This window comes from Hevea brasiliensis, chromosome 16 (assembly GCF_030052815.1).
Source record: "Hevea brasiliensis isolate MT/VB/25A 57/8 chromosome 16, ASM3005281v1, whole genome shotgun sequence".
Classification (NCBI taxonomy): Eukaryota; Viridiplantae; Streptophyta; class Magnoliopsida; order Malpighiales; family Euphorbiaceae; genus Hevea; species Hevea brasiliensis.
In genome coordinates, this window is record NC_079508.1 from 67,437,089 (window position 1) to 67,578,031 (window position 140,943).

At 33.9% G+C, this 140,943-nt stretch overlaps 13 protein-coding genes and 1 non-coding gene across 23 annotated transcripts; 9 read left to right on the forward strand and 5 right to left on the reverse strand.

Moving 5' to 3' along the window:
* Positions 1–1,448: 1,448 nt before the first annotated feature.
* Positions 1,449–20,060, reverse strand: LOC110631838 (uncharacterized). 6 transcript variants are annotated; one of them, XM_058138549.1, is made up of 7 exons: positions 19,854–20,060; positions 3,324–3,716; positions 3,051–3,220; positions 2,881–2,967; positions 2,694–2,769; positions 2,515–2,607; positions 1,449–1,775 (listed from the first exon to the last, which is right to left on the reverse strand). In XM_058138549.1, exons 3-7 carry the CDS (start codon positions 3,117–3,119, stop codon positions 1,579–1,581), a joined length of 522 nt encoding a protein of 173 aa, XP_057994532.1. In that variant the 5' UTR covers positions 3,120–3,220; positions 3,324–3,716; positions 19,854–20,060; the 3' UTR covers positions 1,449–1,578. The 6 variants fall into 6 exon arrangements, with proteins under 6 accessions (XP_057994532.1, XP_057994531.1, XP_057994533.1 ...); XM_058138548.1 differs by lacking the exon at positions 19,854–20,060 and adding an exon at positions 4,347–4,504; XM_058138550.1 differs by lacking the exon at positions 19,854–20,060 and adding an exon at positions 4,428–4,502.
* LOC110631833 (cullin-1) lies at positions 6,608–13,912 on the forward strand. The gene is made up of 20 exons (XM_021779799.2): positions 6,608–6,754; positions 7,355–7,531; positions 7,617–7,716; positions 8,551–8,736; positions 8,900–8,947; positions 9,033–9,236; positions 9,311–9,388; positions 10,254–10,343; positions 10,439–10,519; positions 10,608–10,667; positions 11,278–11,304; positions 11,386–11,472; positions 11,572–11,721; positions 11,832–11,887; positions 11,975–12,095; positions 12,188–12,349; positions 12,489–12,632; positions 12,742–12,960; positions 13,087–13,254; positions 13,534–13,912. Exons 2-20 carry the CDS (start codon positions 7,404–7,406, stop codon positions 13,633–13,635), a joined length of 2,211 nt encoding a protein of 736 aa, XP_021635491.2. The 5' UTR covers positions 6,608–6,754; positions 7,355–7,403; the 3' UTR covers positions 13,636–13,912.
* Positions 20,061–20,787: 727 nt separating the features above from the next.
* On the forward strand, positions 20,788–20,876 carry LOC131175213 (small nucleolar RNA Z102/R77). The gene has a single exon (XR_009145376.1). It is a non-coding gene; the product is annotated as a small nucleolar RNA Z102/R77 (small nucleolar RNA).
* A 1,211-nt stretch (positions 20,877–22,087) lies between these two features.
* LOC110631835 (cullin-1) lies at positions 22,088–29,540 on the forward strand. 3 transcript variants are annotated; one of them, XM_058138544.1, is made up of 20 exons: positions 22,089–22,343; positions 22,941–23,118; positions 23,204–23,303; positions 24,205–24,390; positions 24,555–24,602; positions 24,688–24,891; positions 24,966–25,043; positions 25,909–25,998; positions 26,094–26,156; positions 26,245–26,308; positions 26,866–26,903; positions 26,985–27,071; positions 27,171–27,320; positions 27,455–27,510; positions 27,598–27,718; positions 27,811–27,972; positions 28,112–28,255; positions 28,365–28,583; positions 28,710–28,877; positions 29,155–29,540. In XM_058138544.1, exons 2-20 carry the CDS (start codon positions 22,991–22,993, stop codon positions 29,254–29,256), a joined length of 2,208 nt encoding a protein of 735 aa, XP_057994527.1. In that variant the 5' UTR covers positions 22,089–22,343; positions 22,941–22,990; the 3' UTR covers positions 29,257–29,540. The 3 variants fall into 3 exon arrangements, with proteins under 3 accessions (XP_057994526.1, XP_057994527.1, XP_057994525.1); XM_058138543.1 differs by lacking the exon at positions 26,866–26,903 and having other exon boundaries at positions 22,088–22,343; positions 24,688–24,884; positions 24,959–25,043; positions 26,245–26,304; XM_058138542.1 differs by lacking the exon at positions 26,866–26,903 and having other exon boundaries at positions 26,245–26,304.
* Positions 29,541–29,936: 396 nt separating this feature from the next.
* LOC110631836 (probable protein S-acyltransferase 14) lies at positions 29,937–35,780 on the reverse strand. 3 transcript variants are annotated; one of them, XM_021779807.2, is made up of 7 exons: positions 35,401–35,780; positions 33,653–33,899; positions 33,472–33,563; positions 32,292–32,415; positions 32,124–32,209; positions 31,950–32,015; positions 29,937–30,428 (listed from the first exon to the last, which is right to left on the reverse strand). In XM_021779807.2, exons 1-7 carry the CDS (start codon positions 35,611–35,613, stop codon positions 30,300–30,302), a joined length of 957 nt encoding a protein of 318 aa, XP_021635499.2. In that variant the 5' UTR covers positions 35,614–35,780; the 3' UTR covers positions 29,937–30,299. The 3 variants fall into 3 exon arrangements, 2 of the variants coding, with proteins under 2 accessions (XP_021635499.2, XP_057994528.1); XM_058138545.1 differs by lacking the exon at positions 35,401–35,780 and adding an exon at positions 34,007–34,587; XR_002490571.2 differs by having other exon boundaries at positions 30,337–30,428; positions 32,102–32,209; positions 35,401–35,775.
* Positions 35,781–39,468: 3,688 nt separating this feature from the next.
* On the forward strand, positions 39,469–41,280 carry LOC110631781 (IRK-interacting protein). Its single transcript, XM_021779739.2, has 2 exons — positions 39,469–39,626; positions 39,752–41,280. Exons 1-2 carry the CDS (start codon positions 39,531–39,533, stop codon positions 41,132–41,134), a joined length of 1,479 nt encoding a protein of 492 aa, XP_021635431.1. The 5' UTR covers positions 39,469–39,530; the 3' UTR covers positions 41,135–41,280.
* A 2,914-nt stretch (positions 41,281–44,194) lies between these two features.
* On the forward strand, positions 44,195–58,099 carry LOC110631813 (SNARE-interacting protein KEULE). Its single transcript, XM_021779781.2, has 21 exons — positions 44,195–44,439; positions 45,835–45,893; positions 47,003–47,084; positions 49,099–49,177; positions 50,046–50,096; positions 50,187–50,283; positions 50,444–50,476; positions 51,745–51,870; positions 51,947–52,138; positions 52,214–52,297; positions 52,387–52,485; positions 52,568–52,644; positions 54,249–54,342; positions 55,326–55,451; positions 55,532–55,627; positions 55,782–55,901; positions 55,988–56,068; positions 57,146–57,336; positions 57,541–57,631; positions 57,728–57,817; positions 57,909–58,099. The coding sequence occupies exons 1-21, from the start codon at positions 44,367–44,369 to the stop codon at positions 57,960–57,962; spliced, it is 1,995 nt and encodes a 664-aa protein (XP_021635473.2). The 5' UTR covers positions 44,195–44,366; the 3' UTR covers positions 57,963–58,099.
* A 228-nt stretch (positions 58,100–58,327) lies between these two features.
* On the reverse strand, positions 58,328–60,777 carry LOC110631826 (deoxyribodipyrimidine photo-lyase-like). Its single transcript, XM_058138480.1, has 8 exons — positions 60,671–60,777; positions 60,564–60,627; positions 60,134–60,222; positions 59,991–60,027; positions 59,703–59,761; positions 59,169–59,250; positions 59,011–59,082; positions 58,328–58,705 (listed from the first exon to the last, which is right to left on the reverse strand). Exons 1-8 carry the CDS (start codon positions 60,775–60,777, stop codon positions 58,463–58,465), a joined length of 753 nt encoding a protein of 250 aa, XP_057994463.1. The 3' UTR covers positions 58,328–58,462.
* A 5,762-nt stretch (positions 60,778–66,539) lies between these two features.
* On the reverse strand, positions 66,540–70,198 carry LOC110631848 (uncharacterized). Its single transcript, XM_021779844.2, has 2 exons — positions 69,323–70,198; positions 66,540–69,241 (listed from the first exon to the last, which is right to left on the reverse strand). Exons 1-2 carry the CDS (start codon positions 69,358–69,360, stop codon positions 66,895–66,897), a joined length of 2,385 nt encoding a protein of 794 aa, XP_021635536.2. The 5' UTR covers positions 69,361–70,198; the 3' UTR covers positions 66,540–66,894.
* Positions 70,199–87,943: 17,745 nt separating this feature from the next.
* LOC110631783 (methylsterol monooxygenase 1-1) lies at positions 87,944–92,305 on the reverse strand. Its single transcript, XM_021779743.2, has 5 exons — positions 91,765–92,305; positions 90,843–91,165; positions 88,639–88,786; positions 88,516–88,548; positions 87,944–88,318 (listed from the first exon to the last, which is right to left on the reverse strand). Exons 1-5 carry the CDS (start codon positions 92,092–92,094, stop codon positions 88,241–88,243), a joined length of 912 nt encoding a protein of 303 aa, XP_021635435.1. The 5' UTR covers positions 92,095–92,305; the 3' UTR covers positions 87,944–88,240.
* Positions 92,306–100,701: 8,396 nt separating this feature from the next.
* LOC110631786 (pentatricopeptide repeat-containing protein At4g22760) lies at positions 100,702–103,077 on the forward strand. The gene has a single exon (XM_021779748.2). The coding sequence runs from the start codon at positions 100,859–100,861 to the stop codon at positions 102,587–102,589; it is 1,731 nt and encodes a 576-aa protein (XP_021635440.2). The 5' UTR covers positions 100,702–100,858; the 3' UTR covers positions 102,590–103,077.
* Positions 103,078–104,923: 1,846 nt separating this feature from the next.
* On the forward strand, positions 104,924–107,164 carry LOC110631789 (uncharacterized protein At4g22758). The gene is made up of 3 exons (XM_021779752.2): positions 104,924–105,439; positions 105,845–106,052; positions 106,680–107,164. Exons 1-3 carry the CDS (start codon positions 105,110–105,112, stop codon positions 106,925–106,927), a joined length of 786 nt encoding a protein of 261 aa, XP_021635444.2. The 5' UTR covers positions 104,924–105,109; the 3' UTR covers positions 106,928–107,164.
* A 2,138-nt stretch (positions 107,165–109,302) lies between these two features.
* Positions 109,303–110,872, forward strand: LOC110631800 (uncharacterized). Its single transcript, XM_021779766.2, has 2 exons — positions 109,303–109,955; positions 110,539–110,872. Exons 1-2 carry the CDS (start codon positions 109,571–109,573, stop codon positions 110,694–110,696), a joined length of 543 nt encoding a protein of 180 aa, XP_021635458.2. The 5' UTR covers positions 109,303–109,570; the 3' UTR covers positions 110,697–110,872.
* Positions 110,873–137,992: 27,120 nt separating this feature from the next.
* Positions 137,993–140,627, forward strand: LOC110631866 (protein cornichon homolog 4). Its single transcript, XM_021779859.2, has 4 exons — positions 137,993–138,236; positions 138,855–139,036; positions 140,133–140,255; positions 140,348–140,627. Exons 1-4 carry the CDS (start codon positions 138,165–138,167, stop codon positions 140,385–140,387), a joined length of 417 nt encoding a protein of 138 aa, XP_021635551.1. The 5' UTR covers positions 137,993–138,164; the 3' UTR covers positions 140,388–140,627.
* Positions 140,628–140,943: the final 316 nt, after the last annotated feature.

Here is a 140,943-nt window from a genome sequence, read left to right on the forward strand (position 1 = left end):
TTCCTAAAATTCAAATAAAATAAAATATCAATATTTACCCAAAAATAATAAATTTTAAAATTAGGAGTGTTACAGATTGTTTCACAAAAAAAATCTACAAGAACATTAGAAATTGCCCTAACATATCTTTATGCCCCCGTTGTCCTCTCTCTCTCTTCCATCTATCTCTCTCTCTCATTCTATCTCCCCTCCCTTACCTTTCTCCTTCTTCATCTCCTTTTTAAAATGATAATTTTTTGCTGTGCAATGGCAAAACTAACGAATAGTAGTAACATCTATGTGCATCGAAGTTGAAGAATACAATATGAAGCACAACATTACACTTCGCGCAGGTGGTAAAATTGAAAAATTCACACCAAAACAAGAATAACTCCTCCAAATAGCTTATTAACAATTCATATATTGCAATCTTCCACTATATAGCGCATGGGAGAGAGCATTAACCAATCACCTTAACTGCAAAGATTTTGGTACCCATAAAACGAAGGAATGCCATAAAAACAAGTAGGGAAAAAATTATTTGATCCCTTAACATACTATAAGAACATCATAAATAAGGAAGGTACACTATCTAAAGAATCAGCATAATATATCAACACCCAACAAAATCAAAACATAATTCTGCACAATAAATCTGAACAATACATAAATTATGCTAAGATCTTAGAAGAGTAAAAACATAACAAATCAACCAAACAAATCTCAACAAAACCAAGTCCCAATTTGCCAAGTAAATAACAAACAAACAAACAACATTGATAATGAGCTGGTATAGGCGAGCAAGAATAGGATCCACTAGTAGTGAGAGTGTCGTTGCGGAAATGGCATTGACAATGAGCTATAATATATAATATGTTGCATTAGATGGAGGGTAATTTACTCGTTTGATGGTTCTGTTCAAACATTTGTGGATGGGTCTATGTCGTGGGGAACTGGGTCTTTGATTCACGACCTGAGTCTTCATCTTCATGAATATGGCGTCAAGTAGAAGCACCACAAGGACAGAGGAGGGTAGTGCATATGGCATTGAGGCACTGAATAACCAAGAACCAAAAAGAAGTGCAGGAAGAAGGAATGGTTTAAGCGAAAGCTTTCTTGAAATGGTTTAAGGAGGAGAATTAGAGTGGGAGGTATAGATCAAAAATGGAGGGAAGGGAGGCTGGCTACGGGGTGAAGACTGGGCTGCATGGTGAAAAAGCTGTTTTAGCCTTAGGGACATAGCTGAGTTTCAAATTAGTCTCGCAACATGGCTTTTTAGCGGAGGATTTGGAGAGGGAGCAAAGGGATAGAAAATGGAGAGGAGGAGGAGCATCCGAGTGGGTTGCAATAAAAGAAGGGAGGGGTAGGTAGATGAGGGGCAGTTTAGTCCGTCCATTTTTTCAAAAAGAGAAAAATGATATCAAATTGACAACATAATCGGCAAACCAATTATTATTGGTGAAGAGGAGTTTTTTGAAATAAAATTAAAGTTCAATGATTTTATTTTAATAAATTGAAGTTGATGAACAAAAATGAAAAAACTCCTAAATTTCAGGGATGGTTAGTGCAATTTAACCATCTCATTAATGCTTCCCAATTTTAATCTCTTGTTCTCCCTCCAGCATATCCACTCTTGCCTTTGATGTCTGAAGAACTTTTCATCCTTCCTGAGTGCTGCATCCGAGAAGACCCTGCCCTGTCTCTAGCATCTGCTACTGCCCCGTTCCAATGCTCAGTGGATGGAAGTGCCCAATCTCCCCTGCTTCCCTGTGCATTCTGTCCACCACTACTAGCCCCTATAACCCAACATAACAGAGCAGACAAGTAATCAGCATCACAACAACACACCAAAATTTCCTAGATAACTTGAGGTATAAAAAAAAATTACTCTATTAAGGCATCTAAAGCTACAATATATTACTCCCACTTAGTGTAGTTAAGTCTCTTTTACTAATTTGTTTAACACCCCATTAATAAGTAAAGAGTGTTGCTATTATTGAAGATCAACAGAGCAGCCCTTCAATAATCATCCTTGCCACACAACCAATGCAAGCAAAAGTAGCTTCAGCTTTACTTCAACTTCACCATGTTTCGGCAGTTCCTCAGTTGGAAAAGATAAGTTCCCAAGATCTTAAAAAGATTCCACAAAATCATTTAGACTATGAATTAAATGACAATGTTTGTCCATCCCACCTAGTGATTTGTTGCCTTGACATCCACAACTTCAATAAAATATACACGCTCTCTTGAAACTGAACATGACACCAGTTCCATGTATTACAATGGTCTACGTAAACTTCTTCATACTCATTTATGCAAAGCATAACCAAGGCAGCAAGTCAAATAAATCAGAAAACAACAGTATAAAACATACTCCAGTCCTTGACTACACATAACTACTACAGTAATAAGTAGCTTGCTAAAATGAGGAAAGAGGAGAGAGGAAAAGCATAATGTAAAATGAGAGACAATTCTCCTAGCCTATGACCACAGCATAGATAAAAGTGGATTTGAAAGGAATTGAAATAATCTTACCCATATTATCAAGGCCACTGAAACTCCCACTCCAACCAGGAAGACAACGTCTGGCATTTCCCTTCCAAGCTTCTTCGAAAACAGCAAGTTCATCTAATGTACCAGTCCAAACCTTTTATATAATCCCAGAGAATGCACCAATATCAATAATGAAAGAATGACAAACAATGAGTGCATACCTTCTTGAAGATTATGCAAGGTCTGCATGGTATCCACCTTACCATCTGAATTAAGCTTCCTTGTAAGGGTATGACCCTATAAAATAATGTGCTACATTAAAGCATGATTTAACCAGCTAAGTAATAATCCAAATTGTGAAATGAATAGGAAAAGCTATCAAAATGATAATGGCCAGTAATACTGAACAAATAACGTGTTGTGAAGTCCTCTAGAAATCCTGTGAGTGGCTTGCCTTGAAACACTATCAGCTTCTTTGCTTTCTTCAATTGTCAACTGTTTCAGAAAAGCCACCCAAGTAACAGGACTATAACAAAATAATCCAGGTCAAAATAATTTCAAAAAGGCACATTACGTACTCCATCACTCCCAGTTCTTGTACTCTTCAATGAAGTATAGTAAGATCCATTGGGGCCACCATACGTCATGGTAGAACTCTGAAAAGTAAAGCTATGAGTTTGGGGCTGCTGCTCTATGTCATGGAATCTATTATGGCCATTTATATACTGCCAATGCTTATTCTCCCTCTCTGCGACAAAAATAGAAAAGACAAGCCAGTTTCCTTAGACTAACAAAATCAAAGTGTAAACATGCTCATTAATCATAAAATAGAATGCAACAACAAACTTCACCTTTAGCATCATCATCTGGATAACATATGGCTCCTTGCTTCTACCATGTTTTCTTGGATTCTCTTTCTTGTCTTTATCAGCTTCATCTTTTTCATCATCAGAGTTTAGCTCTTCGATAATTGGCCCCCCGGACAATTTAGTCTTTGGAGCTTGGTGCTCAAGAAATGCAGATGGAAACATGCTAGCAAATGGACCCCTATTAGAACCAAAAAAACTCGACTCAAACAATCCCCTAAAGGACGTGTAAAGAAAGGATCATCAAATGGGTCCCTTCCACCAAAAAAACTGGACAACAAACTCCTGTGACCCCCAAAAGCACCAAAGGGATCACCAAAATCAGAGAATGGATCCCTATTGCTTCTCCCTCCTTGCATTTTCAGACAAGTACAACCCCTGAAAAAGGGCAAATATTCCCAAAACACAATTGTTCAACATATTAATCGCATTAGCTTTTGTAATCACAGAAAAGCTACAAAACTAACACAAATGAATCATAATACAACACATACAATAAAAAAAAAAAATGCTTACACACCAATGGGCTTTTAGCTCAGTGGTAAGAACAGTAAGTTCTCGAGTTCAAGTAATATGAACATCAAGCAAGCTTGAAATCTAAACTCTAAAACACCAGAATTAGAACTCAAATTTTCGCACAATCATCTGCAAATGGTAGCGCAAACTCTACAATGTACCAACGAAATCAGGAGAATAAAGCACAACATACACAGAAAATATTGAGTAGAAACCTTCATAAATCGGGAATCATCGATGTCCATATTACCTTGAAGCCATATAGAGAGAGAGAAAAAAAAAAAAAAGAAGGAAACTTTTTCTTGTATGACCCGAATAGGCAACTTCCATAATCTGCCACACCATTATACAGTAAAACACAGCTAATTTGGACTTCATAAAGAAAAAAAAATTCAATAAATAAAAAAATACCACTAATCAAAACAAAAATAGTGTCTCTAGTACACGGCGAATTCTTCAATAATTCCAAATCCTAGAACCCAGAAAGAATACCTTCAAAACACCCAAACGATGACGGGCAATTGCGAGAAAATTGAAGAATGAAAATCAAGAGAACTAAAAAGAGACCCTAACCAGCACGATGATAGAGTGCTTTACTGCAGAGTTTTGTCGCGTAGGTAGAAATGTTTAACCGCCAGCAGGAGAGAATGGATCCTGTCTCTCTGCACCATAAAGCGGGATATTACTGTCGCCAATCCGCACGTGCCAGGAGATTTTGCAGTACAAAGTTCCAAAACTACCATTCTAATGTCAATCAATATCCCCAAACTAGCCTTTCAAACTGTCAATATTCCTAAACTACCCTTCAAATTAGGCAAATGGGAAACGACGATTTTCTCTTCTCCAGGCTCCAGCGCCAGCAATTCGATTGTCAAACAGGACACAGGAGCAGAGCTCAACTGCATGTGTCGATTCTTTTTCTCTGAACTAAAATGGGTTTTCATGTGAATTGGAAAATTATTTTTAGAATCTTGTAAAATTTCATAAATCATTTCTAATTTTGGTTATTTTCCATACATATATTAGAATCAGCAAAACACTTTCTCGCTCGCATTTTCCTGGATTCTTATTTCCATCGTTCCTAATCTCCAATTGGTACTTATTTATCGATTCGTGTTTGATCTTTATTCTTTTTCAATTATTAGTTCTGTTCAAGTTTAAGATGTTGCAGTTTACGTTGGCCTATTTCTGCGTGTTGCATGGAGTTGTGTTCCATTTTATTGATTCCAGGTTTTTTCGTCTTCTTGCATTTTTCATCTTCTCAATCATCTCTTTCTTGAGGGGTTTTTGTTCTATCTCCGAGGTTTTTGAAGACTCATTAACATGGTAAGTTGTTTTGCTTAGCTTCTTCTTCTTCTTCTTCTTCTTCTTCTACAAATTTTTCTTATATGTCCTTTAATTTTATTTCTTCTTCTAAATAGATGTATTGATTGGTTTATGACTGTAATCATTTTGAAGTAACTCGTTGTTGGAGAATGACACAATGATCATATGATATATTTCCCTACCCTATTGGTTTGATTGCTGGGGATGATGCCTATTTTTCTTTTCATACGCAGCTCATTTACACCACATCTTTAATAAATGGAAGATATGTGTATGCCGATTAATTGTGCCACTTAACAAAACAGAGGGTTTCCCTTATGAGGACGTCACATAAAATATGACTTAATATTGTAATTAAATATATATATGCACACTTTGTGAATTATTTTTTATTTATTTTAATAATATATTTGAATATTTACTAAAATTTCTAAAAAAAGATAAGAATGAGAATGAGCATTTCTCTAGACAATTTTAGTTTTATTATCTTATTTTTAGATAAATGTATTTTTTTAATATAATATCAATATTTATTAGGATCAATTATTAAATTAGATATTATCTAATATTAATAATTAAATTTATAATTAAAAAAATAAATTAAAAATAAATTTTAAATTCAATTAAAATTTATCTAATAAAATTAATTTTATTTTAAAAATAAAATTTTAAATATTTTATATTTTTTAAATAAAATAATTAATAATAATTATGTCAAATGTTAATTAATAATATAAACGAATATATTTTGATTAATAATTTCGAGACTTATATATATATATATATATATTAAAACACATTGACTATTATTTCCTTGCTCCTATGAAGACAGAATGGCTGAAATACCGTCATTATCAAAAGGGCCTACAATCATATATCAGCATGATTTTCATAAACCATGACTGAGAAACTAAAACAACATCACCACAAGAGATCGTTATGGTGAGGCTGTTGCTCGATTTAAATGCTCCGCCAGAAGAAGATGGTTGCAGAGCCAGCTAAACAACATCAACTTGTTGATTTTCAAATGATGAGAATTTTTCTACTCTAGTTATTCTAATTTCCTTACACGGAAACTTTCTACCCAAATTAAAAATATTAACTTATTTGCTGGAACTTCAGAGAAAATGTAGCTACCTTTGAATAATATACTCATATATAGTATGTGATTTTAATACAGAAGAATATATCGCACAAGAAATATGAAAATATTCCGATATACTTTTCAACAATCTTCAAAAGCTCCAATAAAAAACGAGTTATTTAATATTAATAAAGAGGTATATTAAGAAAAAAAAAATTATGTAAATTTTATTACTTTATTTGTGCTTGTGGGAGGCAGGGGGAGGGAGTAGTTGGTTGTAAAGCTCTTCACCATCAAATAAAACACTTTCCCGGTTTACAATTTTCGCTCCCTTTTTTAGTGCGACCCGATACATCTCCTTCTCTCTCTAGCGGATTACTTAATCGATAGGGTTAGGGTTTCTCTGCAACTCCTTCTCTCTTTGAAAAGCCATCGGCTCCCGTTTTGATTGTCCTCAATTCTTATTCTCATTGTTTTCAATCTTCCTTCGGTATGTATTGCTCAATTTGAGGGTTTATTTATTTATTTATTTGTTTGTTTGTTTGTTTCTTATTAATTATGCTTCTTAAAATCTATGGGGTTCGATGAGTATGATTGGTTGCAATGGGAGCTTTCAATAGTTTATTTGTTGATTATCTGCGTTTCGGGCAGTGTTTATCTCGTGTTTTTAACGAATATTGTTGCGTTTTGGTTAATTTCTGGCTATGACTGTTTATGGATTAGCTATTATATTTACTGCTTTTCAATCTGCATTGTTTGTACGTTTTCATTATTTGTTCTTTTATTACAATGAAACCTGTAGTTTGAATTTTTGTGACTTCTATGTCGTTTTGGCTTTATATATAGGTTTTTGTTTGTTCACGTGTCATCATTGCTTATAATGCTGATTTGTTTTGGTATATCCTTCCGCGAATTATTACCAATGAAATTGTAATGAAGCTCAATATTTTAGTTTTGTAAGGAAAAACCTTAATATATCTTTTTTATGCAATACTAATAAATTCTGCTGCTTATTGTAAATTTTGTTGAAATGTTTGTTGAGGGTTATATATTTGTGATCTCTTTCCTAATCTCATTACTCACTGGTCAGGTTTTAGTAACTTGCTTTGCATTTTGAGAGGAATTGTTCCTCTACAACCATGGAACGCAGGACAATCGACTTGGATCAAGGATGGGATTTTATGCAGAAAGGAATCACAAAGCTGAAGATTATTCTGGAAGGATCACTAGAGCAATTCAGCTCAGAAGAATATATGATGCATTACACGTAATCTTTCATTTATTCAATTTAGTGTGATGAACCTTCATATAGTTTTTGCCTGTTCTTATTTTTCCCAATTCGAACACTACAGGACTATATACAATATGTGTACACAGAAGCCCCCTCATGATTATTCTCAGCAGCTTTATGACAAGTACAGAGAGTCTTTTGAAGATTATATTAATTCCATGGTAAGAAGATAAATTGAATTAATCTTTTGTTCTTAAATTTATTGTAGTGATTACATGTTAGAAATATGTGTTTGTGGAATATATGGGTCAATATAGACAATATGTTTTGTTTCTTTATTAAGCTGAAGGTTTGGATGACTTCTTAGTTTTGATTTTCTCAGTTGTGTTGGGTAACCATAGTTATTAATCCTAGAGCCTAGGCACACACCTTGCACCTGAGAAGTGAGTTGCAAAAGAAACAAAATAAGCAACTAATCTTATATGAGGTAACTACCCATAAGGTAACGACTATCTAGGTAATCTATTTGCTTTCTTAGTTTCACTTCATATTTCATTTTCTGAATTCTCTATGTAGTAAGTAGGATAAAGGCTTGATCTTAATCAATACAAATTAGGAGTTATGGCTACAAGAGAATTGTAGTGTAGTTTTAGATCTGGTCTATAATAAAACAACTGTGAATGAGTCAACTGCTATATTGCTATTTGGTATTATAGGACACAATAAACATATGCGAGAGGAGGGAAATTGATTACTTTGTGAATGCGGTGTTATTTTAAAGCAGGATGGTTATATATGGATGGCTTGTTGCATATGATGTATTATCGATTCTTCTGTCAGAATATAGATTTGCTTTTGCAATTCTTTCTGTGAGAACACTCTACGTGGTTGTGATTTGTAATGAGAATGTGGCTGATTTCATGTCAAAGTATATCCTGAGTTCAAATTTTACTGGTATAAATTATGGACCATTTTTTTTTAAATTAATGAATAACTTGACTTCATGATGTAACTTATCCATTGAGTTACAATTCCAACTTTGTATTCTGAATCAGGTGCTGCCATCTATACGAGAGAAGCATGATGAGTTTATGCTGAGGGAGATTGTGAAAAGATGGTCTAACCATAAACTTATGGTTAGGTGGCTGTCACGCTTCTTTCATTATTTGGATCGCTACTTTATTGCTCGGAGGTCGCTTCCTCCTCTTAATGAAGTTGGGCTGACTTGCTTCCGTGACCTGGTTTGTCAATTCTATATACCACACCTTGTTTCTTATGCCAGAGTGAAGTGAATGTGAACAGCCTTAAACTTAGGCTTAATTTCTATTTTTTTCCCTATGATTATTTCTTCCCTCTCTGTTGATTGTTTAGATGATTCTTTTGTTACCTTTATCTCTTGTTCAGGTCTATCAGGAAGTATATGAAAAAGCTAGAGATGGTGTGATTGTTCTTGTATGTTACTTGTTCTCTATAATTATAATTGTAGCTCTTATTTTTTTCCAATAAAATGTTGAGCATCCATTTTTTCGGACTTCAGATTGATAAAGAACGTGAGGGAGAGCAGATTGACAGGGCATTGTTGAAGAATGTTTTAGATATATTTGTTGAGATTGGAATGGGTACAATGGATCGTTATGAACAAGATTTTGAAGCACGCATGCTTCAAGATACTGGTGCTTACTATTCTCGTAAGGCATCAAACTGGATTTTGGAGGATTCTTGTCCAGACTACATGTTGAAGGCAAGTACTTGTACTAATTCATTGTTGTTTTATGATTAACTTTTGTGATCCTGACACCTCTCATGAGCTTTCAGTCGGAGGAATGCTTGAAGAAGGAGAGGGATAGAGTTTCTCATTATTTGCATTCAAGCAGTGAGCTAAAGTTAGTGGAGGTTCGTTTAATTTCATGTTTTATATATTTCTTGACTGAATAGGGGGGTAGAGTGTTTTCCTTTTCCATGTACTGTAAGGGGAAAAAACTGTTTCTTATTATTGAAGTAAATGCATGTGAACAAAGTTAATTATTGAAATAGAACATTATTTTTCGTTTTAGTTATGAAAGATAAAATTCTTGGATTGGAGTTAAAAGGAAATACTTATTAATGTGGGTTTCATATTCTCGTGATATGACTTATTTATTAACTTTACAAAATTTTCAGGAATCCATTTGAGTTCGACATATTGAATTGGATAGCTAGGGTATTCACATAGTTTCTTCAGGAAAAAGTTTGGTTAGGATCTAGCATATCTAGATCTTAGTGAAAGTTTAGCCTAAACCAACCAGAGTGGAAACAAAGGTTCCATATAGCATACTCCGACTTGATTAGAACGAGGTTGAGTTCAGGCTTACTTCCTCTGATAACACCCCTAAGATGCGCATCTGAAATTTTTAGCAGAATCACCACCCCAGTGATAATGGGTTGGTAATATTGTGTTTTAAGTTTTAATATGTTGTATGAAGCTTTTATGCACATTACATAATGCATAGCTGATTTCAAATCTTAGTCAAAACTATGTCTCATACTGGCATATAAGTGATAAATTGACCAAACTGCAAAAGAAATAGAAATATCTTTAAATCAATAATCCCACTTCTATTCAGAACGTTTCTTGTTCTACTGTCATTTAGAAAGTATTATGAAGCAGCATGTGGAGATATTATTATACATTCATTATTTAAGATGTTACGACTTTAAGGGTTTGGGTTCTTATAAAAATGACCTATTCTATATTTATTGTTTTATATTTTGTTTGTAGAAAGTGCAACATGAGTTGTTGGTGGTCTATGCAAACCAATTGCTTGAAAAGGAGCATTCTGGATGCCGTGCATTGCTTCGAGATGATAAGGTAATATTGTCTGCAAGGCTTCATCTTTTGAATTATCTCTGGTTATTCTCGCAGGATATGGTAAATAATTATCTGGTTTTGTTTATGCTGCGCAGGTGGAGGATCTTTCAAGGATGTATAGGCTTTATCATAAAATACCCAAAGGCTTGGAACCTGTTGCTACCGTTTTCAAGCAGGTTGGCGGCTGGTCTCTTCATTTATGCTATTTTGGTAGAAAAGGGCCTAGCTTGTTTTTCTTGGTTACTGACACTTTCCTTTTTACAGCATATTACTGCTGAAGGGACAGTCTTGGTCCAGCAAGCTGAAGATGCTGCAAGTAGCCTGGTTCGTTATTATGATTGGCTTTCTTTTAGGTTTTTTTTTTTTTTAACAAAATTGTTCCATACTTTCATTCTGGCATGAGAAAGCAACTTCTCTGTGTTTGTGTTTCTGTTTGTGTGTGTGTTTTTTTTTGGGGGGGTGGTTGGGGTGGGGGGATGGTGGTGTGAAGGAATTGATAGAAAAGAAAATGAGGAAATTTTGTAGAAGGTGAAATTAACTATCACTCCTCTTGTTTGTATTCAAGGACGAAAGAAAATTGCAGAAGATTGTTTTATTACAACATTTGTTATGGGCATATGTGTAATTTAATTCATTCACTCTACTTTGTCCGCAAAAGTATCTTTTGGTCCAATGGGAAAATTTTTCTTCCTTCTTTTCCTCTTTCCTACTTACCAAGTTACATCATTCTTGCAGTTGCATTAGGTGTCCTTTCTCGCTCTCCTTTCTTTCTTTGCCCCTTTCCTTTCTCCATTTCTCAACATATGTTCTGGGTTGAAAACACTTGGGATTTTTTAGGTTATGTTGGAACTTCATGTATCTGTAACTGAATTTTATTATTATTTTCAATTGTTTGTCTGTGGAGCTAAGTGTTGACAATTAAGCGCTTCTACAGGCTGTGAATGGTGGTGTACAGGAACAGGTAAATCCCCCTACTTATATGTTATAGATATCTGGGAATAAGATGGAGGCCCAATATTTTATTGATTGGTGTGATCTTCAGGTTCTTGTGAGAAAAATAATTGAGCTGCATGACAAATATATGGCATACGTGAATGATTGTTTTCAAAATCACACCCTCTTTCACAAGGTTTGTGGCATTTGTGCTGTATGTATCATTATGTTTCTCTAAGTTTTGTCCTATCACATTGTCTAAGTATGTTTTCTCTATCTGTTGGTGATTCATTAGGCCATGAAAGAGGCTTTTGAGATATTCTGTAATAAAACAGTTGCTGGCAGTTCAAGCGCAGAACTACTGGCAACTTTTTGTGATAATATCCTCAAGAAGGGTGGAAGTGAGAAACTGAGCGATGAAGCCATAGAAGAAATGCTGGAAAAGGTGGCATATCAAAATATTCATTGTATAAAAAATCTGATTTCGATGTAGTGTTTAGACAGGTGTTTTAGGTTTTCTCTGGCATTGATTTCCGTTGTGGTTGAATTTTGTAGGTAGTAAAATTGCTGGCGTATATCAGTGATAAGGACCTTTTTGCTGAATTCTACAGGTAAATTTAATCTTTAGTTGGTATCATTTTGTATAATTTTTCTTCATTTATTTCCAGTATTCATTTTGGTTTTCTGCCTGTTGGCAGAAAGAAGCTTGCTCGGCGTCTTCTTTTTGACCGGAGTGCTAATGATGATCATGAAAGGAGTATTCTTACAAAACTGAAGCAGCAGTGTGGTGGGCAGTTCACTTCAAAGATGGAGGGGATGGTAAATTGGCCCTGAGTAATTAGGTGATATATATTAATAGTAATATCCATTTAACTTAGTGATTTCTCTTGGAATTATTTTTTCTTTTCCAGGTTACTGATTTGACGCTGGCAAGGGAAAATCAGACAAGCTTTGAGAAATATCTTGGCAATAACCCGAATGCACATCCTGGGATTGATTTAACAGTTACTGTTCTTACAACTGGATTTTGGCCCAGCTATAAATCCTCTGATCTCAATCTTCCAGCAGAGATGGTAAACATCCTTTTATACTTGATACTAATATTGATACTAATATTTGTTTGTATAATATGAACATTGTGGTAAGTTTGATGGGCTTTTTCTATGCTTTTTCCCTATATCAGGCAAATATTTAGAAATATTTTTGTTTCAGGTCAGGGGTGTTGAAATTTTCAAGGAATTCTATGATAAAAAAAGCAAGCACCGGAAGCTAACATGGATCTATTCATTGGGGTCTTGCCATCTCAATGGCAAGTTTGAGCAAAAAACTATTGAGCTGATTGTGTCAACCTACCAGGTTTGTTATCTTAATCCCTGCATTTGTGGGAATGGTGAATGTTGGCTCATATTTCATTGTTAAATCTAGATGCTTGATTCAGACTGACATTTCTGTCTATACTCTACAGGCTGCTCTCCTGCTGCTTTTTAACTCTTCGGACAGACTCAGTTATTCTGAGATTATGACTCAGTTAAACTTGACCCATGATGACTTGGTTAGAGTGGTTCATTCCTTGTCTTGTGCCAAGTACAAGATCCTTACGAAGGAACCAAATACAAAGACCATTTCCCAAACAGACTACTTTGAAGTTAACCACAAGTTCACTGACAGAATGAGAAGAATCAAGGTAACTTTTAACATGATAATTTTCACTGTTGGATTGTTTGCTGTTGAAACCAGATCACCAGGACTGTTGGCTTCTAACTATTGTTTTGTTGAAGATATAAACATTTGAAAATTGTCCCAATTGTAGATTCCTCTCCCCCCAGTAGATGAAAGAAAGAAGGTTGTTGAAGACGTTGATAAGGACAGGAGATATGCTATTGATGCTGCAATTGTGCGCATAATGAAGAGTCGGAAAGTTTTGGGCCATCAACAATTAGTCTCAGAGTGTGTCGAGCAGTTGAGTCGCATGTTCAAGGTATGGCATATACTTTTGATCATGAATACATATTAGCAAAAAGAACAAGTTGGGGAACTTTGGCTACTGACTGAGTTAATTTAGGAACTCTGTTCTGATATTCCTTTCTTTTATATGCATGGTTACACCTTGTTCAAAAATCCTCAATAAACCCTTTCTGGATGAATTGGAATTGTAGCATAGCCATCATAAATTAGCATAAAAGAGAAATAAGAAGTTTTGATGGAGCTTCCTTCATGTTTTTTCTTTGTCCTTATGACTATGGATTTAAATTTGCAGCCTGACATTAAGGCAATTAAGAAGCGAATGGAAGATCTGATCACTCGAGACTACTTGGAGAGAGATAAGGAGAACCCAAACATGTTTAGGTACTTGGCATAATTCAACAAGCAATACAGTAATGGGCCTTTGGTTGAAAATGGCATGTTTTTGCTGAGAGGGATCAGAAAGAGTATATAGTTAACAGCGACTTACAATTTGCAAATTGATGTAAATGATGTAGTTGCAGTGTTTATTTAGTAATTTAATGATATTATAAGTCAACAGTGTCAAAGAATTTATTTTTTTATTTTGCCTTAAAAGCAGTTTTGGGCGATGGTTATCTTTCCATCTTTTGTTGGAGAAAAATTAATAGAAGTATCAATTTTCCTTCGGCTTAGAGAGACCCGCTTTGATGTTATTCTTTGTTCATCTTCTTATATAGCAGTAGCAATGCATGCGTCGCTATTTCAAATCATGACACCTCCCTTCCAAGTAAAGTAACTTGAAAATGATTGTGAGGATTTCAAATGTTATTAATTCAACTTTTTGTTAATTTTTACATTACTGGTAGAATGTAAGCAATTTGATAAGAATTGAATCATTAACTCTCAAAGTGTCAAAATGCAAATTTCATGAAACCTTTTGCACTATTCCAAAAAAAAAAAAAAAAAAAAAGGGCTTACCATAAGCGTAGATCAATGTTTGCTATTTAGGTTCCCCGTACATATTTGGGAACATATTAGACAAACGAGCACGCAATAGACGAAAACAAGACAATTGATTAAGAAAGAATGCTCACGAAATGAACCGAAAAGAAGAATGCTCATGAAATCTTTGTTCCGAAAAAATTAGAAGCATAGCCAGCAACAGAGGACAATATTTAATTTAGTTATGTTAGCTACACTGCAAGCACAAAATACTTTTGGCAGATGAAGCAAGATTTGACATATGTACAGAATTGTATAGTTTTAACCTTCAGCATAATCCAGTCGTACAAAATTCTAATATTTCAAGGCATGCCGCCAATATTTCTCGCATAGATAGTAAACCAGGCATAAAAGTGTTCAAGGATCTTGCCAATGTGAGCTGCTTCTTCCGGGATGCCTAAGCCATAAGAAGGTAATGAAGAGGAGTGGCAATTTAACAGTCTGTGTTGCCAAATACAGTTAGAGCTGCTGGAGTTGGAGTTCATCTAAATCTGGTCTTGTTGGATATTCAAAACCCCGAAGCACTGTCATGCGTTTCAAATCATCTTCAGAATAAGCAGGGATGAGCCAGTACCTCTTGTCCATCCCAAACACCTAATATAGAAATAGATAATCCACCATGATCAATGTTGTATTTTGCATGGATGCCAGAACATATTTATACGCACATAGGTTTGCTAAGGGATACATGAGTTCTCAAACATGATCCAGAATGAAACCAGAATTTCTGGTGAAGGGAAGAAAAGTTAAAGAAAACATAACTATCACACATACTCTTCTCAGTAATATTCCATTCCAAATTTCCAATAAAACCAATAGCTGAACATTTTAAAATATGAGGTTGCAATCTTATATGCAAATTGCAAAATAATTCAGAAAATCAGTCGCAAGTTGTGAAATCACTCATCAACGGTTTTTAATACACAAATAAGCTCAACTCAACTAAGATTTAATCCCATATGAGTTGGGATGGAACTAGATTTGTTTCCTTCATTTCACTTGGTATAGGACTATATTTTCAGAAAAATATAGAGCCACTAATCCTTTTTCTTTCCCTTATGTTATCCCCCCTTGCTTTCTTTTCTCTTTTCACTTCAATGTGGTCATGCTTATAAATAGGTTTTGGTGGTCTACAATGCCCATATTTAAACCATCTCAATGTCCCTTCCCCTAATTGGTGCCACTGTCACCTTTCTACAAATGCATTCACTTTTTTTTTATCATGTCCATCATTTGATTTCCACATCCATCATAATAGCCTCATTTTTGCCACTCTAATCTTGTGATCATGTTGCTTTTCACCGCACACATTTCATTCAAATACATAGGCTACAAAAGTAGATAAGAGGCTAAAACTTGAAAACATATATATATATATAATTGTTGACATAAAACATAAAACAAGGAAAAGAAGATGAATAAAGAACCAGCCTAGTCCTACAACAGTTTGAAGTCTTGCAAGACTCCATAAACAAGAAAAAAATGTGATGATTTAATAGGAACTCGTCACCAATAATGCCATTGTAAATACATCAAAGTGCTACTACCTATAGGCTTTGGCCAGTGAAGCCACGACAAAGAAATGCAATATTCCAATTTCCAATTGTTTTGTCATACTAGCATAAAATTTTAATCTTTTGACTAAATTTGCATCAGTAACAACAAAAGGAGAAGAATCCAAATTAAGAGAAGGTTAACTGCATATAGGGGCTTGAACAAGCAAACATTGTCAATGCACCAAGCCAACAACGGCACCAGGTATCAATTTATAATTTTGACTAAACTCATTTGTGCTATAGGAGTGACCGAAGGAAATTTGTACCAAATATTAGAGGTCTACAACACATTAGGTTCCAAACCTTAACTTCAGTAACATTATGATAGTTGCAGATGAGGGATTACTTCATGCAAGTTTAAATCAAGTGAGTAACCCTTTTTTCTCCGGCAGCAGAATAGCAGGATGGACGACCAGTATCCAACAGAAATGGTTATAAAAAGAAATATGAAACATACATGTATTTATAGAGAAGCAAGAACATGAATACAAGAGAAAACAAACATTCAACAAAAGGCAAATGTAACCTGTTCAAAGTTGTTCTTCCGTCCAAGATCATATCGCCATTTAGGATCAGTTTTCTTCTCATATGCCTGAAAAAAGGAAAATTGAGAAAGAAAAACTGTTATGTGAGACACTATCTCAAGGCCTTTACTAATTTGAGGGAAAGAAAGCTAACCATATATGGCAGAAGGCATCACCTCAATGGTGGTTGTATTGGCTAGTACCAATGAGATGTGCATAATCAGGAAGCCCATAACACTCAATGCAAAAGATAAGTTCAATACTGAAATAGTTGGACAATAACAATAAGGATACAAAAATAAATTGAAAACATAATATTATGTATCAGTTTCTGTCCAACTCACCAAATGTAATAAAAGTGGCTACAAGGGTTCCTGGTGTTCCAGATATTTCGCCTTCAGTAAAAATGCAATAAATAGCCGCAATAATGATAAAGTAACAACAGTTGTCTCAAGAAATGTGTAAACCTGCATAAGAAAATAAACAGAAGAATCCCATAGATATTAAATAGCAGTTGGTTTCAATAGAAAAATATGTTTGTAGGAGAGATTTGCATGCAACTTACATGATATGGATGTCAACACTCAACACTCAACATACCTAGCAAAATTGCTTTGTCTAAATCAAAAGAAGAAAAGGGGAAGAGAGTTGGGGTTACCTTTGGGGGCATTAGGGGAGAACTAGCCCAATAACTTAGATGGAATAAGATTCCAAAATGGGATTTGGAGTGCCACTTTTCCGTGTAGGTAGACTAATAGCCTAACTATTTGGATAGAGAATGTTGATCTGCATGAAATTAAGAACCAGAAGTTCAGTTTATAGGAGAGAGTCTGTCCATGTGGCCAAAAAGGTTGTTAGCAAATCCATTTGCCATTCATTTGATGTGGGATCCACATGCTACATTACGTTTGTAATTCATCTTTTAGTGATGAAAATAAACGCAATTTTATTTGCTATCCTTTTTATGGGGCCTAACATGCTCATAGATGGCAGGATTCTAATGTGAAAGGTCGAATATACACAAAGTACCCACTCTGCACACATAATTGTACTGCAGAGGAAAAACAATCTATAGTTTTTCTTCTAGAAAGTAATATTATGAAAACACCAACCATATAGCGTTGAATGAAAATTTTTTACTGACCAAGTTTAGAAGCTGACCAACACAAACCTTGTTACGAAGATTTGAAACATATCCAGGACATCTATTTTTTTATATGCATGAGGAAAGTTAATAGTCAGCTAGATGGAGAAAAATAATCCATGTAGCTCACCCCAACTAAATTGAGATCGAGAAAAAATTTACTTATGGAAAATTTATTTTGAACATAAACCTCAAACAAGTAACATAAGAGTCCATCTAGTTCAAGATCATTAATATCCATGCCATTCTAGCATATGGATTAACAGTCAAGTTTCGAACAATAATTAGCATACCAAGAAAAGAAGGAAATACTTGTAGTTCAATGCCCCAACACAATTTGCAAACCAAACACAATGATGGTCCATTTTCAATATACATCTTCCACCTGGAAGAAATTAACAAATTAAGCCACATTTAATTAGACAGCACATATCAATAGGCTTTCTTTGAAAGAAATATATGTAAAGAACTTACAAACAGAACAATGATGACATCGAGGTGGTTAAAATTGGTTGCACTTTCGACAGAATCGCATTCTTTGGTTAGCTGGCTCACCAAGTACAGATTACTGGTTTAAACCTAAATTTGCACCGCCGTGCTCTAACCTTATCAATGGATCTGCATCACCTCTCTCCTCATCAATTGATGGCCTCCAACTTGTTGGGACACCACCTGGATCCGTTAGAACAGTAGCAAAGTAGCTCCATAATAGCATCACCAACTACATAATGGAAATCAACAAACAGAAGTTCAGCATGATAGATTTATTTTTGAGATCATCAAGCGTCATTATTCATGTTGTAGAGTGCTATCATGTTCTCCAAATACCTTCACCGATATCATCCAACTTTTGGTGGATAACATGGCATCTACTCATTATGCACAGACGGAAGGCAGCACATATCTGGTAACTTGTCACATCAGTCAACAGTTATATGGGTAAATGGGTGAGCCTTGGCACAATGGTAAGGTTAGTCCTTTGTAACCGAAAGGTCATGAGTTCAATTAGTAGAAACAGCCTCTTTGCACCAAAAAGAAGAAAAAAAGAAAGGAGGTAAGGGAAAGGTTGCATATGATAGATGATCCTTTCAAGATACTTGCAAAGTGAGAAGCCTTGTGCACTGGGATGTCTTTTTGTCTGTTATCGTTTTCCTTTATTTATTTTGCTAAACATAAGAGATTCAAAACCTTTTAAGTCCTACAACACACAATCTTTTTTCCCAAATTATCCAACCAATCACATACAAACTACAACGAAAAATACCAGAAAATTTCATCGATCTCTTGGACAGAATGGCTAATCCCACCAAACAGTACCTTGAAAAAATCAAGTCAGCACAAATTCTTTGTATAGTTGAAAAGAAACTAAAACAAACTGAGTAAAAACTATAAATATTTTGCATATCATAAAACAGCTCTTCGATAATTGGCCCCCTGGACAATTTAGGCTTTGGAGCTTGGTGCTCAAGAAATGCAGATGGAAACATGCTAGCAAATGGACCCCTATTAGAACCAAAAAAACTCGACTCAAACAATCCCCCTAAAGGACGTGTAAAGAAAGGAACGTCAAATGGGTCCCTTCCACCAAAAAAACGGGACAACAAACTCCTGTGAACCCCAAAAGCACCAAAGGGATCACCAAAATCAGAGAATGGATCCCTATTGCTTCTCCCTCCTTGCATTTTCAGACAAAGTACAACCCCTGAAAAAGGACAAATATTCCCAAAACACAATTGTTCAACATATTAATCGCATTAGCTTTTGTAATCACAGAAAAGCTACAAAACTAACACAAATGAATCATAATACAACACATACAATAAAAAAAAAATGCTTACACACCATTGGGCTTTTAGCTCAGTGGTAAGAACAGTAAGTTCTCGAGTTCAAGTAATATGAACATCAAGCAAGCTTGAAATCTAAACTCTAAAACACCAGAATTAGAACTCAAATTTTCGCACAATCATCTGCACATGGTAGCGCAAACTCTACAATGTACCAACGAAATCAGGAGAATAAAGCACAGCATACACAGAAAATATTGAGTAGAAACCTTCAAAAATCGGGAATCATCGATGTCCATATTACCTTGAAGCCATATAGAGAGAGAAAAAAAAAAAAAAAAGAAGGAAACTTTTTCTTGTATGACCCGAATAGGCGACTTCCATAATCTGCCACACCATTATACAGTAAAACACAGCTAATTTGGACTTCATAAAGAAAAAAAAATTCAATAAATAAAAAATACCACTAATCAAAACAAAAATAGTCTCTAGTACACGGCGAATTCTTCAATAATTCCAAATCCTAGAACCCAGAAAGAATACCTTCAAAACACCCAAACGATGACGGGCAATTGCGAGAAAATTGAAGAATGAAAATCAAGAGAACTAAAAGTGAACCTAACCAGCACGACGATAGAGTGCTATACTGCAGAGGTTTCGTCCCTCTTTTGTCGCGCAGGTAGAAATGTTTAACCGCCAGCAGGAGAGAATGGATCCTGTCTCTCTGCACCATAAAGCGGGATATTACTGTCGCCAATCCGCACGTGCCAGGAGATTTTGCAGTACAAAGTTCCAAAACTACCATTCTAATGTCAATCAATATCCCCAAACTAGCCTTTCAAACTGTCAATATGCCTAAACTACCCTTTAAATCAGGCGAATGAGAAACGACGATTTTCTCTTCTCCAGGCTCCAGCGCCAGCAATTCGATTGTCAAACAGGACACAGGAGCAGGGCTCAACTGCGTGCGTCAATTCTTTTTCTCTGAGCTAAAATGGGTTTTCATGTGAATTGGAAAATTATTTTTAGAATCTTGTAAAATTTCATAAATCATTTCTAATTTTTTATTATTTTCCATACATATAATTAGAATCAGCAAAACACTTTCTCGCTCGCATTTTCCTGGATTCTAATTTCCATCGTTCCTAATCTCCAGTTGGTACTTATTTATCGATTCGTGTTTGATCTTTATTCTTTTTCAATTATTAGTTCTGTTCAAGTTTAAGATGTTGCAGTTTACGTTGGCCTATTTCTGCGTGTTTCATAGACTTGTGTTCCATTTTATTGATTCCAGGTTTTTCGTCTTCTTGCATTTTTCATCTTCTCAATTCTCTTTCTTGAGGGGTTTTTGTTCTATCTCCGAGGTTTTTGAAGACTCATTAACATGGTAAGTTGTTTTGCTTAGCTTCTTCTTCTTCTTCTTCTTCTTCTTCTTCTTCTTCTTCTACAAATTTTTCTTATATGTCGTTTAATTTTATTTCTTCTTCTAAATAGATGTATTGATTGGTTTATGACTGTAATCATTTTGAAGTAACTCATTGTTGTTGGAGAATGATACAATGATCATATGATGTATTTCCCCACCCTATCGGTTTGATTGCTGGGGATGATGGCATCAGTTTTGTATTAGCTCTCTCTGTTTGTTCTCCTCTTATATATGCCTATTTTTCTTTTCATACGCAGCTCATTTACACCACATCTTTAATAAATGGAAGATATGTGTATGCCGATTAATTGGGCCATTTACCAAAACAGAGGGTTTCCCTTATGAGGACGTCACATCAAATATGACTTAATATTGTAATTAAATAATAAAAATATTTTTTTATGAAAAAATTTTAATAAAAAATATTTTTTATATTTAAATTATTTTTTATAAAATAAATATACCTTTAAGATTAAGATAACAGTGACATAATATATATATGCACACTTTATGAATTATTTTTTATTTATTTTAATAATATATTTTAATATTTACTAAAATTTCTAAAAAAAGATAAGAATGAGAATGAGCATTTCTCTAGACAATTTTAGTTTTATTATCTTATTTTTAGATAAATGTATTTTTTTAATATAATATCAATATTTATTAGGATCAATTATTAAATTAGATATTATCTAATATTAATAATTAAATTTATGATTAAAAAAATAAATTAAAAAGAAATTTTAAATTCAATTAAATTTTATCTAATAAAATTAATTTTATTTTAAAAATAAAATTTGAAATATTTTATATTTTTTAAATAAAATAATTAATAATAATTATGTCAAATGTTAATTAATAATATAAACGAATATATTTTAATTAATAATTTTCGAGACTTATATATATATATTAAAACACATTGACTGTTATTTCCTTGCTCCTATAAGGACAGAATGGCTGAAATACCGTAATTATCAAAAAGGCCTGCAATCATATATCAGCATGATTTTCTTAAACCATGACTGAGAAACTAAAACAACATTACCAGAAGAGATCGTTATGGTGCGGCTGTTGCTCGATTTAAATGCTCCGCCGGAAGAAGATGGCTGCAGAGCCAGCTAAACAACATCAACTTCTTGATTTTCAAATGATGAGAATTTTTCTAATCTAGTTATTCTAATTTCCTCATACGGAAACTTTCTACCCAAATTAAAAATATTAACTTATTTGCTGGAACTTCAGAGAAAATGTAGCTAACTTTGAATAATATACTCATGTATAGTATGTGATTTTAATACAGAAAAATATATCTCACAAGAAATATGAAAATATTCGGATATACTTTTCAACAATCTTCAAAAGCTCCAACAAAAAACGAGTTATTTAATATTAATAAAGAGGTATATTAAGAAAAAAAAATGTAAATTTTATTACTTTATTTGTGTTTGCGGCAGGCAGGGGGGGAGGGAGTAGTTGGTAGTAAAGCTCTTCACCGTCAAATCAAACCCTTTCCCGGTTTACAATTTTCGCTCCCTCTTTTTAGTGCGACCAGATACATCTCCTTCTCTCTCTCTCGGATTACTTAATCGATAGGGTTAGGGTTTCTCTGCTCTTTGAAAAGCCATCGGCTCCCGTTTTGATTGTCCTCAATTCTTATTCTCATTGTTTTCAATCTTCCTTCGTTATGTATTGCTCGATTTTAGGGTTTATTTATTTATTTATTTGTTTGTTTGTTTCTTATTAATTATGCTTCTTAAAATCTATGGGGTTCCATCAGTATGATTGGTTGCAATGGGAGCTTTCAATAGTTTATTTGTTGATTATCTGCGTTTCGGGCAGTGTTTATCTCGTGTTTTTAACGAATATTGTTGCGTTTTGGTTAATTTCTGGCTATAACTGTTTATGGATTAGCTATTATATTTACTGCTTTTCAATCTGCATTGTTTGTACGTTTTCATTATTTGTTCTTTTATTACAATGAAACCTGTAGTTTGAATTTTTGTGACTTCTATGTCGTTTTGGCTTTATATATTGCTTTTTGTTTGTTCACGTGTCATCATTGCTTATAATGCTGATTTGTTTTGGTATATCCTTCCGCGAATTATTATCAATGAAATTGTAATGAAGCTCAATGTTTTAATTTTGTAAGGCAAAACCTTAATATATCTTTTTTATACAATACATTATAAATTCTGCTGCTTATTGTAAATTTTGTTGAAATGTTTGTTGAGGGTTATATATTTGTGATCTCTTTCCTAATCTCATTACTCACTGGCCAGGTTTTAGTAACTTGCTTTGCATTTTGAGAGGAATTGTTCCTCTACAACCATGGAACGCAAGACAATCGACTTGGACCAAGGATGGGATTTTATGCAGAAAGGAATCACAAAGCTGAAGATTATTCTGGAAGGATCACTAGAGCAAATCAGCTCAGAAGAATATATGATGCTTTACACGTAATCTTTCATTTATTCAATTTAGTGTGATGAACCTTCATATAGTTTTTGCCTGTTCTTATTTTTCCCAATTCGAACACTACAGGACTATATACAATATGTGTACACAGAAGGCCCCTCATGATTATTCTCAGCAGCTTTATGACAAGTACAGGGAGTCTTTTGAAGATTATATTAATTCCATGGTAAGAAGATAAATTGAATTAATCTTTTGTTCTTAAATTTATTGTAGTGATTACATGTTAGAAATATGTGTTTGTGGAATATATGGGTCAATATAGACAATATGTTTTGTTTCTTTATTAATCTGAAGGTTTGGATGACTTCTTAGTTTTGATTTTCTCAGTTGTGTTGGGTAACCATAGTTATTAATCCTAGAGCCTAGGCACACACCTTGCACCTGAGAGAAGTGAGTTGCGAAAGAAACAAAATAAGCAACTAATCTTATATGAGGTAACTACCCATAAGTTAACGACTATCTAGGTAATCTATTTGCTTTCTTAGTTTCACTTCATATTTCATTTTCTGAATTCTCTATGTAGTAAGTAGGATAAAGGCTTGATCTTAATCAATACAAATTAGGAGTTATGGCTACAAGAGAATTGTAGTGTAGTTTTAGATCTGGTCTATGATAAAACAACTGTGAATGAGTCAGCTGCTATATTGCTATTTGGTATTATAGGACACAATAAACATATGCGAGAGGGGGGAAATTGATTACTTTGTGAATGCGGTGTTATTTTAAAGCAGGATGGTTATATATGTGTTATGGAAAGTCAATCATTATATTATTTCTGTGTATATTCTGTATTCTGTATTCCTATTTATGGATGGCTTGTTGCATATGATGTATTATGGATTCTTCTGTCAGAATATAGATTTGCTTTTGCAATTCTTTCTGTGAGAACACTCTACGTGGTTGTGATTTGTAATTAGAATGTGGCTGGTTTCATGTCAAAGTATATCCTGAGTTCAAATTTTACTGGTATAAATTATGGACCATTTTTTTTTAAATTAATGAATAACTTGACTTCATGATGTATCTTATCCATTGAGTTACAATTCCAACTTTGTATTCTGAATCAGGTGCTGCCATCTATACGAGAGAAGCATGATGAGTTTATGCTGAGGGAGCTTGTGAAAAGATGGTCTAACCATAAACTTATGGTTAGGTGGCTGTCACGCTTCTTTCATTATTTGGATCGCTACTTTATTGCTCGGAAGTCGCTTCCTCCTCTTAATGAAGTTGGGCTGACTTGCTTCCGTGACCTGGTTTGTCAATTCTATATACCACACCTTGTTTCTTATGCCAGAGTGAAGTGAATGCGAACAGCCTTAAACTTAGGCTTAATTTCTATTTTTTTTCCCTACGATTATTTCTTCCCTCTCTGTTGATTGTTTAGATGATTCTTTAGTTACCTTTATCTCTTGTTCAGGTCTATCAGGAAGTATATGAAAAAGCTAGAGATGCTGTGATTGTTCTTGTATGTTACTTGTTCTCTATAATTATAATTTTAGCTCTTATTTTTTTCCAATAAAATGTTGAGCATCCATTTTTTTGGAGTTCAGATTGATAAAGAACGTGAGGGAGAGCAGATTGACAGGGTATTGTTGAAGAATGTTTTAGATATATTTGTTGAGATTGGAATGGGTACAATGGATCGTTATGAACAAGATTTTGAAGCACGCATGCTTCAAGATACTGGTGCTTACTATTCTCGTAAGGCATCAAACTGGTTTTTGGAGGATTCTTGTCCAGACTACATGTTGAAGGCAAGTACTTGTACTAATTCATTGTTGTTTTATGATTAACTTTTGTGATCCTGACACCTCTCATGAGCTTGCAGGCGGAGGAATGCTTGAAGAAGGAGATGGATCGAGTTTCTCATTATTTGCATTCAAGCAGTGAGCTAAAGTTAGTGGAGGTTCGTTTAATTTCATGTTTTATATATTTCTGGACTGAATAGGGGGGTAGAGTGTTTTCCTTTTCCATGTACTGTAAGGGGAAAAAACTGTTTCTTATTATTGAAGTAAATGCATGCGAACAAAGTTAATTATTGAAATAGAACATTATTTTTCGTTTTAGTTATGAAAGATAAAATTCTTGGATTGGAGTTAAAAGGAAATACTCATTAATGTGGGTTTCATATTCTTGTGATATGACTTATTTATTAACTTTACAAAATTTTCAGGAATCCATTTGAGTTCGACATATTGAATTGGATAGCTAGGGCATTCACATAGTTTCTTCAAGCAAAAGTTTGGTTAGGATCTAGCATATCTAGATCTTAGTGAAAGTTTAGCCTAAACCAACCAGACTGGAAACAAAGGTTCCATATAGCATGCTCCGACTTGATTAGAACGAGGTAGAGTTCAGGCTTACTTCCTCTGATAACATCCCTAAGATGCGCATCTGAATTTTTTAGCAGAATCACCACCCCAGTGATAATGGGTTGGTAATATTGTGTTTTAAGTTTTAATATGTTGTATGAAGCTTATTTGCACATTACATAATGCATAGCTGATTTCAAATCATAGTCAAAACTATGTCTCATACTGGCATATAAGTGATAAATTGACCAAACTGCAAAAGAAATAGAAATATCTTTAAATCAATAATCCCACTTCTAGTCAGAACGTTTCTTGTTCTACTGTCATTTAGAAAGGATTATGAAGCAGCATGTGGAGATATTATTATACATTCATTATTTAAGATGTTACGACTTTAAGGGTTTGGGTTCTTAGAAAAATGACCTATTCTATATTTATTGTTTTATATTTTGTTTGTAGAAAGTGCAACATGAGTTGTTGGTGGTCTTTGCAAACCAATTTCTTGAAAAGAAGCATTCTGGATGCCTTGCATTGCTTCGAGATGACAAGGTAATATTGTCTGCAAGGCTTCATCTTTTGAATTATCTCTGGTTATTCTTGCAGGATATGGTAAATAATTATCTGGTTTTGTTTATGCTGCACAGGTGGAGGATCTTTCAAGGATGTATAGGCTTAGCTTGGAACTTGTTGCTACCTTTTTCAAGCAGGTTGGCGGCTGGTCTCTTCATTTATGCTATTTTGGTAGAAAAGGGCCTGGCATGTTTTTCTTGGTTACTGACACTTTTCTTTTTACAGCCTATTACTGCTGAAGGGACAGACTTGGTCCAGCAAGCTGAAGATGCTGCAAATAGCCTGGTTCGTTACTATGATTGGCTTTCTTTTAGGTTTTTAATAAAATTGTTCCATACTTTCATTCTGGCATAAGAAAGCAACTTCTCTGTGTTTGTGTGTGTTTTTTTTTGGGGGGGTGGTGTGGTGTGAAGGAATTGATAGAAAAGAAAATGAGGAAATTTTGTAGAAGGTGAAATTAACTATCACTCCTCTTGTTTGTATTCAAGGACGAAAGAAAATTGCAGAAGATTGTTTTATTACAACATTTGTTATGGGCATATGTTTAATTTAATTCATTCACTCTACTTTGTCCGCAGAAGTATCTTGTGGTCCAATGGGAAAATTTTTCTTCCTTCTTTTCCTCTTTCCTACTTACCAAGTTACATCATTATTGCAGTTGCATTATGTGTCCTTTCTCGCTCTCCTTTCTTCCTTTGCCCCTTTCCTTTCTCCATTTCTCAACATATGTTCTGGGTTGAAAACACTTTGGATTTTTTAGGTTATGTTGGAACTTCATGTATCTGTAACTGAATTTTATTATTATTTTCAATTGTTTGTCTGTGGAGCTAAGTGTTGACAATTAAGTGCTTCTATTGGCTGTGAATGGTGGTGTACAGGAACAGGTAAATCCCCCTACTTATATGTTATAGATATCTGGGAATAAGATGGAGGCCCAATATTTTATTGATTGGTGTGATCTTCAGGTTCTTGTGAGAAAAATAATTGAGCTGCATGACAAATATATGGCATACGTGAATGATTGTTTTCAAAATCACACCCTCTTTCACAAGGTTTGTGGCATTTGTGCTGTATGTATCATTATGTTTCTCTAAGTTTTGTCCTATCACATTGTCTAAGTATGTTTTCTCTATCTGTTGGTGATTCATTAGGCCATGAAAGAGGCTTTTGAGATATTCTGTAATAAAACAGTTGCTGGCAGTTCAAGCGCAGAACTACTGTCAACTTTTTGTGATAATATCCTCAAGAAGGGTGGAAGTGAGAAACTGAGCGATGAAGCCATAGAAGAAATGCTGGAAAAGGTTGCATATCAAAATATTCATTTATAAAAAATCTGATTTCGATGTAGTGTTTAGACAGGTGTTTTAGGTTTTCTCACAACTTCCCAGAATTACGAGTGACTGGCATTGATTTCCGTTGTGGTTGAATTTTGTAGGTAGTAAAATTGCTGGCGTATATCAGTGATAAGGACCTTTTTGCTGAATTCTACAGGTAAATTTAATCTTTAGTTGGTATCATTTTGTATAATTTTTCTTCATTTATTTCCAGTATTCATTTTGTTTTTCTGCCTGTTGGCAGAAAGAAGCTTGCTCGGCGTCTTCTTTTTGACCGGAGTGCTAATGATGATCATGAAAGGAGTATTCTTGCAAAACTGAAGCAGCAGTGTGGTGGGCAGTTCACTTCAAAGATGGAGGGGATGGTAAATTGGCCCTGAGTAATAAGGTGATATATATTAATAGTAATATCCATTTAACTTAGTGATTTCTCTTGGAATTATTTTTTCTTTTCCAGGTCACTGATTTGACGCTGGCAAGGGAAAATCAGACAAGCTTTGGGAAATATCTTGGCAATAACCCGAATGCACATCCTGGGATTGATTTAACAGTTACTGTTCTTACAACTGGATTTTGGCCCAGCTATAAATCCTCTGATCTCAATCTTCCAGCAGAGATGGTAAACATCCTTTTATACTTGATACTAATATTGATACTAATATTTGTTTGTATAATATGAACATTGTGGTAAGTTTGATGGGCTTTTTCTATGCTTTTTCCCTATATCAGGTAAATATTTAGAAATATTTTTGTTTCAGGTCAGGGGTGTTGAAATTTTCAAGGAATTCTATGATCAAAAAAGCAAGCACCGGAAGCTAACATGGATCTATTCATTGGGGTCTTGCCGTCTCAATGGCAAGTTTGAGCAAAAAACTATTGAGCTGATTGTGTCAACCTACCAGGTTTGTTATCCTAGTCCCTGCATTTGTGGGAATGGTGAATGTTGGCTCATATTTCATTGTTAAATCTAGATGCTTGATTCAGACTGACATTTCTGTCTATACTCTACAGGCTGCTCTCCTGCTGCTTTTTAACTCTTCGGACAGGCTCAGTTATTCTGAGATTATGACTCAGTTAAACTTGACCCATGATGACTTGGTTAGGGTGGTTCATTCCTTGTCTTGTGCCAAGTACAAGATCCTTACGAAGGAACCAAATACAAAGACCATTTCCCAAACAGACTACTTTGAAGTTAACCACAAGTTCACTGACAGAATGAGAAGAATCAAGGTAACTTTTAGCATGATAATTTTCACTGTTGGATTGTTTGCTGTTGAAACCAGATCACCAGGACTGTTGGCTTCTAACTATTGTTTTGTTGAAGATATAAACATTTGAAAATTGTCCCAATTGTAGATTCCACTCCCCCCAGTAGATGAAAGAAAGAAGGTTGTTGAAGACGTTGATAAGTACAGGAGATATGCAATTGATGTTGCAATTGTGCGCACAATGAAGAGTCGGAAAGTTTTGGACCATCAACAATTAGTCTCAGAGTGTGTCGAGCAGTTGAGTCGCATGTTCAAGGTATGGCATATACTTTTGATCATGAATACATATTAGCAAAAAGAACAAGTTGGGGAACTTTGGCTACTGACTGAGTTAATTTAGGAACTCTGTTCTGATATTCCTTTCTTTTATATGCATGGTTACACCTTGTTCAAAAATCCTCAATAAACCCTTTCTGGATGAATTGGAATTGTAGCATAGCCATCATAAATTAGCATAAAAGAGAAATAAGAAGTTTTGATGGAGCTTCCTTCATGTTTTCTTTGTTCTTATGACTATGGATTTGAATTTGCAGCCTGACATTAAGGCAATTACGAAGCGAATGGAAGATCTGATCACTCGAGACTACTTGGAGAGAGATAAGGAGAACCCAAACATGTTTAGGTACTTGGCATAATTCAACAAGCAGTACAGTTATGGGCCTTTGGTTGAAAATGGCATGTTTTTGCTGAGAGGGATCAGAAAGAGTATATAGTTGACAGCGACTTACAATTTGCAAATTGATGTAAATGATGTAGTTGCAGTGTTTATTTAGTAATTTAATGATATTATAAGTCAACAGTGTCAGAATTTTTTTTTTTAATTTTTTTATTTTGCCTTAAAAGCAGTTTTGGGCGATGGTTATCTTTCCATCTTTTGTTGGAGAAAAATTAATAGAAGTATCAATTTTCCTTCGGCTTAGAGAGACCGGCTTTGATGTTATTCTTTGTTCATCTTCTTATATAGCAGTAGCAATGCATGCGTTGCTATTTCAAATCATGACACCTCCCTTCCAAGTAACTTGAAACTGATTGTGAGGATTGCAATGTTATTAATTCAATTTTTTGTTAATTTTTACGTTACTGGTAGAATGTAAACAATTTGATAAGAATTGAATCATTAACTCTCAAAAGTGTCAAAAGTGCAAATTTCATGAAACCTTTCGCACTATTCAAAAAAAAAAAAACAAAGCCTTACCATAAGCGTAGATTAATGTTTGCTGTTTAAGTTCCTCGTACATATTTGGGAACATATTAGACAAACGACCACGCAATAGAGGAAAACAAGACGATTGATCAAGAAAGAATGCTCACGAAATGAACCGAAAAGAAGAATGCTCATGAAATCTTTGGTCCGAAAAAATTAGAAGAATAGCCAGCAACAGAGTACAATATTTAATTTAGTTATGTTAGCTACATTGCAAGCACAAAATATTTTTGGCAGATGAAGCAAGATTTGACATATGTACAGAATTGTATAGTTTTACCCTTCAGCATAATCCAGTCGCACAAAATTCTAATATTTCAAGGCATGCCGCCAATATATCTCGCATAGATAGTAAACCAGGCATAAAAGTGTTCAAGGATCTTGCCAATGTGAGCTGCTTCTTCCCGGATGCCTAAGCCATAAGAAGGTAATGAAGAGGAGTGGCAATTTAACAGTCTGTGTTGCCAAATGCAGTTAGAGCTGCTGGAGTTCATTTAAATCTGGTCTTGTTGGATATTCAAAACCCCGAAGCACTGTCATGCGTTTCAAATCATCTTCAGAATAAGCAGGGATGAGCCAGTACCTCTTGTCCATCCCAAACACCTAATATAGAAAAAGATAATCCACCATGATCAATGTTGTATTTTGCATGGATGCCAGAACATATTTTATACGCACATAGGTTTGCTAAGGGATACATGAGTTCTCAAACATGATCCAGAATGAAACCAGAATTTCTGGTGAAGGGAAGAAAAGTTAAAGAAAACATAACTATCACACATACTCTTCTCAGTAATATTCCATTCCAAATTTCCAATAAAACCAATAGCTGAACATTTTAAAATATGAGGTTGCAATCTTATATGCAAATTGCAAAATAATCCAGAAAATCAGTCGCAAGTTGTGAAATCACTCATCAACGGTTTTTAATACACAAATAAGCTCAACTCAACTAAGATTTAATCCCATATGAGTTGGGATGGAACAAGATTTGTTTCCTTCATTTCACTTGGTATAGGACTATATTTTCAGAAAAATATAGAGCCACTAATCCTTTTTCTTTCCCTTATGTCATCCCCCCTTGCTTTCTTATCTCTTTTCACTTCAATGTGGTCATGCTTATATATAGGTTTTGGTGGTCTACAATGCCCATATTTAAACCATCTCAATGTCCCTTCCTCCAATTGGTGCCACTGTCACCTTTCTACAAATGCATTCACTTTTTTTTTTATCATGTCCATAATTTGATTTCCACATCCATCTTAATAGCCTCATTTTTGCCACTCTAATCTTGTGATCATGTTGCTTTTCACCGCACACATTTCATTCAAATACATAGGCTACAAAAGTAGATAAGAGGCTAAAACTTGAAAACATATATATATATATATATATATATATATATATATATATATATATATAATTGTTGACATAAAACATAAAACAAGGAAAAGAAGATGAATAAAGAACCGGCCTAGTCCTACAACAGTTTGAAGTCTTGCAAGACTCCATAAACAAGAAAAAAATGTGATGATTTAATAGGAACTCGTCACCAATAATGCCATTGTAAATACATCAAAGTGCTACTACCTATAGGCTTTGGCCAGTGAAGCCACGACAAAGAAATGCAATATTCCAATTTCCAATTGTTTTGTCATACTAGCATAAAATTTTAACCTTTTGACTAAATTTGCATCAGTAACAACAAAAGGAGAAGAATCCAAATTAAGAGAAGGTTAACTGCATATAGGGGCTTGAACAAGCAAACATTGTCAATGCGCCAAACCAACAACGGCACCAGGTATCAATTTATAATTTTGACTAAACTCATTTGTGCTATAGGAGTGACCGAAGGAAATTTGTACCAAATATTAGAGGTCTACAACACGCTAGGTTCCAAACCTTAACTTCAGTAACATTATGATATTTGCAGATGAGGAATTACTTCATGCAAGTTTAAATCAAGTGAGTAACCCTTTTTTCTCCGGCAGCAGAATAGCAGGATGGACGACAGTATCCAACAGAAATGGTTATAAAAAGAAATATGAAACATACATGTATTTATAGAGAAGCAAGAACATGAATACAAGAGAAAACAAACATTCAACAAAAGGCAAATGTAACCTGTTCAAAGTTTTTCTTCCGTCCAAGATCATATCGCCATTTAGGATCAGTTTTCTTCTCATATGCCTGAAAAGAGGAAAATTGAGAAAGAAAAACTGTTATGTGAGACACTATCTCAAGGCCTTTGCTAATTTGAGGGAAAGAAAGCTAACCATATATGGCAGAAGGCATCACCTCAATGGTGGTTGTATTGGCTAGTACCAATGAGATGTGCATAATCAGGAAGCCCATAACACTCAATGCAAAAGATAAGTTCAATACTGAAATAGTTGGACAATAACAATAAGGATACAAAAATAAATTGAAAACATAATATTATGTATCAGTTTCTGTCCAACTCACCAAATGTAATAAAAGTGGCTACAAGGGTTCCTGGTGTTCCAGATATTTCGCCTTCAGTAAAAAATGCAATAAATAGCCGCAATAATGATAAAGTAACAACAGTTGTCTCAAGAAATGTGTAAACCTGCATAAGAAAATAAACAGAAGAATCCCATAGATATTACATAGCAGTTGGTTTCAATAGAAAAATATGTTTGTAGGAGAGATTTGCATGCAACTTACATGATATGGATGTCAACACTCAACACTCAACATACCTAGCAAAATTGCTTTGTCTAAATCAAAAGAAGAAAAGAGGAAGAGAGTTGGGGTTACCTTTGGGGGTATTAGGGGAGAACTAGCCCAATAACTTAGATGGAATAAGCACATCCACATGGTTCAAAAGCTTATATTTATATTGTAGTAGCACACTTCCCCAACTTTTACATGCAATGAATCTGTTCAATATTTTTCCAAAATGGGATTTGGAGTACCACTTTTCCGTCTAGGTAGACTAATAGCCTAACTATTTGGATAGAGCATGTTGATCTGTATGAAATTAAGAACCAGAAGTTCAGTTTATAGGAGAGAGTCTGTCCATGTGGCCAAAAAGGTTGTTAGCAAATCCATTTGCTATTCATTTGATGTGGGATCCACATGCTACATTACATTTGTAATTCATTTTTTAGTGATGAAAATAAACGCAATTTTATTTGCTATCCTTTTTATGGGGCCTAACATGCTCATAGATGGCAGGATTCTAATGTGAAAGGTCGAATATACACAAAGTACCCACTCTGCACACATAATTGTACCGCAGAGGAAAAATAATCTATAGTTTTTCTTCTAGAAAGTAATATTATGAAAACACCAACCATATAGCGTTGAATGAAAATTTTTTACTGACCAAGTTTAAGAGCTGACCAACACAAACCTTGTTACGAAGATTTGAAACATATCCAGAACATCTATTTTTTATATGCATGAGGAAAGTTAATAGTCAGCTAGATGGAGAAAAATAATCCATGTAGCTCACCCCAACTAAATTGAGATTGAGACAAAATTTACTTATGGAAAATTTATTTTGAACATAAACCTCAAACAAGTAACATAAGAGTCCATCTAGTTCAAAATCATTAATATCCATGCCATTCTAGCATATGGATTAACACAGTCAAGTTTCGAACAATAATTAGCATACCAAGAAAAGAAGGAAATACTTGTAGTTCAATGCCCCAACACAATTGACAACCCAAACACAATGATGGTCCATTTTCAATATACATCTTCCACCTGGAAGAAATTAACAAATTAAGCCACATTTAATTAGACAGCACATATCAATAGGCTTTCTTTGAAAGAAATATATGTAAAGAACTTACAAACAGAACAATGATGACATCGAGGTGGTTTAAATTGGTTGCACTTTCGACAGAATCGCATTCTTTGGTTAGCTGGCTCACCAAGTACAGATGACTGGTTTAAACCTAAATTTGCACCGCCGTGCTCTAACCCTATCAATGGATCTGCATCACCTCTCTCCTCATCAATTGATGGCCTCCAACTTGTTGGGACACCACCTGGATCCGTTAGAACAGTAGCAAAGTAGCTCCATAATAGCATCACCAACTACATAATGGAAATCAACAAACAGAAGTTCAGCATGATAGATTTATTTTTGAGATCATCAAGCATCATTATTTATGTTGTAGAGTGCTATCATGTTCTCCAAATACCTTCACCGATATCATCCAACTTTTGGTGGATAACATGGCATCTACTCATTATGCACAGACGGAAGACAGCACATATCTGGTAACTTGTCACATCAGTCAACAGTTATATGGGTAAATGGGTGAGCCTTGGCACAATGGTAAGGTTAGTCCTTTGTAACCGAAAGGTCATGAGTTCAATTAGTAGAAACAGCCTCTTTGCACCAAAAAGAAGAAAAAAAGAAAGGAGGTAAGGGAAAGGTTGCATATGATAGATGATCCTTTCAAGATACTTGCAAAGTGAGAAGCCTTGTGCACTGGGATGTCTTTTTGTTTGTTATCGTTTTCCTTTATTTATTTTGCTAAACATAAGAGATTCAAAACCTTTTAAGTCCTACAACACACAATCTTTTTTCCCAAATTATCCAACCAATCACATACAAACTACAATGAAAAATACCAGAAAATTTCATCAATCTCTTGGACAGAATGGCTAGTCCCACCAAACAGTACCTTGACAAAATAAAGTCAGCACAAATTCTTTTTATAGTTGAAAAGAAACTAAAGCAAAGTGAGTAAAAACTATAGCTATTTTGCATATCATAAAACAGCATAATCTATAACATTAGCATATTTTAGTTTAAAATTGATTCTTAGATAGCCAGCCAACTGCAATTGCACACAAGTTATGAACCATGGTTACGGTGTGGACAGCCTAATTTATAAACTTCAGAGGATGCAAAACGTAGCATGGCAAAGATATACTAATAAATATATAATGTCTTCATATCTATATATGATTTCTGCTAAAAATCAAAACTTTTAGATCATAACTCAATAATGAACTAAAAAATTCCACATAACATGTGCAATAAATTCTTTCTATATTTCTACTAATGATATCATTCCTCTAACCATGAAAAACAATATAATTTCTAAGGTGTATCCACCAATTCCTTGAACCATGCAAAAAGGATCAAATGCAGTCTCAAAGCTAAAAGTCTTTCTTTGAAAGTGCGGATACAGTTTAGTAGTATCAAACACGTACATATAATTGCTTGAATGTGGAATGAATCCAAAAGGGATCACGCGCCCCATATTAATTATTGCAACATAATACTCTTTGGTGATTTCAATAAGAAATGCCACCTTGCCATCCATCGCACAACAGAATTCAGCTAAAATCCGTTCATCAAAAGGTAGTTGAATCCAAGTCAAACTCAAGAAACAACATTCCTTAAGACTACTAACTAAACCAGGTCCAGAAACAACAGTTCTAGTTTTGGTATTAATCCTTCCTGACACATTCCTTACACTAGCTAAAGCAACCCATAATGCAATTCATCAGCATTGAAGAAATAGGCATATTATTGATCTTTTGTTAATGAAAGTAAAAGTGAAAGGCTAATGGAACTCACCAAAGAATGGAACAAAAGCAAGACAATGAAAGAAGTAAGCGAATCGAGGCCGCCATGAAAGAGAGCTGGACCATAATCGGCTATAACAACGACATAATACGTGAGCCCAATTACGCCAAAGACCAATACCATCATGATAGAACCAAGGGCACGCAGGGCAGTGCAGAACCTAAACACGTTCCACGCCATTACTCCACCTCCAGATTTCGGCATAATTTTGTCAAAATTAAACCAAAAAATTGTACTTTTGCAATCACCTATGGAACTAAGAAATCAAACTATGGAGCTAACAAAAGGGTTAGCATTGAAATTTGATTCGTAGACTTTGAAATTCCAGGTGAAGAAGACTGGAATTCTATTTCCTGGTTCTGCTCCATTTTATATTGTAATTAAAATTTTAAAATAGGCAAAATAAAAAAAAAATAAATTAAATGGAAGATGCCAGTGAAAAGTATGTGATTTAAGGCCCATGTTTTAGGCCCAATTGTCAATTAAATCTAGGCCTCATAACTCTCCTTGATTTTGAACTTTGGTTGGGTTTTTTTCTGGATTGTAGCCATTGTATGAAAGTTCTACTCCAATGTAAATTAAATTTAGGCCCTGTATAATTTAGTGATCTTAAAAATATTATCATAATTGTAAAATTTGAATTTAAATTTCAATTAAAATTAAATTAAAAAAAATTTATAAATCTTGAAACCCATTTGAGTACATGGAGTGGATTTCACATATATAAGGATTTAAGTTAGTATTTTAAATGAAAATTATAAAATTTTTAATGTAACATTAAAATTAAATTTTTTGTTATTTTAATTGATGTTTATCTTAATGAAATTTAATTTATTTTTTTCTATTTATAAGAATTAAAATTTTTTTAAGAAAACATTAGTCTTTTTTTTTAAAAAAAAAAAGCTCATGGGTAATTAAGCTTGAAATGACAAATGAAATCGACTAATATAAAATTATAGTAAAGCTAATCGGATTATAAAAGCTCCAATCAAAACAATTTAAGATAAAATATGGATCAATTATGCAAGGTTGTTAGGTCACTGGTCAAGATCAGAGAATAAAAATTATATATTTGAATTGAGCCTTTAAATTTTTCATATTTTGTTTTCTCACAAAAAAAAATCATATTTTGTTGATTGGTTGTTATCAAATGTGATTATGTGAGAGAATTGTGCTTTCTTCCTTTATTTTCTGACATATTCTACATTGCATTAAAATGTAAGTGCATTAGGCCTAGTCTGGCTGAATAGTTGAAGGCTCAGATTCGTATTTTCACTTTTCCAGTTCTTCAGCTTAAAATATTCTTGTTTTTTCTTACAGGAAATATATTGATTTTCAATTGAATAAAACCCTGGCAAAAAGCTTGTAAGCGGAGAGCAACAGGACATGATCGCCATGATTACATGCAGTAAACCCTGGTTTTTCCTGTTTCCGATTTCCATCCATCCCTGGCTTGGTGGCGATGGATTTGTCAGGGCTTAACATGATACAGGTATCTTCTCTTCTCTCGGGTGCTTACCCATGCAAGAAGGACAAGTAGCTTGGTTAGTACTAGCAATTACACGTGATCCCAATATCCCATAGAATACAAAAATAGATGATACTTTACACAGGTCAGCGGCTAAGACTCTGCTGGCAAAAATTGACAAAGAGGACCACTGGACACTGGAAGGCCAGGATCACACTCCCAGCCTCTGTTGTCTCATTTATTAACTTCACATGCAAAACCCCATCTCCCCCTCCCTACAAGTTTCTTGGTTGTTGGCATTAAATCCACCGCAGGAACTTCCATCTGTGCTAATTAATACGAGTAGGTGAGGATTCTAGATAGCCTTAAATGTGACAGTTCCTCTACATGAGAAACCTCTTTAATTATATGACCCAGTCCTTGCTTGATTTATGAAAAGAAATGCTCCATTGAGTCGCAAATTTTAAGCTGAACAGTGAATAAATTCACACGACAATATCATCTTAGCATTCCTTGTCATTTTCTTTGGAAAATTCGCTCTTTTATCTGTTTCTGACTGGAAGGTTATGCCTATACGTTAACTTGGGGTGACCCTCCGAATGGAATAGTCAAGATAAATTTGTATTTGTCTGTCCCACCAGAAGCTGATTTAGTTGGAGATTTTCGCTAAATGCCACTCTGAACAATTCTTCAAGAACCAACCTAAGTTGACCTAGGTTTTCTACTCAACGGGAAAATCTTGATTACCCTTCATCAGATTCGCGAATCAGGGTGTGGGCCTGCTATATCTTCAATTTCCATGTCATTTAGTTCAGCTCGTTTGATTAAATCACTAAGTTTAAAAATACTCACATCCAATGATCGATTACATGAGAAATCATGAATTTAACCAATTTTGTTATTTGTTCAATCATTACATTTAGATTTATTAATACAAGTTGTGAACTGTATATATGAACTCATTTATTTGTAAACTACGAGTTGACTGCTCGCCATGCCCCTTTTCTTCTTTTCACATTCTTCATAATTTATTCATTGGTAACGGACACTAATGCTTAGATGTTGAAATTTTACTTCAATATCCTTTGTCTTGCATTTTTACATGGAAGAGTCCTGCCTAAACCTAGTTTTTATTTCAAGATGCAATAATCTATTTATTTAATTAATAAATACGTTTTATCATATATTTTGTATTTTTAGATCGAATTTAGATAATAAAAATATAAATCTAATAAACAAATTACTAAATTAAACTCCACCTTTTTCTAAATATATAATCAATGGTAGAGTCACTTTAGGATTAAAGGATCATCGGCCCTCTGAAATTTTAAAATTTTCAAGGATCTAATAATAGTGTTCTAAAAAAAAAAAACTACTCTTATATTAAATTTTAATGAGTATGGACCCTCAATGGTTTTAAAAATTTTAATGGGTTTAATAGTAATTTTATAAAAAAATTTCAAATGTTTTATTAAAAAAATGATACTAATAATAAAATATAAACCCTTTTACTAAAAACAATGAAAATTGTTATTGCCTTACTCTTCATCAATTTTATTTTGTCATTTTTCTCATCTAAAAAATTTTACAATCATAAATTTCTATTATTTGAAATTCAAATTATTGAATAATATCAAAAAAGGAAAATTTAACATAAATCTTCATCATTTTTATCAATTTAAACATTAGTAGCTTTCTCTTCTCATCGTAACCTCACTATTATGATTTTTTTCTCTTATTAAAATATCTTTATATTCAAATTAAAAAAAAAATTCCTTTATAATAGTAAAAGTTAAATCATGTTCTTTATTTTATTTAATTTATAATTTTAATTAAATTTATTTTTCTTAATTCTTTTAAAAAATGCATTTGAAATAAATTGAATAAATTTTTTAATATTATACTATTAATATATTTTAAATTTAGTAATTCATGATATTAATCATTTATTATATTTTTTAAATTAATAGTAATTTTATTTAATTTTTAATAAATTAATTTTAAAAATTAGAGTATTTATTTAACCTTTTTATTTTATAATTATAAAATAATTTTATTAATTAATTAATTATAAAATTATTATTAATTAATCAATTTATTAAATAACATCAAAATAAATAATTTTTTAAAAATTTACATGTAAGTAATTTATTAACAATATAGGAAAAAGCGTTTGATGGGAAGAGTAGACAATTGTCGTTATGCGAATTTTATGATAAAAGTTGATGAGATTTGAAGTATAACATTTTCACTTGAAAAAAATAAACATTCCATTATTAAATTTGCAAATCATAACTAAGAATATGAATTATAATTGTTGTACCAATGAACAAATAAATTCAAATTCTTATTTTGAAATTCAAGGTAATTAAACAACTGACATACTGTTTAATTTCACTATATCACAGCGAGCAGTACCACTTACATGTGATTCACCACCATGATTACAAACGACAAAAGAGCAACCAGAGAAAGTGAACGAAAAGGTAAAGAGGCTGATGCAGAAGACGCAACTTTGCAATTTTGCTGCAAAAGATAGTAATGCTAATAAATAAAAGAACCCACCTCTGATATAAAGTCACACACGTGTCATTTACACAGTTGAAATAAAAAGAATATACCAATCCAAAAATGAGATTGATAACAAATTGGCATGGCTCCTTCGTCCTCTTCTTCTGCCTCCTCATCTATGTCCCCGTCCTTCCGTCATGCTCCACATCCTCCTTACCCGTCCCCTCATTTCACTCCCGTAAGTAGACAGGAGACACCCTGTTTGTTTGCTGGGAAAAAAAAAGATGCAAAATTAAAGAAAAGGTTGAAGATTTTTCTTTTTTCATTTTTTTGATATATGTTTTTGTAATTTGCTTTTGACAGATTCAAGAATGTGAAAGAGAAGAACAAGAAGATGAATACAGCGAAGAGAGAAGCGAAAGGAAGGCGACGCCAACTGATTGCGTGGATAAGGGAGAAACTCCAAAGCACCTGCCAACACCTCTTCATGACAAAAACGGCAAGCCCAGCTCTATGAAACGGCATGAATCTAGTGAAAACTGTGGAGAAGATGGTTCCGTTTCTTGCAACAAGTGCCGTCCACACTCGCGAGAGAAGATTTCTGTGGTTCCTTTGGACAACAATGGATTAAACAAGCACTCATCGTTTATTGCAAGTCCTAATGGACTCTTCAAGTCTATCTTCTCTTCACTGACGAGAAAAAGTCCAAAATCTACGGATATATCGACAGCCAGAGAGGAGCACTACAGGATAGCCGTGGCTGAGCTCTCGCATAAGCTGATTCAAGCCACGAGAAAGAGAGATGAAGCACTTCTTGAAGCTTCAAGGCTAAAGTATTCAATGACAGAACTCGAAAAGAAGCTTAACAAGCTTGAAGTTTATTGCCATAATTTGAAGTCAGGGCTTGACCAGTGTAACAGCAAATCACCGTATCGAGCTGGGAAAGGTTTCGATATCCATCATCATCAACAAAACAGTGTTATGGGTTGTAGTGACAAGGTAATAGAGCAATTATTGGTTTCAGTTTCGGAAGCTAGGTCCTCGGTTAGGCTTTTGAGCAGGTCACTCACTATGCAACTAAGGCACATGGGAGTCAGAGTTTATGAGAGAATATCTGTTCTGCTTCAACCGTATGACATAAAAATTTCATTCTCCAAGAATCCCAAAAGTGTTCTTTTTTACCTTGAAGCCTTGTTGAATAAAGCTTTCTTTGAAGATTTTGAAACTGTTGGGTTCCAAAAGAGTTCTACAAATCAAATATTGAACCCAATTGATAGATGTGAAGCAAATTATGCATCTTTTAATGTGCTAAAGGAGTTAACATGGGATGAGGTGTTGAATAAGGGGACAAGGCATTTCAGTGAAGAGTTCAGTAAGTTCTGTGACTGGAAAATGAATGAGATTGTAGCTATGTTGGGGTGGAATAGAGCCTGGCCGGAGCCACTGTTGCAGGCATTCTTTGGTGCTTCTAAAAGTGTGTGGTTGGTGCACCTTTTGGCCAACTCGGTGCATCCTGGTTTGCCAATTTTTCGGGTGGATAAGTGCGTGAGGTTTGATTCGGTTTACATGGAAGATATGGGTGGAGACAGAGCAAAGAAGTTGGTCCCAACCATGGTCCGGATCATGGTTGCACCTGGGTTTTATGTCTATGGCAACGTGGTCAAGTGCAAAGTACTTTGCAGGTACTGTAACAATAATAACATTAACAATGTTGGTGATGAAAAGGGTTTGACCCTTTCTCCTTAGGGTTTACTTTATCCAAAATCTGAAATATTTTGATTACTTTGTTAACACTTTTGCTGTTATTGCTGTATGGAATTAAGTGATATGATCAGGGATTTATTGAATTGGGGACTTTTGGGTCAAAGTAAGAAATTGGCATTTTATGATGATTTTGTTTTGTTCTTTGTTTTGTCAAGTTTTATTGTCATCCTTACATATTGCTTCTTGGGAATTGAATTCCATACAACAGATAGAGTTTTCCATGGTTCCTATTTCCCAACTCCATGGACGTGGAATTTACCATAAGAAAGAAGAAAAAAAAAGACCCATGTGGTATGGCATGTGGAATAGATGCTTGTCTTGTGACCATTTTTTGGATTTTCTACATGAGTTTTATCCCAATATGTGGCAGCCCTTCTCTGCGTGGGCTGTCTTACAACTCATAATTCTGAAATGTCCAGCTCATTCCTTACATATCAATTATCTTACCTGCTAATACATTACATGGATAGCTCTAAGTTGTTTTGGCAACAATTTGGTGTGCTTATTGAACATAAAGACGTGAATTCCATATGATTCTTTTTCTCCTCCTCCTTGGGCTATGTTTCTTTTCTTGCTGTTCTGATATGATTTCAAACTTCAGGCTTTTCCCTTTGATTTGAAAACAAGTCAATGAATTAATTCCATGATTGAAATTTTCCTTCCCTAAGGACATTCCCAAGTTACTAGGAGAGTTGGAACTGTATTCAGCGCCAAAAATTTGAGTTTGGAGCAAAACTTTGAACTCTTTGGTGCGAAATTAATGGCTGTTTTTAAGTAGGTGATGATTGAGATGCTACTGTTTCAATCTGTTTCAATCTTTCTTGCATCATGGAAAAGGCAGATTTGGAAGTTCTGTTTTGGACGAATGTTATTTTTGGTTAAACTATGTAGTTAAGTGGTGGCAGGACTTCGTAATCTGTCTGTCATTTGGTTGCAAATTTTATAAGCATGCATGTGCTGCATGACAGGAGAGGCTCATCGTTCATGTTAATTTAACCCAATCTCAACAGACCCGTAGTTTCGATTCTAATGATTGTGCAGAAACAATAAACTTAGCTTGGAATTGGGTAGAAACCATAGTTACACAGAACAAAAACCACATCGCCCAAAAGGTTTTCAATCTTTATAAGCTTGGGCTAAATTTTGCGACACTTAGCTCTGGATGCAGAAGATCGGGAATGCTGGGTTGGCTATCACGGGGGCCAGAACTGTTTTCTTGATTAGGATTATTTTGTTCAAGGGGTTTGGCATTTTCTTTATAAAAAATGTGCCTTCAACTCAAAATTTGGTTAATTTTATTTTGAATATAATGCCTGCTAGTCTTACCTCTCTAAAAAAAAGCCTAATTCAAAATAAAATTAAAAATAAAAATAAAATTTCAAATTTCTTATCCTCTCAAGAAAATTGACATGCATATTTGTTTCCATTAGAATACAAGAAGCTTCGTCTCCTATACAAAATCCAAAAGCAGACTTTTCCTTACACGGAAGGAACTGGTAAAACATGGAAAAGAAATTTCTAAACAAGGCACCCTTCGAGGAAGCTCATAATCCTATATAAATATATATTTTTTTTTAATAAAAAATAATTTCAACGATTGACACTTTGTCTATTATCGCGTATTAAAATAAATTTAAAATAATAATAATGTGGAAATGGAAGAAACGTAATTTCAAGACTCCCGCTTCCGGTCCAACTTCTTTCCCTATTCTAAGACGAAATGCGAAATAGGAATTGGCCTATTCTGTTAGGCTAATTGTCAACACGTCATCTCCCATAATGCCACAGAACCAAACACCAACCAAAACCAGTATTTTGAAAATCAGACCGAAATGGCCAGTTATATCCAAAACCGATTAGAATTTTGAATATTTATTTGACATATCAAAGCAAAGGATTGCGAACCGGTTTTGAATTTTTGATGAAAATTTTAAAAGAGTATCTAGTAATTTAATTAATTTATATTCCATTTAAAAATCAGCTTAGTTTACCGTTAGCCATTGGAAAAACCCAGTTCTAAACGATATGCCGTTTGATGGATTAAAATTCGTCGTTCTCTTCTTCCCTCCATGCCAACACAGCTCTCTCTCTCTGAGCTTTACCCCTGCTCAACCGCGAGCCCCCAGCAACCATCCGTCCTCTCCTCTCACGAGGCATCACTCAACTCTTCCCAGAGGCATCGCCCTAATTTTTCTTTAATCCCTCCTCCATTTCAAGGCCTAAAGCCTCAAATCCGAATCAAAACTGAAATAAACAAATTACCGAATCAAATGCGTTTGAATTCTTGTCGACGCAATGGATAGGGGCGGTAATGCGGTCTTCAGCAAGGACGCTTCTGGGCATCCACAAACTTTACAGAAGAATCCCACCTCATGCTCGCCCAGTAAGCTTGAAGCTTCAATTCCCATAACATCAGAAGACGGAAACAACACCTCGGCGTTCGGATATTGAACTCCTGCAACAATTAGACCCGGTTCCCTGAAGGTTTTTTTTTTTTTTCTTAACATGTATACTCTTGGGGTAAAAAAAGTTAAAGGAGGTATAATGAATAATTTTATCTTTATTTGAAAAGAAGAGTTAAGTCAACGGCGGTTAAGGATGAGCAAACGTTGAGCAAGGGTAAGTCTTCTTTTTTTTAACCTTTAAATTTAAATTTTTTTTATATTTTATATTAGAATATAAGAGGAATAGAAAGAAAGAGAATATAATTATAAATATTTTTATTTTTATACGTCTTAATTTTATTTCCTCTTTATTTTTTATTTAAATATAAATAATATACATTAACTCTTTTTTATTTTTTTATTAATTCACTATTTTATAAAGAGATTTTTTTATTATAATTTTTCTAGCCCTTTTCCTTCTTCACCCTTTCTCACCGTTTTATTATTTACCTAAATGAAATTGCATAATTGAGAGACCTGTTAATCACAGTGATGTCATGCTAATGAACCAGACTGATCGAACCGAACAGGTTACAAGACTGGTTCGATCTCCTATCCATTTCCCAAGTGTAATAAAGAAATAAATATAAATATTTATGATTTATGTCGATAAATTAACTTGTAATTCGTTTTGTTCCTCTCTCTTTCTCTCGCCTAATTTGATCTTGCATTTCTCCTTCTATTTACTTGTTTCTCAAACACCTAATCTACTTCCGTCATCACTAAGCAGCTATCTATCTGCAATTTGTTGTATTTTTGGATCCATCGACATGTCGTTATCGGATTCCGACTCCTCATCTTATGGTGCCGAGCACAAGAATTTTAGACAAATCAGCCGTGAACGTGAGTTCCCTTTCTCTCTCTGGATATTTGAATTAAAATATTTTTCATTGTTCATATCGATTTGAAATTATCCTTTGATCGTTTTCATTTTCATAGTCTTTGAGTTCCTTTTGCTGTTTTATGCAATGAGTGATTTGCTTCGTTGAAACTTTACTCTAACTTCTGATTTATATATACGTATGTATACTGGACTTTGTTCGTTTACTAGTTTTCGAACTGCGCGTTTTACCAATTATATTTTATATTATTTGAATTATGTGAGATTTCTTTATCTCTAAGTCTGTTATAAGTTCAGGTAGCTAAAAGCAAACATTTTGGGATTGGATTTTCATTGTTATAGAATCTGGCTACCTCAATTTTTCTTGTGATTACACTGACGCTGGCAAATCTAACTAGGTTCATTTTTCTTGTTAGCTACTTACTTCTTCTTATTACATGATAATGACTACTAGACATATCTTTGACTAAATTATCATGTAATTTTGTCTTTTATGGGGTGTAATGAGGATGAGCATGAGGAAGATTGTGGTTTTTAGTTCCTGGCGCTGGGTTTATCAATGGATGAGAGATTTACATTGGTATTTGGATTCTGGGGATTCACGAAGTTGAAATGAGATATAGAGATATGTGTTTTTCTAGAAGATCTGCTTCTTAATGCAAACTCTCCTCGTTAGAACATAAATTACGTGAAACAGAATAGTGTGATTGATGGGCTAAAGGCTGAAGTGTATGTATTCATATGAAAAATGCAGATAGAAGGGAACTGCTAGGGCTGCCTAACATGTTAATGAAGGTATCTTTTGGAATTATGATGTTGCACTTATAGAGAGGTCCAGTTCAAGCCATATTTTGTGTACTTTTTTACTATAGATGGAAGATGGTAACCCAGATGATTCGTGGCTTTAGTTGTCATGGCCTGGAATGACAAAATAAGTTGAGGGGGACAAGTTACTCCATTTTGCTTGGTGCAGTACTTTGTTTTTCTTGGCATACTACGGAAACTGGCTATTCTATGCAAAATTTTGGGCTATTCTGTCCTCCTCGTTCTGACATATAGCAAGATCCTTTATCACACTTAAAATGTTCATTATTGTTATAATGTTTTTCAGTTCTTTATGTAATTATAGTAAATAAGTCAGAAAAAATAAAAATTGTAAATGAAATAAATTAGAAATTATATATTAGTATATGTATATATTAGTATATTAATTATTATTTCTCTTGCTGCTTTATTGTTAATCTTATTTTTTTCTAATGAATGATTTTCTACAAAAGGATTTTTTTAGTGAATGTATTTATTAATTTTTCCTCAAAATAATATGGGAAAGCCATGTTGCTTATTATAAAGGTTAATAGGGCTGACTCTTTCTCAATCTAAATTTCATGTTTGTTCAGGTTTATTACATGAAATGCTTGGATCGGCCAAATCAAGGGACTCAAAGTCAACCTGGAAGGTACTTTCACTTGCTTCTGAATGGTATTTTGTTTTGCTAGTCCTGCTAATCTTAAAAATTTTAGAGGATTATGCTTCTCCAAAGGAAAAGTGTAGAAAGTTATCTGGTGTTTCCTGGATGTTAATGTGAGGCATGGAGCATGTACAGATGGAATTCTTTCAGACCAATTGAATGGAATAACTTCTCATAGAGTTTTAGGATTATTTTTCTTTATTTTGACTATGAGTGTTATCTATCCAGCTCATGTCTAATGGCATATTGGCAGTTCTTGGCGCCTATTAAATATGAGTGAAGATTTTGGATCTGTTAGGCATGTTTGTATCCAACAAGTTGCCCAGTATGGATAGATCTCCTATGGAAGTGCTTTTGCTTTCTTTGGATTGTGGCCATTTTGCATTTCATTTTTTTTGAATTAATCTCTCATATGTAATTTCTTTTTCTCTTCTTGTCTCTCATTGACATTTTTTATAGCCTTGCAATTGTTGATGGGGTTTTGATTATTGTACGTGTTTATCTTTGATTTTGGTGTATGAAATATGCCATCTTATTCCTTCAAGGTGATAAAATGAGATAATGTTCTCTGTGCAACTATTCGTCCATGACTTTAGTCATTTACACCATTTAATTGTTTGTATGTAGGTATGTCTCAAACCTTACATGCATGCCTTGGTATGTATGTAATCAATTATGTAAATAAACAACGACAGTTACAAAGGTAGACTAGTAATATATAAATAATATTGAGATTGAGTATTCTGGGTTTTTTCGGGATCAATTCATTTGTACGTAGCCTTTTAGGAAAGAAATGAGGCAGGTATTCTGTTATGTTCCTTTTCTTCATTACTTTTAAGTTTTACCTTTTCTCTTTCTCACCTTGGGAGGGGACTTCTAGCATAGCAGATAACTGATGGAAATAGAACTGCTTTATGTATGTATGTATGTACGTATGCATGCAACTTTTGAATCCGCTATATGTTGTTTTACTTATTTTATATTGCATGATTTTTCAATTGTCAATTTTTTGTTTGATTATTTTCTTATCTTGCCATGTTTTCATTCTCTAAAATATTCATTTTAAGTAATGCTAGTTATTGAATATCTTACGCCAGGTACTCATCATGGACAAACTTACCGTAAAGATCATGTCTTATGCATGGAAGATGGCTGATATCACACAGGAAGGAATTTCATGTAAGAATCAGAAGCATGGCCTCTGAAATTTAGGGCTGATTTTGCTGTGTTCGTTCAAAATATTTTTGAAACATGCTTTGGATCGTAAAAGTAGGTGAATTTCATTTTACTGCAGTTTTGGGGGCAAAACTCAGGGTGAAATGGATTTTAATTTTTAAAATGCAATTAATTTATTCCAGGACCATCCTCATGTGCATAGGGACCATGCTTATGGTGATCTCCAAAGCACTTAGCTTTACTATTTCTTCTTTTACCTGAAGATCCTGGTGCTTGGTTTTGCTACTCCTGCAATGTTTCCAAATTTTGATGTCATTAGTGAAATATGTTAATCTTATATTCTTTGGGTGAATGATATGAACCTGCCTAACTCCACCTCAAAAGCTAGCTCACAAGGGGAGGTTTGCAAACCCATATATATAACACCTAAGACCTCCCTGCAGAACTGATGTGGGACACATTATTCCCGACCCCTTTAGACTGAATGTCCTCGTGAAGTAACTGGGGTCATGACTCGTTCATCCCGACCTCTCCTGAAGAACGTTAGGGAACCTTTGTACATGGCCCACCGACCAATACAGAGTAAGGCTCTGATAATAAATGATATGAACCTGCTTAACTCCACCTCAAAAGTTAGCTCATAAGGGGAGGTTTGCAAACCCATATATATAACACCGAAGACCTCCCTGCAGAACCGATGTGGAACGCATTATTCCCGACCCCTTTAGACTGAATGTCCTCGTGAAGTAACCGGGGTCATGACTCGTTCATCCCGACCTCTCCTGAAGAACGTCAGTGAACCTTTGTATATGGCCCACCGACCAATACAGAGTGAGGCTCTGATACCAAATGATATGAACCTGCCTAACTCCACCTCAAAAGCTAGCTCACAAGGGGAGGTTTGCAAATCCATATATATAACACCCAAGACTTCCCTGCAGAACCAATGTGGGATGCATCATTCCTGACCCCTTTAGACTGAACGTCCTCGTGAAGTAATCGGGGTCATGACTCGTTCACCCCGACCTCTCCCGAATAATGTCAAGGAACCTTTGTACATGGCCCACCAACCATACAGAGTGAGGCTCTAATACTAAATGATATGAACATGTCTAACTCTACCTCAAAAGTTAGCTTACAAGCGGAGGTTTGCAAACTCATATATATAACACTTAAGATCTCCCTGCAGAACCGATGTGGGACGCATCAGTGAGGTATGCCATGAGTCATAGAATTCAATTCGCAAATATTTGTTAAGATTGATATAGAGAAGGCTTTGATATATGGAAATTAAGGGTAGCTAGATTAATGCCTCTTTAAAATTGTTGAGTGCTTGGGTAAGATCTTATTACCATCAAAAGCAAGCATAAGCATCACAAGCAAATTTAGCTTAATATTTTTTCATGACCAGCAAATTCACCAGTGTGGAAGATTGAGGATATTGAAGTTATAAGAGATAAGAAAGTGACTATTAGGCTTCGGATGACATTAGGGGAAGTAATGAGAAAGGTTTTAGCAGTTTGCAGATGTAGCTCTAAACTAAATGGAATGGGGGGAATAGATCCACATATAGCCAACCTAACTATTATGGGATTAGTACTTAGTTATGTTGATATTTGTTGATATAGCACTAAGTAAATGCAAATATTTTTCAAGGAATATTTAGTCAAGTTGAAATTTGTTGATGTAGTACTAAGTAAATGAAAATATTTTTCAAATAATGCAAGGAACATTTCTAAGGAACAGATCATCTGTAGAAAAAAAATCATTTTGATGTGACTTCTTATTGTTCATCATTATTTACATGATGGTGACCAACGTACATAAAAATTATATGGTTTTTAGACTTTAGACTAAACATAAAAATTATATGGTTTTTAGACTTTAGACTAAGGCAGTGAAAAAGCTATGTTTCATAAGATGTTAAGTTCAGATTGTTGTTTTGTTCCCAGAAGATACTAAATTACTAATGTTATTTTATTTTCTCTTTTTCGTTTTTTGGTTTTTCCCCCCGCAGTGGTAGAAGATATATACAGACGAAGGCAACCTTTTCCCTCCAGGGATGCTATATATTTCATCCAACCAACTAAAGAGAAGTAATATACGTACTTTCGGTTGACTGTCAATATTGATTCTTTTGTGTTTCTAATCCTGTTCTTATAGAAAAATCAAAAGCAATATTATGTTGTAGACTAAAAAAGTATTTTCTTAAAAGGAGAAGTATGGAATTTTTTTCCTTCAAAATTTTGATCCAAAAACTACAGATTTGCATGTTTGCTTGCTTATAGTTTTAGTAAAGCAGTATAAAGAATTTGGCTCTAAAGTTGAAAAAAAAATCACGCACTAGCCCCTTTTGCTTCCCTATAGAAAGAAAGGAATGAAAAAAATGATAGAAGATTATTTGCTTTGTGGCAATTGAGGATTGCCTGAACCACATTGGCATAAATGTTCTTACTTTTATATTGAATCGTTAATGGGTAGAGGATATTATCTGAGTATTTGACATATGGAATTATTTTACAATGGCTGGACTATAGATATCTTCATCTCCAGGCAGTTGATTAAGATCTTCAAATAAACTTTTAGGATTGATAAACATGATGCCTTAATCTTTTTGGCATTTTCTCTCACAATTTTACTCAGTTCGCATTCCAGGATTATAAATAAACTTGATTGCTTCATGGCTTACATGGTCTGTTCTGATTCAAATGTTTCTTATTATTCCTTTTTGTTAATCCAACCTTTTTTTTCCCTACGTTGTAGTCTTTGTGCAATTCTATCTCTAGCAACATCAGTGTTTGCATTACACCCTAGGGGTAAAATGAACTTGCTGATTAAAAATCTTCCATATGTGATTTATATTGTCATTCCAGTAGGGCTAGGTTAGATTTAAGGGAAACATTCAAGTTCTGTTTTTATCTGTCTTATTTGGACTCACTCTCTCTCTTCTCTTTATATTTGCAGTGTCGTCATGTTCTTGTCAGACATGTCTGGAAAGTCACCTTTATATAAGAAGTATGTGCTAGATTTTTATATGTTTTCTAAGTGCTAACTTTCTAATGGCTCTTGAGTTTTTCTTTTCTAATCTTTTCTGCATGTGTGAAGGGCATTTGTTTTCTTCAGCTCACCCATTTCAAGAGAATTGGTTGCTTATATCAAGAAAGATACAGTTGTATTGTCTCGCATAGGAGCATTGAGAGAGGTATAGTTCTTATTTTCTTGGAAAGTTGTTTATTCTGTGGATTGATGAAGGTGCTCAAACAATATTTCTGTAAGTTTATTGCTGCCTTTTCTTTTGATCTATCATTACTAGAAAAGTTACTGATATATTGAAATTTCTTCTGATTTGGTGAGTTATGCAGATGAATTTGGAGTATTTTGCTATTGATAGCCAGGTATGACTCCATATCTATTGGTTAAACATTGCATGCATAATATAGCTGCTGATCAGTTTTGTTATTGTTTTATGGAATTAAATTGTATTATCAATTGACTAGAGGTTTTAATCTCGTTGTTGCCTAGGAAAACCAATGCGATGTCATGTTTGTGTTTGGAGTAATGTCTAGAATACCTCATGTGATCAATGATGTTTTCTACCTTCCATTGTTTTTCCTCCATTCGCAAAGTAGCTTCAAAAAAATTGGTTTTGAAATTTGATGTTAACTTCTGTTCAAAATGTTAATAGTTTTATTCTTCTCATTTTAATAGTGACAACTGCTTGTTTAAAAATTACATGCTGTCTTTTGTTTTCTAGATTTTGTAGGGCTTAGAAATTCATCACTATGTTGTCTCTTCTTTCGACTTTCTTCCTCTAGTACTCTCTTGTATACTTCTGATGTACCTGGGTGCATCCCTTTTCTTTTTTGGCACTTGTCATGATTTCGTTACTTGCCTATATGAAAGGACAAGTTTTTTATTCTGAATAGGCCTATGCCATTTTCACTGTACTAGCCTATGCCATTTTCACTGTACTATCTCTAGAATTGCCCTATTTCTGATATTTCATAACCTTTTAGCATCATTGCTTCTATTTCTATAAGAAACATGGGACAGAGGGAATAATTAGCTAGATATAGCTTATGGAAGAAACCAGAGGTGAATGACTGATGCAAGTAATTTAACGCTCACCTGATCACAACCACTTTAATGGCAATATATCTATAGTAGGCTCTATTAAGGATTGTAATATTAAGATTTATGGTCTGAGTGGAGGTTGAAAATATTAAGTATGTCAGTTAACAGGTGCTGAAGCTTGTAGGTATTATGCAAGAATGCATATCCGAAAGGTAGAGAGAACAGAAGGAAAAATAATGGATCGACCTAGGCAATCATGCCAGGAAACTTAATTATCACAATCTAAAAGTACAATGTCGGCTTAAACTCTAAACATACTGTGAACTTTCCCCGTTTACATGGCTTTTTGGAGAATGGTATTTCTTATGCTAATTAAACTTGCACAGAAGTTTGTTTCTTCTATATCTGGAAATTTCTTTATTTCTGTTGTATCCGCAATTTCTTCTCTTACGTCTAATATTTTTGGTTTCTAATTTTTCATTAATGATAATGGTTTCTTGATCTCGCTGCTGCTTATTTTTTTCATCATCATCACATCATTTTATCATCATTACTATTGTTGTTATCCACTGTGATATTCTTCATACAGGGTTTTACCACTGACAATGAGAGGGCTTTAGAGGAACTTTTTGGGGATGAGGAGGATTCTCGCAAAGGTGATGCATGTTTGAACGTGATGGCTACTCGCATCGCTACTGTTTTTGCTTCTTTAAGGGTACATTCAATGATCTTTATATTTTGATTTATATTGTTTGAATATATTCTGAGGAATTCACATATTTTGTTTTCAGGAATTTCCTTTTGTGCGCTATCGTGCTGCCAAGTCCATTGATGTTACCACAATGACAACTTTTCATGATTTGATTCCCACAAAACTTGCTGCTAGAGTTTGGGACCGTCTAATGCATTACAAACAAAAGATTGAACACTTTCCTCAGACAGAAACATGTGAGCTGCTTATCCTAGATAGATCTGCAGATCAGGTAAGAACTTATTGCCTATTGACTTTGTATATGCTTATCATGTGGCTTTGTTAACATGTATATTTGAATTTCTAGATTGCTCCTATTATACATGAGTGGACATATGATGCCATGTGCCATGATTTACTGAATATGGAGGGAAATAAATACGTGCATGAGGTAGGTTAATGCTTTTATATCTATATTGCTTTTGTTCATTTTCTGTTGGATCTCTTTTGGATATTGAAATGAAGGAATGTGTTGTTCAGGTTCCTGGTAAAACAGGTGGTCCTCCTGAGAAAAAAGAGGTTCTTTTAGATGAACATGATCCTGTCTGGCTTGAGCTTCGCCATGCACATATAGCAGTTGTAAGTATGGCACTTATATTTTTTTTATTTATTTTGAATATCTCTGGTGTAAATACTCATTGATCCTTGGCTGCCTTGTTAGGCTAGTGAACAATTGCATGAGAAGATGACAAACTTTGTATCAAAGAATAAAGCTGCACAAATCCAACATAGTTCAAGGTTGGTGTAAACTTTTTCTTAATAAAACAATTGATCGCCTTGCCCAAGGGTATATAATATTAGAGAAGGTAATTGATGTTTTGTGATTAGTGAGTAACCCAATCCGATTTTTGAACTTTGGAATGAGAAGAAAAGATCTTTCTCACTCTCTGTATGTGGGGTAACATAAATGAGATATTTTGCTGTGATCAACAGTCTTCATCACAAGTGTATTAAAATTTGGTTCCATATTAAAGTTGATAAGCAGCTTCTTCTCAATATTTTTGGCAACTATTTTTCAATATTGCTTTGTGTTTGCTACATCTTTTAAAGCCAGGGCCATTTTGTGTTCCCCACAAATTCTTGTTCTTTTCGCCTTCCTAGGGTTTCATCTTGAATCATTCACTTCATGGTTATTTTAAAAATTAATGTTATGCATGGCTGAATCATCATAGCCAACCATGTACACTTGTCTGTACATTTGTCCTTCTTGCTAATAATTTTTGTCAAGGCAGCTGATACAGTTCCTTGGTGATAGAATAAAATTTAGCATTCATTACTCGCGTAAATTAAAGGAAAATTTGAGTTTAGGGCATCTATGGAAGTTTTGAATTGACGGTTGCAGAGTACCTAAGTTTTCATTGTGGAGCCCATGTGGCTCTTTGGGTTGAAGGGTTTAATGAAAAGAACCGGTTGCCTACTTTCTTATTTATTCTTGTACTGGAGATGCTTAGTAGGATGGTTATGAGGTGGATGGAAGGTGGTTTTAGGTTTGGATTTAGGGGAGATGCTGGTATTAGACCTATTTGGAGATGATATACTATCTTGTTAAAGTGAACACCAATAAATGATGTATATGACATTAATCCATCCTGTACAGACTGTAAGTTGGTTTTCTTACCATTTCTTATTTGGGATCATGCGGGTTGGGTGTGAGCTGCGAGGAGAGCATTTTTAGGTAAATGGTCATGCAGATTGGTAGTTGGGATTGTCTTTGTAGAAAGGAGTGGATTTATAGTATGGAGAAGTGCAGACAGGATGGATCAAGGTTTTAATTTGCATTATCTGTACAGTCTCAGCCAGGTGTGCCAGACAGAAGTAGCTGTGGTCCTCCCATTGACTTTTTTTTTTCCAAAAAAAAAAAAAAGAAATAATTTTAACTTGCAAAAGTGAAAAAAAAAAGGGTATATATGGTGTAACAGTTGTCATGCCATAGTGAGAAAGAGTGATGGTCCATAACAGAGTGTAGAACTATAATGGCCATAGCGGTCTATTTCCCTGTGATTCCCAAATCACTGTCTTGTTTTTTGGCCCATAATGTAATGGTAGGGAAAAAAAAAAAATATTGAATGTGGTGGATGACTCCTGCAGTTAGAATTCCCTATGCAGTTGTGTACAGAGAAGGATCAAATTCCTCTTTTTCTATTACATTTCTGCCTTTGTTTTTCCATCCTTGTGTCCTTGGTTTTTTGTGTAAGATTTTATTTATGTGTTTGCATATCCAAGCAGAGATGCTAGCATACCCTTGCTTTCTGTTATTTGTCTGTATTCTAGACTTAAAGCTATTTCATGATTAGTTGCTATCATGACATATTTCTCATCTTGAAGTCTCATCTGTTGAGTAGAGATGGTGAGCTTACCACACGGGACTTGCAGAAGATGGTTCAAGCATTGCCACAGTACAGTGAACAAATTGAAAAGCTATCCCTCCATGTAGAGGTTGGTTTCTTTCTTCTGACAGTAAATTGCCTTTTATTTACTAAAACAATTTTCTTATAACTAACATCCCTCTGATCGCCCCTGGAGATGCTATTCCAAATATTCTGTTCTTCTTGGTTTTGAAACTTGAGTAAAATGCGCCTTTGGTTCACATGACCAGCCATTGCTTTCCTCAGGTTGATTGACAAATATGTTATAGTATTTCAACTATATATGTTAGTTACTTGAAACTATTCTCCCCACACACCACCACAACACCCCTCCTCCCCAAACAAACGCCCATTTTTTCTTTTTTTTGAAAATAACTATTCTCCCCCAGTTAGGGTTAGTGCTAATGGTCTAACACAGCCTGAACCTTGTATCCTGTATGTTAATTTTATTTATCCAGCTCAAAATCTATTGATTTTGTTTTAATTGCTCCAACGGTCTAGGGCTTGTGCACTTGCTTATGTTTTGTTTAGATGAAAAGCAAATAAGGACGTAACTTGTTGATTTGAAGTAGGCCCTTGTTGAGCCTTAAAAGCCAATAAATTGTGACACGCTGCAAATTTCTCCTTTCTCCTAATACTGCTTAAAATGTTGTTTGAGATCCATATCAACTATCATTTACTGGCTCTTAGTGTTAAGGAGGGGCCCCATCATCATGATTGGCTTAGGGCTCAATGTAACAAAATGTTCAAACACCTCAGATCCAAGTGCCGATGTGTAGCTGTATTCAATATATGTACCCAAGTCGAAGTAACGCAGTTTGGTCACTATTACAAAAGGTGATTGTTTAAGGTAGCTGGACCAGAACTATAGCAGCAGTTCGGTCAGGCCCTCCTGTGTAAAAAGATCAAAATTTGTTAAATATTCTCTCTTTTTCCTTCTAAACACATAGGTTGAAATCACACACATTAGACGGAAAAGAATATCTAGTATCTACTGGTTGACAGAATCTTCACACGGTCAAGGCTTCATGCAAATTACATTTTTGGATTCAGATTGCTGGAAAAATTAACAGAATTATCAGGGATTTGGGGCTTCGAGACATAGGGCAACTGGAGCAGGACCTAGTTTTTGGAGATGCAGGAACGAAAGATGTAATTAAATTTTTAACTGCAAAAGAGGTGAGAATTTCTAACAAGTCATAATGGAAGTATTACAACATGTCAAATGTACTTATAAGGTGTAACTACCACTTATGCAGGATGTTACTCGCGAAAATAAGTTGCGCTTGTTGATGATTCTTGCAGCCATTTGTCCTGAGAAGTTTGATAGTGAGAAGGGTCTTAATCTAATGAAGGTTGATCTCCTTTCCCTTTATCCTGCTATATACAGTTTCTTGTTCCTTTTTGAAGTCGATCAGTTGTTTAGTTAAATCATGTCTTTCCTGAATTGATGCTGCCAGCAATATCTTGTTATTCATACTGATCCTCTATAGTTTGAATGCCTCTCAGTTAGCAAAATTACCGCAAGATGATATGAATGCAGTGAATAATATGAGATTCCTTCGGGGGTCTCCAGAGTCCAAAAAGAGTTCAACTGGAGCTTTCTCTCTAAAGTTTGACATTCATAAGGTAACATACATGCGGATGAAATACTGCTTATGTTTGATGATTTTTAAGCTTACTTTTGCTTCCATCTCTTTCTTCTCAATTGCCAGAAGAAGCGTGCCGTTAGAAAAGACCGCACTGGTGAAGAAGAAACAACGTGGCAATTATCACGGTTTTACCCTATGATAGAGGTACATCCAAAGTTACAGTCATTTTCAATTTATTATTTCATGCATAATTTCCCTTTTTGTTCTTTTTGCTAGCATCAAATATCACGTGATTAGAACACCTCTGATAGCGTACATTTCTTTTTGCCTAGTTTTCCTTTTACCCCTTTCTGGAGAATGTGGGAAAAAGGATTACCATTCATTTTTTGACAAAATTCAGTTTTTGGCAACAATTGAATATTTTATTCTGATGTCATATTGTCTCTAGTTATAGCAAATTCAATCATCTGTACTGCACATACCATTTCACTAAAGTAGGTTGTTTTCTGTGCATTTCTGGAGGTTACTTTCGTACATGGTCATGGAATTTCATTTGGTACATAAAAAAAATTTACTCAACTTTGATTTTGTTTCAGTAAGTAACCTTTATTAAATGTTTTTAAATTTTAGCCCAATTTTTCACGTGATGATTAAGTGTGTCAAACCCTATAACATATGTTTACTTGTAGAACTATGTTAGACTAATCTTTCTTTGTTATCTTGTTAAAAATCCAGTTAAAACTGTATCAAAATCTAGCAATATTAACTCTATTATTAAAACATATTTAAAGTTGAGTAATTTTAATAACCACACTGAAATAGTGTGAAAATTTAACATCATAGGTTGAACCATGTTTATGGGCATCTGTACATGTTTCCGAATTCCCAATGCCTTATCTGTTGTTCTCCTATCAGTTTCTGTTTGAATCGATGAGATTCAATTTTGGCTTGATACATTTGTTAGTTGCGAAGCAAATGATGTGTGATTTGAACTTTTGAAAAGATTTGTAAGGATGTCATGGATTTCTAATATGGGCTGCTTGATAATTTATTTTTGTCATCTTGTTGTACAAAATTATTTATTCATTTTGCAACTTCTGCCAAGATTATGTTAACGCTTATTTGGATAAATATGAATTCCAAATCATGAGGTATTTGAATTTGATATCATGTAGAAATTTTATGATTTTTCCCTTGAAACACAAATTCAAATCCTCAGCTATAAGTCAAATGGACCGTCCAAAAGAATGAAAACTTGCTGAAATGGTATTCATCTATCAGGAACTTGTTGAAAAACTTAGCAAAGGAGAACTATCCAAGGATGAATATCCATGTATGAATGACCCAAGTGCAACCTTCCATGGAACATCCCATGCCGCATCAATGAATCAACCACCAGCACCTCATTCAATGAGATCAAGACGGACACCAACATGGGCTCGACCTCGGAACTCTAATGATGGATATTCAAGGTTTGTTTTTTCTCCTGGTTGCTGAAAAAACCAATTATATATATATATATATATATATATATATATATATAGCATGTATGGTCTGGTTTCTTGATGGAGCTGAAAATCAATGGCTACAAGTTTGTCTCATACCATTATGCATATCTAAGGGTGATTTCTCTATCCTTGTGTCATGAGATGAATGTTTTCTTTTCTGCTTGACAGTGATTCGATACTGAAACATGCATCTAGCGATTTCAAGAAGATGGGCCGGCGTATTTTTGTATTTATTGTTGGTGGAGCTACCAGATCTGAGGTATGAAGATCTTAATCTCAAGTTCATTTTAATTGTTGTTTTCTGTACTTACAATTTCTTGTCTCTCTGTGTCATGCACAACACAATTATCTCCAGCTAAGGGTATGTCACAAGCTTACAAGTAAGCTACAGAGGGAAGTGGTGCTAGGCTCTTCAAGTCTCGATGATCCTCCACAATTTATTACGGTAACTAGTTTCCTCTTAAGAGTCTTAAATGTTCCTCTTCCATTACCAGCCAAATGCCTGGCCTAATTATAGTGCTGATTTTGAATTGCAGAAACTAAAACTATTGACAGCGCATGAGCTCTCATTGGATGATCTACAGATATAAATGCGGTGGGATAAGGAGCTGAGTACAGGCTTTCAATAGCTTTCTGATCCCATTTGTATTCGTAGATTAGATACTTGAATTCATTGTATACATTTTTTTAGCGTTCAATGTAAAATGTCTGCTGCTTGATATTCGTAGTGGACTGATTCTGCCTGGGTTGTGGTTAAGCATTCTGCTTAACCAGGTTCAGCAGCATTTCATCTGTGGGCTGTGGTTAATAAGCTGGAACTGCTGAGGATTTTACCGCAAGTATAGAAAATCTTAAGTTACTAACCAGTAACTAATAGGAAAACGCCAATTAATCATTCTAATGGAAAGACTACATGGTTACATTAACCATTTTAATATCGCCATCTATACCAAGGTTTTAGACAATCAATTAGATGGCGATGGCATTAAATTCTTGTAACTCGATAATACCTGTCAACAGAAATTGTCACATAAACTGCTAAGTTAATTAAGTTTCCACCATAAATTATCTCGTTGTCCAACTTTCCTAACTAGAAAAATGGAACGCTAGCCCATTCAGTATTCATCTTACGCTTTGCTATTACAAGATGTAAAATGTTTTGACTACGGGGCTCTTTTGTTTTTCCACCAAGCTGAGTTTCTGCTTTTCTCTTCTTAATATCAATTACTAGCCTCTTGACGTAGGTAATGCAGCCATCAACATCAAATTTCCTTTTGCAGCCTGCATAGTTCATATAACGAATTTTACCAAAAACTGGACGCTCTTTCCAACCCTGAAAATGGCAACCGAGAACACCTCAATGATGGCAGTTTGATGCAACAAAAGGTATTGATGACAAACTAAAATGAATTCATTTTTCATATACTTCACCCATTTCAAGAAGCTTTCAATTTCTACATAGTTGTTTAGAAATCATTTATTTGGGGTAAGGGGCAAGTTTTCATTCTACCAATAGCAAGTATAATTTGTAACTCAAGACTCCATAAAAACTTGTACTCAGCTTATAGAACTTGAGTTATCGTTGATCCCAACAATAAAAAACGAAGGGCACAGGGAGGAGCGAGGGGGAGTCCAAGCCTGGTCGTGAACACCACATATTGACCACATGCAACCAACGTATCCACTTGGATCCCTCCCATCGAGTTCGTACTGCATGATAAGTTTCTGATTACACAAACTGGTGAAGCTCCTGTTACAACCTTATTGAAAGCAGAAAGGAATTATGATGAAATTACCTTGTCATTTAAATGAATTGATATTGCAAGGGCTTCTTCAGGTCCTCTTGTCCATACAAGAATCTTTTTTGCCCAATACATACAGCATAAAGTATAAATTTCTTACCGCAGCATTTGGTAATGGATTTTTATCAGTTATCAATCAGGACAGACCACGTTAAAGCATTAACATCTCTAATGCGACTCGTAAGATACATTTTACCCATATAGATGGCAACATCAATTAGTATGGATCCAGAAGGCATTTCTACTAGCTTCCATATGCTTAGACACAACATCAGATGATTGTTGAAGTAATTATAGTTCTAACTTTTAAACAATTTTGGCATTTAGCTCAAGTATGTATTATGCCCATTTGATCTTTCTACCATGGCGATGCTTTTGGACATAATTATTGTCTTATATCCCTTATCTCAACAATGTCTCCAGCTTCCTTTCAGCTTTCAGTGACTTGTAGATAGAACAAATATGGGAAAAAAATACAAGGAATCACAACACACAAAAGAAAAGTAAATCAACCAAGAAGTCACTTACCGCATAAAACCATGCATCTTCCCATAATGAATCATCTCCAGCTGAGAAGCATTCCAAAGCTGAAAGTTGTGATATGACTATTTAGACTCTTAATAAGAGAAGTAAAAAAATCCAAACAAATATAATCCAGTTCACATTCAATATAATTATCCTTCAATAACTCAATAGGAGAGTACAAAAAGAAGGTTGGGAGGAAGGAGAATCCAAGGAAAAATAGCTGAAAATAATGACATAGATTGGTGAATTTTCCTGTACAGCATTATGAACTATCTCAAAATGTACACTTACAGGATCAGCTGTTTGTGCCCTCTCTAATTGCTCCAACCTACAGATTCAATGGCCATTGAAACAACCTTGAAAATCTCATGCAGAAAAATTAAAAAAAAAAAATCAAGCAATATGTTATAAACCAAATCAAATCAATTACTCACGAGTAAATATGTTCTCGTTTGTCAGAAGCATGGTCCAGCAAGGTATTTTGTGCCCACTCCCATGCTCCTTGTAATGAATCATAATGAGGCTGGTAGAAGCAAAAGTTATCCGCAAGTTCTTTACGCACAATCACGAATCGCACAATGAAAAGAGAAGAAATTTGGAATTGACTTCTCTTAGAGGTGATAAATCGGTAACTAAAAGCGAAGCCCCACACTCTCTTAAAAAATTTGACTTGTCCCCATTTAAATCCAATACAATTTTTTGGCTTCTCAATAAAAAATAATAAAAACAACATAAAGTAGCAAAAGGAAGTGTATAAATTATGCCAAAAAAAAAGGTTACTTTTCTTGGCATCCAAATCGAACAGAGTATACATTAGACCCAAAAAAAAAAAAAAAACTAACTTAGATGAATAAATTAACTGACCCGGAATAAGAAAAAGGGAATTTGAAGGGTCTCTTCAATTTTTTTCCTGAAGTTGGCGCAACCCCTTTAACATAAAACCTAATTGCCTCGCTTTGGCTCCCAAAAACTGATCGAACAAATTAAAAGCAACAGGCACAGACACCTTGGCCTTGTTAGCCTGATCAATGGCGTAGATTAATGCCCAGTTGTCTCTTAGCCGTTGATCTCTAACCATCCAGTATACAACAGGACCTGCTTGCTTGGCTTATCCTTCTTTAAGAATCCGGATTCGACCCGGCTGGACAGATCCATCAATTACAGCTGCCATCTTCTTCCCTGCTAAATTCAATATAGCCATCAACAGAATCAATCGTCCAAATAGCTTTCGTTTAGTGAGAGGGGAATGCCGACATTGGTTTGGTGAGGGACAAGCGGGTTAGTGTCTGTTGGTGAGAGAGAGAGGACAAACCATTTGCAAGGAAAAGAGAGGATTTTGGAGGGCCAGCGTCGTTTGATGAGAATGATAGATTATAGAGCCGGAAATACAGTGAGGAGAGAGAATGAAAACAGAAAATCAAAATAGTCACCGAGGGAGGGAGGAGGGTGAAATCTCCAGTAACTTTTGTTCTCAACGTCTTCGGAGACAGCAGAGATGGAATCCTGGCAGGAGACATTTGGTGAGCGAGTGAGGCATGGAATTGCAAGAGCAAGAATCGATCAAAGAGAGAGGAGATAAGATGAAGATTGGTTTCAGACAACTTTTTTTTTTTATTAATTTCCCTCCGCCACGGTGACACATGTCTAATTACTATTGATCGTCGGAGCCATGTCACACTCTTTAGCCTTGTCATCACATATTGTGCCACCAGATCCTTGGCCTTTTTGCAACGTGGACATCTCTTTGCAGCCAACAATTCCTTATCCAAAAATTCCCTCGAGAGTAGGGAAATTCACCTGTTCATGTGGTTATGGCTGTTTTGATTACTTGTGAGAGAGAATTCTCACCAACCTAAGAATGCTAATGGTAGGATGTTGGAACTCAATCTCAATTAATTAATATTTACTTTATTTAAATTTATCTTAAATTTAATTATAATTTATTTTTAATTATTTAATTTTATTTTAAATTTAATTATGATTAATTACTTAAATAATATTGATTTGATTTAATTTTATATATTTTAATTAATAATATCCATAAAAATATTTTTAATTAATAATTCATATTTTAAAATTTTAATAATTTTATAAAATATTTAAATTTTATTTATTTAAAATATAATATACATAAATATTATTATAAAAAATATATATTTTATATTTAATTAATTATTCATATAAACGAATTTAAATAATTAATACTTAATAAATAAAAATTTAATATTAATATTATTTTTCAAATTTAAATTTATTTTAATTATATATTATTTAAATTTATTCTAATAGAATTTAACTGATTGAATACTCCTAAATATCTAATTCGTTGCGATTCCTAACCCTTCCATTAAAATCTATGACCAATTTAATAATAAATTGTATAAAGAAAAAAAAAGATAATACTAGAATATTTTGGCATTTGAACTCACCAAGCAAAATTCAAAAAATGTCGATATCATAATCTTCGGGGTTTCTTGTTGTGTGGACCTTGGGCCTATATTTGTTTGGGCTTGGATGGCGGACTTAACTCAGTTGCTTTCTTGTATATGGGCCCAGTAACTTTTCTGCATGTCAATAGGCTTTGTCCTCAAATTCCAAGTCAAGAAACACATTTTCTAGACTATACCATTTTTTAACCCTTTTCTTTTCCTTTTCATTTTCCTGCACAAATAACAATCATAATGTTGATGACTCAAAGCCTTTTGTTGTCCCATTGCCCTGATTTTGACTTCCCTCCCTCAAATTCAAACACTTTGCAATTGCATGCATGTCTTCAGATAATAATTAAGAGCTTCTTAAAATTACCTCCAACTACATAATCAAAGCAAATCATATGGAGACTACAATGGTATATATATATTTGCCTTAATAATTATATTAGAATATAATCATATGGTTTAGATGTCCAATATTTCCACAAATTTAGCTTCAATAATTTCACTTTTTTATTCCTAAAAAAAAAAATTCACTTTTGCCCCTTTTGATCCAAAAGCTTGCACTCACATGCTCCCTATTATTTCCTTACTTGATTATGATGATAGTGTTAATCAATAATCATTTCCAATTTTTCCCAACTATATACCATATAAGTGTAGGCATAATCTAATGGTAGAAGAATTGACAACTCAAATTTGAGTCTGTCAGGTGAATTATACAATAAACCATCAAATAAACTTGGGATACACATAACCCATCTACTAAATCTTGCTTTGAGAATTCATGCAATAATCAATGTGAATTGAGCTAAAACCTTAGGAAAAAATGGGGTATGCAATAGCCCACTTTGCTCAAATTTGATATAATTGTCATATTGTCAAGAGAGAAGAAAGACTTAGAAATACACAATAGGCTGGTTAGTTATAGTTTTGACTTCCAATTCTATATTATTTTAATCTTAATCTTAATTAAGGAAGAAGATTTTGGTGCCCAAATCACCAGCTTTACATTAATACTCTATATTATAATTAAATCAAAGCATGATCAGAAAGTGGAGGAATGAGGAAAAAGGAATGAAAGACAAAAGTAAAATAAGGGTACTCAACCAAACAATGTTAATTAGACAATTAGGCCCAGAGGACCAATAAAAGCAATTCCATATTAAGTTTCAACATAGCTTATAAACAAATCATAAACCCTATAATGTTCCACTAGCAATTTTCAATTATAACATGATTTGTTTTGAATATGTTTATGGACACCAATCAAACAAGAGGAGTCAGTAAACTTAGTAAATAAAATATTAATTGTTTCTGCAAAATCACCTACTTATTTTTTTTTTCAAAATACTAAAAAATTAGGGAAATTAAGACGGTAGATGGCTGCAATGATTTCTTTCGTTGTTTGTGAAAGCTAAGTCGTAACTGAGACTATATTAATTAATTAATTAATTAATTTTGGGAAAGACAAATAATTAATAGAGAATTGCATGAAAATCAATGATCGCCAATCTTACCCACCTTGTGCTATGAGTGCTCTCGCAGGAGATCCCAGCTGCTCTCCGGTCTACTGGCCGCACGTGCCATCAAGTGGGAATTTCTAAATCTTATGTCCATAAGTGTTTAATGTTAGTGGGATTTTTTTTAATACTTTCAATTTTGTTTGTGTATTAAAATTAATTAAAAATATATTATTTATTTAATAGATTTAAATTTAAATCCTTTTTATTTAATTTTTTTTAAAAAATATGTATAATCATATAAAATAAGTATATTTGTATAGTATTTATTAATGTATATCGTACATTATTAGTATTAAAAAGTGGCCCAAGTCAAATGGGATGACAGCTTTGATACGCAAATCATTATTATATAAGAGTCACCAGTGATGCTAACATTAATAAAAATAAAAAATACGATTTCACATAAAAAAAAAATCATATACATGATTATTATTTGGTTTGTGGTGGCTCCCGCACTAAATAAAAGGCCATGATTATGACACGTTCCACGGTTTACTTAACCCATACAATAACAATAATAATATCATATATGTTATTGATGTTGGTGAATTACTATTTAAAAGCATATGTTAAAAGATTGAAATTTCACTTGTTATTTACTTGTCCTAGTTATAATTTTAATTAGATAATCATGGCTATCCATCATTCCCATGAGAATTAAGCAATCTCTGTGAATTCAAAGGTCTCATAAGGTTGCTTGAATTTTCATTCTCACTACAAATTAAAGCTTCTTTTAACTCATCTAATCACCCTTTTTCTTTGGCCCATCCATTGTCTTTGAAACTCAATATATTTAGTTAATTGCCTTGATTCCAAATCACAAATTATTAAAGGCTAACTAAAGCATCTTTTTCTTTGTCCACATAATACAATTTATTTAGCTTGAGCACTATACTAAAGAAATGATTAAAAATCATTATTTAAAAGAAGACGAGGTTCACAAATTTAAAGTTTTACACCATATCGTATTATGAAGAAGAAATTACTTAAAGGAAAACTACCATACCATTTACGTATGTATAAAATTACGTGCACACAGCCATGCACTTTGGGGTGATGAAAGCTAAGGACCACAGGACACAATAAGTAGGAGATACATAAAGAAAAGCAAGTTAGGGTTTGGTGAAAAAACATAAAGAGAGAAGACTTTTTGGAAGCATTTCTAAGATAAAGCTAATTTAATTTACCCATGAAAATAGAACAGGGTTACCATGTGAAACAACAGTGAATTTGAAGTAGACTGTATCTTTCTTTCTTTCTTTCTTTCCTTAAAGGAAGTTATTTTCTAATGCTAACTTTGTAGGTGAAAAGCCAATGGTCTGACCCCTTTTTGATAAATAAAAAAAGAGAAAAAAAATTATAAAAATAAATGTGGTCCATGAGGATCATCATGTAAAATACCCAACTCTATATATGATGTAGATTTGAGTTATTATGGTACGATTGGGTAATCCAACTAGGTAGTATCACTAGAGAACGTGCGAGTCATTTTAGTATAATTTTGATGTTTCTGACATTTCACCAAAATGTAGAGGCAATCAAATGATAATAATTAAGCAACATCATGACATTTGCCGATCCTCAATGTAATTTTTGCTTTGTCAATATGCTTAACATTCCAATATTCAAAAGAATTTTCTTTTTCTTTTTTTTTTTAAATATTGGCATATTATTTTAAATGTATTCTGTTCAAATGTTGTCATTAGAATTAAAATTAAACAAGGACTTATTTGAAAATAAGGAAAAAAAAATGCAAGAAAAGAGGAAAAGGAGTTTTGCATAATGAGTAGCATGGGAAGATTCTTGTATAAAGAGAGGGTATCGTCCTATAATAATCATTATATTTCCTATCCCTTTTACCCAAAAAATGAGCGGAGCTCATCGGGCATACTAAAATACTAGCCAAAAGCTAAGAGAGGGAGAGAGAGAGAGAGAGAGAGAGAGAGAGGCCTTAGTTGATTAGCAGTCAGCATTGGTATGCCTTGCCGACAAGAATTCCAATCTCTCCACTTAATGAGTCGTTAGAAGTCCCCCAAGTGGTAAAATATTACCATTCTTCATCAATTCCTTCTACTCCCTTCACTCATCAAAAAGTGAGAAAGGCCCACTTGATTTTTCACCTTTCCACTGTTTCTTTGCGGAGTTTGGTGGCTGCAATCAGATACCCATCAAAAAGACTTCAAAGTTGAAATTAAATGTAGCTGAATATGAAATCACATAGTGTATGTATATATATATATATATATATATATATATTATTGAAATTACAATATATAATTTAGTGTAATTTTTAAAAGAATTATTGTTTGTCTCCTAAAATTTTTTAAATTTAAAGTTTTACCTATAAATTTTTGCATATATTTTTAAAAAATTACTATTTGTCTCCTTCAATATTTTTATTTTTGTTTCTCTATAATTTTATTCGTATTTTTTATATTATTTTTTAATATTTTATATTTTTATTTTAATCATATATTCTATCAATGGCCCCTCAATTTTGAATTTCTAGTTCCGGCCCTACTTGCAAGTAGCATCAACTTTAAAAGTTCAGCTGGAGTTTTTTGATGAATTTTGAAGGAGTATGCAGCAAACTTTTAAGACAGAAAGCAAATTGCCTTTGAAGTTTGAGTACTCCAACAATCATGGTAGAGTGGTGAAGATTAATGAGACAGAGACTTTATCTGATATTTCAGAGCAGCCTATTAAATTTATGGAATTGGACTCCAAAGTTATGAATGGACATATCCAGAAAAGCACCTACGGTTAATATGTATAAATTCAGTCTAAAATCATAGTTTAGCAGATTATGTTTATATCCATTGCTCCTGTTAAAACTCAAATGAGAAGTTAGAACAGAGCTATGATCTTAGAACCAAAGGAGAAACCATGAAACCTTTCCCCTTATAATATTGTCATTTACCCAAATCACTTGGGGAAAAAATTTTACAACATTCTTCCTGATCTGTAATATCTCTTAATACAACAATTGCTATCTTTACAAGCAAGAAGATTTTCTTTACCACAAACTCAAAATCTTCAAAAATCTTTCTAGGATGAAAGATGGGCAATTGCTCAAATCAAGGGGCATGCATTACTAGCTAGGCATACAAAAACTGAATCTCCTATCAATTCCCCCTCTTCCTCCCAACTGATTGAAAGTACAAAAAGAAATAAATAGAGAAAAGAATTCAATAAATTCTACAAATTTAAAATTCAAAAGGAGTAAAAAAAAAAATGTCACATTGAGGATGTATCAACAAGAACCTCATTCAGCACATCATCCTCACCATTTGCTAATGCGAGAAGCTCTGCATCCTTGTCTTCATCGCTAGAAAACTCCCGCCTCTCAAGCTTGGAATGAGCTGCAATGAATACCAACTTTTGTGCCTTGTCCATGGTTGCTCTTGAATGCCCATGGGCACACACCCATTTCAACAAAGACCAATTGCATTTGAACCCACATGCAGTTGCATGAAGAAAAATAAGCCTAACTGCAACTTTCCCTAATAATTTAAACTCGGTAAGATAAGTCTCCCACACAAGCCTACTACTTTGCGGATTGGCAATTTTCATCTTTCCCGTAATGGGATTCCTTTCCTTCATTTGGACTGCTCTTGCATACACTGGATCAAGCCCTTCTGTTCTCCATTTCATAATTTCCATTAATGCAATATGAGCCTCCTTCATGGAGACAAGCCTGGTTATGAGCTTGTCTACATCTTTTTCCTGCTCAGGAGTTAAGCATTTGAAAGGAGGAAGGTACTTGCCACTAGCGTCTCTAAGGAGATAAAGTGGATCGAGTACGTATGCAGCAGCCCAAGCAGGATGATAATTCTTCTTAAACCGTCTTTCAATCACTTTCTCCACGGCTCCTTCTGCAATGTGGAACTTTGAACACCAATCCTTCACTTTTACCCTTAGCTGGTCCCAAAGTGGCAGGCATTGCCCAACCAATGGCCTCTCTGTTTCGATCTCCTGAGCCATTTCCTTGATCAACTTAACCAATGAGTGCACCGCCTCTAATTCATTCCAAAAACCCACATCTCTAATAATCTCAGCAACTTCTCTTGCTGTTGGATCCTCCATGGACACTCTCTTATACGATTCATCTAGTAAAACCAATGGCAGTGCTCGAGCTGAGCTCAATACATCCTCTAGCATCGCATACACAGGACCAAAATCCATCTTCTCATACTCGCGCAAGGGCACTCTCAGCAATCCTGCATGCCCGTTCTCCTGCAATTGATACTTACGGAAACTATTTCGAATTTGAGGCTTGTTATTGACAAAATTTGCAAGCTTGAAGCAATTCTCAGTGACAGTCTTGAACAGTGGAAGCTCCTTGCTAAAGTCTTTTATTAAACTAGTAAACCCTTGAAACTGACAAGAAAGATTGACCATCCAGTGATTCTGATTCTCTAAATTTCTCAATGCCTTAGCCTTAAACCTGTCTGCAACTATCCCGACACACTGCTGCACTGCATTCCCACAAATTCCTGATATGGTCTCCCATAAAATCTCTTCTGCGTACCTAGAAGGCACTGAACCAGTAACAAACACAGCCCTCCGATACAAACTAGTTCCATTAGGCAAATTCACTGTCAAATTCACCAAATTCATGCCACTAAAACCGCTGAAACTCTTGACTTTCCAGCCATCAGATGCAATTTGAAAAAACATAGCATCTCTAATCCTTGCCTCAGACTCAACCTTAGCGTCCTCAAACTTAACATCTAGTCTACCACCGCAAAACTCTCTTCTAGAAACCGCAGGTAAGCCGACTTGATTCAAGAATGCCCGAAATTTAGGGTGTTCGAGAGCCGAAAACGAGACAGACCCACAAGACTCATAGACCCAATCAGCTAAATAATCAAGGGCGCAGTCAATCTGGGCCTTGCTCAAAGCCAGACCTGGAGAAGTTTTAGGACTTTTCAACTTCTTTACACTGTCTTCCAACATGGCTAAAGCACCCAAATCCTCCTTACCACCAGAAAGCATCAAATGCGGTTGCTGAGGCAACACTGCTAGCTCCCCTGAAAATCTTGATGGATCCACGATGGCAAGAGGACTTACTTGGTACGGAGTGACGGAAGCAACAGTAGCCACAGCCGTCATGGGATACGACGAAGCAGACATCCCCCTAGAACTTGCACCAGCAGAACGTTTTCGGTTATTGTGTACCACAGAAGCAGCAGTAGCCAAAACAGCAGTGCCGCTACCACTTGACGGCGAAGCTACGGCTGTGTTCGAAGACGGGGAGATAGACGAAATGGGTTTGGGAAGCGAGTTAAAATTCGGGCACGTCCCTCGTTTCAGATGCTCAGAGGCAGTACGAGAGGGATTGGAGGCGGAGAAAACGGCGTCACATAAGGAACACCGGAGCTTGACCGCTTTAGGAAGGCCGGTCTCGGTGTTGTGGACCAGCATGGGCTCCAAGTGCTCCCAATACCATGCGCCTTTGCCCTTTATCGCTTTGGTTCTAACCATGACGAGACCTTCATAGCGTTTGTGTACGGCCTTGACGGTGAGCTCGTCTGCGGAGGCTGCAGAGTCCACCGCGGGTGTAGTGGGAGTTGCCATTATTCTTGAATGAAGAAAACAAGAGAAAAATAAATAAAAACTCGTGCTGGTTTCAGAGAATTGTGGATTCTCGAAGGGTTTTTACCCAGCGTGGTTTATTGACCGGCGGCGTTTCTTTTGCATTCAGCTGGGAAAGGTCGCTGGCAGCGGTTGTCGGATTTCAACTTTCCGAAAAGTGACCATGGCGGCCTCCGAAGATCTAGCCGATTATTTATTAACAATTAATTACATTTCCCAGTTTGTTTCACCGATCCACGAACTTACCTCGCCTGGGCGTCACTTTTCTTTTCATTCACTAGTTGAGTACTTCCTCTTGTCAGATAGACGCTTTTCAAATGGTGAGCTTCGCTTCCGCAGGGTCTCGGTTGATTTCCTTTCCTTTAGCTACTCAGATGTTTCAGTTTGCTAAATTTTAAAAAGTCCAAAGAGCGCAGACTAGCTATGTCCATGGATCACTGGCAGTAACTATCCATTGAGCTAGGAACTACTTAGTCTCGGAACTGTTTGCCAGTCATAACGATGTGTGGGAACTCTTATGGCTCATCCATGAGCTGGGCGGTTTCATTCACCTGGCCGGCACTATCGTCATTGATATAGTTGATACGGTTGAAGAGATTTCTCACGATGTAGCAGGTCTTGATCGAGGGAGGCTGCAAGACTCTTCTGTCTGTTAATAGGTAAGTCCTCGCAGGAAAGATCGATGTTCACTAGAGATTGTAATCCGTGGCCTGGTCTTGACTCTTCTGTGTGGTATTCATTCTCGCTCGACTCTGGGAATTGAAGTTGTTTGAATGGGGATGTGGGATTGGTTGTAGTGATGGGGCTGTGAAGAAATTTCAAAGAGAAAAAGAAAGAGGGAAGAAGAGAGTTGAAAGAGAGAAATAAGAGGGAGACATCAGACGTGAAAGAGAGTAGCTCAAGCTCCTTCAAAAGGTTCTTGTTTTGCCTTCCCTTTCATGTTTTTTTGCTTTTCCTTTTATTTCTTATTTTCTATCATTTCTTTCATGTTGTTGGGGTCATTAGTGAAGGGACCCTCTTGACGTCTTGTCTGTTTCTTCCTTTTTATTTATTTATTTTAATTTAATATTTAATTTTTAAGGGATTTTGTTTTTCCTGTAGTATATTTTTGGAGTTTTCATTTGTGACTTAATGTCCATGTGTGTTTCTGTTTGAGAATATGGACGTAAAAGGGCAACCTAGGAATTTACTGAAATTCCACCAGTTGCTGAGCAGTTTTGACCAAGACAAAGTACCCATTTGGTTTTTTTTTGGCGAATGCCAATATGCAAACGAAGAGGTTGGAATTTTCCGTTTTTTTTATTCATTATTATTACAACAATTTTTTTTTTAATTTTTTTCAAAAATGGACTCTAAAGAGTGTGTAGGTGACTTAGATTAGGGCAAATATGGAGGAGGATGGTGGCGGTGAGGTATTTTGGTACACTTTGCCTTTGTTTTTATATTGTTGACTTGGTTGATAAGCAGCTTTCGCTACATTTTTAACCTGAATTATTACTTCGACATTTGACGCCACTTCCTTGGTTTGGAATTTTTTTTTTTTTAATACCAACTGATTAACTCTGCACTATACATTCAATGAGTGCTTATTATGCTCTTTTAAATAGTCTTTTTTTTTTTTTAGTAAAATAGTCAATTTAATGTAATTTTTTCTACTTTATGGTTTCACACTTCATCATGGATAGCAATTATATAATCGAGATAAGAGTTGAAAATCATGTAGTATGCTAAACTAATTAATGCTGAGATTAGCATACTAAAATGGTGACAAGTTGGACAACATCATTTCTTAGATGATTTTCTCTTTTTATAAAATTGTAAACTATTTATTCTCAAACGATTTCTTAATTTTATGTTAGATAATGAGTTATGTAATTTATCATCCTAAATTTCACTAAATTAATTAAATAAGCAAAATAATTGAATTATATTGATCTCATAATAATATTTTTTTAAAAGTAAAGAATTGAGGAGGTAGAGCTCGAGCAAAAATCTATTAAGTGACAGGATCAAGCTAAGTTAAGTATCTCTTAATAATTAAATATAATTTTGATATTCATTTATAATTAAAATTTTAGTAATATATCAAATCTTGATCTAGTACATTTTTATGTGCATATGGAATAATGCACTGAATCACTATTAACATCTGCATTTCTTCTCTTGAAAAAGAGAGATTCAGAGTTGTGATATGATGTGATACCATAGCTTATTATGCATTAAGAACAAAAGAGAACTATAAGGCCTTGTCTAGACCGATTGATATATAGGATAATAGCAATTCTTCTTTTAACTTCAATTTTTGAATTTTTAGAATATTTATAATTGTAAAGGAGAAAATAAGAAAAAGAAGAACTTTAAGATGTAATATGGTCAGATCCTTTGTTACCCTTCTCAGTAAATAGACGAAAGTAAGAAAAAAAAAAGGATTCTTAATTTATCAACCAAATGGAGATGGTAATTAAAGTATTAAATGAGATTAGTGATCAATAATGTCACAACTGTCATCCATCTTCCAAATGCATAGCATAGCAGAGCATATTTAAAATCCATGAAGCCAAGAGGAAATCAATGAATCATGGGGACATACTCTTAAATGGTATATTAGACTAATATCAGGTATAACAGATCCTTTAATTTTAAAATTTTTAATTTATAGAGAAGTTATGTTGCTTGCTAAGAATAAGGATTTTCAATCAGTTCTTCTTGAAGGAGATTTTTAGTCATATCCATGGGAAAGGGAAGATCCAATCATTGTGATCTTATGGGTATTTTTAATGATATATCTGTTTTAGCTCATAATCTTAATATATATGAATTTCATTTTGTGCATAGGGAATATAACAGGGCAGCTCATTTCATTGCTCAAACCATGCTTTACAATTACAGGAAGCCCTTTACTTGTAATTCTTTAGAACAATTTAACTATGTAATGTTTTTTGCCTGTTTAAGCTCTAATAAATTGACATTCTTAAAAAAAAAAAAAAATCAATAGCTTCCGGCTCTAATTAGCTGTATAATGACATACAAATTTGAATAGTAAAAGGGTCATCGGAGCCTGTAAACTAAGTACAAATTAGGCTCATTGGTAAGTGACTTGTTACCTAAAATTCTGTATGTATGCTTATAAGAAGGAAATTTTCAGTATTAGGCCATATGGATTGGTCTCCACCACCTTAGTGTAAATCACTATGCAGAGAATAGAAGAACTTAAAAATCTAGGAATCAAGATGGATTTCAAATTTCAAGACAAAGAAAATGTGTTAGGGTTGTCATTTTCAAAGCTTTAAGTGCTTGCTAGGAATTTGGCTTTTCCTTCCAAAAAATTTCCTAGCAGGGTCTTTGTCCCTTCTTGTTCTGTGTCTTTCCAACTGAGGTAACATAATAGATTATAGATGTAAAAAATTTTGAATTGGCTCCTCTTTCTTCATACTATATATGCCGATTTTAGGACCTATATATTTAAGTAATTAATTAAAAATTCATAATAAAGTAATGCCTTACATATTAATGAAGCAACATGCTTTATTTTGCTATTTGGAATAAGAATGTGTATCATTTATTTGAATTTTTCTCATGTAAATTTAATTTATTATAAATATAAGGAATAAAATATATGATAAAATATATTTATTAAATATATAAATATTATATATTCATATCTTAAATTTATAATAGATCAAAATCTTACCGAGAGTTTGATTCTAACTCAGCAAATGAATGCTGATGGTATGCTTAACATATGCAAATCAGATGAAAAGTAGTGTTTTCATTGACAGACAGGTGACTAACGCATAAGAATTTACTCTTGAAAAATGAATAACAGTTAGAAACGACTATTAATACTCCCATAGGTGGAGGAGCAAGAGGAAGAATCTAAGTAAAAATTTCTCATAAGTTAACAAAAATTTGCATATTAATAGAGAAAACCTTCTTTTATCAGAAAAAGCATCTTAACAACTCTAGGTTTCCATTTCCCCACCCAAATAATCAAGCACCAACTCCATATAAATTAGAGTAGGCTTATACGCACGCCTTCGCCACAATGCGGGAATTAATTGTGGCATTTTTGTTTGGCTTGTGAATTGTCTGAATAACTAAATATGTGGGATTTTTTTTTTAAAAAAAATATAATAAATTAAACCGAATAAATTCAAAAATACACATGTACATTTGGCATAAAAGAAATCATTCAACGATGTAGTTGGTGTGAGATTTGACATCAAGTGTAGTGAGGTGTCACGAATGTTACAATGCAAGTAATGTCCCCATGATGAATATTCTCCTGTGAACTAAATAATTAAAAAAATTAAAATGAAAGAAAATATAAAAGAAAAAGAAAAAGTGTGTTTGGCAGGGAGACAGGAGGCCATTCAAAAAAAAAAGCATGGAAACAGGAGCTTGCAAATGAAGCTGAATTTGGGACCCATGATTGCCAAAGGGATTGTAGATTGACAAGATGATATACCCCAAGTGATGCCCAGAAAAAGAAGCCAATTGTGAATGAGAAATAATGAGAAATTTAATCAGCATTATTTTTTATTTTTATAAAAGGTCTTTTATAAAAAAAAGAAAAAGAGGTTAATACTTAATATACATTGAGAGATGAGATGGAACTTGTATTTGCAAATAGAACAGTTGGCGAGGGGAAGCACATGACTGTTGGACCCACAATGGATGAACATGGAAGAGTTGAATCTTCATCCACTTGTAGATCACTTAAATTTAACTTAATTGGACAATAATTGTAGCCATTTCAATCTTTGTTTCTTTCTGATTGTCTGTTGCTTTGATCATCTCCTAATTTATTCAATACCTTTTTTTGCTTTATGAAATCACCTGCCCATCCAAAAAACAAATACGTGGGCCTCCCCACCGTCCACAATCCACATAACATAACTTAATTCGGGTCCTAGTTTCCTTGCAATATATTTTCAGGAGCTCTTTTTCTTTTTCTCTCTCTATTAGGAGATTGAGAATTTGTCATTTTCTCTCTCTATTTGGAGATTGAGAATTTGTCATGGTAAAATTTTAACACTAATTACTTTATTATGAAGTCAAGGACAAGAAATTGTACAAATATGTTGTCTTTAAAGGATTGCTAAGGTCTCTTATTATTATTATTATTATTATCCCACATTAGTTTGAAATAAAATAATATGTTCCTTATAAAATTTTGTTGCATTTTTTCTTTTTAACTAGCTTTTCGAGTGAATTAAGTTCTACTTATTTTCTTAAGACTCTTTCATAATAGGTGCAAGTGGGATTTTCTACTGACTACAGTCGATGATCATGGATTTCCAAAATGGTTGGATGCAGCGAGATTTAGGTTTGGACTAACATTAACGTCTTCTACAGGTCTGGACGCTCAAGTAGAACAAGGTTTACTATCCTAGCATTTTGACTTGTTGTTTTTTAGGCCTGAAAGCAGAGAAGTTTTGTGGTTTGGGTTCATAACACTTTCAAAACTTTGTTCAGTCCCATTCCATGTGACAGGCATAACAAAACACAGATAATTGTAAACTGGATGTAGTGAGTGCAGGAAAGAACTTCACCTGGCTTGAGTTTTGTGTTACAGGTTCCAAATCGAAATGGCTAGCTGGCTAGCACTACTATTCTTTAAAATGGCGGATCAATCAAGATTTATATATTAAAGTTGGCGAGAATGGAACTACAAAATTAATACGTGCTTTAATGACTCGTGTAGACCATTCCTTCAGCTAAAGAGGCCATTTATGACTGGGAAGAAAAAAAAATGATGAGGAGGTGCCACCATCGGAGCCACTGTCATTGTTCAAGGGTCTAATTACAAGAGCAAGGACAAGAGAGTTGTAAAGCTTGGTTAGTGGGCTTTGGAGGCGGTAAGAGGATCAGATTGGGCTTGGGCCTTTGGAGGACAAATGGATCAGCTTCATACAATTGGACCTTAGAGCCTAGCCTCTAGAATATTCTATTTTTATTTCTTTATGCCATATGGCAGATTAGTTATTTATAACTAATATAAATACTTGTCTTTTACATCAAATAGGGATAGCTAAGATCAAACATTGAGAGAGTATTGATTTTCGGCCATCGCTGTCAATTATGAGAGCTTTATAATTTCTTCCTTGTTTCTTGAATAGAACTTGGACTTAAGTAAATTGACCACTTGCTTATTTTATCTTTATAATCAAGGTCCTCTAGCCTAGCTATTATTGTGTCTTAATTGGTTATCAATTCTGCCTTGTTTGTTGTTAAAATATCTAATTCCATTTTTAGATATTATGTCTCTAATATGCATATTGGGGCTGTTCATCATTTAGTATCAGAGCAATTGGGCATCAAACAAAGTATTTATCCTTAGATCTACTCTTTTAATTTCCGCCTAGAATCCTTCATTCACGTTTTGTTTGTTTTTCATCACAATAGCATTCGGCTAAAGTGATTTTTCTAAGGTTTATTGTAGTAGCTTCAAACCTGTCTGAATTTTTCATGTGTTTAGCTGAATATTTCTTATTTCCTTAGTGATTTTTCATTTAAATTTGACATTAATACATCATAGGCAAACACTCTATATTGGGTTTTAGATTTGATTTTTGCTTGAAATTAAGTTTTTGTTGTGTTTGTCTTAGGGTTGCAATCATTTAAGCTAATCTGTTTGTTCTTGCTATCTTTTATCTCTTTAATTTGAATATCAAGCATTAGAAAATTATTGATGATGCATCTAATGATTGGGAATTGATGTTGGATGTTAGATTGAATTAAAATCTGAGTTTGAATAAAAATAAGTGCTGTTTGATTGTATTCGATTCGTGATTATTGCTGTTTGGCGGGAATTGGAAAATTGTGATAAGTTACTTACTTTGATTTCTAAGATTACACTTAGCTGCTGATCTTGAAATTTAATCTGTGATATTTTGAGGCATTTGGAACGTCACATATCAATTTTGGAGAGTAGATGATACTGTTTGGATGTTGAATCAAATTTTACTCACAAACCGGGCCAATTTTTGGTTCACATAGTAAACCCACCCAGAAAAATCTGAAAATTTTTTCACTATTTAGATACCATCTCAATAGCCTTTAGATAAAATTTCAACTCGAAATTACATCATTTGGGTTAGAAACAAAATTTTTGACACAAACCTGTCATTTTCTGGTTTACATGGTAAACCACTCAGAAAAATTTGAAAATTTTTCCATTATTTAGACACCATCTCAGTAGCCTTTAGATAAAATTTTAGCCCAAAATTCCATCATTTGGGTTGAAAACAAAATTTTTGACGCAAATTGGATATTTTCTGGTTTACATAGCAAATCCATCCAGAAAATTTTGAAATTTTACCAGAAATTAGTCAGTTTTGAGATAGGTTTGTCCACAAAATTTCAGGATAAAACTCATTCATTTGGTTGGTAAACTGAATTATTGCATCTTGTGGTGAAATTATGCTATTGTTGGAAGTTGTATGACTTGCCTATGATTTCTGGGATTTTGGCTTGATATTTGATCCTTAGGTTGTTAGTTTTTTTTAGTCTACAAAATCTTTTCACTTATATTAATTGCTTTAATATTGGAGTCTTCTTTTCTTTGATTCTGTGTCTCATTGCATATTTTTATTTACGTCTTATTTCGTCTCGTTCTTGAATATTTTGATAAAGTTTGTGAGTGTTTTGTTTGTTTTGTATTCGGGATTCTTAAAAGAAGCAAAAGAAAGAATTTGAGTGGTAAAAGGCAAGAGTGGTGAGTGCATAAGAGGGTAAAAGCCTAATTGTGTGCTAAACACTTGAGAGGGTGAACCATTTATTTTTTAACCTTGTTTTCTTTACAGCAAAATGGAATAAAACACAAGTAGTAGTAGAAGAGTTGAGAGGAGGAATTTTGAAGATGAAAGGGTTTATAAGGAGGCTATGGCATAACAATTTGAGAGACTTTCTCCTCAAACAGCTACTCATAATGAAGAATTGCAAACTATGAGAAGAGACTTGAATGAGTTGAAGGGTTTGAGAGCTGATGTGAATAGAATGAATTCATATGATGGGTAATGAGAGGGAGAATAAAAATAGGAGGGAGGAAGTAGGTGTTGTGACTTATCCGCAAGTAATAAAGTGATGAATCATTGATTACTAAACTATGAATGAAGCGATTATTTGGGCTAATGATTAATGAATAAATGGTAAATGTAAATGAGCAAGGTAAATTGATTAATCTAATTGAAATGGGTAAAGAGCAAACAAATAAATTCTAATTAATTAAACTAAAATTAACAATGGGTAATTTAAGCAAAAGTCTAATTATGGTAAAAGTGATTCGAGTTGGGGTTTATGCATAAATTAATTGGGATTTGTCTCCAATTTTTAGGGAAAAATAGAGTTTGAAGGAAATTGATTCTAAATTCCTTTGATATCTTTTCAAGCAAATCAAAGTGTATTCTAAAATAACCAAACCTACTTATGTATTTGATTACTTTAAAACCCATTAAGTTTTGTAACCAATAATTAATTCCTCTTAAAGTCCTAGTTTATTTCTAAATCTAGGTGATTTTAAGTTCCAATCCTTGATTAACTATCAATGACCTTCACCTTTCGGTCCTTCAATCAAAGATTAACACAATACCCAATGGGTACCAACATTAGGCAAGTAAATCAAGCACACAAGGAAGGAATCAAAACTCATATTCATATAAAATAAGGAAATACCCAATCCAAATCCACAAATTAATCTAAAACATATTTCCCAACTCAAATCTAAAGAAATTACTCACTCATGATGGTATTTACAAGAAATATAGATGGAAGAATAAAGAAAAACATGATAAATGGAAGAACCAAGGTCAGCTCAAATCCTCCTCCAAGAGAAAATGGCGCCTCCTCTACCTTTCTATTAAATTTTCTTTCCTTTTGTTTTCTCCTTCTTCCTCTCGTGGCAAAAATAAGGAAATGATGAATTTATATGGTCCCTAAAAGTTACCCTAAAAGTAAATAAAAGACAAGGAGTGGATAGAAAATGAGGTGTAAAATTATCACTATTCACTTATAGTAAAATGGACTTTCAAGGTCTCAAGCAAATTTGCTCTTTCAAGGCTTGATTTCTTCAACTTTCCTCCATGCTTAAAGAATCCCAAATTTCTTCAAATCACTTCCTAATGCACTCATTGATCCTCGATTTGCCACAAAATCCTATCAAAAACAACAAAATTACAAAAATCAAATATAAAGTATCTAAAATTAGCAAATAAACTAAAATAAAGCTAAAAACATAAAATATACTAAAATATAAGGGCAAAATGGATGCAAAACTACCCTAAAATGCCTATATGAAATGAGTGTAACAGTAGATGTGCATGTGGGATATGGAGGTAGAGTTTTAAGGGGAATTCGGGTAGAACCTAGGATGGAGGAGCAAGAAGAGTTGAATTGGTATGATAATGAGTTTGAGGAAGTATTTGAGTATGGAAACCATCACTTTGATGGTAAGAGGTTTCGGCCACCAAGGGGGAGAGGTATTAGAGGTAGGAGAGGAGGAAGACAACTTAGATTTAATGACTATGGTGAGAGAGAGATGCACCATGAGAGGGTTGATGCCAATGTGGAAAGCATAAAGATGAAAAAACCTCATTTTCATGGCAAGGAGGATGGCGAAGCCTATATTGAATGGGAGAGGCAGAGTGAGATGATTTTTTAGTGCCACAATTATAGTGGAGAGAAGAAAGTTAAGTTGGCAGCAGTTGAGTTCAAGAATTATGCATTGGTTTGATGGGATCAATTACTTGCAAGGAGGAGAAGACATGGCTTGAGGGGTGTTACTACTTGGGCCAAAATGAAGGAGATCTTAAGGGAAAGGTTTGTGTCGCCACACTATGGAAGAGAGATAAAGTTGAGATTGCAGCAATTTACCCAAAGAAGTAGGAGTGTGGAGGAGTATTACAAAGCCATGCAAATTACCATGATTAAGGCTGAAGTAGAAGAGGATGAAGAGGCCACCATGGTTCGGTTCTTGAATGGGTTGAATCCCGATATTGCTTACATGGCTGACTTGTAAAATTGTAGAATGATAGAGCAAATGATGCAAGTAGCCATCAAAATAGAAGAGGAGATGAAGAGGAAGCGGGCTGCCAAAAGTAAATGGAACACTCAATCATCATACAATTCGACTTCCAATGCACCATGGAAATCGAATTGGAGTAAAACACCTGAAGTGGAAAAAGATGTGCCAAAAGTGAAGAAGGAGGAGTGGAAAGGAAAAGGGAAAATGGAAGGAACAGTAGCATAGAAAAATAAGAAGGTGGAAAATAGAGCAAGGGATGGAAAGTGCTTCAAGTGTTTGGGAAGGGGGCATTATTCCAATGAGTGTCCAAACAGGAGAGTGAAGTTTATTAGAGAAGATGGAGAATGGGAGAGTGGTGAAGAAAAGGCTGAAGATAGTGCTAGTGATGATGAGTATCTTGATGAGGGAGAGCAAGCTCCCATGGATGGTAATGTCTTTGTCACTATGCATACCTTGAGTGCATAAGTCAGTTTGGGTGATGGAGATGAGGTGCAAAGGGATAATATTTTCCATACTAGATGTTTAGTGAATGAGAAACTATATAGTGTGATTATGGATAGTAGTGGTTGCTGCAATGTTGCTAGTAGCTTATTGGTTGAGAAATTGGGGTTGCCTACCACTTTGCATCCAAAGCCATATGGTCTCCAATGACTTAATGATTGTGGGAAATTGAGAGTTACTAAACAGGTTGTAGTGCCTTTTAGCATTGAGAAGTACCATGATGAGGTAGTTTGTAATGTGGTGCCTATGGTAACTGCCCATTTATTGTTAGGCCGTCCATGGCAATTGGATAGAAGTGTGGTTCATGATGGGAAAAAGAACAAGTATACAGTTTTGAAAGATGGCCAAACCTATACCTTGCTTCCTATGTCACCATCTCAAGTGCATGAAGACCAAGTGAGGATCTTACAATCAGTTGAGGAAAATAAAGATTAGAGAGAAAATTTAAGAGAGGCCGAGCTTGATGAGACGAAAAAAGAGAGGAGAGTGAGAGCAAAAGAAGTAAAAGAAAAAGAAAAGATTGAGGGCTAAGGGCAAAAGGAGAGTAGAGAGAAGAAAATGAGTTTGTATGTGAGAGGAAAAGAAGTGAGGGGGAGACCTCTTTGTGTGCTTATGTACTGGGAGGTGAATTTATGTTTATCTGATATTGACCAAAACTTGCCTAGTGGTGCTATTTCTTTATTGCAGGAATTTGAGGATGTGTTTCCAGATTATCTTCCTTTAGGTTTGCCACCAATTCGGGAGATAGAACACCAAATTGACCTCATTTCGGGTGCTTCAATACCAAACAGACCAGCATATGGCCATAATTCTGAGGAGACAAAAGAACTACAAAGGCAAGTGGAGAAACTTTTGGCAAAGGGCTTTGTGAGTGAAAGTATGAGTCCATGTGCGGTTCCAGTGCTGTGACACCCCTTACCCATCTACAGTGTAGCCGAGCAAGTTATGCCACTCAGTGTGCTGGAGCACCAATTCATATTTTAATTACAATTTATCCCTTTTTATTCATTTATTTACAATTTTTGATAAATCCAAATTTTTCTGCAAAATTTATAGAAAATATTACAGAGTGCCAGCTGTAAATTGGAAAAACAGTTCTTCTGAACCTGTTTAAAAACACTTCCAATATAATTTTTCAAATCCCAACTCCATTATACACATTTCAAATCAATATCAAAATCTCAATACTATTCTCAAAATATTTCTGTTTATATCACCACTTGAAGCATATTCAGAAATATTTTTTAACATTTCATTTATCAACATACATTATACAGAAAATTTCAATAACATGAAATTTTATATAATTACATTATTACATAATTACAAGAGTTGATAGTTACAATCCCCAAACTAATACATAATACAAAATGCTACCCAAAATCCTAATGTCCTACCATATGCAGTGCAGATGTGAGGTGACTCTGGACCCCGGATGCAGCTCTGAAGGCTCACCCTGTTTGATGTCTGCTGGGCTCCCCAGCTAGGTCTCCAGTACCTGCGCGTGGCAAAAGCGACGCGCTAAGCAATTCTGCTTAGTGGTGACAATATAAAATAAAATAAAATATAATAAAAATAAATATACATAATGTATGTTACATTTTTTTTAGTAGACTTAATTTCTGATATTATTTGCAGTATTGTTCAATTAAAATTTGGTAAGGTTTATTATCATTGCCCGAGTAACCTATATTAGTCGACTGGACTGGATAAATGGGTAAACTGGCACTGGGTACTAAGTACCTCGGACCATCACACCATCGGTCACATTGTGTCTCCCGATGTGCAACAGAACAACTAATAAGCTGTAATAATTATCAGGGTTAAAACCCAAGTATATCAACTCAATAACATAGCCAAAGGCTATTATGTCACAGAATGGCATGGGAACCCATGAAACACAGAATGGCATGAAGCCATATGCAGTACTGTTAACAGAACCCTATTGGCATGCCAACCTATCCAAACCAATCACATTAGGCCTACTAGGGCATTTAACACTTTTAATTTATGTAATTCTTTGAAATTGAAATTTTATGGTTACTATTCATTTCATTGGTCAACCAAAATGTTGATTTTTGCATTGACAATAGATATATTGGTTTAAATATCATCAACATACCACATTTTGCATTTTAAACTTGTTGGTATTGGTTGGCAATACTATTTCTAAGCTTAATGTTAATTGTACAGAATTTTCAATTTTCATACTTTGTCTTTACTGTTCCATTAGTTATTTTTGCAGTGGGAATTTGGCAAACTGATCAACATGAAAGTTGTTCCTTATTTTGTCTAGTTATATTTCCTTTTTTAAATCACTTCATTTGGAGTTTTGTAGCTCAAGTTATGGCCTAAAAACCACAACTGGCCGGATTGAAAGTTTTTCCAGAATTTTTGGACTGACCAAATCTACAGTGTTAGAAACAGTGACTGCAACTCACCCTTTTGAATATGTTCTGGTCATAATTTGGGTTAGGTTTCTTCATGAAAGTTGTTAATCTATATCTCAACTTATTGCTGGTAAAATTTCAGGTCAATTAGACCTTTCTACACTGAGTTATAGCCAAATGACCAAACACTGTTCATTTGGTTATTTTGCCCAGGCAGACTGTAGGTCACCCGGATTAGGGAAAACTTTTAGTCAACTTGGTTTAGTTTTCTGGGCATAGTTTCTTCACCAAAGTTGTGCCATTATATGTCTAGTTTCATGTCCAATTGGCCTTGCACCAATTAGACCTCTATAATCCAAGTTATTGCTGCCTAAACCTGCTGGACTCATGTCTAATTCTGAAGGTCACCAAGGACAGCCACACCAAACCCAAATCCCACTACTCAACACACTTCATTTTTTATTTAAATAGAACCAAATGGTCACTAATTGACCATTAAAACCTATTTTCATCATCACATGGTCAAAGTCCCATTTTTCCACTTCAAACCCTAACTCAACATTTCAAACCATGCATTAGCATTGCATTTCATCAATCCACATAAAAGAGACATATTGTGGGCAGCCACACTAGCATTTTAGCTCACAAAAATCATCACCATATTACCCTAACCAAGGCTGCCAAAATTTAGGGTTTACATATAAATGGTATTCAACAATTTTTCTTTGTAATTTACACTCATTCAAAGTCCTTAACATGAATTTAAAGTAAAATTCATGGTTAGGTCACTAACCTCTATGGAGTGAGATTTTTTTACTTGCTAAAGCTCTTGTTTTCCTCTTCTTTTTGCTCCCAAAAGAATCACCAAGGTGTAAGAACACTTTTTTGTGTTGCTAGGTTAGGGTTTTGTTGGGTAGAAGTGAGTGAAAATCAAGCTTTGAAAGCTTGAAAATGGTTTGGATATAGAGGAGGTTCACGGCAAGGAAGATGAAGAGAAGAGAAATATGATTTTTTTTTCATTTTTCTAGCCCATTTATCTCTTTTAAATAAGTTTATGCCATGTGTCCACATTGGATTGGTTGGGAAAACTTTAATGACATCACTATGATGTCATAATGCCATTTTCTTTTATTTTCTCTTCATTTCTTGTCTAATTAATTTCAATTAAATTTTTAACAACATTTAATTATATTTTATTTTATATAAATTATTTATTTAACTGGACAAGTTGGCCAAAAATAATCTCTGAAGACGAAATGACTAAAAGGCCCTCCGTTTGGCTTAACGAGCCAAAATTGTCTGTACCGATTGAAAAATTTTTCTAAGCATTTCCTTGGCATTCTAATGCCATAAACCTCAATAACCCTTCTCTGGAGTCCCAATAATTATTTTATAATTTTCCCCTGGGTCTAGGGCTCCTAGTTGCGAGAACCATAACTTCTCACTTGGTTACCCATTACTAGGGCACCGGCTCATTTAACTTAGTTGTATTTTATTTCTAAAATTTTTTTCTAAATTTTTCTTATTAATATTTGAGTTAATTATGGTTCCTCACTTTAGTTTAAATATTTTTTCGGACATTCTAACTGTCCGGACCGACATTGATCACCGGAACAGTAGACTGTACGGAGTTGCAACAAGGAGGGTGTTACAAGTGCTCCTTGTACCAAAGAAAGATGGGACATTCAAAATGCGTGTAGATTACCGTGCTATCAACAAAATCACAATAAAGTATCGACATCTCATTCCTCGATTGGATGATATGCTTGATGAGTTGTTTGGTGCATGTGTGTTTACAAAGATTGACTTCAAAAGCGGTTACCATCAGATTAGAATGAAAGAGGGGAATGAATAGAAAATCACATTCAAGACAAAATATGGGTTGTATGAGTGGATGGTTATGCCATTTGGGTTAACCAATGGACCTAGTACTTTTATGAGGTTAATGAACCATGTGCTTAGACAATTCATTGGCAGATTTGTCGTAGTTTATTTTGATGACATCTTGATCTATAGCAAAAACATGGATGAGCATTTGCATCATTTGAGATATGTGTTTGATGTATTGAGATCTGAAAAACTGTATGCTAATATGAAGAAGTGTTCTTTTTGCTTAGATAGAGTTGTCTTTCTTGGTTATGTTATGAGTAGCAAAGGTGTGGAAGTAGATGAGCAAAAGGTCATAGCCATTAGGGATTGGCCAACTCCTAAAAATGCATCTGAGGTTAGGAGTTTTCATGGATTGGCTAGTTTCTATAGGAGATTTGTGCCTAATTTTAGTACTATTACTGCTCCTTTGAATGAACTTATGAAAAAGGATGTTGTGTTTGAATGGAAAAAGAAGTATGAAAATGCATTTGCTGAACTGAAAGAAAAATTATGCACTGCACCATTGTTGAGCTTACCTGATTTTGATAAAATGTTTGAAATTGAATGTAATGCTAGTGGTGTAAGTATATGTGCGATTTTGATGCAAGAGAAACGCCCTATTGCATATTTTAGTGAGAAATTGAATGGTGCTGTCTTGAATTACTCTACTTATGACAAAGAATTGTGTGCACTTGTTAGGGCCTTGGAAACTTGGCAACATTATTTGTGGCCTAAAGAGTTTGTCATACATTCTGATCATGAATCATTGAAGCATTTTAAGAATCAAAATAAGTTGAGTAAAAGGCATGCTAAATGGATTGCTTTTGTTGATTCATTTCCATATATGATTAAATATAAGCAAGGAAAGGAAAATATTATTGCTAATGCACTTTCTAGGAGGTACTCACTTTTATCTACACTTGATGTAAAGTTGCTCAGGTTTGAATTCATGAAAGATTTGTATGCTAATGATGATGACTTTGCTGGTTTGTATGATGCTTGTGAGAAGGGTGCATTTCAAAAATATTATAGACATGATGGGTACTTGTTTACTGCTCCTTTGAATGAACTTATGAAAAAGGATGTTGTGTTTGAATGGAAAAAGAAGTATGAAAATGCATTTGCTGAACTGAAAGAAAAATTATGCACTGCACCATTGTTGAGCTTTCTCTGATTTTGATAAAATGTTTGAAATTGAATGTAATGCTAGTGGTGTAAGCATAGGTGCGATTTTGATGCAAGAGAAACGCCCTATTGCATATTTTAGTGAGAAATTGAATGGTGCTGTCTTGAATTACTCTACTTATGACAAAGAATTGTGTGCACTTGTTAGGGCCTTGGAAACTTGGCAACATTATTTGTGGCCTAAAGAGTTTGTCATACATTCTGATCATGAATCATTGAAGCATTTTAAGAATCAAAATAAGTTGAGTAAAAGGCATGCTAAATGGATTGCTTTTGTTGATTCATTTCCATATATGATTAAATATAAGCAAGGAAAGGAAAATATTATTGCTAATGCACTTTCTAGGAGGTACTCACTTTTATCTACACTTGATGTAAAGTTGCTCAGGTTTGAATTCATGAAAGATTTGTATGCTAATGATGATGACTTTGCTGGTTTGTATGATGCTTGTGAGAAGGGTGCATTTCAAAAATATTATAGACATGATGGGTACTTGTTTAAAGAGACTAAACTTTGTGTGCCTAAGTGTTCTATTCGTGACTTGCTTGTGTTGGAATCGCACAGTGGAGGTTTAATAGGCCATTTTAGCGTGGCAAAAACTTTGGACATCTTGCATGAATATTTCTTTTGGCTTAAGATGAGAAAAGATGTTGAAAAATTGCATTCTAGTTGTGTGCAATGTAAAAAGACCAAGTCTAGAGTTATGCCACATGGGTTGTATACACCATTGCCTGTGCCTAAAGAACCTTGGATTGACATTTTCATGGATTTCATATTAGGGTTGCCTAGGACACAAAGAAAACATGATAGCATATTTTTTGTTGTTAATAGATTTTCTAAGATGGCACATTTCATTCCCTGCCATAAAATTGATGATGCCACTCATATTGTTGATTTGTTCTTTCGAGAGGTTGTCAAATTACATGGCACACCTAGGACGATAGTTAGTGATAGAGATGTTAAGTTCCTAAGTCACTTTTGGAAAGTCTTATGGGGTAAGTTAAGTACTAAACTTCTGTTTTCCACTACTTGTCATCCACAGACTGATGGACAAACTGAGGTAGTGAATAGGACACTAACCACTCTATTGCATGCTATGATCTAAAAGAACTTTAAATCTTGGAAAGATTGTTTGCCATTTGTTGAGTTTGCTTATAACCGTGTTGTGCATTCTCCACAGGATTTTCACCTTTTCAGCTTGTATATGGATATAATCCACTCACACCACTAGACTTGCTACCATTGCCTATTGATCATATTGATAATCTAGATGGTAAGAAAAAAAGCTGAATTGGTTAAGAAACTACATGAGCAAGCTAGGACACACATTGAAAAGAAAAATGCACAATATGCTTCTCATGCTAACAAAGGCCGCAAGGTACTTGTTTTTGAGCTAGGTGACTTGGTGTGGGTACATTTCAGGAAGGAACGGTTTCCAAACCAACGGAAACTGAAACTTCATCCAAGGTGTGATGGTCCATTCAAGGTGTTAGAGCGTATCAACAATAACGCTTACAAAATTGAACTGCCAGGTGAGTATGGCGTTAGTGTTACATTCAATATTTCTGATCTTTCTCCTTTTATTGATGCAGGGTGGAATTCGAGGACGAATTCTTTTCAAGAAGGGAGGAATGATGAGAAGACACCACCACCGGAGCCACTTCCATTGTTCAAGGATCCAATTACAAGAGCAAGGGCAAGGGAGTTGCAAAGCTTGATTAGTAGACTTTGGAGGCGCCAAGAGGATCAAATTGGGCTTGGGCTTGGGCTTGGGCTTAGGCCTTTGGAGGACAAATGGGTTAGCTTCACACAATTGAACCTTGGAGCCTAGCCTCTAGAATATTCTATTTTTGTTTCTTTATGCCATGTGATAGATTAGTTATTTGTAACTTATATAAATACTTATCTTCTACATCAAATAGGGATAGCTAAGATTAAACATTGAGAGAGTATTGATTTTCGGCTATCGCCTTCAATTATGAGAGTTTTATGATTTCTTCCTTGTTTATTGAATAGAACTTGGACTTAAGCAAATTGACCATTTGCTTATTTTATCTTTATAATCAAAGTGTTTTAGCCTAACTACTATTGTGTCTTGATTGATTATCAATTCTACCTTACTTATTGTTAAAAGATCTAATTTCATCTTTAGATGTTATGTCTCTAATTTGAATATTGAAAGTGTTCATAAAAACACCTGCGGCAGCACGAGGAGATGAACCTGTCATCCATTAAAATCCTCCTTCATTAATCCTATTCCACTTTTGCTTTTTTCTTTTTTTCAAACCATCTCCATGGTCTATGCTTGCATTTACATTACGATTTTATATATTAGTATCTTTCTTCCCTGTTCAAACAGCAAAATGTGAATAAATAAATAAAGATATAGAGACACAACATGCACAGATTCACATGTATGTTCTCTGCAGTTGACAGGGCATAACGTAAAACATTCCCCTGCATATACAGTACTCTGGCCTTTCCGCGTACATTGAATAATTAGTGTCGCGTTATTGGTGCTCAATAGCTCAACAAAGCGTAATCCTGCCAACAGCATCTTACTCGATGGTAAGAGTAAGACACTGCATCCAGGTGGGTAGCGCCTCAAAATCCCACTTCTGAAGTATTCATCTCCAGTGCATAAAGTTCGATAAACGTGTAGTATTTCCTCCAAGAATAAACGGAATGAATACATAATCTAAGTTACAAGAGGAAACATAAATTTATAGCATTTTCTATATTTGGATTTTGAACGAACGCTAAACAACAACAATTAAAATCTTAAATTCACAGACCATGATATCCCAATCCACTGAACTTCATTAACAAAACCCCAAATTCTGAAACTTAACTAAACCCCGTTAAGCTACAGAAATCACAGTTAAACTCCATCTGCAATACTAAAGGCTTCTAAATTAACCACGACTAGTACATTGATGTCAACTTGAATTTGGATATTTCCAGCAGATGTACCCTAAGATCATTGATCTGGAAAAAAGTTCTGCATTCCCACTGCTAGTCAGATTTAAGATCTTGTATAGGAAAGTATGAGCGTCCGTTCTGTTCACCGCCACTTTTCAATCCCTCTTTCAACTGAATTGGATAAGAACAGAATAATTTTACCAGGAACAAAATCATATGAAATTGAAGGCAGAAAGCATAGTCATACTAATTTAGTCAACTCCATTCAAACTATTGTTTCTGCTTATTAGAGAATGTAGGTACTCAATATCAGGTAAGCTCCAACAGTGGATTAATATTTTAATAAATGAAGAGTGCTGCAGTCTTACCTTCCCAAGTAGCTTCTTTTGATACCGATAGCCCTAATCCAAGAAGACATAACACATAGTTATTAATCAGTTGACATTATATCACAAGCGTACATAGTTTGGTTGCAAGATTTGCATGGTTACCTTGTCAGTTCCATAAATAAAGTCACAGTAGGTGAAGACTGAAGCAAAGTTGCTTTGGCTCTGTTCTCCAACATAATGATGGTAATCATGGTAATCTGCGCCACCGTAAAATGGAATATATTTTGTGGGAGTCCAAGGGAAATCATACCTGCATGACAAGACATAGAATATAACATGATCTACATACCCAATAGTTAAAACATCCGAGCATAATATACGCATCAAGGATATGAAGAGCAGCACTTGAAACATTATGCAGTATGCTACTAATCAAAATTAAAATTGATGAATAAAGGAAGGCAGTGTTTACGTATAACAGGAACTAGGAAAGATTCCAACATAGCAGTAATAGACAAAAGAAGAGACCTGTATTATAAGCAAGGTGCAAAACCAATGCACAAAATTGCCATCAGAAAAATCATATTCAAAGAAACAAATATATGCACACCCCACCTCCCAAAAAAAAAATCCAAGGTTTGGTCTAATATACTTCACATGCCCCTTCATCTTATTTTGTCATAAAGATCCCATCATTAGTAACATTTCAGTGTTAGATATCTCAACATATTTTTCCTCCCTTCTATGCAAAGGATAAGAGATTTGATATTGCATCTATTTAAATAACTTTTCATTCCCCATGTTTTACATTGACATAAAATGGGGGAAAAGAAAAGAAAAAAAATTACCATCACCTCCCAGCAGCAAATCACCTACTTCAACCTGAACTAAGATATCCTTTTATTATGGAACATAGTTCTTCCAATGCGTATAACTTTAAGAATCCCACCCACCACGATGGAGACATCATCTGACCACCTATCCATGTGCAAATGACTCTTATAAATAAAACTCTCAGCTCCTTGGGGAACTCTCTTTGAACAATTTTAACCCCTATTGCACAAAGAAATGAACAAATAGATGTAGGTTTCCATCCATCGAGAAACCGGATTCAACATTCTGTCTGATGTGACCATGCAACAAACCTCTTTATCCTTCAAGCAGCAGTAATCAATGAAGATTCCAAATTTCTTCTAGCTATAACATCTAACTAATAAGTTTAGACTAGAAGGTGGAAAGGCACCAAAGACTACATAAGGCCATACCAAGTTAAAACTCGACCAAAACAGGACTGATTAGATCGCCCTTCCAAACCAATCACATGCTAAAGGAAACATACTCGACAATAACAACAAATGGGCAAAGAACATTACCAACAATGATAACAAAGTTACAAAAGAAACCAGAAACCCCCAAAACCATGTCAAAATGTGTGATTCATGTTTTCTGAAAATCATTCTTATTTATTAGTCAATGTTTCTAACTCTTCTTCATGGTTGGAATCCTATCCAAGGATTGAGAAAAATGTGATATGGGAAAGCTAAAAAGAAAGCAACCGTACAGAAAATACAACAGTAACATATGGCCAAGTGGTCAAGCTTCAAGTCACTTGATCTCAGAGTGCTGTGACTCATGAGTGACAAGCCCTATCAAAGGCTAGAATAACTAATTTGGCCACCTATCAAAGGCTGGAATAACTAATTTGGCCATATCTCTTTTTCACACCTTCTTCTTGTTACTTAGCAGGGTTGCACTAGGAGCCGTGGAGTTCTACAAATTTTGAGAAAAGCTGGAAAAATAAAATCTAGGAGGTGATATTATTGATAATATATAATAAATTAACAAGTAGAAACAAATATACAATCACATTTGCACTTTTGAACAGGTGAGAGCTCAGCATTTGACCGTAAGAGAACTGAAATGCATCATGTAATCACACTAATTTTCTAATTTGCCTTATAATCGAGAAGGAAAAAGAATATCGTACTTCATAAAGAGCTGAGGCTTGCTTTGAAGCTTTACCAGAAAACAATCACTATTTGCAAGTTGCAAAGTCTTTAATCCTAATTTTATTATTTGGTTATGTAGAAAAGTTTATCAATTGTTTGTTTAGAAAGCAACAGCGACAAAATATCAGAAACAAATTATAACTAATTAAGAAAGAGAATAAAAAAGCAAAAGTAATACTGATCCTAGTCCTAATCAACAAAAAGAATGACGCTACTGAAGATAATTGAAATCTCCTAGTACTTTACCAAAAATCTATAATAAAAGAAAAACGAAATTCAAAAGTTGGCATCATTTTGTCACAATCCACTAAAGCAGAAAAGGGCTCTTAACAAACATTTAAAGCTTAGCATGCGTACCCGCTATGTGTCTCAATTGCCTCGATCTGCCGTAAAGCAATCCACGACCAAAATGTGATCATGTGCCCAGGAACCATTGCTGGCCCCAGGAAAGATGGAATTCCCAGGATCAAAATTTCAGCCCAGTGTGCATATGGAGCAGCAAAACCAATGGGAGCAGCATATTCATGGTGTACACGGTGAATTTTCTCATAGCCCCATTTCCCATGCAGAAACCTGTGGATCCAATAATTGGTATAGTCCTCCACCACGAAATACACCAGCAACTGTAGAAAAATTTCCCATCCGGAGGGCAGTGGCAAACTTGTCCGAATACCAATCATCTACGAATACAAGAATTAAACCCACAAATTGTAATTTGCAATGAAGTCGACAAATATCATTTTGTGAGCACAGGTTTGGCTATAAATAAATTTCCATTTAAAACGCAATAATTATCATATTAGAGAAACAGACTTTTGAAATTATTACACAATAAATACTAGCAGCTGCTTAAAAGGCCAAAAAAAGGGAAAGAAAAACCCGCATAATATTCTATATCTCCATAAACATAATTGCAGCACGAACTAATGGATACTGAAATAAACAACATGAACAATGCATTTTCCACCAAAATTCTATATAACAAACCTCAGAACAGAAGCTCCAAAATCCCTTCATGCTTGTGTCAAAGAAAATGAGGAATTAGAGATTTTAAGCCAACAAAATTCTCCGCAAGTAAATTAACATCAGCAATGCAAAATATCACACAAATCAATAATTCCATGCGGACATTAAAAAAAACTGCCAAAACAAACAAATCCCATTCCATGGAAACCATTACAAAAACAAGATGGTAACTACAAATCAAACTTGTAACCATTTCAAATCAAACAAATCTCACTAAATCTGTAAATAAACAACGACAATTGCCCAATCTCACCTTGATAGAAGGATAGGAGAGCAATTGCAAGGGACCCACAACCAGAAAAAACATGCGCATAACATCTTTGTAGCATTTGACCATCTCGGAGAAGGACAGCTTAACCTTGGGCTGAATCTTACACTTGTCGAGCCCAGCAGATCGCAGGAGCTCGGCGAAAACGAGAGGCAGAGGCACAATAGAAAAGATTAAAAACAGGAAGAGAATGTTGTGGCAGTAAAGTAAGTAATCGGACTTGTTTGCGGAGTAATTGAACCACAATGTCTCAGCGAAGGTGAGGTTCCGGCCAAGAGCGGCCGCCGCCTCATCAAGAGAGTTGTACGGCAGCATTGGCGGTGGCGGTGGGAGTGGAGTAATCTGGGTTTTGGGAAGGGGTGACGCGGAGTAACGTAAGTGTTAGTTAAAACTTAAAACATGCAGAAAGCTCGGAACGCACTTGACGAAACAAACAATGGAGGAGTCATTTTATATCTCGTGATTAGAGAGGACAACTACAAGGCTCGGAGCTAGGCTTGCAATGCCACATTTGCCGGTGCATGACACTTGGATCTCGCCTGTCCTTTCCAATTTTTCCAATTATTAAATTTCATGGGTAAATAATTTTTTTATATAATTGATTACTATTGATAAAATTTTATAATATTAAATATGATTCCAACATTATTAAATTAAAATTTTATTAATTAAATAAATAATATTTTTAAAGTTATTATTGTGTTATATTTATTTTTTTATAATTAATTTTAATTAAAATTTAAATTTAATATTAATTTTAAAAATAATTTTGATACTGTTAAATTAAAATTTATTGGTATATTATATTTATTTCAACAACTTTAATTATTTTTAACATCTGCCGCATATAGTATTCGTTGTTAATATTTGTGATTTAATTTTTTTTTATATATAATTTTAAAATAATTTTTATGCTAATTAATTAATAAATTTTAAAATATTCTAAGAATTTGTTTCTTTATTTTTTTAGAATTAGTTCCTCTTTGATTTAAGAATTTGTTTCTTTATTTTTTAAGAATTAATTTTTCCCATAAATTGATATTTTTTATTATTTTAAACAACTAAATTTTCTAGTTCTACATGTATAATCTAAGAAATTTATAATAGTAAATTGACCCTAAAGTGGTTGTCTATTGTACGCTAAAAGTAGTTACTTTCAAATTCTATTTGATCATAGCAATTGATCCGTTTTTCAATAAAGTAAAGAAATAACCTAGATAGAAATTATCTCAATATTGAAGTAATTGTGATTCATGTTTATGAATCATTGAGAAGATATATAAATCATCATTCAAATTAAATAATTTAAAACACACATACACCCGTGTGTCTTAATAATATATATACATATAGGAACTGATTCTTTATACAGCTCTCTTAATTCTAATACCTACCAGTGAGATCAACTCGAGTAAGACTTTCTCTTAATAATCTAAATGCAGGGTCTACAAGATCATCTCAAAGCCGTACTCACACCAACTTAAGCTCCAACCGCGACTACCCATCCTACCCATATCCATAATCACACCACACATACACCGACACATGCACACAACTCTAAATTACCTTAAGGCAACATTCACAATAATTTAATCAAATAAAAATGCAATACAAGGTGTGCCCAGTATTTAACTATATAAATATATTTATAAGTAAATGCATGAGCATGCTATGAATATATAATAATATTGAAATTATAAATAAAATCAATATCTACTTACAGATTATCCAAATGTCACTGGACGGCTGAGAAGATGAGGAAAATTAACTCGGATCACCTAAATAATCATATTTAAAAAATTTATCAATATTAACTCAAAACAAAGCCGAAGCCCTCACGGTTTTAAAACGCGTTACTAGGGGTTACGAACCACCAACTTATAAACCCAGCATGTCTCCCGTGTTTTGCTAATGTGGGATTTGCCTAGGGTGTTACAATCCACCCCCTTATGGGACTCAGCGTCCTCGCTGAGGTTTGCCCCACCATTGCTCAAGGTTGCACACGGAGCAGCTCTGATACCACAAATGTAATGGCCCAGCCCACTAGTGATATTGTCCGCTCTAGGCCGAAGCCCTCACGATTTTAAAACGCGTCAATAGGGGTTACGAACCACCAACTTATAAACTCAGTATCTCTCCCGTGTTTTGCCGATGTGGGATTTGCCTAGGGTGTTACTCTGGAAATCTAACAGGATTTTCCTTGCATCTAAGACCTACCCAACCTACAAAATAACTCAACTAACACTACTAAATTCAAAAGGTCTCAGGCCCATAATACAACAATTGCACAATACCTTTCCTGAGCCTGCCAAACTAGTTAATTCCCGCATAAAATAATTATTTAAAAATTGAGGACATTACAGCTTAGCTGGGGTTTAGGTTCTTCGGGCAGAGGTAGCGGCATTTCTTCATTTATAGCTAAATTCTTATTTTGGGTTAACTAGAAATTAGGGTTGGTGCTATTGGGCTTCATTCCTTGTTTTTGGTTTTGGCTTAGGCAACCTTTTAGGTCCCTTTTAATTGTTCAAACCTTAGTTTTAGTTTAAGCTTGTATTGTGAATCTTAGTGTTTGTTTGGCATTGAGTTGATAAGCCAAAACTATTTTTTAAAATAAAAGTAGCATTTTAGATGCTATTAAAAAAAATAGTTTGATAAAAATTATTTTGTTGTTTTAGTGTTCTTATAACTAAAATTTATCAAATTTAATTTTAAACTATTTTTTAATACTCTCTAACTAGTATATTTAAAAAATTGATTTTCTCAACAGCAATTTGAACGATAATGTCAAACAAGTCCTTAGTATGTTAGGTTTGAGGTGGGTATGCCCCTATTTTTAGTTGGTCTTTCTAATATTGTAATGAGCCTTAGACCTCTTTATTCCATCAATAAATTTTATTTTTGATAAAAAAAATAATAAAATATATGATAAATAAAATCTCAATAAAATGTTACACAAAAGTTAATATTAATTTTGTCAATCTCATTATTCATCCCTTCTTCATACGCATACTAAAGTGATAAAAACAATTCTGAAACGTATATTTAAATTAATACTAAAATTAACTATCCGTAAATGAATTAAAATTCAGTTCCTTTGTATACGAACAACAAAACATAATTAACAGCTCACTCACGCATAACCAACGAAGATGGGCATAACGTGCATGGATAAAGCACCGTGTCAAGAAACGTGTAGAACTTTCAAGCTTGAAAGAATTTAAAAGAAAAAAAAATGGATCATGTAAAAGAACTGAGAAATTTTAGAATAAGAATTCTGATGTTTATTGCTTCAGAAATCAAAGATATATATAAAAAATTACGGCTAACAAATCGGTTCCTAATCAAGCTAAACTACTAAAATTATATCAGAATCATACAACAAAAGGTAAGAATATATATGCACACAAAAATTCCTAAACAAATGCCCTAAATAAATGCAAAATAAGTGGCAGCTAACAGCTGCCTTTTCAATACCCCCCTCAAGTTGGAGCATGGAGATCTCGAATTCCCAACTTGCGAAGAAGAAAGTCAAACTGATCCTTTCCCAACGCGTTTGTGAAGATATCCGCAGGTTGCATTGAACTACGTACATAATCTATTCGAATGTTACCATTCAATATCTCATCACGGATAAAATGACAGTCCACTTCAATATGCTTAGTACGTTCATGATAAACAGGATTAGCAGCTATATGCAGAGCTGCCTGACTATCACAATACAAATTCATAGGGTCAGTATGCGCCGCACCAAGAGAATTCAATAATCCTTTCAACCATTTAAGTTCACAAGTTGTAGTACTCATAGACCGATATTCAGCTTCAGCGGATGAGCGAGACACTGTCTGTTGCTTTTTAGTCTTCCACGAGATAGGGAATTCACCCAAAAGAACAAAATAACCGGTCAAAGACCGTCTCGTCAAAGGACAGCTAGCCCAATCAGAATCATAGTAAGCAGATAATTTGATATCACAATTGGCATGCAGTAGTATACCCTGACTTGGATTTCCTTTCAAATAATGCACAACTCTAACAGCTGCCTCCCAATGAGCTTTCTTCGATTGTTGCATGAACTGAGCAAGAATATGCACACAATAAGACAACTCGGGCTGAGTTATTGTTAGATAAATAAGCCGTCCCACCAGACGCCTATCTTGAAAGTGGTCATCCATATCATCACTCTGTAGGGCCGACTTGTGATTTTGTTCAAGAGGAGTTTTAGCCGCTTGCAACTTGAGAATCCAATTTCTGAAATTACATCCAACGCATACTTACGTTGACACAAGAAAATACCATTCGAGTTTCTGGCTACTTCAATCCCTAAGAAAAATTTCAGCTTCCCCAAGTCTTTCATATGAAAGCAACGACTCAAACAGTTCTTAAATTTTTGTACAGCGGAAACATCATTGCTGGAGATAATAAGGTCATCCACATAAATAAGCACATTCAATTGAACAGTCCCAGCTCGAAAAATGAACAAAGAGTAATCTGAATATGATTGCTGAAATCCATAAGCTTTCAGAGATGCAGCTAATTTCACAAACCAACATCTAGGTGCTTGCTGCAAACCGTATAGAGATTTCCGGAGTTTACAAACGTTCCCTGGTGATTGAGAAGCAAATCCAGGCTGCATCTTCATGTAAACCTCTTCCTTCAAATCACCGTGTAAGAAAGCATTTTGGACATCCATCTGATGGAGTTCCCAATTCTTACTGACATAGCGGCAAGAAAGGTGCGCACAGTAACCATTTTTGCTGTAGGAGCAAAAGTCTCTTAATAATCTATGCCTTCAACTTGATTATTTCCCAATATCACTAATCGCACCTTGTATCGTTCAACACTTCCATCAGAATTGTATTTAATTTTATATATCCACTTGCTTCCTATTGCTTTCTTCCCAAATGGCAGATTTTCAACTGTCCATGTACCATTATCCTCCAAAGCCTGTATTTCTTTTCTCATAGCCGCTCTCCACCGTTCATCCTTAACTGCTTCTGCATAAGAGCTTGGTTCATGTCCTGTAGTAATGGCTGCCAAAAAACATCGGTGTTGTGCAGAGAATTTATCATAACCCACATAATGTGCTATAGAGTAAGTCGTACATGAGGAATCAGATTGGGAAGGTGAGCATACTGAGGGGCTTGTTTTGATGGCGTTTGTCACATAATCCTTCAAACGAACACTAGGTTGCTTGGCCCTTTGTCCCCTACCTAGTTGCTCTTCAACAACTTCACCTCTATCCACTCCCTCACTGTTTTCATAGATCAATTCTTCTCGTTTTAGGATTCACCTCACTTTCTCTACCCACACTTTCATCGTGCTCCTCCCTTGCTACGTCCTACTCCATTGCCACGCTTTTGACCACCTCCTCGTCCAGCAGAAGTTCTATGTGGTCTATTACCCCATCATTCTGGATAACCTATCAGCTGGAAATAACTTTCAGCATCATATCCCTCTCGGTTGCAATTAGAACAAATTGAGGATTTGTCTTTATCCCCCCATGAATTTCGACTTCCTGCTCGAATTGCAAAACTCATAGGATTGCCTCTTTCTTCCTTGGTTCATGTCATAGTTCGCACCCGCTCTTGTTGAACAACCATAGCATAGGCACGATTCAAATTAGGCAAAGGTTCAATGCTCAAAATATTAGAGCGCACTGTTCTGTATCCTTCTTCATCCAAGCCCATCAAAAACTGATGAACTCTCTCTTCTTCACGTTTTCTTTCCAATTCAATGGTAAGATTGCATCTACAGCCTACACAGATACACACTGGTATCTGATCATAGTTGTTTATTTCATCCCATAACGTTTTGAGTCTTTTGAAATAGGACACGATCAATTGACCTTGCTGCCTACAATTCGCCAGATCCGATCTCAGTTGCTGCATCCGTGGACCATTCCCAATCGAGAACCTCTGTTTAATATCCTGCCACAGATCCTTTACGTTCTCCATGTGAGAGATGGTCGAGCGAAGCGTCGGTTCAATGGTGTTAAACACCCAAGAAACCAACATAGAGTTAACCGTCCATCAATCTTCGAGTTCCAGTGAGTCATCTCCTGGTTGCTTAACAGATCCATCAATAAAACCAAATTTCTTTTTGGCCCGCAATGCAGTCCTCATAGCTCGCGCCCATTCTTCGTAATTCTCGCCCTTCAACTGAACTTGGGTAATCAAGTTACCTGAGTTGTCATTCGAATTCAGTGTGTAAGAACTAGAAGTTTTCTTCCCTGATCCAGAACTCTCATTTTTCTTTTCATCAGCCATGGCTCTGATATCATGTAAAAAAACTAAGAAATTTTGGAATAAGAATTCTGATGTTTATTGCCTCAGAAATCAAAGATATAAATAAAAAATTACAGCTAACAAATCGATTCCTAATCAAGCTAAACTACCAAAATTGTATCAGAATCATATAACAAAAGGTAAGAACAGATATGCACACAAAAATTCCTAAATAAATACCCTAAATAAACGCAAAATAAGTGACAGTTAACAGCTGCCTTTCCAATAGATCACAAATAAATAAAATATTTATGTAATTTATCTCCTCACTTAAATTACATCAATATACATATTATTTTTTTTATTATTGATCAAATTATATAAATGTACTTAAAGAGATATAAATCAAAATGGATGTGAAAATTAAAGTTGGGATGAAAATGGAAACAAATTGATGATCTGTCCCAACCCAACCCGACCCCATAAGGCAAAGGGAAAAGATGGATAAGGCCGCGGCTGCCTGTATTCAGATGATTGCTTTATGAGTCAATTGCAACTTTCAAGGCCAAATAATTGCCTGCAATTTAATTGATCAAAATTATGAGGAAAAATTTTTAAAAATCTTACTTTTAAAAACTTGGAATTGTACTAAACACACATTCTAAATTTTAAAATTAAAAAAAAAAAATCTCTAATTAATTTATAAAACTTTGGCTCAACCAAAAGATTTAGACTATTTTTGCAATCATAATTTTATAGACTGTATTTTATATAAAAGGAAAAAGAGAAGTAAATTCATGGTTTACAGCTAGTTCTACACAAATCCAAATCTCAACTTCTTTTAAAAAAGGATCCATAAAATCAGAAGGAGAGAAAGAAATTATGGAACTAAACCCTTGATGTTGATGGTGTGAAAGTTACTCCTTGTGCTGATGATGATCCTTAAGAACCTTTCACTTTTCAGTTTTGATTATCAACCCAAACTTTGACTACTGTTTGGCTCCCATTAGGAAATGAAAATTATTAGAAATAAATTAAAAAAAAAAGTTTATTAAGTGCATGATATTCGTGACGTTACAAAGTGAATTTCTACAAGAAGAGTATAAGTTGCCTGATCAGCTACCATTATAAGTTGCCGTCAAGCTTTGAAAGTCCCTTTTTCGTCTTCACACGCTTCCTTTCCATTGCTTTCACATGTGTTTATATGACTTCGCTTGACTTGGCCTAGATTTGTGTCCCCATTTTCTTAATCCTCTTATTAAAAAACAAAAACCATATATGTAATTATCTCTACTCCTTATACAAATGATTATAATTATAAAAAAAAAAATCTCACTTAAAAAATTAGAATGGAAAACAGAATTAAACTGTAGTTCTTCATGCTCTCAATATTACAGAAAGGATGAACAAGTGGGCAGTGTTGCATTATCATTTCAATGATCCTTTTTGACTAAATAGTTGGTGTATTTTCACTTTTCAACCTCAATCTTCTTTTTACTATAGTAAAGTCCCATCAACAAAAGGGTTCGCAAAAGAAGAAATTTGGTCCCATTGACAAACCACAGAATCGTGGTTTAAGCTGATAATGGACTGTGAAAAAATGGAATTATTGATAATATTATTAGAAAAAGACAATTAAGAAGCAAGACTAGCATGATAACAAGTTGTAAATTTCTCTTCATCATTACAATTGTTTCACGCTAAATAATTTTGGATTTTGGATTGAGATCATACTGCATAAGCACGATGGGCTAATAAGAAAATAAAAATCTAAGATAATAATGAAAGAAAGTAAGATCAAAAGATTTATAAGTCTTGGACATTAACATAGACGTTATTATTGTTGTTTAGCTTACTATGCTTTATATATGTGTGTGAGAGATTTTTCTGATTAGTAATTGTCATTGGATACCTTTCACTTTCAGCTAGCCCTTTAGCATTATAGTTCCTAATCTTGGGTGTATTATTATACCTATGCTAAGAATGAAATAAAAAGCTGGAGCAGTGACTTTAAGGCATCTTCCACAATTTGTTCTTTTTCAGTAAAAACATGATTCATTCACATCATACCAAAGCTTTAAAGAAGGAATTACGAATCAAAACTCATTTCTTGTGGTGGGGTTTCTCTTCTCTTCTCATCTCTTGATTGTGGGGGTGATGATGATTATGATAGTGATGTGTGCAAATGATTTGGCGTGTAGACTTCTGTGGATTGTGATTGCAGTGCGAAGTTGGAGTCTCCCATAGTCCCACCACTCATATATCTTTTACCACATACTTGTCCGTCTATTATAAGATGCCATTGACCACAATTGTGAAAACTGACTTAACTAGCATGCCAGATGAGAATTAATGCATCCAAATCATTGTTTATAATCTTCGTGTTTGTTCTTAAGTTGCTTCAAAATTAGGAGAATGATTGTCTCTTTCTCGTTTATTTGCATGCAATACAGCTTCTTTAATTATCATTAGCACTCGAGGTCATTGGATTTTTTATAGCTAATATTCGCTAAATCTCTTTAAAAAATACCCAAAATGAGCTTTTAAATGTGGCCTATTAAATCTCTTAATTTACAGCTCCTTTAAATTGATGTGGCCTCGAGGATCCTTAACTGCTGGGCTTTTTGGTTGCTGATGTGGCCTCGAGGATCCTTAACTGCTGGGCTTTTTGGTTGCTAATGTGGCCTAATTTACGAATAGGTAGGCCTTACCGCTTTAGTCATAAATGGTTTAAAGAGGCCCACGCTTGCCTGACAACTTAGTCATCAGACGATCTGTCGTTTACCTTTCACTCAGAACCCAGAACTTGAGAAGGGAGAAGCATCCTTGTAACTAGTCATTTCAAGCTTGCAATTGGGATGCTGGTTGCTACAGTAACAGCCTTATTGAACAGCTGCCCGACTGCTAAGCAGGCAAAGCAAATCCATGCACAGATTATTGTTTGTGCTCTTAATAATCTTGAGCCTCTCTTGGTTCGACAAATCCTTCTCTCTGCTTCCACTTATTCTACAACTGTTGCTCAATATGTCCTCAAAATCCTTTACCATTTGCATTGTCCAGACGCCTTCTCATGGGGTTTCACTGTTAGATATTTCTCCCAGCAAGCCCAATTCAAGGAAGCCTTGTCCCTCTACTTTCAAATGTTTAAACAAGGACTTTGTCCAAGCACATTTGCTATATCGTCCGCTTTAAGGGCAAGTGCTAGGATTGTATGTAGGACTGAAGGAATATTAATTCATGCGCAAAGTTTTAAATATGGTTTCTGTGGTTGTGTTTATGTACAAACTGCCCTCGTAGATTTATATTCAAAATTGGGTGATATGAACACAGCACTGAAGGTATTTGATGAGATGCTGGTGAAGAATGTGGTTTCATGGAATTCAATTTTATCTGGGTATTTGAAATTAGGGCATTTAGCAGAGGCTCAGCGTGTGTTTAACCAGATACCAAGGAAAGATGTTGTGTCCTGGAATTCAATGTTAACAGGATGTGCAAAAAGTGGAGATATGGACCAGGCTTGCCTTTTGTTTGAACAGATGCCAGAGAGAAATTATGCTTCTTGGAATGCAATGATTAGTGGGTATGTGGACTGTGGGAAGATAGAATCAGCACAAAAGCTTTTTGCTGAAATGCCCCAAAGAAATAACGTTTCCTGGATTACAATGATTGCTGGGTACTCCAAATTCGGTTTTGTTGAATCTGCTTGGGAACTATTTAATCAGATGCCTGAAAAGGATCTTATCTCGTTTAATGCCATGATATCTTGCTTTGCTCAAAATAACCGGCCAACAGAGGCCCTTAAATTGTTCAATGAGATGCTTAAAGCTGATGTAAATATTCAACCAGATGAGATGACTTTAGTGAGTGTTGTGTCAGCTTGTTCACAACTGGGGGACGTGAGGTATGGATCATGGATCGAGTCATATATAAAAAATTTTGGAATCGAATTTGATGATCATTTAGTCACTGCTTTAATTAACCTTTATGCAAAGTGTGGGAACATTGGTAAGGCGTATGAGCTATTTGATGGCCTTAAGAAAAAGGATGTGGTTGCTTACAGTGCAATGATCTTGGCATGTGGCATAAATGGGAAGGTTTATGATGCGGTTAACTTGTTTACTGCAATGGTGGATGCTCAAATCGAACCAAATTTAGCCACATTTAGTGGACTGTTGACTGCATATAACCATGCTGGTTTGGTTGAAGAGGGCTACCAGTGCTTTAACTCCATGATGGAACACCAGCTTGTCCCTTTACTTGATCATTATGCAATCATGGTTGATCTTTTAGGGAGGGCAGGAAGATTACAAGAGGCATATGAGCTTATAGAGAGTATGCCAATGCGGCCTTGTGCTGAGGTTTGGGGAGCTTTACTGCTTGCCTGCGAGGTACATAGCAATGTTGACTTTGGAGAGATTGCAGCTAAGCATTGCTTTGAGTTGGAGCCTACTACAACTGGTTATTATTCTCTTCTTGCAAACATTTATGCCTCTGTTGGGAGGTGGGATGATGCTAGGAAACTGAGAGAGGTGATTAAAGACAAGAAATTGGCCAAGATACCAGGGCGTAGTTGGACAGAAATAACTTAATTCTTTCACATTAGGACAACCATATGCGCTCCAAGAGCTTGAACATCACGGACTTCAACTTGGTTTTGCTTGTAAAATCTATACGAAACTTCGAGTTGGCATGTCTCTTGGCCAGTCACCAGAAAGGCATAGTGGGACCAAGACTGAGGATAAATATGTCAAGCAGAAAATGAATATATTCATTCCCTCTCTCATTGTCCGAACTCAAAATGGTTGCAGTGTTCTTATCAGCGGATCATACTCCATTTTTGGTGCAAATTCCATAGTTTGCATACTTAGTATGGTGCAAGCACCTGCCATCAATACCAGAAAAATATATACATGTACTAAAGCACTTTTTCACTGATTTCTTCTTATCAGAAGCTTGTAACCTGCATCCCATAACTAATATTTACATTCTATTTATTTGTGAAGTGCAATGAATTATACTATTAATACTATTTGCGCTGAATATATATTTCTTGCCAAGAAGGGAAATCATATTGTAACCTTCTTTTGTTTGTCTTTGGAAAATCATATCGTAACCTTCTTTTGTTTGTCTTTTGAAGAAGTTTGTCCCTTGCGTATCTTGAAAGGTTACTCAGAAGGAACGAAGTTTGGTTTTCAGTAGCTTAGAAGGGATTACCTTCCTTATTTTTAATTCTAAAGGAGGCCTGCTTAGACAATTGACTTTTGCATCGTCACAAGATACATACTCGAACTTTAATTTGCAAACAGATATCCATGAAACGAGTCGTTCCTTTCGTAGAGACTTACTGCCGTATCATGCGACATGGCATCTACCATGATTTGAAATAAAAATTATTTCAATTTGACATTGATATATATTAATTGTTATAATTTCTATTCAAGTATTATTTAATAATGGAAGAGCTGTTAAAGAGCAGAGCTAATGAAATATATATATATTTTTTAAATTTTAGGGAAATGAAATATTTATTCTCATTTTTAATGTATTAAACTATTTTTATTGGCGAGTCCAAATTGACATTAGTAGTGTCAATTTAATTCATTACATCATCTATGATGGAGAAGAGGGTCAACTATCTAATTCAACATATCATTATGATATTAGAATATATTTGAGCCTATTAAAATATATGAAATTATTTATTAGAATGGAATTACAGAAGAAGATAGGTTACTCCTCTTTAACAAACTCTAAGATTTTTTTTTATTATTATTAATATGATAATTATATATTAAAAAAATATTTTATTTTTAAAATGACATCATTATTTAGAATATATAAAAAAACACGGATACAGTTTTAATTTATCAACAATTAACATTTTTAGTGCAATTCTTTTTTCTCTCATTTTTTTTTAATTTTTTTGCTTATTTAAAAATTTCATCATTTATTGCATTTAAGTAAACAAAGATATTATTAATATATATCCTCTTATCATTATATTTTATATATTAAAATAAAGTAATAAATTTTGATAATTAATTAAAATTGACCACAAAAGAAAAAGTCATAGAAAAATAAAATTATCATTTTAAATTTCAAATTGATATTCATCAATATTTTTGAAAATGAAAAATTTTAAAAAGTAAACTTCTATTTATTTTAGTTAAATTTTATAAAATATTAAATTTTTTAACAAAAATGAATTCTTGATTTTTTATTTAATTTTTACAAAATAAACTAAATTTTTTTAAGAAAAAGAAAGCAACAACTTTTATAAAAATAATTTTCGATTTTAATTAATTTTTTATAAAATTTTATAAATAATTATAATAAAATACTTAATTAAATAGAATTTAATTACAAATCAAATTAAAAAATTTTAATTTATATAAAATTTAAAATTAATTTAAATAATAAAAATTTAAAATAAATTAATATTTAATAGCCAATTAAATTTTATCTTTTATTGTCATATTAATAAATTATTTTTAGCAAAGGCAGTATTCTCCTCTTTTCTCACATTTATATTTAGAGTAAATTATAAATTATAAATAAGTAAATATATTGTAAATTATAGATAGATTAATAATTTTTTTATTTTTTATTTATTAATTTTTTATTTTAATTAATTACTTTTTATAAAATTTTATATTTAATTAAAATTAAATAAAAATAAAAATAAAAATTTTAAATTTATATAAATTTTAAAATTAAAATTTTTAAATTATACAAATTTTAAAATTAATTTAAATAATAAAAATATAATTATAATTAATTTTAAAAATAAATAATAATATAAATAAAGTAAATATTTCTCTCTCCTTATATTTATATTTATATTATAATATAAATTGTTAAAGATGAAATTAAAATCCCGTAATCCTATTAAGACAAAAAAAAGTTGTGAAAAAGACAAATAGACAGTGGACAGGTAGAGGTAACCTCCCTTGGCCTAACTACTTTTCCAACGTCCCTGCTTTCACTTTCCTCTCGCCATTTCAACACGCAGGCAGACCTTCCACCCTCTTCAAAATCGAAGCAAACAAAGAACCCATAACATCCACAACTATCCCTCACCCATTCTCGTTAAGCTTTTGTCTTAATATATGTCCGAGAGGAGTTTCCGCCGAAGATTCTCGGCGTCCGGTAGCCGGAAAAGCAGGCCCCCGCATCCTTCGCCTTCGCCCAGTACAAGGACCCCACCGCCTCGGCGATCTGTCAAGCAATCTAAACCCATAAAGATTTTGAAGCGCTGCTCCTCGGAGCCGATGCTCTGGAAGATTAGCGAGGGTGGTGGGATCAGTGAAAGTGAAGTTCAGCAACAGAGGAGTTTGTGGTCTGCAGATGAGAGTGGTGTTTTCCCGCGGCCTCATACTTATACGGATGTTTTTGCTTCCTCTCCTTCCTTGATGACCTTTTCTCCTCGGAGCTTTGAGGTAAGGTGTTTTGGGTTGGTTTTATTTTTGGGTGAAATTTGATCGATCTCTTGTTTTTTGTTGAAAATTTTTAATATTGGATCAATCTAATTTCCTACTATGGTTATTTTGTTTTCAATGGATTTTTCTGTTTTATTTGATTTATGGTTGCTTCCTGCATTTCTGAAATCTGGAAAATCATGCCTCGTCATCTTGATTTTATGATTCTTGATTGCTGAACAATAGTAATTTAACCATAAAACATTGCCATATACTTCAATTGAATTGAATCTGCTATTTAGTGATTCAGGCTACTGGCTTGCATTTTAGGTAACCAAGAAATTGAATAACAAAAATGATTTGATTCATCTTGCTACGAAGGCATTGTTATAGACGTCTGATTCATGAGCGAAATTTGGAATGCAGGGTTACAAGAAAGACGCAAAGGTGGTGGTTAATGTAACAGTTGAAGGGAGTCCAGGACCAGTGAGGACCATGGTTAAATTGGGATCTAGTGTGGAGGACACAATAAAGCTTGTTGTAGACAAGTACGCTGAAGAAGGACGGACCCCTAAGCTTGATAAGGATGCAGCATCCTCATGTGAATTGCATCACTCCTACTTCAGCCTTCAAAGTAAGTTGAGATTTGGAGTTGCTGTATAATTAAGTTTTAAAGGTTTTTACTAATTATTCCTTGTCAATTAATTAACCATTACATTAATTAAGAGATAGTTGTTTCACTTATTTCACTAATTCTTAAGTTCACCCTGTTAATTTTGGATTGAGATGTCTTCCTTCGAAGAGAACTTTTCCCCCAATTATCTGGATTACCTAGAAGTTTCTTCAACTATTCAGACAAAATTGCAAACTTTTTAGGTGCTTCTGTTAGAGAAGTTGAACTTATGCAAATTACAATTTGAGAGATTCTTGCATTTTTAGCTATTGCTATGGATTTTTTTGTCTCGCTGCCAAACAAACTCTCCATGCCAAGTTGTTTTAGAAGTTCTGCATTTTGGAGAGGTTGTGTTTCTGCTACAGGGGAAATTCCATTGAAGTGGTTTCATCTCCTTATAAATTATTGCTCCCTGGGTGTTGTTTCTGTGTTTCAAACAATATTTGCCGTCATTATTAGAAGTTAGCTATTGCTCGTGGAATGGCAAAGCCTAAATGTCAAACTAGGCTTTTATCCTTTTTATGCTCATTTCTTGTTGGATACAATATATAACTTTATCATAATAAGGGTTTATCTTGCTGTTAATAGGTTTAGATAAATCAGAGCTGATCGGGGATATTGGTAATAGAAGCTTCTATCTCAGAAGAAGCAGCAGCAACCGTAGTAGTAATGGGCCGTCCTCTCCTTCCAATTTACACAATATTGTGGTGAGGGAAAACTCATCACCACCTATTACACCCCTTCCATTCTTTTTTTCATCTTTTGTTGCCCGGAAATTTGGCAAAATCATGAGAAGATCGCGTAGAATTTGGAAGGTCTTGGTCTGCTGGCAATAATCAAAGATGCTACCAGTTTGAGAGTACAGCAACATATTATTTGCGGAACTCTTAAAACCTATTTCTTTCTATAATTTTTCACAAATTGCCTTGTTTAACACCATATAAGTGTAAATATAAAGCAGCACATCTCATTTTAGTTCTAAATGATTGGCTTTGTATATGGCTGTAAAGATATACCCTTGAACTGCAAGGTCATTTTATCAAAAGGAAACATAATTTATTTTTGATTTTCAATGTACAGAATTGAAAGGGTGACAGAGCTGTTTGTATATAACTTCAAGGTCTCCCCCTCGTTATATAAATACAAGGGTTCCAATTTGATACCTCATTTTAAGCGCTTTTGGCTTAATAAGAAAGTAAGTGTTCAGACAGGGTCTCCTCTCTGATACAATGCGGAGACAGAGTCCTATAGGTTCACTGCAGTTGACTTAAGAATGAGATTCCTCTCTAAACATATCTTCTAATAAATTGTCTTCTGGCAAATTCAAGAAGGATTTTTGCTGTTAGTTCTGAGAATATATATATATATTGATTGTAATTCAAAGTCGAAATTTTATAATTTTATAAATGATTTTAATATTATTAAATTAAAGGATTTATTAAAATCTTGATTATATTGGTTAGATTAGAGTTCAATATTTACTATAAAAATGTGGAGGGAATATTCTATTACTCCATTGTATGCGTGAGAAGGAGAGATATCCACTACTTTAGAATAAGAAGCATGGTCGGTTGAGATGGCCGGCCACGGCCTCAGAGGTTAAGCTTAAGCCTATAATATTCTACTTATTCCACCGTCCAATATTTTTTGCGCCTCTCTTCTTGAAAATAATCTTCTTAAATCTACATAATAAAGACAATCTTTTTCCTCTCTTAAATTTTTTTATTCGCTATTATAAATAAGAAATTAGAATTTAATAATGACGCCAATTAATTCCTCCTTCACATCTAGATGATGTGATTAAAGTTTGTCATTGTAAAGTATATTAAATTTAATTCTATGACTTTAATGATAAGTATGTCGTTCTTGCATTAATTTGATGTCGTTTTAATAAATTGTAGCTTTCTGTTTCACTGTGGTACTTGTGACTTTCGTCAGAAGATTGCACGCAACCAGCAATTTCAAACCAATAAGACAAACGTGAACCCCGCTGATGAGACGTAAGAAGATAGGGCACAGGCAATGCAGTGTCGCTTTATGTTGTTTTGCCGCAATAAGGAAATTTCTCGTTGGACACGAAAAATTCATATGAAAGGGGCAAAGCGGCGTGTAGGGGCAGTTAAGCATTGCCAGGGAACCGAATAAAGTTGTGGAACCCAAGTTTTATTGGCAGGCCCAACCAGCTGAAGGCTTATCGGCATTCTCCTGAATTCCAGTTTTTGTGACTAAGCAACTGCTTCTTAATTAATTAAGGATAATATTGCTTGCCCCTTCGCCATTAACACAAGATCCTAACATATTCTTTGCTGTAGTACTCGTGTAATAAATAGATAACGCATTTATTTTCAATATTTAAAAATAATTTTAATATTCCCTTCATTACATTTTAAATACTTTTTAATGTTTTCATACGAGAATTAAGAAAATAATTTGTTATAAAAATAAATTATTAACTAAAATATTTATATATTTAATTAAGATAAAAAATGATAAAAAAATGTATGAAGGTGATAAGGAGAAGATAAACGTATCGGGGATAATAATATACAAATGTATAGATGATAAAAAATAATTAATGCTTTTTAATTTTCTAAGATGACAAATAAAATGGTAAAAAATTTTCTAATTAAAATTTAATTATTACTATTATTATTACTTATTTCGTCTATTTTTATACCTATTTTATCACATTTTCTTTCTCTTTCTTAATTATTATTCTATAATATTGTTTTCGTATATTTTTATCTATTATATTTTAATTTTTTAAAATTATTTAGTTTATTTAGAAAACTAATAAGTATTAATTATTTTTTTAATTTACTTTTTATTTATACTAAATATAATAAATATTTATATAATTTTTTAAATTTAATAAATTAGAATAAGTAGGAGAGATAAAGGGTGGTATACTTTTATAAAATCAAAATTATCCATTTATCGTATAAAATTCAAATGCAATAGAAATAAATAGAGGGGTAACTATTTTTGTTATTTTTATAATTTAATTACAAATTAACGAAAAGAAAGTTATTAAAAATGAAGTAATTAGATAAGATAAATGTTAATTTAGTTAAATTAATGGATATTTTTTAAAATAATTTAATTATTTTATTAATAATTATGTACAAACTTTAAAGATTAATAAAATTGCACGGAGGAGTATTACACTCTCATCTTAATTTTAGAGGAATTAAATAAAATAAAATAAAAGCCCCTCCCACGTGAGTATTTATGATAAATCAGAAGATCCAAGAACTTACCAAAATTTCACTCTTTCTAGGAAGTTTCGCCTGGCTTCCTCTCTGTTAACCGTCCAAATTCATGCCCATCACCTTTATCGCATGACGACGACGTAACTGAAACAACTCTCCCAGTCTCCCTCTAAATCCAAATCCAAACCCAAACCCTAAAAATCTTTAAATTCATAACTGCTAATACTTCTTTTCTACTCTCCACTGCCAATTACATTAACTTTGTCCATGACTTCTCGGGCTCCGATCACCTTTCGCCACATCATAACCAAGCCTCGCTCCACCCCCTCTGACAGGTCCTTGCAGACCTTCCCTCCTGAGAGATACTCCGACCTCGTTCGGCGACGAGGTAGCCCCATATTGGTGCCAGGGAATTTGATGTTACCGGCGACGGATATTCGAAGCCTATCGCAAAAGCTGACGAAGTTGCTGCTGAATGTGAATATAGAGAGAAGTTTAGGGCCAGTGCACGTTATTATGGCGCCAGATAATACGGTGAGGGATTTGATAAAGGCGGCGATTGAGATTTACGTGAAGGAGAAGAGACGACCTCTTTTGAAAGATACTAATCCCGATGGTTTTCAGCTCCACTACTCCCAGTTTAGCTTGGAAAGTAAGTCGGTCCTGTTTTTTCTTAGTATTTTTCTTTTAATACAGAAAATAGTCACAATTTAAAATACGTCATATTATTTCTGGTTTCCCTGTGATTTTGATTTGGAATCTGTGGCTGCATTAGAGGAGAGAGACTTAAACCAGATCATAAATGGTTGATTTCTCACAATTTCAGTCTCAATTCTAGTTTGAGGATGAGTTCTCTGCATAAGTTATTAAAAAAAAAAAAAAGAAGAAAATACTATTCAAACCTGATATATAATTGATTTAAAAAACTGTTCAAAACTGATATATAATTGATTTCAACTTGGTTCAATTAAAATTCAAGAGTGAATAATCGAAATCGACTCTTTCTGTAATTGTTTTTGTTCAATTCGGACTCATAAATCGATAACTGATTCCAATCTTAAATTTAATCAAATTGATTTCAATTTGACTATATTGATTCCAAACTAAAAATTAAAAAAATATTGGGGCCTACGCCACATTGTCTTCTTCTTCTTCTTTTTTACGTCACATTGTCTTCTTCTTCTTCTTCTTTTTCAAAGTCTTCTTAATAACAATTATGTTTGTGGTGGGTGCAGGTTTGAAGGCAGAGGAGAAGTTGATAAACTTGGGATCTAGGAATTTCTTCATGTGCTCAAAGCCTTCAACAGTGAAATGCTGGTGCTCCAAGGAAGCAAAAGTAGTGGCCATCAAATCTGCATTCCCATATATAAAGTTGATGGACTTCTTGCTATAGTCCTAGATGCTCTTTCTCCGTCTTCTCCTTCTCTTTCTCCTTCTCCTTCTCCTGTTAGTAGGAAACTGGGTTAGCAGTTGCATGATTTGTACATATTATTATTATTATTATTTGATAGCAAAAACATGTCTTATCTGCCATAAAATTATAAAATGAAATTTTTTAAATTATGATAATTTATTTTTTTTTAAATTATAATTTATTTTTTTTAAAAATTAAAAAATTATGAAAAACCTATCATGATGAAACTTAAAATATGAAAGTTACATGTGTGATGATAATAATTATAATAATATTTAATATTTATTTGTATATATCTATAAGAATATATTTATTAGTTGGGGTTTATAAGGATTTTCTTAAATTAAAATTATTATTTCTTATTTTAAAAGTTTATAAATTAATATTGTGAACTCCGCCTGAGTAGCTTGCGCTTAGTCGGTCCCAAGCCCAGACAAAGGAGGAGGGTTGCGGTAGATGACAACCAGCGTAAAAATTTCTTCACACCTTATGATATGGATTCAAATGATATAAACGTTGGAGTGTCTTCTACTCACGACGCGCTACATCGGAGCCCGGGTGTAGTAAGAAATATACAAGGGTGTAGGGCGTTCACCGAAAGTGAAGCGCCATGCCGGCGCCCAGGTGTGGTGTTAAGTGAGCAAGGGTTCCCACATCATGGACGGGTATGGGTAAAGAAATTATTCCATAGGACAGATAGTAGAACATATAGTGGAACAGAACACAAGATAGACATAGAAAACAATAGAAGATATCATAAAAGGAGACCAATTAGGAAGGAGTAGGATAGGAGGAGGATCAGGGTTAGTACTTGAAATGTTGGATCACTTACAGGAAAATTAATAGAGCTTGTGGATACCTTGGAAAGGAGAAGGGTGAACATTGCTTGCATTTAGGAGACTAAATGGATATGAGAGAAAAGTAAGGAAGTGGGTAATTCAGGGTACAAACTATGATTTATCGGAAAGGAGAGAAACAAGAACGGAGTGGGCATAATCATAGACGGGACATTGAAAGACGCAGTAATAGCTGTGAAAAGAGTAGGAGATAGAATTATACTAGTAAAGCTAGTACTAGAAGGAGAAACAATAAATATAGTTAGTGCTTATGCCCCACAAATAGGACTAGACAGTGAGAGTAAACAAAGGTTTTGGGAAGATATGGATGATTTAATGCAAAGCATACTGAATGATGAGAATATTTTCATTAGTGGAGATTTGAATGGACATGTAGGAAGTGATAGACAAGGTTATGAGAATGTTCATGGAGGTTTTGGTTTTGGAAGTCGAAATGAGGAGGGAAAAAGCATCCTAAATTTTGCTATGGCATACGACCTAATACTAGCAAATACCTACTTTATAAAAAGAGAGTCACATTTAGTGACTTTCAAAAGTGGGCAACATAGAAGCCAAATCGACTTCCTCTTAACCAGGAAGAAAAATAGAGCTCTATGTAAGGACTGCAAGGTCATTCCAGGAGAGGCTTTAACAAGTCAGCATCGGTTGGTGGTCTTGGATGTCAAGTTTAGGAACAATTCAAATAAGGTCAGAAGAAATAGTATAGCTCGAACAAAGTGGTGGGAGTTCAAAGGAGTAAAGCAAGTGAAGTTCAAAAATGAGCTTCTCGAGTCCGAAGTATGGAAGCTGGAAATGGAGGCCAATGATATGTGGATACAGATGGCATCAAAGATTAGAGAAGTAGCTAGAAAAGTACTTGGAGAGTCTAAAGGACATGGACCACCCGCAAAAGAGAGATGGTGGTGGAATGAGGAAGTGCAAAAGGTAGTGAAGAGAAAAAGGGAATGAAGAGAAAAAGGGAATTGTATAAGAAATTACCTAAATGTGATAATAATGAGGCATATGAACAGTACAAGATAGCAAAGAAAGAGGCAAAAAAGGCAATTAGTCAAGCAAGAGCACAGGCCTTTGAAAAGTTATATGAGAAACTTTGAACTAAAGAAGGGGAGAAAGATATTTATAGATTAGTAAGGAGGAGAGAAAGGAAATATCAAGATCTGAATCAAGTTAGGTGCATTAAGGATAAAGAAGGAAAAGTGTTAGTGAAAGATGAGGATATTAAAGAAAGATGGAGAAATTATTTTAATGATCTCTTTAATAATAGTCAAAATGGTAATAGGGTGAATATAGACTATAGAATAATAGAAAAGAATGTGAATTATACTAGAAGGATTAGATCTTTAGAAGTAAAGAAGCACTTAAGAGAATGAAAGTGGGTAAAGCCTGTGGACCTGATGAAATACCAATTGAAGTGTGCAATTATTTGGGAGATATGGGAGTGGCATGGTTAACTAAATTATTTAATAAAATTCTAAACTCAAAGAAAATGTCTGATGAATAGAGGAGGAGTATTTTAGTACCTATTTTTAAAAATAAAAGAGACATACAGAGTTGCTCAAACTATAGGGGAATTAAACTTATGAGCCATACTATGAAGTTGTGGGAGAGAGTTATGGAGCATTGACTACATCATGATACTTCTATCTCTCTCAATCAATTTGGTTTTATGCCCGGTCGTTCAACTATGGAAGCGATCTTTCTTATTAGAAGCTTGATGGAGAAATATAGAGATGTGAAGAAAGATCTACACATGGTTTTTATTGATTTTGAGAAGGCTTATGATAGTGTTCCAAGAGATGTCTTATGGAATGTGTTAGAACAAAAGATGGTATCTATTAGGTACATACAAGTATTGAAATATATGTATGAAGGAGCAATTACTATTGTGCGCACAGTGGGAGGGGACACAAGAGATTTTCCGATCTCAATTGGATTACACCTGTAACAACCCTTAAAAAAAAAAAAGTTTCAAAAATAGGGAGGAGGAAACCCCCCCCCCCCCATTTCTCTTCTTTCCCTCTCCTTCCCTCTTTTCTTCTTCTTCCTTTCTCCGGTGACCGGCCGGCGACGTCCCAAGCAGTTCCCCAACAGGCCGGCGACCCTCCGGCGACGGCCAGACCACCAGAAACGGCTGCAAGAGAGGGAGAAGAGAGAGAAAATGCGCGCCGATGGGCGGCGCTTTCCGCGCGATTCGGCCGTCCGACGTCCGATCGAGGTGATTCCGGTGGCGTTGGAAAGCTTGTTCCGAGAGCTTTCTTTTGACACTAATTTTGAAGCAAATGGAGGTCGGATGAGTGAGATATGGAGGAGAGAAGTTTCAGGTTTTTCAAGCTTTTTCGTCAGATCTACGACGATCCGACCGTTTGATCGACGATCCGAGACCACATATGGACTGAGGAAGAGGAGAGGAACATGGTGGTATGATCAGATCCGGCAAATGTCGCCGGCGATCGACGGCCGGCCACCGTTCGCGGTGGTTCCGGTGGTGGCTCCGGTGGGCTATGGAGGTGATTCAATTTCCAGAGGCTTCCTCGTAAATTTTTGAAATTTTTGAGACATAGATAAACTTCGGGTAAGACAATTTCTATTATTTCTCTGTTTGTGGAGCATAAATACAGTGTTTCTTAAACAGGAAAAATTGGAGAAAAATTCTAAGAAAAATATATGATGAAAGTAAAATTATTTGGAGATATTCTATGGTGTTAGTTGAATTTTTAAGTGATTATAGAATATTTTTGAAAAATATAGATGGATTTTAGTTAGATTTTTAGCATATGGGCATATAAGATTATTTGAAATTAAGATAATTAAATTTTATATAATTGGTTGAAGCTTGAGGATGGAGGTTTAAATATGTAAATATTTAATTAGGTCGAATTAAGAATATGTTAGATGTTGGAATCTTATGGAATCGAGTAAAATTCTTGAATAAAATATTTATGGGTGATTAGAAAATTTCAATTCATTTTGCAATAGCCTTATAATATTATTAAGGACCGTAGGGCAAAATTTTAGAATTTTTAGAGCTTGTTTAAGTGGATTTTTGAAAAATGTCAATTATAGGGACTAAAACGTAATTTTTGAGATTTTGAGTATTGTCTGATTTGGAGGGCCCAGGAGGGGCCATGAGATATTGATGAGATGTGGTTGTGGAAATTGAGAATTTAGAAGTGTTATTTAAGCCTTTTTGCAGGTTGGGTAGGTCCCAGGTATAGGGGAAACTCTGCCGAATTTCCGGCATGAATTAGGCTATCTATTGCTTCTTTAGAGTTTTGTCTTAACTTAGTACTAATAAATTTATAATTTAATTATTAGGTGATCGAGGTCAGCTATTTTCCTACATCCAGCAGCCACAATAGTCATCGGTGTACTGTGAGTAAAATAATAATTTTAATTGTAATTTCACTATTATTATATGTTCAAGCATGCCCATGCATCACTTATATGCATATATCTATGTAGATAAACTTTAGGCACGATTTATGTTGCATTCATAACTGTGAAAGTGCCATGTATGTTGCTGTGGTAATTTGGAGCAGTGTGTGTGTGTTGGCGTGCGTGTGATGTGGTGTGGACTATGGATAGGACGGGTAGACACGGCTTGAGATCTTCGCTGGGACCCGGTCCTTCGGGGTAAACACGGCTTGAGTTCTTCGCTGGGACCTCGATTTGGTTATTAAGTGGAAGTCCGAGCTGAGTTCTTCGCTGGCACTATTGGAATTAAGAGAGCTGTATAGGGGATCAGCTCCCATATATATTATGATTGATGTTACTGGGTGTGTGAGTGCTCCAAATTACCTTTTTGATGTTATGATGTGAATTTATTGCTAATGCTGCATTTCACTCTCTGAGTGCACTAGTTCTAGATAGTTATAGAGATTATGGTTAAAATTGATATTTTACTCTGAGTCGAACGCTCACTCTGTTCAACATATTTTTTTCAGACTGAGGAGGAGACATTTTTTTTAATAACCTGTCCCTTTTCTCTCAGGTTATGAAAAGACTACTTAATTGTATTATTATTCTCTAAATTTGTAATTTAGGACTCCGCATGTGCTAGTAGTAGCATTAAGCCTGTCAGGGACTGTATGAATTCAAGTTTTCGTATTAATAAATGAAAAGAAAAAAAAAATTTATGAGTTTTAAATGGTTATAAATGAGGTAACAGGGTTGAGCTGGGCTCCCCAAATTTTTATTTCTGATAATTTCTGGGTTAAGTTGGCCCGAAATATAATTTTAACAGTGTAATTTAAATTATTTTATGTGCATATTGGGCTTAAATTGTGGGCCTGGTTATGGATTTGAGGAATAGTTAGGCTTACTACGGGCCTCGGGGGCTTTAAGCTGGCCCAGGTCCTAGTGCCGGTCCGGCCCATAGGTTGGGTCGTGACGAATGTGGTATCAGAGCTTAGGCTCTAGATTCATGGGAAATAATATAATTGGGAGTGTAAAAGGAGTCTTATTAGGATGTTACATGCGGAGTGTAGGATTCTGTTTCGTCTTTTTCTGTAATTCCTTGTTTCTAGATTCTGCGTTATATCTCGGGAACTATAAAAGTGCCTCAGTTAGTGTCTTGATTTTCGTGGAGTACATAGAAAGGTGAAATAGAGTTAGCAGACATGTTGAGGTCTATCATGAGGATATGTATTCCAATAAATACTATATTTTTGTCAGTATGGGTTTAAATGGTGTGCCTATTTCGTGCAAGGCACGAGTACATAAAAGTGAGTCTTGAAAGTACAGTTGCCCTAGATAAGGATGAGAATACCACTACTGGCAGTCATCAATGGATGACCCAGTCAGAATAAGTTTGTGATAATAGAAGATTCAGGAGAGATAAGAAATTAGGAGACCTCGTCTGCCAGGACGTATCGTAGTAACTATACAATGTTCTCGATGTCTGCTCTGTAAGCTGCAGATTACAGTACCGACATGAGATTATTGTGTAGAGCTGCGTGCATCCCCGTGGTGCTCCATAATGAGGGTGTTTACGGATGGCTTCTGTTTTGGTACAGTTATGCCAGAACAGAGTTCTATATCTGCAGAGGAGTTGGAAACTCCTAGTTAGGGGTCTAGAGTTAGAATATTGAAAGGTCACAGTTGGGTGATAACTAGAGTCAGTGACTCAGTTACCCTAGCATGAGCTAGAGCTGCATTAAGAGTTGCCATCAGACCAGAGGTTTCGGATTAGTTGCAAAGTAAACGTGACACTTATAGAGTGAGATCATCTAGTCTTCAGTATGGAATTTTGGATCATTTTTGTAGTACGATAAACATTTTGCTTAGAACTTAGTGAGAATAGTATACCCGTTGTGTATCAGCAAGGTGTAAAGTACAACCCTACTACCTAGGGAAAGTCAAAACTATAAATTGATGATTCGCAGAGCTATGATATGATAGGAGAGTCATTAATTTAACATGGTTTGGGCAAGGTGGTAAATGTAGTACCTTTGTTGCAGTAAGTTAGGGTATAGTCCTATCTTTTTAGAAGGGATCGAAGGTTATTATTAATAATGGTGACGAACAAAATAGTGCCCCAGATGGGACTGTAAAGTGTGGTAGAAAGTAGTTGGCTCGGGTATCTAGCAGATGATGCAAGTTCCATTATAGGAATCATATATAATTAGATCACGATGGATGTAAATCCTTTGAATTGGATGATGGGTTTGGGTGCCCGGAATCTTAAGTTTTGGCTAATTGAGTAAACATGGAAAATAATAATAATAAAAATAATAATAATAGCAAATAAATAAAATTACTGCAGAATCAGTTTTCGAGGTAGTAAGGGTATTATGTAAACTAAAGGATAAGAATAGAAATCATACGAAAAAGGTATGACTGCAAATTCCTGAGTTCCTTTCTAACTTCATATTGTTCAAAATAATAGTATAATCTAATTATAACAGTATTAAGAGTAATAAATTAGCAAAGATAAATCATAGAAGGCCAATGGATAGAGAAAGTGCAGAATGAAAGTTTGGACAATTGATTGCAGATGCAATATAATCTAAATGCCAGTGGAAATACTAGCTAGAGTGGTCAAAAGACCAAATCTGTGTAGCACAGACATATGATAACGCGATAAAGACTCTGAAAGATATAGTTAGCAAGTACAGTTGTCATGTTAGGAAGAAGAATGGAACCAGGGATAGAATAGTCAAGTTCTATGTTGGGCAAGACAAAGGAAATAAATAAAAGGACAACCTGAAGGGCGCGTAACAAAAGGAACAAAGTTAAGATATAGGGTAGGCTAAGTGTTATTATTGGCAAGGTGAATGACAAGGATGAAGAAACCGAAATGGGACCATATTAGTGAGAATAGTGATGGAGGTATAGAATCTAGTAATGTGATACTCATAGCATGATGTAGTTGAGATTGTGACAGGGGCTAAAATATAGAGCTTGGAGTTACATGATTGGATCATATTTTATCTATTCCCTATTCCTAAGGTGAAGTGAATAGCAATGGGACAAGATTCTTTGAACTTGTTAACAGTATCAAGAAGATTAAGCGAGGAATACAATAATAATGAGTAAAAGCTAGAAGTGTGCGAGGGTATTGCGGACTATCTAATTAGGCAGAGACAAAGAAGTTATTAAGTAGTAAGTTGAATAAAAGTCAATCTAAGGGATCAAAAAGGTATGATGAGAGGAAAAGAATGATAGACAATGACACAGAGGCTTTAGGTTAGACTTTTGAGATAGTGAGAAGGTAGTTAGAGGTTCATTATGAATGTCAGGCAAGCATTTTTAGTGTGACCAACAGAATCACTTTGCAGTGAAGCAATAATGACAGAACAACAGTAGGGGTAGAACGAGAAGTGACAAGTTTAGGTGGTTATAAATCACTAGAAAGTTCAAAGATCAAATTAATGACCATAGATAAGGGTGGAATTAATGTTGGAAGAATCTATTAGCGAGAGAAATCTTTCAGGAATCAACAAAAGTTAAGGGCACAATATAAACGATGATAGATATGAATCATAGGTTGAGTATAAGTAAAGTTAATAAATTATAAAATATTATGTCAGAAAAAACAATGGTACAGTAAAGGATTCATGCAGATGATACCTTATAGGTAGAGCACAACTGTGCTAGGAGATGATGAAATTTGAAGAGAAAGACCAAGAAATATAGGTTAAACATTATTATATGGACAATCGAGCATAGTTGAATATAAGAGTATTTTTCTTTCTTTTCAAGTTTAGTTTGTGCTTTTGGTTCTAGAAGATTATATAAGGAACAGAGACTGAGTCAAGGAGACCTAGTTATTTGAGAGTTTGGTAGGCACCAATTCATACATAATTTCCTGATATGAGAATGACAGTAAGTACATACCTAGTGTTAAGTATGAAAGGACGATCAGAATAGTGACAGGAGTCAAATGGAGTTAGCTACCAAGGCTTACAACCGTTTTAAATTATGAGCTAGAGGAAGTACTATTTATGGATGAATTTCAATAGATGAAATTGTTACTAATGGGAAAAGTTGAGGTTGAAATTTGGAAAGTTATAGGCAGTATATGTGATTATATTAAGGAGAATAAACACGTAAAGTATCTTGTTTAGAATTAAGGCATGGCACACATTTCTCATAGCCGTATTAGTTCAGATGGAACTACAGTTTCAAGGGCTCATATTCATCCAGGATAAGCAATCTCCTACTAAGGCTGGTAGGGAATGATAATGTTCTGATAGTTAAGTTGAAAAAAAAAAAAAGGGGGATACAAGAAAAATTTTCTATGGGTAATTATAAGTGTTACATAAGGTGAAGAATGTGCTGGTAGGAGTAAATCATAGGGTTAGAATTCTCGAAGTAATGGAACTAGTAATCAAGATAAGACTAAGAAATAAAAAGAAAGTTAAAGTTGATGATGGGATAGAAATCTTTGAAGGAAAAGGGGTAAGGGTGAGATAGGACAAAAATTAAGGAATAAGTACAGCAGGTTGAAAAGATATCAATAATATTAGAAATAGAAAAAGGGAAGTGGATAAGATGTAAAGGACAAGAAGAAAGCTCGATAGAGCCAGTTATAATGATGAGGATAAGAAGGAATAGGTATGCTAGGAACACACTAAGAGATGTTTAAAACAAGTTATTATGAGATGATAGATTAAAGGAGTAGTAGAGCCTCGATCTAAGTGCCAATATGTCAGAAGTAGGCCACATACTAAGAAGCTATAGGAAGAAGTCTAGATATTTCCATTCTAGAGAAGGAGTGAGAATTGATAAAGTCGCATGGATTGAGTTGTCAGGGAATATAAACATTTTTGTTACCTAGAAGGAGAGATCCAGTTTACTTTCCAATGTTGATAAATGATACACTTGGCCCTTGGAGGAGACTCTACCTGACTAGTTACATAAGATGGATAGAGGTTGGTCTAAGTACCTTAGTAATGACACAAAAGAGATTAAAAATTTAAAATATCATGGGAGTGAGAAGATTTATAGGTATTGACCACTGAGGTCATAAGAAGAGTGAAGATCTCAAACAAGATACCTAGATTAGGTGCTACAGGAAAGCTACTCATAGGATACCATGGAATAAGGAACATAAGTTATGTCATTGGGGAAAACAGAGATTATTGAAACAAAAGGGATGAGGACTGAAATCATCAAGAGACACGTTGGGGCGTAATAAAAGGGAGGTAAGCACCAAAGTTGATTGAAGTTATGAGACATCAAGTCAAGAACAGTGAAGTGTAGCAAATACTTGAAATGTCAGAAAAATGGTCAATGAATAGTTATAAGATAAAAGCCCTCTAGAAAGAGATGATGATAAATAGGACACTATAGTAGAATCAGAGAGCGATAAATGTCATATATAATGTACAAAGAGTTTGAAGAATAAATGTTTTACCAATCTCTGCATAGCTGGAGGAGTAATGATTGCACTTGTTCTGATAATCTTCTTTTCCATATCTCTTGTTTCTTCGAAAATTCGAGGACGAATTTTTCTTAAGGGGGGGAGAATGTAACAACCCTTAAAAAAAAAAAAGTTTCAAAAATCGGGAGGAGGAAAACCCCCCCCCCTCCATTTCTCTTCTTTCCCTCTCCTTCCCTCTCTTCTTCTTCTTCCTTTCTCCGGTGACCGGCCGGCGACGTCCCAAGCAGTTCCCCAACAGGCCGGCGACCCTCCGGCGACGGCCAGACCACCAGAAACGGCGGCAAGAGAGGGAGAAGAGAGAGAAAATGAGCGCACAGTGGGCAGCGGCTTTTCGGCGCAATTCCGGCTTCGTCCGACGTCCGATCGAGGCAATTCCGGTGGCGTTGGAAAGCTTGTTCCGAGAGCTTTCTTTTGACACCAATTTTGAAGCAAATGGAGGTCGGATGAGTGAGATATGGAGGAGAGAAGTTTCGGGTTTTTCAAGCTTTTTCGTCAGATCTACGACGATCCGACCGTTGGATCGACGATCCGAGACCACATATGGACTAAGGAAGAGGAGAGGAACATGGTGGTATGATCAGATCCGGCAAATGTCGCCGGCAACCGGCGGCCGGCCACCGTGCGCGGTGGTTCCGGCGGTGGCTCCGGTGGGCTATGGAGGTGATTCAACTTCCAGAGGCTTCCTCGTAAATTTTTGAAATTTTTGAGACATAGATAAACTTCGGGTAAGACAATTTCTATTATTTCTCTGTCTGTAGAGCATAAATACAGTGTTTCTTAAACAGGAAAAATTGGAGAAAAATTCTAAGAAAAATATATGATGAAAGTAAAATTATTTGGAGATATTCTATGGTGTTAGTTGAATTTTTGAGTGATTGTAGAATATTTTTGAAAAAATATAGATGGATTTTAGTTAGATTTTTAGCATATGGGCATATAAGATTATTTGAAATTAAGATAATTAAATTTTATATAATTGGTTGAAGCTTGAGGATGGAGGTTTAAATATGTAAATATTTAATTAGGTCGAATTAAGAATATGTTAGATGTTGGAATCTTATGGAATCGAGTAAAATTCTTGAATAAAATATTCATGGGTGATTAGAAAATTTCAATTCATTTTGCAATAGCCTTATAATATTATTAAGGACCGCAGGGCAAAATTTTAGAATTTTTAGAGCTTGTTTAAGTGGATTTTTGAAAAATGTCAATTATAGGGACTAAAACGTAATTTTTGAGATTTTGAGTATTGTCTGATTTGGAGGGCCCAGGAGGGGCCATGAGATATTGATGAGATGTGGTTGTGGAAATTGAGAATTTAGAAGTGTTATTTGAGCCTTTTTGCAGGTTGGGTAGGTCCCAGGTATAGGGGAAACTCTGCCGAATTTCCGGCATGAATTAGGCTATCTATTGCTTCTTTAGAGTTTTGTCTTAACTTAGTACTAATAAATTTATAATTTAATTATTAGGTGATCGATGTCAGCTATTTTCCTGCATCCAGCAGCCACAATAGTCATCGGTGTACTGTGAGTAAAATATTAATTTTAATTGTAATTTCACTATTATTATATGTTCAAACATGCCCATGCATCACTTATATGCATATATCTATGTAGATAAACTTTAGGCACGATTTATGTTGCATTCATAACTGTGAAAGTGCCATGTATGTTGCTGTGGTAATTTGGAGCAGTGTGTGTGTGTTGGCGTGCGTGTGATGTGGTGTGGACTATGGATAGGACGGGTAGACACGGCTTGAGATCTTCGCTGGGACCCGGTCCTTCGGGGTAGACACGGCTTGAGTTCTTCGCTGGGACCCCGTTTTGGTTATTAAGTGGAAGTCCGAGCTGAGTTCTTCGCTGGCACTGTTGGAATTAAGAGAGCTGTATAGGGGATCAGCTCCCATATATATTATGATTGATGTTACTGGGTGTGTGAGTGCTCCAAATTACCTTTTTGATGTTATAATGTGAATTTATTGCTAATGCTGCATTTCACTCTACAGGGTGCACTAGTTCTAGATAGTTATAGAGATTATGGTTAAAATTGATATTTTACTCTCTGAGTCGAACGCTCACTCCTGTTCAACATATTTTTTTTCAGGCTACAGGAGGAGACATTTTTTTTAATAACCTGTCCCTTTTCTCTCAGGTTATGAAAAGACTACTTAATTGTATTATTATTCTCTAAATTTGTAATTTAGGACTCCGCATGTGCTAGTAGTAGCATTAAGCTGTCGAAATTGTGAATTCAAGTTTTCGTATTAATAAATGAAAAGAAAAAAAATTATGAGTTTTAAATGGTTATAAATGAGGTACTTGAGGTTGGTGGGCTCCCCAAATTTTTATTTCTGATAATTTCTGGGTTAAGTTGGCCCGAAATATAATTTTACCAGTTTAATTTAAATTATTTTATGTGCATATTGGGCTTAAATTGTGGGCCTGGTTATGGATTTGAGGAATAGTTAGGCTTACTACTGGCCTCGGGGGCTTTAAGCTGGCCCAGGTCCTAGTGCCGGTCCGACCCATAGGTTGGGTCTTGACAACACCAAATATCAGTCATAAGCCCTTACCTTTTTACATTAGTTTTAGATGAATTGACGAAACATATACAAGAGAGTATTCCTTGGTGCATGTTGTTTACGGATGATATTGTTCTGATAGATGAGACACGAGAAGGAGTTAATAGGAAGCTAGAGCTTTGGAGAAGTACTCTAGAGTCAAAGGGTTTTAAGTTAAGTAGAACGAAGACAGAATACATGCATTGCAAGTTCAGTGAAGGCCAAACTGGTGATAGGGAATGAGTTAGTTTGAATGGAGTGGTACTGTCCCAAAGTAATCACTTTAAATATCTAGGCTCAGTCCTTCAAGTAGATGGGGGATGTGAGGAGGATGTTAGTCATAGGATTAAAGCCAGATGGTTGAAGTGGATATGTACCACGGGAGTTTTATGTGATCATAAAATTCCTAATAAGTTGAAAGGAAAATTTTACCGTACAGCCATATGACCTGCTATGTTATATGGTAGTGAGTGTTGGGCACTGAAAGAGTCATATGCGTCTAAGATAAGAGTTGCAGAGATGAGAATGTTAAGGTGGATGAGTGGCTATACTAGACTAGATAAAGTTCGTAATGAGAGTATTAGAGAAAATGTAGGAGTGGTGTCAATTGAAGATAAGTTGAGAGAAGGGAGATTGAAATGGTTTGGTCATGTGAAGCATAGACATACGGAAGGTCCAGTTATATAAGTAGAGCACATTAGGTTAGAGGATAGAAAGAAAAAAAGGGGTAGACCTAAATTGAATTGGATGAGAGTATTACAACATGACCTAGAAGTATTACACATTTCTGAGGATTTAACAAAAAATCGTTTAAAGTGGAGAAAGTGAATCTATATAGCCGACCCCAAATCTTTGGGATAAAAGCTTAGTTGAGTTGAGTATAAATTAATATTGTGATTATAGATAATTTTTTTTTGAAAATTATAAATACTAATTTTAATAGTATTTTAACTAATCTTTTCAATATGAATATTTAATTAAAAAAAATTTATATTAGAAATTAGTAATTCAGCAAATTAAGATTACATAGTTTTCAAATATTGTGATTATTTACTTTTTAAATACATTTCATACGTAAATAGTATCTTTTATTATTAATTAGTATGTAAATTGAGCTTATGCATTTTCAGAAAGGATATATTTGAGAATTTTTTAATCAGTAAGGAATTTTATAAATTTTAATAGAAATAATTAATTTTGAAATGCAAATTTAGTATTATAGCTATTTTTTAATATCATAAATAACATTAAAATTTTACAACTATATATTAATTATTTAAATTACTTTTAAACTTTATATAAATTGAAAATTTTTTATCCTATTTATACTTAATTTCAATTAAATATAAAATTTTATAAGAAATAATTAACTAAAATAAAAAATTAATAAATAAAAAAATAAGAAAATTATTAATTTATCTATTATTTATAAAAATATAAAAAAAATATTTATAGAGACAAATAAATAATTTATCACTAATAATGTATATTATACACTAATACGTATAAATGTGTTGTTGATACTATTTAGCGACAAACAAATACATCACTAATAATATGAGTAATGGGTGCCTTCCAAATATTATAGTCGCTAATCTTTTAGGGACAGAAAATTTATCACCAAATGCCAATTTTACAATTTGTTATATTAGTACTAAAAACTTTTAGTGATGAAATATTTGTCACTAAATATCTAATAATTTATTTTTTAATATTATAATAATTAATATAAATTAAAATTTTAGTATTACATTAATAATAATTCTACTTAACTAATATATTATATTGTAATAATGAATATAGTAATTTTATAATTATAATTCCATAAGTATTATTAATTTATTAAAAATTATTTAATATTATATGAAAATATTTTTTCATAAATAATTATAATTAAGATAGAGATAAAAATCTATTAAGATTCATTAAAAAAGTTATTCATATAAATAAAATATTTTTTAATTTTTTTAATAATATAAATCATGAAATTTTTTTTATAAAATTTTGTTTTAAATTATATTATAATAAAAACTTAATTTAGTAAAATTTAGATAAAGTAGGATTAAAAATTTTAGATTTATATAAATTATAAAATTATATAAATAATTAAATTTTAAGTTATAAGAAATTTAAATTTATATTGTAATAACCCAAAAAAAAAAATATATATATATATAAATTAATTAATTAATTAAAAATTAAATTAAACATTTAAATTTTAAAATTTTTCCAGGAATGAATCTAGACAACATGTCTATCCAAGTTCATTCATAGAAATTTAAAAAAAAAAAAAAACTAGTAGCCCCCTCCCCTTTAAACTATATCTCCCGTCACTCTTCCTCCCCATCCCTTTTTCTTTCGACCGAGGAGCCTCCAGTCACCATGGCCGGCCGGCGAGGCGTCCCCCCACCCTAGGCGATGCCGGCGAGCTGCCAGCTGGCCGGAGCAATGACGGCAGCGGCGCAAATGGAGGAGTTTTCCCCATCAACGCGCGCACAGTGGGAAACTCTGTCGGATTTTCGGCATGAATTAGACTATCTGTTGTCTCTTTAGAGTTTTATTTTGACTTAGTACTAATAAATTTATAATATAATTATTTAGGTGATCGATATCAGCTATTTTCCTCCATCCAACAGCCATAATAGTCCTCGGTGTACTGTGAGTGAAATGTTAATTTTAATTGTAATTTTGATATTATTATATGTTTAAGCATGCCCATGCATCATTATAAATATATATCTATGTAGTTAAATATTAGGCATGATTTATGTTGCATTTTAAATTGATGAAGTGCTATGGATGTTGTTTGTGGTAATTTGAAGCAGTGTGTGTGCATTGGCATGTGTGTGGTATGGTATTGGATATGGACAGGATGGGTAGACACGGTTTGAGAGACACTTGCTGGGACTCGATCCTTTATGGATAAGTCGGGGTAGACACGGCTTGAGAGATACTCGCCGGGACCCCGCACTTGGTTTCTTAAGCGAAAGTCCGGCTTGAGAGACACTTGCTGGCAGATGTTGGATTAAGAGAGCTTAATAGGGGATTAGCTCCCATATATGTATTGCTTGACAGTGTTGGGTGTGTGAGTGCTCCAAATTACCTTTTTGCTGTTATGATATGAATTGTATGAAAATTATGAGGATGTTGCATATCACTCCACATGGTGCATTAGCTTTAGATAGCTATAGAGATTATGATTAAAATTGGTATTTTACTCTCTGAGTCGAACGCTCACTCCTGTTCATCTTTTTTCCAAGCTACAGAAGGATTATTTGTTGTGGCTAACCTTCTCTTCTCCTTCGCAGGTTCATTAATAGTATTTTATGTATTTTGTACAATTGAGTTAAATTTTAGACTCTGCATATGTTAAAATCACTTATTTTTATTTTGGGCCTGTATTATAAAAGTTATGTTGGACCTGTAAAATTATTAACTGTATGCATGATGAGATTGGATGAGGGAGCTGAGCTCCCATTTGAGTTATGACATTTTGATTATGTGGAGGGTGAGCTGAGCTTCTCAATTTATTAAATATTGTGTTTACAGGTCGGGCGAGTCAAAAACTCCATGTTGAATGGTCTATTTTATGGCCGGACTCTGTCCGATTGAATTCTTGAAATTGGGCCCAAATAGGCCTTAGATTTGGGTTGAGAAATAGTTAGGCTTATTACGGGCCTCGGGGGCTTTATGCTGGCTTAGGTCCTAGTGCCGATCCGGCCCATAGGTTAGGTCATGACAAGAGTGGTATCAGAGCTTAGGCTCCAGATTCATGGGAAGTACATGTCTAAAGCTTTAAGAAGAGTCCAATTAGGAGTTCACATGCGGAGTATAGGATTTTGTTTCGTTTCCTTTTGTAAATCCTTGTTTCTAGACTTTGTGTTATTCCTCGGTTAGTATAAGAGTGCTTCAATTTAGCACCTCGATTTTGTGAAGTACATGGTGATGTGAAATAGATTTAGCAGACGTATTGAGGTCTACCATAGAAATACGTACTCCAATAAATATTATATTTTTATCAGTATGGGTTTAAATGGTGTGCCCATTTCGTGCAAGGCACGAGTACATAAAGGTGAGTCTTGAAAGTACAGTTGCCCTAGATAAGGATGAGGATGCCACTGCTGGCAGTCATCAGTGGATGAGCCAATCAGAATAAGTTTATGATAATAGTAGATTCGAGAGAGATAAGAAATTAGGAGACCTAGTCTGTCAGAACGTATCGTAGTAACTATGCAATATTCTCGATGTCCACTCTGTAAGCTACAGATTACAGTACCGATATGAGATTATTGTGTAGGGCTGCGTGCATCCTCATGGTGCTCCATAATGAGGGTGTTTGCGAATGGCCTCTGTTTTGATACAATTATGCCAGAATAGAGTTTTATATCTACAGAGGAGTTGGGAACTCTTAGTTAGGGATCTAGAGATAGAATATCGAAAGGTCATAGTTGGGTGGTAACTAGAGTCAGTGACTTGGTTACCTTAGCATGAGCTAGAGTTACATCAAGAGTTGCCATCAAACCAGAGGTTTCGGATTAGTTGTAAAGTAAAGGTGACACCTATAAAGTGAAACAATCTAGTCTTCGGTATGGAATTTTGGATGGTTTTTGCAGTATGACAGACGTTTTGCTTAGAGCTTAATGAGAATAGTATACTCTGTGCGTATCAGCAAGGTGTAAAGTACAACCCTATTACCTAGAGAAGGCCGAAACTGTGAATTTATGATTTACAGAGCTATGATATGATAAGAGAGTCATTAATTTGACATGGTTTTGGCAAGGGGGTAAATGTAGTACCTTTATTGTAGTAAGTTAGGGTATAGTCTTATCTTTTCAGAAGAGATAGAAGGTTATTACTGATAATGATGACTTGTAGAATAGTTTCCCAGATGGGACTGTTGCGTGAGATAGAGAGTTGTTAGCTCAGGTGTTCTAGAGAGGGTACAAGTTCCATGTAGGATTCATAAGATATAAGATCAAGATGTACGTAAGCCTTTAAATTGAATGAAGAATTTGGATACCTAGTATTTTAAGTTTCAGCTAATTAAATGGACATGAGAAATTAGAGTTGCTACAGATCCCCTCCTTACGGTAGTAGGGGGTAGTATATAGTCCAAAAAGGGTAAGAACATAGATCACGTAGGAGAAGTATGACTGCTATTCCCTAAGTTTATCCTTAGCTTCTTAATGCTTAAGACAAAAGTATACTCCAAATAAAGTAAAAGAAAAAGGAGAAAAGTTGGCGAAGATAAATCATAGAAGACCAGTAGATAGAGAAAGTGCAGAATAAAATTTGGACAATTGATTGCAGATGCAACATAATTTAAATGCCAGTGGAAGTACTAGCTAGAGTGGTCAAAGGACCAAATCTTAGTAGCACAGATATGTGATAACCTGGTAGAGACTCTAAAAGATATAGTTAGCAAGTACAGTTATCATGTTAGGAAGAAGAATGGAATCAGGGATAGAATAGTCAAGTTCTATTTTGGGTAAGACAAAGGAAATAAATAAAAGGACAACCTGAAGGGTGTAGAATAAAAGGAATAAGGTTAAGATATAGGGTAGGCTAAGCGTTATTCTTGGCAAGGTGAATGACAAGGATAGAGAACCCAAAATGGAACCACATTAGTGAGAATAATGATGGAGGTATGAAATCTAGTAATATGATACTCATAACATGATGTAGTCGAGGTAGTGCCAAGGGCTAGAATATAGAGCTTGGAGTTACATGATTAAATCATACTCTATCTATTCCCTATTCCTAAAGTGAAGTGGATAGCAATGGGGCAAGATTCTTTTAACTTGTTAACAGTATCAAAAAGATTAGGCGAGGAATACAATAATAATGAGCAAAGGCTAAAAGGTGTGTGTTGGTATTGCGGACTGTCTAATTAGGCAGAGAAAAAGAAGTTAGTAAGTAGTAAGTTAAATAAAAGTCAATCTAAGGGATAAAATAGGTATGATGAGAGGAAAAAAATGATAGATAATGACACATAGGCTTTAGGTTAGACTTTTGAGATAGTGAGAAGGTAGTTAGAGGTTCATTATGAATGTCAGGCAAACATTTTTAGTGTGATCAACATAATCACTTTGCAGTGAAGCAATAATGACAGAACAACAGTAGGGGTAGATCGAAAAGCGACAAGTATGGATGGTTATAAATCACTAGAAAGTTCAAGGATCAAATTAATGACCATAGATAAGGGTGGAATTAGTGCAGGAAGAATCTATTAGTGAGAGAAATCTTTCAGGATTCAACAAAAGTTAAGGGCACAATATAAACGATGATAGATATGAATCACAGGTCGAGTATAAGTAAAGTTAATAAATTATAAATATTATGTCAAGAAGGACAATGGTACGGTAAAGGGTTCATGCAGATGATACCTTATAGGTAGAGCATAACTGTGCTAGGAAATGATGAAATTTGAAGAGAAAGACCAAGAAACATAGGTTAAACGTTATTATATGGATAATCAGGCGTAGTTGAATACAAGAGGATATTTTTCTTTCTTTTCAAGTTTAGCTCGTGCTTTTGATTTTAGAGGGTTATATAAGGAACAGAGACTAAGTCAAGGAGACCTAGTTATTTGAGAGTTTGGTAGGCACCAATTCATACACAATTTCCTTATATGAGAATAATAGTAAGTGCATACCTAATGTTAAGTATGAAAGGACGATTAGAGTAGTGACAGGAGTTAAATTGAGTTAGCTACTAAGACTTGCAACTGTTTTAAACTATGAGCTGGAGGAAATACTAATTGTGGATGAGTTTCAATAGATGAAATTGTTGCTAATGGGAAAAGTTGAGGCTGAAGTTTGGAAAGCTGTGGGCAGTATATGTGATTATATCAAGGAGAATGAACTAAGTATCTAGTTGGGAATTGTGGCAGAACACACATTTACTACTACCTCGTCATTCAGGTGGAACTTATAGGCTCAAGGATTGTAGGAAATAATAATATTTTGATGGTCATGTTAGGAAGGAAGTACAGGGAGAATCATCTATGCTGAATATCCTAGTGGTAACCAATCGCAGAGTTAAAATTCTAGAAGTAACAGAGTTAGTAATCAAGTTGAGAATAAAAAGTATAAAGGGTACAATTAATGCTAATGGGATGAATATCGTTAAGGGAAAGACACAAGGCAAGGAAAGATAAAGAGGAATAGTATGAGAAGAACACTAAAGAATGTCTAGGGCAAGTTATTGTAAAATGGCAGGTTAAGGGAATAGTGGAGCCTCGATCTAAGTACCAATGTTTCAGGAAAATACCTCAAATAATAAGAAGTTTCAAGCATAAAACAAGAAACTCCCTTTTCGGGAAAAGATGGTAGGATATGATAAGTTGTTTTAACTGGGTGGCTTAGGAATACATAAACTTTTGTTAGGTCAGAGAAGAGACCCAATCCACTTTCTAATATTGATAAATAGAATATGAACACTCAACGCTTAAATGGAGCTCTACATAACTAGTTACATAAGATGGACATGAGTTGATTTGAGAACCTTAGTAATGACACAAAGGAGATTGAAAATTCGAAGTATCATGGAAGTGAAAAGATGTATAGGTACTAACCATTGAAGTCAAAGGACAAGTAATGATTTAGAATAAGATGGCTATGATAGGTGCTACAGGGAACATCTTATAGAATATTATAGGATAAGAAACATAAGTCATGTCCTTGGGAAGTAGAAGGTTGAGGGGTAAACGCCAAGGTTGATTGAAGTTAAGAGACATAAAGTCAAGTACAGAGAGGTATAGTGAATACTTGATATGTCAGAAAAATGGTCAATAAATAGTTAAGAGATAAGAGCATCTCTAGTAAAAAAAAAATGATGACAGTTAGGGCATTACAGTAAAAAAAAAATCCGAAAGCGAGGGAATGCGATCTATATTGCACGAAGAGTTTGGAGAATAAAGCATTTTAACCATCTTTGATTAGCTGGAGGAGTAAATGCTCGCACCTATCCCAATAGCCCTCTTTTCTTATCCCTTGTTTATTTGAAAATTCGAGGACGAATTTTTCTTGAGGGGGGAAGAATGTAACAATACAAAAATTAAAAATACATATATAAATTAATTAATTAATTAATTAATTAAAAATTAAATTAAAGATTTAAAATTTTTCCAGTAATGAATCTGGACAACATGTCTGTCCAGGTTCATTCATAGAAATTTAAAAAAAAAAAAAGAAAACCTAGCAGCCCCCCCCCCTAAACTCTATCTCCCGTCACTCTCCTTCCCCCTCCCTTTTTCTTCCAACCGACGAGCCTCCAGCCACCATAGCCGGCCAGCGAGGCATCCCCCCACCCTAAGCGACGCTGGCGAGTTGCCAGCTAGCCGGAACAGCGCCGGCAGCGGCGCAAATGGAGGAGTTTTCCCCATCAACGTGCGCATAGTGGGCAGCAACTTTCTGACGCGATTCTGGCTTCATCCGATGTCCGATCGAGGTGATTCAGGTGGCGTTGGAAAGCTTGTTCCGAGAGCTTTATTTTGATACCAATTTTGCAACAAATGGGGGTTGGATGAGTAAGATATGGAGGAAAGAAGTTTCGAGTTTTTCAAGCTTTTAGCTCAGATCTAGGATGATCCGACCGTTGGATTGACGATCCGAAACCACCTATGGACTGAGGGAGAGGAGAGGAACATGATGGTATAATCAGATCAGGCAGATGCTGTCAGCAACCGGCGACCGACCACCGTGCGCGGTGGTTTCAGCGGTGGCTTCAGCGGTGGCTTCGGTGAGCTTTGGAGATGATTTAACTTTTAGAGGCTTCCTCATAAATTTTTAGAATTTTTGAGATACAGGTAAACTTCGGGTAAGATTATTTTCATTATTTATCTGTCTGTGGAGCATAAATGCAGTGTTTCTTAAATATGAAAAATTAGAGAAAAATTCTAAAAAAAATATATGATGAAAGTAAAATTATTTGGAGATATTCTATGGTGTTTGTTAAATTTTTGAGTAATTGTAGAATATTTTTGAAAAATATAGATAGATTTTAGTTAGATTTTTAGCATATGGACATATAAGATTACTTGAAATTATGATATTTAAATTTTATATGATTGCTTGAAGCTTGAGGATGGAGGTTTAAATATGTGAATATTGAATTGGGTTGAATTATGAACATGTTAGCTGTTGGAAACTTATGGAATTGAGTAATATTCTTGAATAAAATATTCATGGGTGATTAGAAAATTACAATTACTTTTACGATAGCTTTATAACTCTATTAAGGACCAAGGGGCGAAATTTTAGAATTTTTAAAGCTTGTTTGAGTGGATTTTTACAAAATATTAATTATAAGGACTAAAATGTAATTTTTAAGATTTTGAGTATTGCTTAGTTTGGAGGGCCCAGGAGGGGCCATATAATGATGATGAGATATGGGTTGAGTTTAAAAGTGCTATTTGAACCATTTTTGGCAGGTTGGGTAGGTCCCAGGTATAAGGGAAACTCTACTGGATTTTCGACATGAATTAGGCTGTCTGTTGTCTCTTTAGAGTTTTATTTTGACTTTGTACTAATAAATTTATAATATAATTATTTAGGTGATCGATGTCAGCTATTTTCCTCCATCCAGTAGCCATAATAGTCATCGGTGTACTGTGAGTAAAATATTAATTTTAATTGTAATTTCGATATTATTATATGTTTAAACATGCCCATGCATCACTTATAAATATATATATATTTAGTTAAATATTAGACATGATTTATGTTGCATTTTAAATTGATGAAGTGCTATAGATGTTGTTTGTGACAATTTGGAGTAGTGTGTGTGCATTGGCGTGTGTGTAGTATGGTATTGGATATGGACAAGAAGGGTAGACACAGCTTGAGAGACACTCGTTGGGACCCGGTCCTTTATAGATAAGTCGGGGTAGACACGGCTTGAGAGACACTCGCTAGAACACCGCACTTGGTTTATTAAGCGAAAATTCGACTTGAGAGATACTTGCTAGCATATGTTGGATTAAAAGAGCTGTATAGGGGATCAGCTCCCATATATGTATTGCTTGACAGTGTTGGGTGTGTGAGTGTTCGAAATTACCTTTTTGCTGTTATGATATGAATTGTTTGAAAATTATGAAGATGTTGCATATCACTCCACATGGTGTATTAGCTTTAGATAGCTATAGAGATTATGATTAAAATTGGTATTTTACTCTCTGAGTCGAACGCTCATTCCTGTTCATCTATTTTTTCGGGCTACAGGAGGATTATTTGTTGTGGCTAACTTGCTCTTCTTATTCGCAGGTTCATTAATAGTATTTAATGTATTTTGTATAATTGAATTAAATTTTAGACTCCGCATGTATTAGAAGCACTTATTTTTATTTTGGGCCTGTATTATAAAAGTTATGTTGGACCTGTAAAATTATTAACTGTATGCATGATGGGATTGGATGAGGGAGCTAAGCTCCCATTTGAGTTATGACATTTTGATTATGTGGAGGGTGAGCTGAGCTTCCCAATTTATATTATATAATGTGTTTACAGGTCGGGCGAGTCAAAAACTCCCTGTTAAATGGTCCATTTTATAGTCGGACTCTGTCCGGTTGAATTCTTGAAATTGGGCCCAAATGGGCCTTAGAGTTGGGTTGAGGAATAGTTAGGCTTACTACAGGCCTCAAGAGCTTTAGGCTGGCCCAGGTCCTAGTGTCGGTCCGACCCATAGGTTAAATTGTGACATATATAAACTTTAAATAATAATTGTAAATAACAAAAAATATAATTATAAATACTATAAATAATAAATGACAATTCGAGCAAAAACAATATTCGCCCTCTTCCTTTATATATATATATATATATATGTAATAGAGAGATATTCAGAAGGAAGTGACACGTGATACCTTTTTTTAAAATGTTTACCACGTGTCACATTCTATAAATACTTTATTTTATATTAATTATTATTTATTTATTTTTCTTCTAATTATCATTAATTTTTACAATACTACCCTAATATTTATTATTTAAGTTATTATTTTCTTTAAAATTTAATTTTTTAAAAATTAATATATTTTGTAATTAAATATAATATTTAAAAATTATTTATATTATTTTTTTTATAAATTCACTTATGTAGAAATATTATTTGCTACATCTTATCCTCCATAATAATAATAATAATAATAAAAGGACATTAGTGGTCATTAATTTAAAGAAAATTAATCATTAATTTATGATCTCATCATAAATATTCTTTTTTATACTAATTATTATTATTTTTTCTTTTAATTATATTATTATTTATAATCCTACCTTAATATTTATTATTTAAATTATTATTTTATTTAAATTTTGATTTTTAAAAATTAAAACATTTTGTAATTAAATATAATATTTAAAGGTTATTTATATTATTTTATAAATACTAATTATTATTTAATTTTTTTTATTTATATTTTAATTATCATTATTATTTATAATACTACCTTAACATTTATTTTTTAAATTATTATTTTTTAAAATTTATTTTTTAAAAATTAAGACATTTTATGATTAAATGTAATATTTAAATTTATTTATATTATTTTTTATAAATTCATTTATGCAAAAAATATTTTTGCTATATGTTATACTCAATAATAATAATAATAATAATAATAATTTAAAATAAAAATAATTTAAAAGTTAATAATAATAATAATAATAATAATAATAATAACAATAATAATAATAATAATAAAATGTCATTGATGACCTTTAGTTTAAATAAAATTAATTATTAATTTAAGATCTTCTAATAAGCTTTCATATAATTTAATTAATTTTAAATTATTTCATATCTTTAATAAATATTTTTATTAGATTGCATATTTTCTATTATTTTTATTATAGAATTTTTGTCAAAAAATTTAAGAAATAAAAAGTGTAGTCTACATGAAAAGTTATAAAAATAAAATATAGAGATTTGACTTATATATATTATTTTTTATGTTAATAATTTAATATTATTTTTATTTCACTTTCCTAAGATTAATTAATACTTATTATAATTATCATTATGATCAATTTATGATAATTTAATTGAAATAACTAAGTAAATAGGAAACATTTTACTGTTGCAAAAATTGAATTCGAATACTTTTATTACTGTTTTTCAATTAAATAATATTTAATTATAAATTAATATTTTATTTAAATAGTTTTCATTTGTTTGTCTGTATAGTATGTCATATGAGACATTTGATACACATCAAACATTTTCCTCTCACCAAATATTTTTATTTCACTCTCAAATTTTTTTTATTTTATTCTTTTTTTTATTATTTATGTCAAAAGTTATTAGGTATTATTTTTAAAATTTATTTATTTAAATATATTTAATTAATATTTTTTTAAGTATTAAATTTTTATAAATTTCTTATTTAATATTTTTTTAAACTTTTGAATATTTTATTTTATTATAATTAATATCAAATGCAATAATAACTAATATTTTGATTGTTTATATTTTGTTATCATTAATTTTTAATAGAATTATTTTTAAATTTTAATTAAATATCTATATTTTTATTTATAAATTATATCTCAAATATATTTTTATATAGAAGTTGAATTTCAAAGATAAATTACAAATATGATTGTATCAAAAATTTAGTTATAAATAAATATAATTAAAAATAATTAAAGTTATAATATTAAAATTATGAAATCTGTTTTTCGAAAAATAGTATGTATTTTCAATATTTATTATATAAATACAAAATAATGATATTTTAAAATTTTAATTTTTGTGAAATATATTTATTTTATATAATAAATTCATGTAAAGTGATAAACATTTATGTCAAATAATTATTTTATAAAAAATATATTAGATTAATAAAAAAAAATTATAAAAAATATAAATTAATGATATAAAATATAAAAATTTCATGGAATTTAAATTATTTTTTGAATAAATTATTTTTTTCAAATTTTAAATGAAATAATCATGGCAATTGCTATTAATATATATGTATAAAAAGAATTAAATAGGTGTTTTAATTAATTATATCATAAATTAATTAAAATTTTATTATTATAACAGGTAATTCAAATTAAATCAAGTAAAAGAGAAATTTTAATTTAATATTAATTTGATAATAATTTTACTTATTTAAAATATAATTAAAAATTAAAAATTATGAATTACCTATGCATAGTATGGGGCATTATGTTAGTTTATATATAAATATAGATTAATTAATAAATATATATAAAAAAATGAATTGAAGAATTTACAAAATATCAAATTATTTTATAATTTTTTTAATTTACAATAAATAATAATTAACATATTAAAATTTTGATCTTATTATAAATTTTATTTTAAAAAGTACTTACGCTTAAATTACAAATTTTTTTTTTCAAATTTTTATAATTATAGCTAATTTTTTAACAATTTTAGCATTTTTTTAAAAGTTTTTTTTTACCTATAGTCAAAATTGATTTAAATTAGTTAACGTGATGTAATTTTAATTATTAATTTCTCTTTCAGTCATAATTTTAAATATCAATTTATTTCAATTTTTACTACTCACTAAAAATAATAAATATTCAAAATCAAGCTAAAATTTTTAAAAATTAAAAAATTAATTATAATAGCAAGAAGTTAAAAAAATTTAAAAGTGGGAAGGGAGGAACATTGAGATTTCTAAACATACCCTTCATTATTTTTATTATTTATAAAAATATGAAAAACATTTTTATAGAAAATTATTAGTTTTAAAATTTTTATTGCAATGAGATAAAATCAAGCAATAAAACTCCTTTTTTTTTTGTCTCACAATTTTTATTTTAAATGGACTATAATAATTTTATTGAAAAAAATTGAAACTATTTTTCAAATAAAGCAAATAATAAATTTTAATTTAAAAAATTAAAATATTCATATTCTCATAGTATATTTATGGTATGTTATTTATAATATTTTAATCACTAAAATAATGTATGCTAAAAATTCTATATTATGTGTTTTATTTATAATATTTCAATTGACAAAAAATAATATAACTTGTTTTTTTTTTCTTATAACTTGTTTGAATTAACTTTAATTAAAAGGAAAATATAGCCATATTAATGAATAACTAAATTTAATTCGTTATTATAAATGATAATAATAATATTATTATTATTATAAAAAAATAAAAAAATATAAAAAAAGCTCTAAATCATGAGTCTATATTAAATCAACATGGAGCACATGTTAAGATAAAAACTAGCTTGTTTCTAAACGTGCCTCTCATTTGTATTTTCATAAATTGAAATAAAAAATTCACATAAAATATTTAAACAATAAAATTTAAATTAAATTAAAATTTTAATTTAAAATTCTTATAAAAACAATGAAAATTATAATTTCTCTTTCTATTTGGTTATTTTTGAGCATTAATTTATTTAACTCAATAAAATATAAAATTTAAAGTAAAATAAAAATATAAATAAAAAATAATTGTTAAATAAAATACAGTAATTTAAATATAAAAATAAATTAAATTAATAAAGTTTATTCATAATTAGAATTTTAATTAATTCAAGATTACTTATCAAATTTAATAAAATTATAGTAAAAATTTAAATTAATAATTACATAAATTTTCATTAATTTGCCAAAAAAAAAGAAAGGTAGCTTTGTCCGTAAAAGAAAAGAAAAGAAATTGAACTCTTTTTACCTTAAAAAAAAAAAAAGCGTTGGCTTTGTATGTACATTCTATATTATAATCATCAACTTAAAATGAAAATTAAAAGTAAAAAAAAAAAAAAAAAAACATTGCGTGGGCTTGGAGGATTGGAATTCTAATAAACATTTCCAGGAAGAAAAGTAGTGAATTGAAGAAATTAAAAAAGAAAAGAAAAGAAAAGAAAATTTTCGAATATTTCTACATGTTTACAAAATGAATGCATAATAAATAAATAAATTTTAAATTAACGGCTTAAAATGTTAAATAGCAATTTTTATAAAGACAAAAGAAAATTAAAAAGAAAAGTCATCAGGTAAAACTGAGGCGATTGCACTTTACGCACTAGGCGGTAGAGAGTTGCTCTCATGCTCCGTTCTGTCAAACCAGCAATATTGGAGGAGAAATTAGAGACAGAAGAGAGAGAGTGAAACGGAGAGGGAGATAGAATAGGGCAAGGAGCATGGGGGATCTGTATGTCTGGCTCATATCCTTCTTCTTCCTTGTAGCCCTACTCGTCATCATCGTATTCCAGGTCAATCCTAAAATCCCTACGCCTCTCTCTCTCTTTCTATTAGTTATGGATGTTTCGTCAATTTCTTAATTCTTTGTTTTCAACTGTTGCACTCAACTTTCTATGCTATTTCATCAAGAATTACACCTGTCTGAAAGCGTAAGGTGGTACAAGTTTTTTTTATTTTATTTTATTTTTAAATAAATATTTACGCTCTACTGATAGTGATATTCGGTTGGTGCCATGTTTGCTTTGAAATTTTTGTGGTTAATTTAGCCGAAGGGGCTGGGGAGCTGTGGGAACAAGTTTCTGCAGGTTATAGCTTATTGGTTTCTATTTACATGTCCAATAAGCTTATGGATTGTTCGTTGGATGCTTTTTCATCAATTCACAATTCCTAGTTGTTGGAAGGCTAGAGCAATTAGGTCTGAAATTTTATACTTTCACATGGATAATTGCAAATACTAAATTATGCATTGCAAAAATTAAAATGCTTTTAGGGAATCAGTGAAATTACAACAATGCGCGGGAATTACGTCCAAGGACTAGGTTTTGCATTGATTTGTGGTTTATCATTGCAATTGGAGGTATTTGATATTAGATGATTGAAGCTTAACATTCCAGAGGTATTTGTTGCAGCTTATGTGCTTGGCAGATCTGGAGTTTGATTATATCAATCCTTATGACTCCTCATCTCGGATAAACAAAGTGATATTGCCAGAGTATATAGCTGAAGGAGTTTTATGCATCTTTTATCTCCTAACAGGGCACTGGTGTATGTCACTATTGTGTGTTCCATACCTTCACTACAATTTGAGGCTGTAAGTACTGTCTTCTCTTCTGTTCAACTGAGTAGTATGTTGCTTCATCTATTTGGAATTGTTTGTCCATATCTTTGTTAGCAAGAAAGCAAGAGAGAGAGAGAGAGAGAGAGAGAGAGAGAGAGAGAGAGAGGAGGGCGTGTAGATCTGAAGAGGAAAGGAGGCTACAGTGGATTAAGATAGAATCCTTGTTGCCTATTAAAGAAAAGCGTAACCATTTCAATTTCATAAATGCTTCAATGGGATTTTTTACCAAATACTGCTTAATCTATGTTATCTATGCTACTAAAGCTTTGGTTGTGTTGATAATTTGTTTGATTGTTGGACAAAAGTGCACTAATATTCTGGAATATATTTGAATGATATAATTGCATATCCAATGCTGTTGAAGCCTTTTGATGCTTTATTACCATGATTCTTGCTTGGACATAATACTCAAGGTTTGAAGGCATGACCTAAATATTTAAGCATTTTGTGAGTTTCACTTTGGGGTTTGATGTTTGAGAGTATCTCGAGCTTTGGGATAACTTTTATCTTGAAAGAAGCTTCCCACAATTTGCTTATTTACACTATTCAGCGGAGTCATCTCAATGATCAGCCAAACTACAGTGCGTCTCAAAATTTTAGATACTTTGTAAGTTGCAGAGGGCATCAAGGGCAATGTGCATTATTTCTCTCATCAAGGAAGTAAAACCACATATAGTGTTATTTAACATTTTTAGTGGGCTTGTCTCTGTGTTGCCAATTGCCATAGTGAGCTGCTGCCCAAGTTGGAGGGCCAACAATGGCTAGTGGGGGACGCAAAACTGTAGAGTGTAATAAATTGTAAATTTATATATGTAAGAAAGGAATATATCACTGATCCCTCCTTCTGACAGGTTGAATGGATTTGAGAATGGTCCTGACATTAATAGATAATTTATTATCCAGCTAATGAAGATAATACTATGCAAGACATTATGTAGCCATTTCATGTAAATTTATTTCAGTGCATTTTAATGATGTAGATGCTTGAACATGGCTAGGCTTTGAAATTTGCTGGTTACATCTGATTGAAATGATAGTCTGCTTTTTCTAACTTCCTGTCATTGATCAGTTACACACGAAGACAGCATCTGATAGATGTGACTGAGATATTCAACTTGCTTCACTGGGAAAAGAAGCAGCGACTTTTCAAACTCTTCTATCTCATTTTTCTCCTCTTTCTGTCAATTTTCTGGTATGTGAAGATGCAGAGCTGCAATCAGCTATGTTTCATTACCGAAATTAATTAGTTTTGAGATTGTTTTAACTTTTATTTTGTATGTGTAGGATGATTTTGACCGCATTGGAAGATCATGACCTTGAATAGTTGGGTGCTCGTGTGTCATTGTTATATTCATAGGGAATTCTGGATTCCATAAACTGCTGTCTTGTATGAATGATTAGGACAAAAAGGGGTTCTGTTGTTGTAATTGATATAGTTCACGTTCCAGGATTGAGTGATCATTAGATTTTCTGTTGATTCATTAAATTATAGTTTGAGATGCTATACATTTCTTGGCCTTTGGCTAATGCAAATGTTTTTGAGGCATTTCATGTGGTTCATTTATCTCCTCCTTGGTCAATGATTCCCTTCTATATATTTGGTCCTTCAGCATGCATTGCTAGTTCTTCTGCTTGAGTTGTTTTCGAATAAAATCCTTGATTAGATATTCTTTTGCTATTTGGAATGATGAAACAAGTGAAATTCTCGTTTTCTTTTCCTAACAGATTATGGATATAATCAAATTAAATTCAAAGTTTTATTTTAATTCCACGCCTTTATTTGTTTTAAACTCCAAATTTGATCTGAATTTGATTTAGACGCTACTCGATTCATTATTAATTCGATCAAAATGGCCAACTTAAGAAGATTATTCACTTAA

Bases quoted from the DNA above. Each gene is read 5' to 3' on its own strand.
- LOC110631838 (XM_058138549.1), bottom strand. From the start codon at position 3,119: ATGACGTATGGTGGCCCCAATGGATCTTACTATACTTCATTGAAGAGT. The intron at 2,608-2,693 runs GTATGCACTCAT...CTGGTACATTAG, and splicing joins CTTGCATAATCTTCAAGAAG to ATGAACTTGCTGTTTTCGAA. The intron at 1,776-2,514 runs GTAAGATTATTT...GTTGGGTTATAG, and splicing joins CAGTGGCCTTGATAATATGG to GGGCTAGTAGTGGTGGACAG.
- LOC110631833 (XM_021779799.2), top strand. From the start codon at position 7,404: ATGGAACGCAGGACAATCGACTTGGATCAAGGATGGGATTTTATGCAG. The intron at 10,344-10,438 runs GTAATATTGTCT...TATGCTGCGCAG, and splicing joins CATTGCTTCGAGATGATAAG to GTGGAGGATCTTTCAAGGAT. The intron at 12,096-12,187 runs GTAAATTGGCCC...TTTCTTTTCCAG, and splicing joins CTTCAAAGATGGAGGGGATG to GTTACTGATTTGACGCTGGC.
- LOC110631835 (XM_058138544.1), top strand. From the start codon at position 22,991: ATGGAACGCAAGACAATCGACTTGGACCAAGGATGGGATTTTATGCAG. The intron at 24,391-24,554 runs GTTTGTCAATTC...TCTCTTGTTCAG, and splicing joins TGACTTGCTTCCGTGACCTG to GTCTATCAGGAAGTATATGA. The intron at 28,878-29,154 runs GTATGGCATATA...TTGAATTTGCAG, and splicing joins AGTTGAGTCGCATGTTCAAG to CCTGACATTAAGGCAATTAC.
- LOC110631836 (XM_021779807.2), bottom strand. From the start codon at position 35,613: ATGCCGAAATCTGGAGGTGGAGTAATGGCGTGGAACGTGTTTAGGTTC. The intron at 32,210-32,291 runs GTGAGTTGGACA...CAACTATTTCAG, and splicing joins AGCCACTTTTATTACATTTG to TATTGAACTTATCTTTTGCA. The intron at 32,016-32,123 runs GTGATGCCTTCT...TCCTCTTTTCAG, and splicing joins CCAATACAACCACCATTGAG to GCATATGAGAAGAAAACTGA.
- LOC110631781 (XM_021779739.2), top strand. From the start codon at position 39,531: ATGGCTCCTTCGTCCTCTTCTTCTGCCTCCTCATCTATGTCCCCGTCC. The intron at 39,627-39,751 runs GTAAGTAGACAG...TGCTTTTGACAG, and splicing joins CGTCCCCTCATTTCACTCCC to ATTCAAGAATGTGAAAGAGA.
- LOC110631813 (XM_021779781.2), top strand. From the start codon at position 44,367: ATGTCGTTATCGGATTCCGACTCCTCATCTTATGGTGCCGAGCACAAG. The intron at 45,894-47,002 runs GTACTTTCACTT...ATCTTACGCCAG, and splicing joins ACTCAAAGTCAACCTGGAAG to GTACTCATCATGGACAAACT. The intron at 57,337-57,540 runs GTTTGTTTTTTC...TCTGCTTGACAG, and splicing joins TCTAATGATGGATATTCAAG to TGATTCGATACTGAAACATG.
- LOC110631826 (XM_058138480.1), bottom strand. From the start codon at position 60,777: ATGGTTAGAGATCAACGGCTAAGAGACAACTGGGCATTAATCTACGCC. The intron at 60,223-60,563 runs GTCAGTTAATTT...TGCTTCTACCAG, and splicing joins TTCCCTTTTTCTTATTCCGG to CCTCATTATGATTCATTACA. The intron at 59,251-59,702 runs GTAAGTGACTTC...TACTTTATGCTG, and splicing joins AAGATGCATGGTTTTATGCG to TATGTATTGGGCAAAAAAGA.
- LOC110631848 (XM_021779844.2), bottom strand. From the start codon at position 69,360: ATGCAAAAGAAACGCCGCCGGTCAATAAACCACGCTGG. The intron at 69,242-69,322 runs GTAAAAACCCTT...TCTTCATTCAAG, and splicing joins CGGTCAATAAACCACGCTGG to AATAATGGCAACTCCCACTA.
- LOC110631783 (XM_021779743.2), bottom strand. From the start codon at position 92,094: ATGCTGCCGTACAACTCTCTTGATGAGGCGGCGGCCGCTCTTGGCCGG. The intron at 88,787-90,842 runs GTACGCATGCTA...CTTGTCATGCAG, and splicing joins GCAATTGAGACACATAGCGG to GTATGATTTCCCTTGGACTC. The intron at 88,549-88,638 runs GTAACCATGCAA...TTCTTGGATTAG, and splicing joins TTATTTATGGAACTGACAAG to GGCTATCGGTATCAAAAGAA.
- LOC110631786 (XM_021779748.2), top strand. From the start codon at position 100,859: ATGCTGGTTGCTACAGTAACAGCCTTATTGAACAGCTGCCCGACTGCT.
- LOC110631789 (XM_021779752.2), top strand. From the start codon at position 105,110: ATGTCCGAGAGGAGTTTCCGCCGAAGATTCTCGGCGTCCGGTAGCCGG. The intron at 105,440-105,844 runs GTAAGGTGTTTT...TTTGGAATGCAG, and splicing joins TTTCTCCTCGGAGCTTTGAG to GGTTACAAGAAAGACGCAAA. The intron at 106,053-106,679 runs GTAAGTTGAGAT...TGCTGTTAATAG, and splicing joins CTCCTACTTCAGCCTTCAAA to GTTTAGATAAATCAGAGCTG.
- LOC110631800 (XM_021779766.2), top strand. From the start codon at position 109,571: ATGACTTCTCGGGCTCCGATCACCTTTCGCCACATCATAACCAAGCCT. The intron at 109,956-110,538 runs GTAAGTCGGTCC...TGGTGGGTGCAG, and splicing joins CTCCCAGTTTAGCTTGGAAA to GTTTGAAGGCAGAGGAGAAG.
- LOC110631866 (XM_021779859.2), top strand. From the start codon at position 138,165: ATGGGGGATCTGTATGTCTGGCTCATATCCTTCTTCTTCCTTGTAGCC. The intron at 138,237-138,854 runs GTCAATCCTAAA...TATTTGTTGCAG, and splicing joins TCGTCATCATCGTATTCCAG to CTTATGTGCTTGGCAGATCT. The intron at 139,037-140,132 runs GTAAGTACTGTC...GTCATTGATCAG, and splicing joins CTTCACTACAATTTGAGGCT to TTACACACGAAGACAGCATC.